Source organism: Abrus precatorius, unplaced genomic scaffold, assembly GCF_003935025.1.
Source record: "Abrus precatorius isolate BTA unplaced genomic scaffold, Abrus_2018 Scaffold7, whole genome shotgun sequence".
Lineage (NCBI taxonomy): Eukaryota > Viridiplantae > Streptophyta > Magnoliopsida > Fabales > Fabaceae > Abrus > Abrus precatorius.
Window position 1 is genome coordinate 9,622,974 of NW_020874417.1, and position 144,179 is coordinate 9,767,152.

The 144,179-nt window shown below is 29.8% G+C and overlaps 6 protein-coding genes across 8 annotated transcripts; 2 read left to right on the forward strand and 4 right to left on the reverse strand.

Moving 5' to 3' along the window:
* Positions 1–38,365: 38,365 nt before the first annotated feature.
* LOC113871303 (L-galactono-1,4-lactone dehydrogenase, mitochondrial) lies at positions 38,366–45,163 on the reverse strand. 2 transcript variants are annotated; one of them, XM_027508331.1, is made up of 7 exons: positions 44,464–45,122; positions 43,320–43,570; positions 42,201–42,383; positions 40,100–40,520; positions 39,514–39,654; positions 38,884–39,087; positions 38,388–38,768 (listed from the first exon to the last, which is right to left on the reverse strand). In XM_027508331.1, the coding sequence occupies exons 1-6, from the start codon at positions 45,100–45,102 to the stop codon at positions 38,929–38,931; spliced, it is 1,794 nt and encodes a 597-aa protein (XP_027364132.1). In that variant the 5' UTR covers positions 45,103–45,122; the 3' UTR covers positions 38,388–38,768; positions 38,884–38,928. The 2 variants fall into 2 exon arrangements, with proteins under 2 accessions (XP_027364130.1, XP_027364132.1); XM_027508329.1 differs by having other exon boundaries at positions 38,366–39,087; positions 44,464–45,163.
* A 4,991-nt stretch (positions 45,164–50,154) lies between these two features.
* LOC113873766 lies at positions 50,155–50,526 on the reverse strand. Its single transcript, XM_027512070.1, has one exon. The coding sequence runs from the start codon at positions 50,524–50,526 to the stop codon at positions 50,155–50,157; it is 372 nt and encodes a 123-aa protein (XP_027367871.1).
* Positions 50,527–59,836: 9,310 nt separating this feature from the next.
* On the reverse strand, positions 59,837–70,637 carry LOC113871442 (condensin complex subunit 1). Its single transcript, XM_027508539.1, has 18 exons — positions 70,505–70,637; positions 70,101–70,399; positions 69,588–69,751; positions 68,335–69,514; positions 67,857–68,048; positions 66,763–67,422; positions 66,456–66,632; positions 66,113–66,180; positions 65,808–66,030; positions 65,629–65,728; positions 65,410–65,525; positions 65,270–65,327; positions 64,367–64,518; positions 64,098–64,296; positions 62,636–62,806; positions 62,449–62,562; positions 60,214–60,456; positions 59,837–60,003 (listed from the first exon to the last, which is right to left on the reverse strand). The coding sequence occupies exons 1-18, from the start codon at positions 70,635–70,637 to the stop codon at positions 59,837–59,839; spliced, it is 4,416 nt and encodes a 1,471-aa protein (XP_027364340.1).
* Positions 70,638–82,794: 12,157 nt separating this feature from the next.
* Positions 82,795–99,682, forward strand: LOC113872879. Of its 2 annotated transcripts, none has more exons than XM_027510752.1 (7): positions 82,795–82,879; positions 86,593–86,660; positions 90,411–90,516; positions 97,402–97,581; positions 98,373–98,861; positions 99,070–99,144; positions 99,423–99,682. In XM_027510752.1, the coding sequence occupies exons 2-7, from the start codon at positions 86,613–86,615 to the stop codon at positions 99,425–99,427; spliced, it is 903 nt and encodes a 300-aa protein (XP_027366553.1). In that variant the 5' UTR covers positions 82,795–82,879; positions 86,593–86,612; the 3' UTR covers positions 99,428–99,682. The 2 variants fall into 2 exon arrangements, with proteins under 2 accessions (XP_027366553.1, XP_027366552.1); XM_027510751.1 differs by lacking the exon at positions 82,795–82,879 and adding an exon at positions 82,936–82,978.
* Positions 99,683–107,647: 7,965 nt separating this feature from the next.
* On the reverse strand, positions 107,648–110,118 carry LOC113871443 (putative expansin-B2). The gene is made up of 4 exons (XM_027508540.1): positions 109,923–110,118; positions 109,532–109,644; positions 109,193–109,383; positions 107,648–107,975 (listed from the first exon to the last, which is right to left on the reverse strand). Exons 1-4 carry the CDS (start codon positions 110,116–110,118, stop codon positions 107,648–107,650), a joined length of 828 nt encoding a protein of 275 aa, XP_027364341.1.
* A 20,000-nt stretch (positions 110,119–130,118) lies between these two features.
* LOC113871444 lies at positions 130,119–130,679 on the forward strand. The gene has a single exon (XM_027508541.1). It carries the CDS (start codon positions 130,119–130,121, stop codon positions 130,677–130,679), a length of 561 nt encoding a protein of 186 aa, XP_027364342.1.
* The last annotated feature ends 13,500 nt before the right edge of the window (positions 130,680–144,179 follow it).

Consider the following 144,179-nt stretch of genomic DNA (forward strand, 5'->3'; position numbering starts at 1 on the left):
TCAAGCATATTAAATCATTAATGTTTTTGGTTTAGATGCGTAGAGAAAAATGATAAAATAATAATAATAAAGTTAGGTTTTTATTTGATTATATATTTTAACAAATAGAAAATTTCTTTTAATTTATACAATATCAACTTTTTAAATAAAAAGTTTAGTTATATTTTTTCTTAATAATTTGTGCTAAGTGAAATTAAGCTTTTATTTTAATTTTTTATAATGTCAACCTTTTATTAATTAAGAAAAAATAAAATAAAAAATAGTTATATTGCCTGAAATTTATGTTTGTCTTAAATGCAATAGTAGATCAATAGATAAATAATAAATTTAATATTCTGACAATGTATTTTGTCGACTAAATTATAAAATATATAATACTTTTTATTTCTCCGTACTTAATTATTTTTTTTCCCCAATTTTGATCCATATCCAATCAATGCATAAACGAATGCACAGTGACTAGCTTCTTTGGGTTTTGCTGAGCATTTGAACCGGTTGCATTAAACGAGTAATGTGAATGTGTTGGCATGTGTCAGTGATGACCTAACCTAGCTTAATTGGGTGGCATGCAAAAAGCTTTGTCGTAGCTAGAGTCACACCAACTTTTATTAGTAATCAAACCCCAATCGGTTTGGGGGTCCACCTCCAATAATCCTGTTTGCATCGTTGACCATCTACGATTAGGTGCCTGTCAGCATGGTAAAATGTGCTAGAACCAGTCCTTTCAACATTATAGTCATTTTGCCCAAAATGAAAGAGTTTCTATTTCTAATGTTTAATTTATCATTTCACAGTTTAATGAAAATATTTGCTAGCTAAAAAGAAAATATGAAGATAAAAAATTTGAAATTTGAAAAATAAAAAAATGATTCTTATTTTTATAATTTTTAATTAAATGAAAGAAATATATCATTAAATCATTTTTCTCTAGATTTAAGAATAATGTTTGATAAATTTAATGAACGGTAGCACAAGTTTAAATATTAGATAAATTAAAAAAAAATTGGTTAAGTGTGTGAAAAGAAACATTAAAATTTTGCAGTGTATTTCTTTAATTCAAATCTTTAAGTGTGACAATATTTTAGAGAGCATGTAGTGTGAGTAATAAATAATAATTTATTTTAGTGAAAGTTTACTTAGCACATAAATAATATGTGAGTAACTTTCTTTTTCTATTATTTTCTGTTAATTCTTTTATTTTTTCAATCCTAAGTTGTGATACTTTGAGTTTCTTTTTCAACAAAACTAATATCAAGAGGTTGATCATGACGGGTTTCGATTGAAATCTACTTAGCAATTTATTGATCTTTAATGCAAAGAATTGAGACAAGTGGTATGTCCAAATAAGGGTATCAATTTTTAAGATGTTCTTGAGGTAATGTAGAGTAGTGTTCCAGAACTTGAAAGTATCCAACCAATGCACAAAGGACCACACATAAAGAAGTCAAGAAAAGAGATTGCAAGGCAATGTTCTTGATTCACCAATGTGTGGACTCACTTTAAGAAAGTGGAAAAGAGGCTTGTGATATTCTTGAAAAGTGTCATGTTGAGAATGAGAAGCTTAAGAAGATAAGGCTCCAAATATTACAAAAACTAATTGAGTTGATGCAAATGGAACAATCTAAGACAGTGGCAAATTACTTTATTTAGAACTTAAGCCTTATTAATTAGATGAAAGAGTGTGATCAGGATATCTTAGACAAAATGACTGTTCAAAAGGTGATGCATACTCTATCTCCAATATTTGATTTTATTGTAGTTGCAATAGAGAAATCAAAAGACTTAAAAACCATGAAAATTGAGAAATTTAAAGGTTCTTTGGAAGCACGTGAATTGAGGCTTAATGAAAGAGGTGTAGACAAGACTATTGAACAAGCTTTGCAGGCAAAGATAACCATGAAAAATGATGAATGATGAAGGAAAAAGGGAAGAAGACAGATTCTTAGGAACAACAAAGTTCTAAATTAGAACAAGCAACACCTATTCAAGAGGAGGTGGAGGGAATGAGAAGAAAAAATAGAGTAAAAAGAAGTTTGATAAGAGAAGAATTGTGTGTTATAATTGTCAAAAGAAATGTCATTTTGTTGATGAGTGTAAATTTGGCAAAGGAGAACAGAAAAAGGGATATGATGATAAAGCTCACATAGCTCAAGATTATTCTAATACAAAACCTATTATAATAATCACTACCAATAGTAAAGCTATTAACCTAAATTCATGATATCTTGATCTAGGATGTAGTAATCACATGACAAGCCATAGGGAATGCTTGTCTAAATTTGATGCAAGTAAAAAAAGCAAGGTACATTTTGGCGATAATAGAACAGTGAATGTTGAAAATGCAGGGAATATGACCTTTAAAAAAAAAGGGATGAGACGACAGTTGTGATTAAAATTGTTTTGTATGTACTAGAAATGAAGTGCAATCTACTGAGCTTAGGCTGACTTGTGGAAAAAAGGCTTTGTTGTGACTATAAAAAATGGGTTTCTTAAAATGTTTGATAACAAACAAACCTTGGTGCTAAGAACACCTCTAGCTAAGAACAAGACATTCCAGGTGAAAGTTCAAGTTGTTGAAGTGCAGTGCTTAGCTACAGTGAAGACAGATCAAGAGTGTTGGCTATGGCACTCAAGATTTGGGCACTTGAATTTCAAAAGTTTGAAGCAACTTGGAGCAAAAGGAATGGTAATCGGTTTACTTATCATCCATGTCTCTAAGAAAGTGTGCGAATGTTGTCTCATTAGCAAGCATCCTAGGAATTCCTTTATGACTGACTTGCCCATGAGAGCTATAGGTTTGCTTTATATAGTGTATTTGAATCTATGTGGTCTTTTTTAGGTGTTTTCATTAAGAGGCAATTGATAGTTTGTATCCTTTGTTGATGAGTTTAGTAGAAAAACTTTGCTTTACTTAATTAAGACAAAGAAATATGTGTTTACCGTGTTCCACAAATACAAAGCCTTTATTGTAAAACATAGTGGGAAGTATCTTTGAATTCTCAGAACTAATGGAGGTGGGGAATTCACATTAAAAGAATTTGAAGATTATTGCTTAGAACATGACATCCAACATGAAATCACTAACACCTTACACACCTTGGCACAATGGCATGACTGAAAGGAGAAACACAACACTACTTAACATGGCAAAGAGAATGCTAAAAGATAAGAATTTGCCATAGCAAGCTATGTGTTAAACATATGCCTAACAAAGAAATTGGGATTAAAGGTGTTTGAAGAGGCTTGGTTAGGAAAGAAACCAATAGTAAAACTTTTTTAGAATCTTTGGATCTTTGTGCTTGAGGCACATTCTTGAGCAAAAAAGGAGGAAACTAGATAATATAAGTGAACTTATGATCCTAGTGGGCTATCATCTTACTAGTGCCTATAGACTCTTTGATCCAATTATTGAAAAAGTGATCCATAATAGAGATATGATAGTTGATGAAACTATCTCTTGAGATTGACAAAATCAATGTAATAAAGATAAACTAACTGCTTCAGTAATGCTAGATAACATTCATTATAACGGTGAAGAACTGACAAATCATGATGGTGATAGGGAGCAACCTTACCAAGGAAGACCATAAAGAGTGAGACAATTGCCAAGAAGAATGGATTATCATAAGCTCCCATGTGTGACACCCATGGGAGCAACTAAACTAATTTTGAGATATCTTAAGGAAACTCAAGATCTTGAGCTATTATTTTCAAAAGCTCAAGAACAAATTGAAGCAGAATTTGAGGTATACACTAATTCAAACTAAAGAGCTTACAAAGTAGAAAGGAAAAGTACATCTAGATACGTCTTCAAGTTCTTGAATGCACTTGTGTCTTGGTGTTCAAAGAAGCAAAATGTTATTGTTCTTTCATCATGTGAGGTAGAATATATTACTGCCTATTTTGTTACAAGCCAAGCTTTGTGGTTGGAGTCTTTGCTTGAAAAAATAAAAATTGAGTACAAAAGGTACAAGGAGCTATGGTTTAAAATAAGGAGACTTAATGAGTATTGTAATTCAAACATTTAAGTGCCTTTTAAATAGAAAGATGACTATATTTTAATTAATGTGTAGTGCAAATATTTAATAATGACTTTTTTCTAAGTCATTTGTCTTTTTGATACTAATCTTTGTGTGATATTTTGAGTTTATTCCTCAATATTTTTAAGAATGGTTTGAAAATTGCTTTAAGTTGTTTTTAACTTTTCACCTTGTTAAAAATATGTTAAAAATTTTATAAATATAAATTTAGTGGAAAATTTATAATTAGTAATATTAAAGAAAATGTTAATTCATAACAATTTAAATATGGAAATAAATGTGTTAAGATACATTATTTAAAATAAGAAAGGCTACGATTTCGTAGAGAATATTACAAAAATATAAGAAGACAAAAGAGTATATTTTAATATTGAAGTACTGATCATGCATGAAAAGAAAAGAAAATGTATGGACACAAAATACATGTTTTTCACTAATTAAGCAAATTGTTGTATGACTTAAGTCACTATACAACAAGACAAATTTGCACAACTTTATTCGATAAATGAAGATATGTAGAATGCACTTCTAACTACTCTTGATACTTTAATGATAACATTTATTTTATTTGAAGCTCTATTAAAGAGTCATTTATGAATAAGTACAGTTCGGGCGGTGCGTATAAAGACATTAAAAAATATTCCTTCTTTTTATTTGTTTCTTTCTTATTATATTCTGAATTTTTATTTTGTTTAGTATATATATATATATATATATAACAGATTTGTGGAAAAGAGTACAAAGTTGGTTGGTAAAATAAATACTTAAGAATTAAATTTAAAGAAATTTGTGTAAAGAATGCTTCAATAATAAAAAAAATTTAACAATACACTTTTTAACAGTCTTTCTGATATACATTTTCTATTATTGATTAATATTTATTAAAACTTATATAATTTCACTTATAAATTTATAAAATATTTCAATCAATAATAATGTTGTTAACACTCTTGTACTTGAATATTTGTTTTTCTGTTCGTATATAACTAAGGATTATAGTAATAAGATTTAAGTAGAGTATTATATCCCTTGTTTTGAAAATTTACTTGTCCTTGTGTTCATATTTTTATATTCATATTCGTTGATACTTAAATTCTCATACTGTTTCCATTATACACAGTTTGTTAACTAAAATACAATTCTCCCAACTCTTGTTTTACAAACTTAAAAATCACAAATATCATATTTGTATATATAGTGTGGGTTAATGTATTTTCCTATTGTTTGAGGCAAGGAAAATTTTCTAAATTATTTTCCCTACTAGGCTTTCGTTCTTTCGAGGAGATTTGGAGAACTGCAGAGCCTCTTCAAGAAAGCCATATTTTGAGCAATTCTGAAAGATCATAAAGAGGTCCAAAACTGGTCAAAAAATTAGGACAGACAAAAAATTAATTATAAGTCCATAAGACTGAAGGCTTTTTTGAGGAGTTTCTGAAGATTTTCTAAGTCCCTGGACTGAAAACATCCAAAGCTGCTCGAAAAATAGAACTGGTGAGAAAAATATTCTAAGTCCACAAGACTAAAGGTCTTTTGAGGAGTTTTTGAGGATTTTCAAGTCCCTAACACTAAAAATTGCTCAAAAAATAGGACTGACAAGAAAATACTTTAGGTCCACAGGACTAAAAGAGCTCTCAGATTTCTTTCAGAATTGGTCAAAAAGTAGAAACTGAGGGAGAAATTATCCCAAGTCCACAAGACTAAAGGAACTCACAGATTTTTCCTAAGAAATTTCTCGAAAAATGGAACTGACAAAAAAATATTCTAAATCCACAAAACTGGGGTGAGATCCCAGACTTCTCTTAGAATTACTCAAAAATCAAGAATTGAAGAGAAAATTATTCTAAGTCCACGAGACTAAATGAGTTTTCAGATTTCTCCTAAAATTAGTCAGAAAGTAGAAATTGAGGGAGAAATTATTCTAAGTCCACATGACTAAAAAAGCTCTCAAATTTCTTAGAATTGTTAAAAAGTACAAACTAATGGAGAAATTATCCCAAGTCCACAAGAATAAAGGAGCTCACAAATTTCTCCTAAGAAATTTCTTGAAAAATAAGAACTTAAGAAAAAATATTCTAAGTTCACAAGAGACATGATAGAACTAAAAAAGTGATATTGGGCTTAAAGCAGTTATCAACGGGTTACCATCAGTGGAAGATTTAAGACACGAAGAAAGATCGTGGGTAATAGCAATTATGGAAAAAAGTTTTAACTGACAGCACGATCATAAGCAATCGTGAATAATGGGCAGCGGCGGTTGAAGGCAAGCACGTATGGAAGACGATTGCTGAGAAGTGCCCGTGAAAAAAGAATACTGATAAATCCACATTTTACTATATTTTTAACCTAGTTTTTGTTAGTAAATAAGGAGTTAAATAGTAAATAAACTTGAAAATACCATAAAAATTGTATTAATATTCATAATTGTGTAAATAGTTTAGAATTTTAAATTTTATTCCAATTTTGGACAATTTTGCTTAAAAGACTTAACTTTGTGCATAAGCTTGAGCTGAAGATGTTTGAGTTGAAGATTAAACTAAAAGAAGTAGAGGAATTGAGCTTAAAAGATAAAAAAATCAAGTGTTATATGTTGGACATAGCCACTTTGGGTGCATAGAGTTAACACTTTGAAGAGGAAAATCTATGAAGATTAAAGAGAGTGTCCACTCTAACTGTTGAGAGTAACCATGCGCAGAAGAGAGTGTTCACTCTAATTGCTGAAAGTAGCCAATCAAAGCTGCACGTGGACACTCTGGTCACTTAAAGTAGCCACGTACAAGGCTTATTTGCACAGAACACATGCGCGTGGACACTCTAAGTGTTGAGAGTGTCCATGCAAAATAACAGAATTTGGAAAACTACTTTTAAGTGTCAACTTTGGACGTTTAGAGTTTCCACTTCAGCCTTAGAAGCTTCTAGAAGGCTTTTTACATTATTACTTTTAGTGATTAAAGTGTCAACGTGAAAGGTGGCGGGAAAAATTATAAATAGCTGTTAGGAGTTCAGATTTAGGAGTCTTTGGCCATTTTTTGTTTTTTTTTTCATTTCTTTACCTTAGGAGAGTTAGAGAGAAGGATTGGGGGCGATTTCCAAGCTCTGGACCTTGAGGAATCAGGCTGGGGATTGGATTTATAAAGAAATTTTGCAACTCCTCTTCTTCTACTTTTTCTCTCTCTTTTTCTTTTAGGAACATGTTCTGATTTCTTTTTGTTAGGGATTCATAGATCTAGATTTGATATTGTGATGTAATTTTGGATCTGGACCTTGAAGTTTTGATTGAATTGAGTATGTGATTCTGTTCTTAATTCAGCTGTGAACTAATCCTTTATTCAATTGAACCTAGAAGAGGCTTTATCAATGAAAATTGAGTTTATTTTTCAGATCTGAATTATATGCCTAGGTTATTGAGATCTTAGAAATAAGTATCATAATATAGTAATCCTATAATTTCCAGAACTTAATGCAATATTTGATTGAATTTCACCCAAGGAATTAGGGAGGTTTAATTAGGTATTAGGATCAATGAGGCAAGAAATTGTTCTTTGGTTAAAGAAGTGAAATTGATTATCAATCAATTAGAATTCTTAAGAGTCCAGAACATGATTACATTGCAATTGAAAGTATGGTGAAGTGATTCCTATTTACTTTCCATATAGTATTTTAATATAAAATTAGTATTTCTATTTTGCTATATTTTTCAGATTTCTGTACTTTATTGCTTTTGTTTGTTAAATGATTCAAAATACTTTAAATTCGTTTGGCTCAACTAGTTATTGATTTGTGAAGTGGTAATTGATAGACCTAATCCCTGAGGACGATATTTGAGACTCACATTGATTTCCAAATTTTATTACTTGTTATAACTACCTAGTACACTTGCTAATTAGTATTCTCAAATTTTTATGACAGAGATCATGGATGGTTTATTTGCCTATAAATTATACAAAGATTTACATCATAAAGGATGACTTCTTGCACCCAGATACTGCACCTAAAATTCTCTACACCGCGCCAGACACCAGCTCTTTAAAGATACACAGTTGTTATTGTTCATTGTTGTTTAGGAGTTGTACATTTATTTTTCTTGCATTTACTTTTAGTTTGCTTTACTTTGTCGTTTCTTGCAATTTAGTTCTTCTTTAAGCACGTTTCTGTAAAAACTTCTACATTTTGATCATGTTCTACATTATCATTTTTTATTATTCCTGTTTAATAATCTGCTTCACGATGTCTATTTTAATCACAACACACTTAAAAAAATTCAAAAAAACCTAAAATTTAGTCCCCAAATTGCTCTTAGATTTATTTGTTTATAATTGATAATTTTCACCATAAACATCTACTATATATACTTAAAAGGTATAAAGTTGATTGTCATCTTTCTATATAATCAATTATAGTAAAAAAAAAATATGTTTATGGCAAACCGCAATTATGTAGTTGTTGGTAATTTGAGAACGACTTTAAAATAAATGTGTATACTCTTCTTTCCTATATATTTATGCTTTTATTTATCTGAAAAAAGGCAATTTTTTAAATATTTTTTAGCTCATATTCAAAAAACCATTGTGTAATACCTTATAATCTTTTGAAATTTGTGAAGGTCATACTATCACTTTTTCAAAATGTTCTTGAATTTTTTTTATTAATTGTAAAAAATCATTTCAAACGCAATTCAACATCTATTCTAATGCTTGCCTGAATTTTTAACTCTCATTCAAGTAGGTTATGAGGTATCAATAAAATATTTCCTTTTCTTTAACATTTTCTTTCTAAGCAACTTTTCTTAGATGAATTGGTGATAATAAAGTCTAGATTTATAACTTCTATGTAAATTATTAAATGTTCCTTGGCTAACCCAATCTGAACAGGTTTTACCTTCTTGCATTAGTTATATGGAAATTTTAACATTCCCAAAGAAAAGCAACAAAAATCATATAAATTTTATCTTGATTCAAGTCTTTAATTTATAAAATAAATTAGTTCATACTTTGTTTTTCAAAGTATTTATTTTTAATCAAAATTAATGATAATTATAATTATTAATTTATATCAATAATGTTGAAGGAAAATAGTTTTTAATAAAATGTTCATTTAGTTTTGTACCAACAAATAATACTTAAAAATGAAAACAAAAAAGTGGATTCAGAAGTCAGAGATGATGGATTTAATTACGTAAGCATATTTTAGTGGGGGCAAATATCTTGATTGTATTCCCAACATTATTTAATGTAACTTTAGCATTTAGAAGATGTGGTGAAGAGCGCAAGAAGAAAGTAAATTAGTGGCACGAATGACCTTGTAGGACTTCAGGAGACCACAATCGACTTATATAGAAGAAAATGATTGGTTAAAATCTATATTTTGAGCAGAAAAAGATAAAAAATAATAAATAACGTGATAATATATTTTTTTATAAAAGAGATAGTAGTAAATAAATATAAAAAAAGGGGTGTAAAAATATAAATAATATATAAAAATATAAACAGAGTTGAAAGAAATCCTAGCAGAAACCCACTCTTCTACTTTGACCTCCACCAATTATCTAGGGCAACAATGCCATCATTACATGGCCACAACATTACATTTGCTTGGGTCTATGGGAATAGAGTGGGAATGCAGGTGTCCATGCTCTCACTCTCTCCTCCTTTCCTCTTTCTACATATCCACATCACATGCATGACCACAAAATTTGTCTGGGTCCCACTTCAATTTTAAGATTTGATGGATTGTCTTCCTAGATTCACCTTATTTTATGTTAATGTTAGAAAACCATATATGCATTATTTTCTAGGCGTTTGTTTTAGGACTTTTCTCAATTGGAATCAGCAAGTTAAAGAGGTTTAATCAGAGCCCTTGTCTAGCTGCAGGATAAGACTAAACATGGAAATGGGATGGTTTTCAGGTTCAATACCCAAAGAGCACCCAAAAAGGACCCTCAGAAACAAGGTTGGGTGCAAATGAGAGGGTAATTGCATGGCTCTCACTTTCCCCATTTCTGACCCATCACAACTTTCCTAAACTAATCAAATGCCTATTTAGTATAAAATGATAATTTTAATATATAAAAATTATAATTTATCATTTTAACTCATACTTAAATTTAAAAGTAAAATTAATTTTAATATAAAGTTATTAACAATTTTTTAATCTTGAGCTGAATTTAAACATATAAAAATAATGAATTTTATTACAATAAAATATTAATTATATTTTGAATATAATAAATATTTTTTTATAAAAATTCACAAGTTTTTATGGTTAAACTTAATTCTAACCACTAAAGTTAATCAAACCAAAGTATTGAAGCACGTTTAGCATTCGTTGTATAGATTCTAGTACACTAAAATATAAATATTTACCAACGATTATTTTACTGGTAATAAAAATCAGTACATTTCGAGTTTTAAATTTTATAAAATCATGAAAATAATTAAAATATTAAATTTTATTTTAATATTGATTTATAAATATTTCATTATATTTAATGTTGTTAAAATAAATTTAAGTATTAATTAAAATAAATAAGGAAACCAAAAAATTTATTTGACTGGATAAAAATATATTGATTTAATATGATACAAACTCTATTAAACAAGTATTACAACACAATCAACAGTTGACTGCATGAGAAGGAAAATAGATATAATAGAATATCTAATTTTCAAGAATTAAAACTCACTCATAATGTAAGACTATATATTAATAAAATACATTTACCAAGTATAGTGTCCCTGCACTTGGATCACTGGCTACTAGCTTCATAAAAACTGTCATTGGCTGAATGAAAATCACTTAGTTTAGGTTTAAATACTTTAGTGTCTCAAAATTTACTAAATTTTGAGTTTAGTCACCACATTAATTTTTTATTTTATTCTCAATATTCCTTTAAAAAAAACAAATAATTAATTTATTAAGATCAATTAAAAATAATTATATACTATAAATTTATAATATACTTTAAAAATACTTATAACAATATAGGGTAATATTGGTGACTTACGTGTATATATATATATTTAGTTTCACATTTGATTGGTTATAAATTTACATTCGTTTTAATGCTACTAGTTATTTAAGTAATGGGTGCTTTATCTTTTTAACAAAAATATCAGTAATAAAAGAATATAAAAAGAATTTAACAATCAATATATTTAAAAATAAATTTTTGTATCTTATATTGTGTAAAAGAAATAATTGTGATAGTCACATCATACAAACATTTAAATTAGTCACATCATCATTTAATCATATTAAAGACTAAAATTAATGATTTCTAAAAAAATAAAAGGATTAAAAATAATTTTATAAAATTTAAATTTAAATTTTAATATATTTTGAAAGATAAGAATATGCTTAAGTATTTTTAAAAAGCAAGTAGCATTAAAATTCATTTTGACTGGGACAAGTGTATACTAACATAGGTGGGGGTGTTAGGCATCTTTGTGAAAGAATTTTTGGTCCAGAAGAAGAGTTGTTTGCAATTTCGTATTATATTGATTTGGATTTAACAAAAGAAACTGGGTATGCACGACTGTCTTGGGCCGATCGGAAGGAAAAACACATCTTTTTATAAAACCAACACAATCGTATCATTTCTTTTTTCATTATATTAAATTTCCTACGTATGATGTATGGATTTTTATGAAATCTGTAACATCTTTTTTATATGATTAATTATTTTGAATGTATTAATCATAATATTTAATTATTTAAATAAATTTCTTTTGTATATTTTACAGATACTTTCAATAAATAATTTTTCATCAATTACTTAAAAATTAAGATATTTATTTTGTATTTTTAAAAATATTTATTATAAAATTGAGTATTTCAAAATTGTGATATTAAATAATTTTTAAATGACGTTAAATGATAATTTACTAATTTATAAATTATATACTTTAATATTTGAAGGAATTAATATCTTATATGTTTAGAACACTAAATCAATGCATAGAATAAATATTTGAAGGATTAACAAAGTTGAAATATTTAAATATAATTTAGAAACATTCTGTGAATATTTTATTCTCTTTACTTTCATATCATGCTAATCACTACGTACAGTATATATCATAATAGATTAATAAAATAAATTAATTTTATTTATCTCACAAATAATTTGATTCATAACATATGTACTCTATGTTCATACTAATGTTTAATTAAAAATTATAAAATGTAATATTTTTTTTATTCTCGTATGAAAATAAGAGTTTAAAGGTAAATATTATTTATTTTATTCCATTTAACTAATCAATTTTTAATAAAATATTTATTTATAATAATAATAATAATAAATTAAATTTTTTATTATGTTCAAGTTTCTAACATTTTTATAACTCAAATAATTGTCATTTTATTATCAGAATTGAACTTTAAATAAATTAAATTTATTTAATTGTTTTTATTAGGACTTATAATAAAAAATTTATATCAAAATAGAAAATATTAAATAAGTGTGATATTAATGTATAAGAAAAATATTTACATTTTTAATAAGTTTTAAAAAATCTAAAGTGACTAAAAAAACAAAATTAAAAAGGCCAGGTGGTTTCAAGTTTAGTTATTGATTTTTAAATGTATTTTTTAAAACAAAATGTGTTTGACTTAGTTAGAGTAGAGTTGATTTTTTATAGCTCTAAAACTTATTTAACAAAATTTTTTATGAGTAAACAAAATGGATTACCTCACTTTGCTTTGGTTTTGTTAGGTTGAGGAAAAAGAAACCCATTTCTTATTTACGTCTTAAGATTGAAGCTTAAGATTAATCTAATCTTACATTTCACATCTAAATAAACTAGTTTGGACTAAATTCAACAATGAAAAAAATTAATGAGTTAGTGTAAAAAACAAAAAGTTAATTATAACTTAAAATTTGAAATAAATTAATATAATTTAACAAGTTTAAATGGTAAATGCTCATTGGATTGGTATATTTTATTAACTCTGACTTATATATTATCTTCGTTATCATTATTATATCTTGTTATTATTTTGTCATCATTATCATTATCGTTATCTTGTAACTCTTGTTGATATATCTGTCACTAAAACTATTTATTAATTATCTTCTTTGACGTTATCATAACTACTATTGCAATTGTCACTACAATGCCTATTTATTGTTATTGCATTACATTATTATTATTATTATTATTATTATTATTATTATTATTACAATTAACATATTATTACTATTGTAGATTGTCGTCATCATTATTATTAATACCATAGTTATCATCATTTATTACCACATTCAATATTAACTACAATTATATGACTAACACTATTGTTACCATGCTCATTATTGTTATAATTACAATCATCACTACTAATAATTATTATTGTTGTAACATCCTAATTCTCAGTACCCGTGATCTGCTGAATTTTGACAGAATCTTTGTCAAGAAAAAAAAAATTAAATTATTAAAAATTAGTTAATGTGACTTTAGAGTTTTATATTCATTAGATAATTTGTAATTTTCTAAAATTTTTCTGAAATTTTTAGGAAATACTTAAAATTGGCCTATTTTGTGAGAATCTTAGCAAAAATAAATAAATTTTCAAATTGAATCTAATTCTATAGCAAATAAAGCCGTAAAATTTTTAAAATTTTACACGAGACTAATAATATTAGAAAGATCTTGGAAAGTAAATTTTTACAATGAAATTTGATAAATTTCAAAATTTTATTTTTCAGTACATCTAATACGCAGACAAGAAACGAACTGATCCGAGAACAATTTGAGTGAATTAAAATTTTAGTGACTATCCCAGTATTATTCTAAATATTCTACTATTTTTTTTAAAAATTTTCTCTACCTGTTAAACTGAAAAAGAAATATACATTTACAAAAGTGAAATTTTTAAGTTTAAAAAAAAAAAAGATAAAGTAATTAATTTTTTTTCTTTTAAAAAGTGATTGAGAGAAAGAGTCATCTTCTACAAGTTTTTTTTTTCATTTCTCTCTCAAATACACTACTCACCTTCAAGCTTGATTTTGAGGGCCAAAACTTGATCTTTTTGAAAAGCTTCAAGAGGTAAACTTGTTACCCTTATCCTCCTCTACACTTGTATGGTTTTATTTTTTTTAAAATGGTGTTATTTAATTTTATCCTCTTATTTGGATGAGCTTGAATAGGAATGGGAAGGGTGTTATATTACTTTTATTGTTGTGATTTTACATCTAGGATACAAGAATCATGCTTGAAATGGAGGATTAGAAGTGGTTGAGCTAAAAACCTAAAAACCTAAATTCGCAGGTCACTGTTTACTAAATTTTGGGATTTTTATGGACTGAATTAGGAGTTTATGTCTTCATGAAAGTTTTAGCCCTTTTAATACTTGAAATTTAGAAACTAGTTTCACCTCAAACGGATATTTGTAACTCAAGTTATGTCCATTTTACTGACAAGTGTTCTAGCTGTCACCTTAGGAGGTTGCCCTGTTCTAACAGCCACGGAGTTTGATTTACTGAGACTTATGAGTGTAAAATTAGGACTCGACTCCTTCATAAAAGTTGTAGGAAATTGTATTCTTGAAATTTATAAATTGGTTTCATGTCAATATCTTATGTGTAGCGTGAGATATGGCTAGATTACTAAGGTATGTTCAGAGTGTTAGTGTAGTTGATCCCTGTCATAAGCAGCCACCGTAACCTGAAACCTGGCACTATTCTATAGGGTATTTGAACTTATGTCCTTCATAAAAGTTGTATATAAATAAACCCTTGAAATTTATAAACTGGTTTCATGTTAAAATATTAAGTATATCTTGAGTTATGGCAAAAACACTGAACCTTGTGCAATCTGCTCGAAAATTTCCCTGTCATGACTTTAATCAACTTTGTTGCACAATCTATTTCGAATTAGCCTTTGACCTCTACATCAATATTGTAAATAATTACGTTATTGAAATTTTGGCTTTGACCTCATGTCAAAACAGTTTATATAACTCTAGAAAATTCCAAAGTACTGAACCTTGTTCATGCTCGCCATTAGGATTCTTCCTACTCTAAGTGTGTACCAACTAGGATGATTTTTTTTAAGTTAAGTGTGGGGTAAATGTGAGCTTAACATATTAAAAAAAAAATTGGATTAATAAAACAAAGTGAGTTTAAATTTCCACGAGATAAAATCGGAGAACTATAAAGTTCTAACTAACGTTTCATTACGTGTATAGATTTCGTCAGAAATCAACTTCAAGCGTTAGAGAGAACAAACGTGGATGTAACAGGTAAGGGGTGGGCTATGTAGTAAGGATTACATCATAAACTTATTTAATCTTATTTGTTGAAATTGTCTAAATTTTGTTATGATTGATGATTGTGATTTTCTTATATGCTTAATTTTGATAATGGTTTGACTATGTGTTTGGTGATGGAAATATATGTTTGATACTTCATTAAGACATAAATTGTGTTATATGATATGAGTCGTCTTTGAGTGAGCATTTATGTGCATGGTGGTTTTTCATGGAAAAGTTTAATGAAAACAAATTGAAATGATTGAATGATGGATTCAGAACTCTTATAAACCGTATTGGGAAGTTTTCTGAGTGCAACAGATATTTGAAAAATTTTGAAAAATCCGTATTAGAGAGGAAACTCTGTCAAAACTTTGAAAAATATTCAGACTTAGAAATTTTTTTTTTATCATTCTCAAACAAATTTAAGAATTTAAAAATATAGAGCTTTTCTGAGAGAAAAACCACTTAGAAACTCATACATTACTCATCCGAAAATGGTATTTTGTGCAAAATGGAGAATCAGAGACTATGGACTCTGGGAATACGATGGAGAGGCCCTGAGGGAGGACTTGGGGATAGGAAGGGTAGTGGTTGGAAGCCCTAAAAGGCTCAGGCTCGCTACCTGTTGTCGGGGATCCCACTGTACAAACTCTCCTGTACCTGACTGTACTCTTGCGGTATATCATGGTCAGTGAGCTACTAGGTTCATATTTGAGCGTGGATCTCAACAATTCCGTGGGTGGATTTCCATACCTAATAATGTCAACTCCTGGCTACCCCAGCACTGATTTAAGAAACAATTCGGGCCCGCATGTATGGACATTTTAGAAAAACAAACTAAGATCATGCACCATCATCATCATTCATTTGAAATGTGATTGATCTGTGAATATTTGTGATGTTGGTTTTTAATGTGATGTATGAACTATTGCTCACCTTATTGTTGTTTCTATTTTCTTTATTGTTTTTTTTGTACCTGCGGTATTCATTGGACTTGATCGGTTACCACCTGTAGCAGAGAGAGATAGCCCAGATTCCACACCAAATGAATATGACGATCAGGCTCATTAGCCCGGAGCCACATCAATGGTAGCACGATTGGGATAGACACACCCATACTTTTGTGGGCATACTTACTATATTTTTTAGGAGAGCGGCAGGACCCGGAGGTGGTGTCCCTATTACCATAAGGACTAGACTAACCCTTGACTTAGATAATAATAATCCTTTTCAGCCCATACCACCACCAATTCCCCCCCCAGCTGAGGAGGGGGAAATGGATATTGATATTCCAGAGGATTATGATCCTTTGATCACCGATGAGTCTGAAGATATGGATTCGGAGTAGGACTGATACTACTTTATTTTTTTTTTAGTGGCGAAGGTTAGTCGTAGGTAGTATTTTGTTGTACATAGATCTTTATGGTATTGGGTAGAAGCCACTCTTTTTGATTAGTTATGCTGCTCTGTAGGAAGTCATCTCCAGTGTTGCTTTTACTATTTTGAAGAACTATAACTAATGTTTTATATGAATGTAATTATGTTGATAGGTGAAATGGTAATTGAGTTCCTCAATTAACAGTGTTGTGTAATGCGGAGAATTTACTAACCAATTTACCCTTTGTATTACTTCTAAAGGATATTTAAATATTTATGAAAGTTTACCTTAAGTACTTTATGCAGTGACGAAATTCTGAAATGTGTTATTTAAAATTTACTTGTTAAAGTTTATTTTTGCAATTAATGGTTTAATACATTGTTATTATGTATGAGGGGAAGATTATTAGTTTATATTATATATTATATAATTTGAATAAAAAAATACATTTATAAAATTATTAGTTTATATTATATATTATTAAATTAAATTTCTGATGAATAGGAAAATTTACATATTTAAATTATTTTAGTAATTAGTTTAATATATATCTCAAAAATTAAAATATTTGTAAATTTATTAGTTTATACTATATATTGTTAAATTATATTTTTAATGAAAAGATAAGTTTAAGCATTCAAATGATTTTATTAATTAGTTTAATATAATATATAGTTTAATATATTTTTTAAAAATTAAAATATACGTTAAATGTGAATTATTGTTTTATATTATATATTATATTATTAAAGTAAATTTTGAATGAAAATATAACTTTTATTATATTAATTTTTTATTTTTTAACTTTTCATATATCTTTAGGAATAAGTTCTTCTCTACTTATATGAGTCATATTTACACAACTTTTGAAAACTTGATCACTTTTCTTTCTATTGTCATCTTTTTTTTTTAGTATTTTGTAACTATACCAGCAGTCAAGAATTAACTATCTACGTAAGTACATTGCTCACTGTTCTTTCTATTGTCATTTTTTTTTTGTATTTTACAATCATGTCAGCAGTTAAGAATTTTCTATCTACGTAATTACATGCGTTTTCAAGTTTAATTTTTTTATTTTATTTCACTAAATTGTGTTTATATTTCAATTTTTTTTAGTAAGTATAAAGTCGTATTATTTTTAAATGATATAATATATTGAATCTTATTTTTAATTGATTAATTTATATCAAATCTCTTATTATTTTCTTATAGTTATCACAATTAATTATTTACTTTTATGTTTTTCATGATGTTGTAGGAGAATAATAAGTTCCAATGAAAATAAATGGACTTTTTTTAATGAACTGAATTCAAGAACAGATGAATGAAAAATAAAAGTACGAATATCACGAATGTGATATTTAATTATAAAAAATATGAGTGTATGTATTATAGGTAATATTTATATTTTCACATCAAGATCAACAAAGATTTATGTAGAAGTTATTCATTTTATAGATTCATTCAGGTATTAAAATTATTTAAAATCTTTATGTTATGTTAATTATTGCTAATTCTTTACTTTTTATTATAACCACAATTTCAATTATTTATTATTACTTTGTTGAAGAGATTTTAATGATATGCATATTGCTCACAACGTTGATAATACAAGATTTTTTATTTTTTCTAAGTTAGAAAATTTTAAAAACATATCTAAAATCTTGATAATGGCAAAATCAAAGAGTGATATGGTAAATTTAATCTTTTTTATTCTTTATTCTTCTTATTTAATTTTTAAACTAGTTTTTTTAATTAATTTTTAGAATTCCATAATTGGTTGTATTACGATGTAATGCTTAAATATGATTGGTATTATATTTTTTGCCCCTATTGCAAGAAAAAAGTTTCTTTCACAATTACAAATTTTAAATGTGAATCATGTTATAAAGACGTTGAGTATCTAATGACAAGGTAATTAATTTATCACTATGTATTCTAATTTTTAAATTTTCATATTAAAATAAATTCAATTATATATTATTACCTTAATTTATATACATTACAAGTTTTATCTTGAGTTTGATGTTAAAGATTCCACATGTTCAACTATATTTGTCTTATTTGATGAAGTTGTTGAACAATTAACACAAGTAAAGTTAAAAGATCTTATTACAACATCTGAAATTGTAAGCAAATGTGTTAATTTCTAACTTCCTGAAAAATCTAATCAAATAATTGATTATATAAATAAAATATATTAAAATATTTAATTATTTTTATGTGATAATTTTTTTAAGGGTAATGATGAAGTATTAAAGTTGTCTCCGCAACTTTTAAAGATTATTGGCACTTCACATATTGTTCAAATAAAAATGAGTACTTACTTTGAAAGTCGCAGGAGACAAAGTTTCACTGCAAATTAAATTGTGAAGTCGATAGTAAAGATAATATAGAAGATTAAATTATAGTTTAATTACTTTTATTTATAATCTTTATAATACAATGATGAATGAGTTTATTTTCATTGTTTGATATTTACAGATTGAGAAGGAAGAAGGTTTAGACAATACAAATGCAAAAATAAAAGAAAATGACTTGACAATAAGTTGTTCACATATATCTCCAACCATGGAAATACTAAATTTACCAAAAGGAAGGAGGAAATTAATGTATGAATTATAAATTTATAATGTATTGTTCAAATTTCTTAGATCAATAAATTATATTTAATATTTTCTTTTAGGTTGTAACTTAAGGAAGACGAAATAAAGAATAGTAAATAAAAGGCAACAATAGAGAATTTAGAAGATTGAATCATTTTGACTGCATTATAAACACTTTTAATATTATGTAGAATCTGAAAAGTAAAATGTTATCAAATATTTAAGTCTTTTATAAAATAATTTTGTTATTTTATTATATATATCTCTCTTACTTTATTATTATATATATTATGTATTTATTTTGTTCTTAGACAAATCTTATATGTGATTCAAAATTTTATATTATATCAACATCTGTAAATTTAATTGATATAAAGATTAATTTTTATATTAAATATAACAATATTTCTCATTCAGTTTCTACCTAAATTTTAATTGAAAGTTTTTATCTACTCTTTTTTTTTCTTCTTCTATTATTTTATTTTTTTAGAAAATAATTTAACAAAAATTGATGTATCATAATAATGTATAACCTATTAACATAGATAATATTTTATTTATATTTTATATTATAATAATTATGATGATAAATTTAATTTTTTAAATTAAAAAATTAATCATATTTATACTTAATGATTTTGTTGCAATATTTTTTTTCTAAAATACTACAATGACAATAATAAATTTAATAATTTATAATTAAAACTAATTAATTATAATAATTAAAATAAATTAAAAATTATTAAATATCATAATAATGAAAATAAATATAATTTAACCGTTCTATTTTCATATTTAATAATTTTATATCGTAATGAATGAATAAGTAAAAAAAATATAACATTTTAACTCTGAATTAAGTTCAAATGTTATATTTAATTTCTATATATATATCATTTATTTCAAAATTTTATGAGTTTGAAATTTAAATCTTTATAATTATTGAAAGACTTTAAATTCGAGAAAGATAGAAGTTAATGTTTAAAATATTATAATTTTTTTTATATTAACATATCAAATTATATTTATTTGTTAAAATTTCATATTATAACTATATAAGTATTCAAAAATTTTAGATTAAAATATAAATTCTAATGTTTTTAAATTTTTTTATGATAGCATTCAATTACAAACGAAAAAAAGAGTGCTTTTTAATGGAAGAATTTAGTCATTTTATGAACCTACAATAAGTCTCAAGATATAAATCAAAATAAAGATATTATACATTAAAAGTATGAAATTAATATAAATATTTTTTTATTAATATAATTATTTATTATGTTATATTCTTAAAATTATAAATTTTCTAATTTTAAAAAAATTAAATTAGATTCACTTAATATTAACCTCTTTTTGTAAAATTAGGTAATATTTGAGAGAGACATATAAAAATATATCTGAAAACAAAGATCAAATATCTAATTCACCTATATTTGCGTCAAAATAATTAGAACGCATTTATTTTTTTTAATAACAATATAATATTTAATATTTATATTAAAGTTATATTTACATAACTTTAAAATAATTAGAGGCCTAATAATATATATATATATATATATATATATATATATTACTTATTTTTAGTTCAATTTATATGTTTCTTTTTATATAACATTTTAATTTTTTTTAAATTTTATTTAAATTAATATTTATTATTTTAATAAAATTTTTAAAATATTATTTCATCATTAAATTAGTTTATAAATACATTTATTTTTATTAATTTTTAATTAAAATGATAAATAATAAACAAACTGTATTAATTATTTTCAAAAATTAAAAAATAATTATATATAAAAAAATTAATAAATTTATTATTTTAATTTTATGACCCAAATAACATAATTTTATTATACTTAATTAGTTATTAAATAAAATTAATTAATTTATAATATCAATCAATATTAATTCTATTAAGTTATCAAAAAATATAAAATAATTTAATCATTTAAAAAAAACTCAATTCTATATTTTCTTATCAAAAAGTAAACTTTTAAATTCAATATATATATATATATATATATATATATTATTAATTTTTATTTACAATAATTTTGTATGGTAATTTTATTTATATATTAAAAATTTAGTATATTTTTGTTTTTAAATATTAATATTTAGTTTTGTATATATTGATATTCAAAGCAGATTTTTAAAATTTCATATATTAGTTGAATAAATATTTTTTTTTTGTATATATTAGTTTGATAAGCTATTTTTAAAAAATATGATATCATGTTTTAATAATTATATAGTAAAATTTTATTAATAATTTTAAATTATAATTATAAATAGATAGTTTATGATATAAATTTAATTCAACAAATATAAACAAATATATAAATAAAAAATTATAAGACATTTTATTTAAACTTTATAATTTATATTAAAAAATTTATTATATTTAATAATTTATTGTTATAATTATTTATTTAAAATTTTATAATAATAAATGATTTATAATATCATGAAACAATATAAATTTTACTTTTACATTTTAAAAACAAGATATTTGTATGCTATTTTGTTTTATGCTAAGAAATACTAAATTATACATATTTTAAATAATAATTTATTTTGATAAATAATTTTTTATATTTAAATTATATATTTTATATTTTAAAATAAATTAATTTAATAAAAGGAAAACAAACCCTGCAACGCATGGACATATTTTTTAATTTTATATTTAAAATTTGATATATTATAATTTACAAACTGAAAGCTATGAAAAATAAAACTAAAATTAATTATAAAACTGAAATATAGTTTTAATTTTAAAATTTTCAAAACATAAAACTAAAAATCACTTGAAACCAGCACTAAAGGAATAAATTAAAAAACAAAAACACTGTATCTAGGACCCTTCGCTTGTCAAGTTGCAGTTTACCATACAATCCATGGGTTATCAAAATAGTTTGCTTTTACAATGCTGTGAAATTGTATTACGTCGTAACATGTTATTTTGGCTATTTGAACTCTTCTTTAGGAGTATGACATGCTTATCATTGCGTCCAATATTTGTTGTTACTAAGAGCGAACAACTTTAGTCAATGCATTTCAATCGTTGATATATAAAGACGAATTAGTTTATGCAAAGAATTTCTCTCATAATTTAATCCTTTCGCCACATGGTGAGGTGTGTATTTATTTACCCTTCCTGAAATCCCTCTACTTCTGGTATGCTTCCATTCACATTCTCCGGTGGCAATTTCTTTGGAATCGTTTTGGTTTCTAGCTAACATGTGAGTCAGAGCTGACAAAGAACTACAATATTAATACTATTAATTAAACATATACTTGTTCTCTTTTCCAAAAGAAAAAGCTTGATAAAATAAAATAAAATCGGGAATTATAGTGATAAGATTAAGCATGATGAGGTTAAAGAAAGAAAAGCCGAAAGCAGAAAAGAGAATAGAATGCAACAAGAGGGGACGTAAATTTGTGATGGAGACGGTGGTGGAAGGTAATAAGTTAGAACAGTGAAAGGATTTGACAAGTCAAGAATGCATGTGAAGGATGTGATGCAGACCTTTGAACTGACCCTTCAAAGAAAGGCTAAGCTAAGAGAGCAATGAATAGTTGAATTAAGAATCTGAGTCTGGGCCACGCACGGGCATGCCATGCCATTGCAAATAGCCTTTTCATCTTCTCACCCTCAAAACGGTTACTTCAAATCCGTACCCTTTTTTTAAGGCCTCATCTTTCTCCTATCTGCTCCTACGGACACTAAAGTACCGTTTGGGAGGACACCCCAATTTTATATTCAAATAAAATATTTTTACCAAAATGTAATTTCAAATGAATCATGATCATGCATGGCACTGACTCCCACGTGCCATATATCGCTCTCACTGTTCTTCTCGCGGATTGATTAGAGATAAGAGGGAAAATTGGGACTCTTCATTAAATAAGCACAACAGAGAGGAGAGGAAAGTACCAAAACAATGTTTGAACATAAAGGCTCATAGCCTCACACTTAGTCACATGTCTCTTCTTAGCTGCTATCACATTTCAGCCTTTCTCATTCCTTTTGCCTTTTACTTAACTACTCCCACATTGTCATTGAATGGATCCATCTTCAACTCTCTCTCTCTCTCTCTCTCTCTCTCTCTCTCTCTCTCTCTCTCTCTCTCAGTTTTTGGTTTCTTCGATGGCTATCTATGGAGGCCACAGTGTCAACTGCAGTCATGAGTGTGTAGCCGTTTCCCACTACGTGCCGAATCAACTTATCAGATTTAATATCTTTCACCTTTTTTTTTCATTTTCAAAAAAGAAAGATTTAGTTTAAATAATAAAATTTTATCAAAAATAATTTTTATTATTTAAAATATAAAATAAATATTTTAATAACAGGAATAAACCAATTTTATCTTAACCTGATTTTAAAATAATAAAATAAAATTTCACAATTTATAAATAAAAATTAAAGATGATAAGTAAATTAGGTAAGAGGTTAAAATAGTAGATAAAATTTAATTTAAAAAATGAATAGCTTTTTTTAGAATTTCTTATGAATGATTAGAGGATAAAAATCGATTTAGAAAATTTTAAAAATAATAAAAAATTAAAGTCAATTTTTTAGGAGAGCAGATAGAATAATAAAAATTTTAAAAATAGATAATTTTTTTACGAATTACTAATCTAATCTTGTAATAAACTATAAAAAAATCAAAGAATAATAAATTATTTATTTATTTATTTAAAAAAAATTAAGTCTGAGATAAATCATACAATCAAAAAATAATGATTTTTTTAGTTACTTTTTTTATTCTTTATTCTTATTAACCAATGAAAATAAAATAAAATTTTATGACAAGTCATAAAATTATATGCCCTTATACTATTATTATTAAAATATCATTGTTATTATTATTCTAGTTATCATCTGTATTTATTGGTAAATAATATTTTTTATTATGCATAAAGAAAATAATAAATTAAAACTTCTCAAAAATTGATAAATATATGAAATAAAATATTTTGAACTAAAAAACAACCAAATAATATTGATAAAGTGATAGATTCACTTTAATATTATTTTGATTGTAAAAATTTATTGAATAATTATATGTTAGCTTGAACCATATACAAAAGTGAGTTTATACTTAATAGTAAAAAATAATAAAATATAAATTTTTATTTTTAAAATAGTTTTAAATATACACAATGATCGAGTAATATTGATAGAGTAGTAAATTTATTTTTAATGTCATTTGGTTAGTAAAGGTTTTTTAAGTGATCATGTGCAAGAATAAATTTATTTTTAAAAATAAAAAAATATTTTTTTAATTTATTATTAAAATAAGAGAAGTATATTTTTTTAATAATAATCTTCTTCTCATTTAAATTTAATCTTTTTAAAATTTAAAACATTTCTTCTCACTAGATTGCTTTTTTAATATTTTTTTCAAAATTTAAAATAAAACACTAAAAGAATATCTCTTTTCAAATAAAATTAATATATTTAAAATAAAAAAATATTTCATAAGTGAAAAATAACCTTTGTCACACAATATGTAACTTTTTAAGAATCAAGTATTTTAAAAAATTTAAATTTAATTTTTTGAGAGCAAGCAAAAAAGCAAATCTTTAAAACTTATGTAAATTTAATTTTTAAAAAAATTACGTGGCTTTGATTTCTTTAACACACTTGGGATATGTAAGAGCAAGAATAAAAATATATACTTTCTTTAAAAAAAATTAGAAAAAAAAATTAATTTCTCTTCTTTCTAAAAAAATTGTAATTGTTACTTTTTTTTCTAAATTTTATTAAACAATCAAAGTATGAAAATAAGTTTTAAAAACAAAAAAAGAATAGTATTTTTTTTATAAATAAATTATTCCTTTAATTTAAATTAAAAAATACTGTATTTCTAAAGTTGTGTTTTTTATTTCATAAATATTAAAAATAAAATTTCTTATAAATTATAAAAAATTAAAATAAAGCTAAAAAAATAATTATAAATTTACAAATAGCATAAAGTATGACTTGTTTTATTTTAGAGTAAAATACATGTTTCTAAGGTTAAAATAATTTTACACAATAAATAAAAAGATAACCATTTTATTTAACATAAGTTGTAGTATGTTAATACATTTTTTATGTGTAAAGGACTCTGAACTCATATTTGATTTTAAGTTTTTCTTTTAAAATCTTTTTTTCAATGTTTTATTCAATAAAATTTGGTAGCGATTCTCAATCATCAATTTTTCTAAAGCTAACTATAACTATTTTCTATTTGTTCCTTTTTTGTCTAGGCGGTCTACATCTTATGATGATATTAGTTGCGACAGATGACAACTCCACTAGAAATATTTTTAAGAGTCAAGTTTAATCTAATTAATTGTACAATATTTTTAACATTTTTAATATTTATTTCACTCTTATTGTTTGTGTATTTATTGTGTTTCACTTATTTTTTATTTTTGTATATATTTGATATTGCTTTTTCTCTTGCTATATTGTGAAACTTAGGATAAAGCACTCTTGTATATTTTTTATTATTTGTTTATCAATGTAAAATGGGTAGTTAACATGGTAAAGGTTTGTATGTTCCTTACATACATCACTAACACTTATCTCACACATATTTGGGCTCTATACTTGAGCTTGTGTGAGCCTAGGAGTAGAAGGTACATTGTTATTGAGGGGCTTAATGCTCACTTAAAATTCATTGAGTTATCACTCATTGTTACTAATATCATGGCTTAGTCATATTCAAAGGGAAAGTTTCTACTTCTGGCTAAGTCATAAGCTAGATCCTTATCATTTGATAAGGATAATTTAAAAATAATAAATTATTAGAAATCTAGATCTGTTGAGATATGTGAATAAAGTTCCACATTTTCTAGAATTGAAAAAAATCAATGGCATATAAATATGGTAGATATCTTCATAAGTATGAGACCTTTTGGTTGATGTCCAAAAAAAAATCACGAAGGCTTAGACCTAAAGTGTACAATATCATACTAGTATGGATATATAGTAAAAGTCTATACTATACTAATAAGTGGTATCAGAGCCTGGATCCCCAAGTAATGCCACGTGGAGTACACACCGTGAATCCTAAGTGATGAATCTCCCAACTAGGGCCATGGGAGGGAGCCTGGATCCCCAAGTACTGCCACGTGAAGTACACACCGTGAATCCTAAGTGATGAATCTCCTAACTAAGGCCAAGGGTAACTAGGGCCAAGGGAGGGCTACGCGCCTCCAGAGTGGGCTCTAGTGTTAAAAGACTTCATTCTTTGGTATTAGAGGACTTCGTTCAAGGAGGAGATTGTTAAAATGTGCGAACAAAGTCCTATATTTGCTAGAATTCAGGAGGATCAAAGACATATAAGTATGGTAGATATCTCCATTAGTATAAGGTCTTTTGGTTGTTGTCCAAAAATAAAACCACGAGAGCTTAGACATAAAGTGAACAATATTATACTAGGGTGGAGATATAGACTTTTGGTTGATGTCCAAAAATAAAACCATGAGATCTTAGACCCAAAATGGACAATATCATACTAATGTGAAGATACAGTAAAAGTCTCCATACTAGACTAGCAGGTGGAGGTGATACAAAGCAGAAAATAAACATAATCTTTTATCCCTTAAGAATTATCCTTCTAACAAAGAAATAAGATAAAAATAACCACACAAGAATATAATGTACTCCAAAACTGCAGGAAAAAAAACCACGGTTGTTGTCAGACAACTAGAGAATACCACTATATGAAAATCTTTACAACACATAAACTACTCTCCTTGCCCCCAATACACCCACACTCTCAAAAGCAAGTAATTAAATTAAATATCACAACACTATAATACAAAAGTATAAGAAAAGTCAAATACAAGCTTAAAATATTTTTGACTGGGTGCCTTAATACCATGGACTCAGGTCCATTATGTAGCCTTGTTAACTCACTTTCTTATTCATCCCAGGCAATGTAGGACTTCTTCCAACATACCTTGAGCAATGTGAAATTTCTAAGATATACTATTTTCATCAATCTCAACAATTTCTGACATGATTAAAATAGATACATCTTTCGTTTACATTTCCTACACTAGCAATCATTGTTTATACCAACAATCATACTTCACCATAAAAAATATACTCACTTAGAATTAAATTACTTCAAGAATTTTCTTTCAATGCACACTTTGTATCAATGTTAGTCAATGCCCGTGTGTAACTATAGATCCACTAGCAAAGACTCATCCTTTTTCTGTGGCAACACAGATATGCCATGATGATACTTAACTCATTTTTTACAAAACATCCTCTTCTCCCAAAACGAGAGAGACATCTAACTTAGAGTTTCTTTCTGATGCTTCTTCACTTGGACAATTTTTCGTTACATGTCCCAACTTTCCATATTTCCAACATATCATAGTCTTTCTATGGTTCTTCTTCCCATAAGACCCACTTCTAGCAACCATCACTGAGTTTGTTGAAATGATTTCGTCACTTCTTATTCTCCTTTCTTCAGAAAGAATCTTACTAACAACTTTATCAAAGCTCAGAGTTTCCTTGCCATACATCAAAATAGGCTTGATAAACTCATAGGAAGAAGGAAGAGACCAAATGAATTTCAATGCTATATCTTCATCTTCAATCTTGACTCTAATAACTTTTAATTCAAAGATAATCTCATTAAAATTACAAAGATGATTGGAGACTTTCATATCAACATCCATGCATAAGTTATGAAACTGCTCTTTCAACAATAGTCGATTTGAGATGCCCTTTGCTTGATATAAGCCTTTGAGTTTCTCCTAAAGTTCCTTAGTCGTTGACATCTTCTGCACATTTGCAAGAACATTTTTAGTTAAACACAAGCGAATTGTACTTGTAACTCTCAAATCTAGTTCTTCCCACTTCTCTTCCTCTGTGTCAGAAGTTTTCCCTTTCAACGCCTTGTATCAACACATCCTTGAGTGTTTGCCATAAGCCAAAATTGATCCTTCCACCAAATTTTGCTATGCCACATTTGACAACATTTGCAAATGACATTGTAACTTCAGCAACCAAGGATAATTTTCTAGCAATAAGGAATTAATCTTTTATGATGTGAAAGATCAGACTAATATAACCACAAAACACACTAAGAATATCTTACCGATCCATAAGCTCTGATACCATTGTTGGGAAAAGAAGAAAAGAAACATCATCTTTTACCCCTTGAGAATTATCCTTCTAACAAAGAATTAAGATAAAATTAATCACACAATAATATAACGTAAAAACTCTAAAATCGGAGAAAAAAAATCCATGGTCATTGTCTAATGACAACCAAAGAATAACACTATATAAAAATCTTTACAGCTCATAAACTACTCTCCTCACCCCTAATACACCAACACTCTCCAAAGCAAGTAATTAAACTAAACCTCACAACACTTTAATACATGAGTATAAGAAAAGTCAAATACAAGCTTAAAATATTTCTGACTGGGGTGCCTTGATACCATGAACTCAAGTCCATTATATAACATTGTTCACTCACTTCTTTGTTCATCCCAGACAATGTGAGACTTCTTCTAACATATCTTGAATAATATAGGATTTCTAAGATATATTATTTTCATCAACTCTAACAAGATCTACCTATAAAATTATGTACCAATAAATAGATATAGTGACCTCTAAAACTTAGAGTCTCAACCTTAACAAAATCTCACCATAAGAAGATGTTTTTCTTTCTTTTTTTCTTTTACTTTTGAGCTTTGTAACATTAAGCAATATGACATAGACCATTAAGCATAATATTTTTTTTTCAAAAAATAAGAATGAGAATGTCCTTATCATTTTAATAAATACCAAAATCAAAATTTATAGAAAACAAACAAAAATCAAATATATTTCTTTTACAAATTATCATATATTTCTTCATTAATTTAAAATCACATTCATAATCATGCATCCTATACATTTTGTACAAAAAAATTTCATATATTTTCTTATTAAAAAATGATCCATGCATCCACTTATTCAAAAAATAATTCATGCATTCATTCATATATTTATTTTCTTCAATATAATATGTATAGAGATGACATTTTAGAAGCACAAATCAATTGCGTTTTTCTTAATTATTTTTAAACTTACTTCTTAGAGTAGAAATATTTGAGGTTGTTCAAGATCATATTAGCAAATGAGAAAAATCAAGATTTTATTTGTTTATTATTGAGTTTGATTTAAATCATATCCATTTATGAGCATAGTTCTTTGTTCCAAAGTATATGTTGTTCTACACATTGCTAGTAGATGAGACATCATCTATTTAGGAGTGTATACTCCCTTAAAATAAAAGTCAACTACTTTTTGAGCTAATAGAAAACATATTTCTAATGTTAAAATTTGGAGACTCCTTAAATAATAAATAATTAAATAAGTATTTTCATTATAATTTTTAAAAAAAATAATATATATAAAATTAAAAAAAATAATGTCAAGTTTTACATCTTTACACTATTTGTGGGCAACTGTACCTATCGAAAAGTAATAAAAATGTTATCAAATTGAATTCCCTAAATATCATCTCATAGATACTATTTGCAATTACCAAGACTCGTGATTTAATTGTTTGAACTTATATAGTGCGTAAGAGAAATTTATAAAAGACTTAAATCAAAAAGAGTAATTAAATGAAAAAAGGATAACGTAACTATTAACAAAAAAACTATTGAGACAAATCTAAGATTTTTGGTTTCACCTTTCACCTGTTTATGTTTATTTTTAGTTTAATCTCAATCACGATTTTTCTATTATCGTTAATCACTCATATTAAAACTACTAACACTCAATAGTCATGCAATGTTAACATTATTTTTCCTAAATTATTACTCCCAATAAGCATGCAAGGCAAAAAGATAAGAGAAGTATAAATAGCCTATGTTTTGTTAATTTAATAACTAATTGAAAGAGAAAAATTAAGTTTAGTCTATTTAATTTTTTATCCTATTTTATCATATAGTTTCATAATTATGATATGTTGAGAGTGATCAATTTTAAATATATAAATATAAACACATTAGAGTAAAATTGATATAAAAAGAAAACTATAATTGTCATTAAATATAAAGATCAAATAAAGTGTGCAAAAAATCCACCTTAACTCTAGTTATGAATTTAACTACTCATAAGAAGAGAAAATGATTGTAAAGAAATTTATATTTATTCGAAAAGTAATGCAAATTAAGAGAAACCTTAAGAAAAATAGATGAGAAAAATTCTTATCTTTAAAAAGCATTTTTATCACTTGTTCAAATTCTGAAAATATATCTTAACTTTTTCTTTTTCTTTTTATTATATATATATATATATATATATATGTATGTTACATTTATTGCACTTTGTATAAATTTTGTTATGACACTTTATTTACTTATTGCATTAGTTTATTTATTTGATGATTTTTTCATTAGTTTATTAGTTGAAAATTAAATTATTATTTAAATAAATATAAAAGGTAGATAATACCAAATAATTCATACTTTAAATCAAATATTTAAAAATAAAGAAATTATTACTAAAAGGGACAACCCCTTGGTCATTTATTACATTTTGAAATGAAATAATTTAAAAAATAAAAAATATTAGTTGATAAAATTACAATAAATTTATTAATACTTTTATTGGTAATATTCCATCAATGACCAAAATACAGACAACTAAGACACATTGGTAAATATTTAGAATTCCACATGTTTCTTGTAATATTTTTTTAAAAGTACAGTTCTATATAATAATTAGTTTGGACAACAAAGAATAGATTTTGACAATGAAAAGATTCTAAACAACAATAAGAGTTTCAACAACATTACAATACTATCGCTTAAATAAATAAAATCACCTTATAGCAACCAAGCACAAAGGATAAAAGAATTCAATAGGTAAAAACTCCTTATCAATAATTATTTAAAAAAAACTAATTCAAAAAAGAAGTCATTCATAATTATTTATATAACTTTTTATACAATTAGTATTAATAATTTTAAAAATGAGTAGTCATATTTACTCTCACACATTAAAAATGACAACACTAATATTTTTATATGTACTACAATTTTTCTTTAGATATCTTCATTTTCTTCTTCTAATATCTCCTTTTCACTATATTTTTTTCTCCTCAAGATTCTTTTTTCAAAATTTTAGTTCCAACACAAATTATAATGAAGAAAAAATTATTATCTTAACTTAAACTTATTCATTTTCTAAAATCAACTGCAAGTGGACAATATGTAAAACTTTATTAAACATCTGTAATAAATAAAAATAGGAGGGCTGATATGTAAAAAAAGAAAAGTATTTTAAGGGTCAAAATTAGAAAATCGTTATAATAAAACGGTTTGTATATGTCATTGATTCTCATAAATAGAATTGTGATCTCCTTTATTCTTCTTCAACCTTCATTGTTGAGAGTGAGTGAGTGTTAGGGATTATTGATTTTGTCCTTAACAATATCACTTCATCTTTTACACTCAAGTAGCCTAAACCCCCTTCAAATTATTTCTATAGTAAATAAGTCATTATAAAGTTTCCATAAAACTTGCTAATTAAAAAGGATAAATTTATTAAGATAAGTAACAGTTCCTAAATTTAATGAGAGTTTACATTAGAAAAGATACTTGTATGGTATCCTAGTAGAAGTATGAATACGAGATACATCATTTTAAAACAAATTAGAGTTTAGATACATTAATATAATTTATGTGTATGAAAAAATAAAACTATAAATTTATCTATAATACATAACATAAAAATATTTTAAATAGTTATGAATAATAATAAAATATTTTATAGTAAACAACTAAATATTAATATCAAGTTTCACAATAAAAAATACAACTATGAAATAAGACTATGATAGTTGATCTCATTCTTTATTTATCTATCAGTTTTAACGAGAATTACAACCTCCAGTCTAAATTTGCTTAAACGAATTCAGCAAAAAATGATTTTTACTTAAGTCAAAAAGTTCATTTAAGTTAAAATTGTGAAAAATTTTAAAACTTTATTTTCTTTCTCTCTAAATTACAAAAAAATTTAAGAACCTTTATTTCTCATTAATGACTACTTAATTATTAAAAACTCTTATATATATCATCATACTAAATATTCTATAAATATATTGTTTAGTTTGCTGCTTGTATTAAGCATTAGTTAGGTAGAAGTATTTGAAATTGAGTTAAATTATTGAAAATGATGATATAAATTATAGGAACGATGACTTTGAAAAAATTGGTTGAAAAATAGTTGCAATATTACATGTTCTAAAACCCTTAAATTTTTGTGATATGACCATAAAGTATGATCACATAATCTTGCACAAAAATTTATCAATCTTTTTGTATTTAGAGAGGAAAAAGATGAAGATTTAAATTTTTTTGTAGTTTTGGCTTAAGTAAATTTGTTTTTTTGTCAAATTTACTTAAGTAAAATTTTTTTCACTTAAACAAATTTAAACCGCAAATTATAATTTTTGCTTAAACTGCTTATGATCCATATCCATATTGGCTAATGGAAGGACATGGTCATGTTGCCTCATGTTAGTACTGGGTTGGGAATGAAAAATCCAAATGCAAATGAAAAAAAGACAACTTACATTTGATTGGGTAAGTGATGAACGATTTGGGAATGCAATTAATTGGCGTGGTTGTAAAACGCTGTTAAAAATAGAGGGTGTCAACGTAATACTTTTTATGAATTTATTTTTAATTTAGAAAATTTGTTTAAGTCTGATAAATTATTCCAAACACAATTAATGGTTGACTCGTGCCTAAGAAAAATTTAATTTTTTCTACATAGATTTAAGCTTAAAATAATATTTTTCAGGTGTTTAAAAGTAATAAATTTAGTGAAAAATCGACACATTTAAAGAGTTTTTTAAGTAAAATTAGGATTTGAAGAAAAATGATTTTATTTTTTTATATTTGGATTGAAATTTGATATTTGGATTAGCCGATTTTGACAAAAAGAAGGTTTAAAATAATTTAATTGATTCAATTTATCTAAATTTCAAGAAAATATAAGAATTTAAGTTTTTTATACGGGAAAAATTAACAAAGATACAACATTAGTGTAATTTTAAATGTAAAATTCTTTAATTAAATCAGAAAATTTTTAAAAAAAGCACTCATATACACTAAACTAGAGAGAGTAAAAATACTATTGAATATAATATTATCAAACAATTCATTTATAGTACTTAAACTATCCCTTAATTCATTTAATACGCACCTATTCCAATTCTCTATTAAAGAACACTAAACCAGATAGATCACCATTTATGAAAATGAAAAATCACATATATTCCCCTTTTTAAATTTTATGTCCCATTTAGTCAATAATGCTAACGAGCAAAAGGTATTAAAAAAAATTCATGAGAACTTGGAGTAGTATTTTATACTATAATTCAAGAAATTTTGATTCAAGTTAAAATTATATTTTAGGATAAAAATATATAAAAACAATTGAACAATTTTAACATTAATTTTCAAACTCTTATTTTAAACTTCAATTTTAAAGTAGTTTTAGAAAGAAAAACAAGTCAGGCCTAACATTACATGAGATAAATGGAAGAGAACCTTATGTTTTTAGTTTTCTCATTTAACTAAATGGAATATCCTTATTTTTCAAGCTAATGATTCAAATGCTTATCATATTTCACTACCAAAAAAAATGCTTATCATATTTTTATTCTTTACGAAATCCAAGTAGGAACAAGAAAGATGCACAAAACCACAAAGTAGAAAAGGTCAAACAGGTGAATTTGATTCGAAAGTAGCCACTGAAAATCTGAAAAGAAAAGAATAATCTTCTGATTGCAAAGTTCTATGCACAAAAATCAGATTGGGTGCATTAGTAGACAACCTCCGAAAGATAAGGGTACCTCCAAAAATAAAAGGCTACTTCACGGGGCAATCAACCAATAAAACAGGCAAACATTGAAACAAGGGTCATGTGTTGTATTCACTACAAAACATATAATATCCCATCATGTACACTAATAACTAGGACTTTTTTATTTTTAAAATATTATTTTTAAACATGTTCTTTTAAACAAAATTAAAATATATCTTAATAATACTTAATACATAAATTGTCCTAGAAAGAAACAATTTGCAATCTAAATAATATTACTAACATTAGATAAATATCACCAATATTTTCTTCCGACTTATCGGTCATTTATGCTAACCTCATTTATTGCAGAATAAGATGCTCCAATAATTAATCCATAACTATTAAAATTTTTAGAATTGAATTGATTTTTTTGCAAAGTTATGAATATCTCTATTATGTGAATCTTTAAAAATTAGGCTAAAAAATTGAACATCATACTCTTTATTATTTATCACGCTTTAAGCTATTGTCATGGACAACTTGTATAACATCTCTTTAATTTCTCTGTTATTTGGCTGGCTTAACTATTGAAATATATTCTTCTGTAATTACAAAAATTGTATAGTTGAATAGATAACAATGCACATCGTTATTTACTATTGAAAGTAAACTCTCTTTATAGTATTTGTAACTTCACCAATATAATGAATAGGTATATAATAACTTTTAACCATTTATGTGATATTAATTTTATAATTGAGAAAAATATATTATAACCAAACAACTTCTCAATAAACATTTATACAAGAGTAGTCAATAAAACGCACAACATTTAGGTGATTTAATTTACATGATAAGTCGTGTTTTAGAAAAATGACTTATATTCTGTATAACTCGTGAACATATCATGTGCTCGTTAGTAATACAACTATACTTGTTTAAAGATTACACATTTGAAGTATGACTTATGTATTAGACTCAAGGCACACCAAATTTAAACAACTTACTGTTAAAATGAGTATACTCACCTTGCATGGAGTTTGCTTAACTGCAAGTTGATCCGACTTAATATAAATAATAAATCATTTCACCCTACTACAATTAATCACGTTTATTTGTTGAGATGAAAACATGATAAATGCCTCATGGTAGAAAACAAGTTAACCTACAACAGAAGGATGAAGAGAAGCTTCGGCTTACTAGAAGAGGACATTCATTAGACAATTGATTGGATCATCATTCTTTGATCTATGGCAGCAGCTGCTGCCTCAGTGAACTGAAACATGCTTCTCACTTCAAATTATTGGAGCAGTTCTATATTAGCAACCACTGTCATTGTTTTGCCCCAAGGCTAAGAATTTGTTTTAATGGCATTGACTAGTCAAACTTATTTTAGTATTATTAATACCTTACCTGGAATATCAGCGTTGTTTCCGAGATATTTACTGCTCATGGTATTTGCTAGTGTTTTAAAAACTAGATTAAAAATAAAGGTCTTTTCTTTAATTTACTGTTCATTAGTTTAATTATAATTAAGTTCATATTTTATATATATTAACTTTATGTAATATATTAATCAACAAACTAATGTAAAATAGAAGAACCAAGTTTCGCTAAATTTAAATTATCATAACATGACCATCGTAGGTCATGAAATTTTAATAATAAGAAGCCAAATGATAACAATCCATAAGAACTTCATGCATTGGTTTTTTGAGTGGATATTAATAAAGTTATAGAGAGAAATTATCTTTTAAGTGAATTTGAATCCGGATCTAAGTATTTATTGGCAAAAATTTATGGAAATAAATGTAGATGAGTACTTTATTATTTAATCTACTTCATACCAGCATGTTATTTAAAATATAAAACTAATTTTACACTCAGAGCCTTATAATTAATCACAAACTCAAATTATATTCGTATCCTCTCATCTTGAAACTGAAATTCTAGCTATCTTCAATTCTCTTTAGCTGTGTGCTTGGATTGCTGTAGCTTCATCATCTATGTTTGGTTGAGAAGTAGTTGCTGGTTAAGGTTTCCAGTGTGTTTGGATCAACATTCGTATCAGATGAACGCACATCAACTCCAACACAAGAAAGAGCAGCTTCTATATGATAGACGGAGCTTTGGATTTGGATTCTCTGTGAGCAGGTATTTCAGCAGTTATAGTAATATTTTAATACCGTTCATTTTTTCTCTCTCATTAATCTTAACCATTCAAAATATGTTGAAATTTGGCTGGAGAGGATCCAAATTCCGGAAGTGTGATGCCATTCACCGTAAATCCAAGCACGCACTTCTTTTGTTATATTAAACGTGAATTCAAGTAAATTATTTTATGTCTTATAAGCACGGGATACATTATGTTTTGTAACTTACTTTATTATTTTGAATTTGATTGAGTAAATTTTTTTCTTTTATAAGAATATGAAATAGTACTCTTGCTGAAAGTGTGAGTAATGGGTTCAATATAAATATTTAAACATCTAAAAGTACAAGAGTGGACACTATAATTGTTACTTATGCAAGTATGATTTAAGGACAAGTAGTTTTTTAAAAATGTGAACGTAGAGATAGATACCATAATATTCTGTCCAAACCTTACTCATAATCTTCCCTAGACATCATGCCTTTATTTGGCTAAAAAAGTGAATTTAGTTGAATTAAAAAAAATATATGAAAAAATAAATCTTCAAATTGAGGGGAAGAAACATCTAACTAGTTCATCAGTTTTGTGGTCAAATCGATTCATAAAACTATGCTTTTAGATCAATGCAATTCACTATAAAACTAGATTCCTTGGTCTTCCCTAAAAAGAAGAAGAGTGTTTTTCATTTTGGGGTCAACATAGAGAGAAGAGTTGAAATTCAAATATCCACAAGGTCATGTACATGAAGGGTCACCACAGGTGACCAAACTAGTTGAATTGGATTGGGTTTGTCTTTTTGGGCATCTTATTAGACAACCCGACTATTACTGGGTCCACTCTATGGTAAAAGCATTGAAAAAGTAGAGGACGTAAAGACGTATGACATTAAATGGATCATAACAGGTAATATATGGTTTCGAGCAAGTACCACCAAATCTTATGAAAAAATTACAATAGCTATTCGTATTCCAAATTCAGTATCCATTAATGTGGTTTCTAGCAAGTTCCACCTAATCTTAAAAAAAAATAAAACACTTTAGAGTATCAACGAAGCACCCTAAATATATTGCACTTAGAAAATTGAAACTAACCTCTTCGGAAAAAATTCTTGCTTTCAATTACTGGGAAATAAAAAGATGTTTATGAATTGCCAATAAATAAAATTGATTATGATTTAAATCCTATGTGAAAAGGTCGGGAAAAGAGCCACTGAATAAGGCAATGCCACAGGGCCATTGAACATGAGAGGGAACAACGCTGAAGAAGATGAGCAAAGGGCAACCGACCAACGAATAGCTTCTAAAGAGAGGAACCACCGAACCACTTTGTGCACTGTCTCAACGAGAAACATGAGTGAGCACACAATCAAGCCCTGGACTGCACAAATGATAGTTGAGTGGCTTATTGGCTAAGGACAATGACTGCAACAACCAAGGGAGGCAATGGAGGTGTTCTCCTCACTTTAGAGTTTCAAATAGAGAATAAAAAAGGGTAATAACTTAAAAGGACCATTAGGCCTTGGCTTAGAAAGAAGCTTGTAAAGATGAGTGTTATTCTACAATTTTTTTTAATATTAGGTATGGTTCTGTATTCTACAAATTTTTTTATATTAGGTTGGGTTCTGTCTGTAAAAATATAAACTGGGATTCAACCCGATTTGCTTGGGTTTTGTTCTTCTGAAGCCGATGACTCAATTGCTCAAATCAGCTAGAACACGAGAAATAGAAGGCAAATATTTTATTTTTAAATTTAAAGAGTTATATAATATTCATAAATAAAATATTAATACATAAAATTTATATTAAATGTTTTATCACTTTCATTTAAAAAATTATTAAATTAAAAAAATTTAATTAAGAAAAACATAAAACATGGCAATATATATCGACACACGTGAAGGAGTCTGGAAAAAATAAAAAACAAAAATATCTCTCTCTATGGATGTTACCATAACTATGTACCAATACCTAAACGAAAAAGATGCGTACCGGAGTAATCGCATTCTATAATTACTACATTTTACTAGCATCAATTGCTGCTTTTTTTTTTTTTTTCCAATTCTGTTAAATGAGAACTAGTCCTAGTATTGAGAGCTCGCCTTTGCTTTCTTTCGAAGGGTAGCAACCAGTTTTTCACAGAAAAAAAAAATACATTTTAAGGCTATGGTCCATTAATCAATACAAGCTAAAACCTCCAAATTTAAATTCTAGCACACCATGCCTTAGGAAAACAAGTTGGAAGGGCAGAATGCCTGCCAAATTGAATGCAAAATACCAAATACGATGGACACAATTCATATCTAAAGGGCAGCAATTCATACAACTATATCATCAACAGCAGATTTTCTCCTCTCCAATTTCACCCCTTCTTTATGTTTCCACTTTCTGATGGGATGAGTAATCGAGTGTAAAGCTCACCCCAGCTCCTCTATGTACATTATTACATCACAATTCTTAAAAGCTTCTTTGATTTCAAGGCATCTGCCATGCAACTGAAAGAATATATTTATGTATAATAATAATCCAGATTGTGTGCCAGATATTTTGCATCCCAAAGTTCCAAATGTGTTATTTCAGTCAAGAAATTAGGGTTGAATATATACTCACCATAAAGAATAGGGAAAAGTTCAGACCAATAACCAACCCACAATTTTATACGGTATCAGACTGTGGGAAGAGCTTTTCCAGCATGTTATTTGAAAGGATCCTATTGGGGTCCAATTCCCTTCTAGCCCTATTGTATGCATCGACAGGAAACCGATTTCTTAGCCTTGCTTGGAGAGCTATAAGCTCCTCCTTGTCTTTTGGAACCTAGATAACAGATAAAATACAAAAAAATTAAGCATACTTCAAACACTTTCCTTTCAATTTCCAATCAAGAAATTAGGTAATATCAGCAGGATGCACCTTTAAAACTGGAACTGGTACTTGGCATTCACAGATAACATTGTTCAATTTACAGTTCAGTTATAAAACAAACCCCATAAATAAACATGACCATGTGCACTTGTTTGTGTGTGTGTGTGGGTCAGGGGGAATGTATGGGTGAGAAAGAGAACTTCCTACTGCAGGAATATAGGTCGAAGATAGTATGCAGAACAAGTCAAATTGGTAGATCAATACGAAGATATTACGACAAAAATCAAAAGAATTTTGATTAAGAGTTAAAAATTGGTATATCATATCCAAAGACCATGTTGGATCATTTTGAATTATTTATGATGCTTAGATAATTACCTCAATCTTAGCCCAGTGTTCATAAGCTGAGTAATGATCCCATAATTTCACACAAGTCAGATGCCTATAATGAAAGAATTCTTCTGTTATGTCTTTCCTTTGGTGAGCATCCATGGTTGGGAGGTACATGATTATACCAACCTGAAACAAAATCAGAAGTATAACTCTCCAAAATTTTCCAAACATTATTTAATTGATTCTAAATAGGTGATGAAAGACAATCTTATGGGCAGTTGGCTAAAAATAAAGTCAAGTAGTGGATCTAACACCTATTAGACTTTTTTCAAAAAATAAAGCATCTTTCTCCACAAGAAAAATGCCTGTCTGGAAAAGCTGAAGTTTTAGCTTTTAATAAGGTGTCATTTCATCTTTTTCTAAAAGCTGTTGAAATTTTTTAATTCCTAGTGCAACCTCAAAAATTTATTTACAAAACATTTAAAAATAAAAAATAAAAAAAATCAAGACAAGCATGGGATCTAAGCTCACTTCATATGACCATGTAATACTTGTTTACCCATCCTGGCTTTAGATAAGAATTTAGCACTATATATATACTGCTCAATTATCCAGGAAAGTATTAAATTACCCAAGAAAATATATCATCCTCAGATGGGCTATAAGCAAGACTCAAGGAACTCCTACTGCTTGCTGTCCAGCGCTGCTCAATTGGAGCAGGTGCAGGTATCTCTTCTTTCTCTATGAGTTTCATAAGCTCTTCAATGTATTCAAGGTCTTTCATGCTTGGCTTAGCCAGTTTTCCAGCAGGGAAGCATGTCTCTGATACCCACTGTTGACCTCCGCAATCAAAGCCCAATATTTCATCACTCCATCCCACCCTATATCCTTCTGACTTCTGCCAGAACTCAGCCTCAGCTTGATTGACCTTGATGATATGATTTTTATTCAGAGGATCTAGGGCAATTAGCTTATCTCTTAATTCTGTGAAAGAAAGCTCATCTACATTTTGTTCACCATCATCTGATGATTTACCCCTAGATCCTTGTGGTCTGTATACAATAATAGAAACTCATGTAACTTAAACAGAAAAGTTCACAACATGGTAACAGTAAAATAATGACACAATTAACTAAAGATATAAAAAGAGAATGGAAGTTGTTGGCAGCAAGCTGCCAATAAAGATAGCAATTAAGGCCTTAGTAAAAGAAGAAGAATATCAGCACTTTCAACAACTATCGGATCAGTAAGAAAAATCATTAGTCCATGCCATGCAAATTTACAAGAAACTAGTAGGCTTTTCATTGTCCAACTGAAGGGAGAATACTGACAGTTATAAATGTATGAGAGATCAAGATGAAAAGATATGAAATGTATTATTAATGAAGAAAATACTGCAGAATTCATTCTGCAATACCCATACCGATGCTTCTACAAAGGTTCACACCGTTGCCTACTACTAACAGAAAGCAAAACTAAACCATGGGGCCTGACAAAATCTTTTGGTAATTCATTTAATTTATCTGTTTCTACCTTTGAATGTGAAAACTTACACGGGTGATTCTTAGGTCCTCCCATTTACTTCCATAAGGTTTTTAACATGGTATTGTTTTTCAATAAGCAAATGTAGTTGATTATCAACCATTGATCTTATTTCATGTTAAATGAATGGTTAGCATTTAATGATTTTCAAGTAAATATTTTAAGTAATAACAGGTTGATGAAGGCAAATCGGTAAATTGCTGCTCCTCCACCATCAACTCTTTCCTCCCAACTTCTCTGCAACTCCTTCTCTTTCATCTCTCCCTTCCCTTCCCAACTTCTACTTCCAACCAATTTGTTGTCAAAACAAGCAAAGTCAAAGAGAGAGAGATAGCGTTCATTTAAAGGTGAATAATTATTATTTATTACCCATATCCACCGCTGCCATGGCTGATGTTGTTGAGGGCTAGTTAGAGTTTTGTGGTGAACGAGTTGACTCGGATTGAGTCATGGGCGAGTCAGGCATGGAATGGGACTAATGTATAAAGTAGTACTTGCCACTTCACTTCTTTCTATATCGGTTGTTTTTAGAAAGTAATGAAAAATTCTACAATTTCTTGCCTTTAACATCGTAAACTTTGAAGGGCATAACTTTTAGCCCAGAACTCTAATTTATGCAAATTATATATCTATTTTATATAACTTTTTGATATCTATTCAATCTAAACACCCGATGGGGGTTTGGACAAACTTTTTTTCTATATTTTTTTTGTAGAAAAGATTCTGCCATTTCCGAAATTCCAACACTCTTGATGGTGTGAATCAAAATTTATATTCACAGACCAAAATGGAAAATGACGGTGCTTGGTTGCGCAGTCACTAGTGGAGGGTAGAGAGTGAGCAAATTCATGTTATGTGAAGGAGAATGAAAGAAAGAAATTCCACAAAAGGAAGACAGATAAGTGTAACCAATTGCAGAAAACTATGACAGAAAGCAGGGAGCAGCTTCTACTAGCCTTTATTTGGTGAAAAAGCATTAATGGCATTGCTTACTCTCATATTGGGCTTCTTCAGTATTTCCAAGTCAATGAAATTGATAAATCATACAATCAATAGACAAGGTGTACATGTACCCATATTTGGTGAAAAAGCATTCACAGCATCACACACTCTCCTATTGGGCTTCTTCAATATTTCCAAGTCAAATAAATTGATAAATCATATAATCAATAGACAAGGAGTAACTGTACCCATATTTCTGGAGGGATTCCCGGTAAAGGTCATGCACATGCTGTATGGCTTCATCTTTAGTATATTTCGGTTTGAACTTGGGACGAGTCCACTTTGAAACAGGATTGCATCGCACAACCACAACAGAGTCAGTATAAGGGATATGAAGGTACTTGACATGCTTATTCTCAGATAGCAATTTCCTGCGTAAGATAGAGAAGGGCTAACAGTCTAAATCTTTGGAGGTAGATCCTTAATCACTTATACCAGAGGCAACAAAAATAGAGGAAGCATGCACCTTCATGTAGCAAAAAAAGATAAGTATACACAAGCATGCAAGTAAAATATTATCAAGAATATTATATTAGAATAAGCATAATTTTGGCCATCCAAAGGTATATGTAAATCATATTGGTCCACCATTTATCATTGAAATCTAATTGGTCATTCAATGATAACTAATGCTATTAGTTTCACCATTCAAATATAAATTTGATGTCATTTAAAGGACCTAGTCGATGTTAAACATATCTTTGAGCCAGTTTGATATATTTATAAGTAGAGGAAACAAAGTGATATTGCAAATATCTATGGAAGATCAAAATAGATATTTACTATATTATACTACCAGATACTAGCCCATATCTGTGAATCTATTGGCTCATAGTATCCGCTGGGACTTTGAGCTTGTAGGTTCTGATTACAGAAATAGCTTCCCCATGTATGGGGTTAAGGATGCATACATAGGAACTACCAAGGAAGGGCATCACGTAACTCTTCAATTATTAGAATAATAAACACTCAAATTATATTTGTTGTCCAAAACTACTGTCACCTCATTAATCCTTCAAAGATTTTTGTCACCAAACTAGTCTTTCAAACATTGAAAATAGTTATCAAATTTGTTCTAGCATGATGATACCATAATCTTTGGAGGACCAATTAACGGTTTACTCTCATTTATCATTATTAATATAGCTGTTGGGACTTAGGAGTTGGAAGTAAACTTAGCAAGTTCTTGATCTTAGCTCCATGTTACAAACAAAATGGTGTAATTAATGTGAAAATGATAATGTTTAATATATTTGTTATTTGATTGATGTATCCAAAGGGAAAAGGAAAAAAAAAAAAAGAATTACTTGTGATTTTTCTTTATCTCATTCATGGTTGAGACAACTGTGTGCTCCACAAGCTCCTCTCGATCAACACATTGAAGGGTGACTTCAGCCACAACTCCAAGTCCCCCAAGACCACAACGAGCAAGATAAAACAGCTCAGGATCTTTCTCTTTTGAAATCTCTATTGTCCCTTTAGCAGGGGTGACCAGTTTCATGGCAATCACTTGTTCATCAATAGGAGGCAGTCTTGCACCAGTGCCATGTGCACCAACCTGAATGCAAAGAGTTATAGTTTATTTATATGAACAATGACACTAATACAATTTAGTTCACTAAAGCAAGGTTTTAAATTTTGGTCCCCATGGCAGAGGCCCCAAAATCCTTGATGTTGCAGCTAGAATTCCAGTTTTAAACCTTAATTTAAGACCTTGCACTAAAGTACTAAAACTCCATTGCAGGCAGAAAACTCTGACATCCTTTTTAATTAAGCATTACTCAGCTAAAAGTGTAAAACCCTTACTCAAACAAACCATTAACCAACCAAGAAGAAAAAAAACCTCATAACGTTCATGATATTTAAACACTGTTAAGTTCAACTACAAAATCACAACATACATCCTGCACCCAGCTAAATTCAAAGCAAGAATCAAATAAAATCAATACATCATCCCATAACCAAAATTTAATTAAAATAAAATCCAGCATTTTTTCTTCAAAAGTTTAGGAGTGGGATACATCAGTTTCTTTGATATTACAAAATTCCCACATTAGTCTCTTAAAGCTATAACCGATAGTCATATAAGGGCGTTTGGGAACACGACTTAATTAAATGTTTATTAAATAAGTTCTTATTGAATAAGTACTTTTTATATGAAGGTCGATGCAATAAATTTTATCATAAAATTATTAGATAAGAGCTTAGTCTGACAATACTGAAAAATTTATTGTAATAAACTGAAAATAACTTACTAAAGCTACTATTTCCATAAGCTCCTCCAAACGTATTCTTCGTGAATTTATAAGCTATTCTGATAGCCTTTAAGTAGGGATACATTATTTTTAAAAAAGATTAAGAATCGTCAATATAAATGACATTCATGAATTTTAAGAACCAGTATGAGATGTTCGTGATTTTATAGACCAATAAAAACAATAAAACAAAAACCTGAATAATGCCACCAATTTGCTGCTCCCTAATGGAAGCAAAATTCTGCAATGTAAGGCCATGTTCCTTAATCCCATCCACAAGCTGTTGCACTCTGATCCCAGCCTGAACCTTAACGATCTTCCTCTGCTTATCCACTTCCAATATCCCATCCATTAGCGCCAAGTTCACCATCCCAGCCCTCGACAACCCGATCCCATTCGGAGACAGACCCGACCCGACAGGGCGGATCCGGGTCCTCTTCTCGTGCGCGTCCCTCACCACGCGCTCTAGCTGCTCTATATTCTCCGGCTGATGGAAGTTGCGGGTCTGCACCTCGTGAGTCCCACTCCAATTGGAGACCGTGTGGAGATCCTCCGGTAAAGGCGCGTAGCGGAACAGCTGGGCCTTCTTATGCTTGGCGTTATCGGGAAGTGGGAAGCTGTAGTAGGTGGCGGCGCCGCAGAAAAGGAGGAGCGCCGCGTAGCCGACGTACTTGCGGGTTTCGGCATCGGCGGAGGAGGGAGGTTCCGGCGAGGTGGAGAATCGGCGGAGGATGGGGTTTGGAGTAGTGAGGGTTCGGTGGGAATGTGAAGGGGTTGGTGAAGAGTGGTATTGGGAGAGACGAAGGGTGCGCTTGAGAAGTAGAGTTCTCAGCATGTCTGGGCTTGAAGGCAGACGAGAATGCAGGTAGTGAGACTGAGAGTGAGTTAAAGTGGGGATAAAGGAACTTTGGCAAAGCTACGGAAAAAACGAAACTTCCTTTTCCTTAATTTTTCTTACTTTATAATATCAAATATATTTTATTAATTATTAAAAAATATTTATTAAATATTTTTTTATTAATTTATAATAATTATTTTATTTTAATTAAAAGATTTACCTTTAATTTTTTAATAGACCAAATTATAAAATTAATTTCTGAAATTTTAAGAGTTGAAAATTGATTTCTAAAATTTTAAAATAAACATATTAATCATCCATCAAATTTCAAATATTCTAATCTAATAAACATATTAATCATCAATCAAATTTCAAATATTCTAATTTAACTAACATTTACTGTAATAATAATGTTAATTTTTATCATGAAATAATACAAAACTCAAAAATAATACTATTTTACATAATTTTAATTATTATTATTGTTATTTCTTACATTCTAAGTCATAATTTTTTTGTTTTTTCATCCACATCACCGAACTCAATTTTTCTTACCCTTTCATTTATCATTCTCAACTTTGATAATATTTTTTCCTTCTCCTTTATGTAGAGCTTCAACTCATTGTAAAATACACCAAACATAAGTTTTATGATGGTGATGGTAATAACAATGAGATTGAAGAGGTTGTGAAAGAATTTAAAATGTGCAAATTCAAAAGAGAGAGAGAGGAAAAGAAGTGTGTAATTTATGATATTTTATCTGTACTTGGCTTCACTCACAGTAGAATAATGACATTTTAAGCTTGAATTGTCATTGAAATTCAATTAGAAATAATAGATTCTTCTTTAATAATAATGGTGATGGTCCTTTTAACAATGCTGAATTTAATGATTGTGATGAATTCAATGACAATAGTGGCTAAGAACATTGTGGGTAGGCATCATGGCTAGTTGAGAACGTTAAAGATGACAATAGTATCAATGACAAAAATCATTTAAATTAGTTTATGATATTGAGTAAAACAATGTTATTTTGGCATCCTAAGTGTTACCTGAAAGCAAAAGTTAATATTATTATGACAAAAATTATTTGTTAGATTAAAGTATCTCACATTTAACAATGTCAAAAGATTAACATGTTCATTTTAAAATATTAAGAATTAATTTAATCAATACTCATAATAAGAGCTAATATGAAAGTTTACTTGATACTTTAACATACATTAGTAAAAATAATTTCTCTTAAGCAATTTTGTTTGTTTGTTAAAAGAGAGACATTGAATAAAAAGAAAATGGTTTAACTAGTCATTTTATTGGTCTAAAAATATTGAATATATTCTATTAACTATTTAAAATAATTGAAAAGATATTCTTAGTAAGATGTTAATAATCACTAATAAAAATTGGTTCAGGTAGTTGATAAATTTATATTTTTTGGTGTTTTTAATGACATTTTTATATGTTTAATCCTTTTCAAATTAATGAAGATTTTATACTAATTTATTTATTAATTATTGTATATTATCACAAATCAATCATTAGTGAATTAAGGAAGCATTTTTATCACAATTAAAAAAATTTATAAAAAGTAGAGTCACACAAAAGGAAGCATAGTCTTGCTTTGTGACAATGTATGCCCATACTAAATGGTATGCATGGTCACACTTCTTCCCTCATGAAAGTTATTTAGAGATTTTTAATGGGTTTGTGAGAGGGAATTGAAGCTTTAAATTTGACAAAAAAAAATTAGATCTTTCTCTCTTGATAAGTCATATATTTGTTGAAGATAAAACATATTTTTTAGAGGTAAAATTATTATCTTTTTTCTTTTCTTTTCAGATTCTATGTCTATATAAAGAAGTCTCACACACATGAAAAAGACAAAAAAATTTCCTTGAACAATTTTTTTTTTGGAAACCTTTTGACTTAGACACTTTTTATCTAGTCAACTTGTAACGACTTTGGGAGCCGTTTAAGAATAGAGATCATTGGTGAAGATGTAGGATATCTTTCCAGGAGCAACTGATCAAGAGCATGTCGTGGGGACAGAAACTTTTTTCATCTCTTTCTACTTAGAATTCCTTTAGTTTATGTTTTCTTTTTGAATGATTCTGAGTTTTTTTATAATTATTTTTGTTATTTATTTCATTATGAGTAGTTAAATCCATAATTATGACTATGGTGGATCCTTTACACATTTTATGTGATACTTATGTTTAATGATATTTGTAAGCAAGTGTACGCGTCAAAAATTAATAAGGAAATTTTAAATTAAGTTCTCAAACTATTATCCTACAAGAATTATTTTCAATTATAAAAGATTCTTAATTTAATTGTTTAAACTTAAAAAATGTGTGATAATTAAACTAGGAGTAAAACAAGTAATTTAAAGCAATAAAACAACACATTTTCGATTAAACTGTTGGAAAAGAACCTAAGGCATATAGTTTCATATTTATACTTCTTTATATTTGTTTTAAACCTAATTTAATTCTAGTTTACTTATTATTGTCAATCACTCATACAACTTTTATTAATACTCTATGATCTTGCAATGTTAATAGTCTTTTCTCTAAACTATTACCTCCAATGGTCATATAAGGTAAAAGGAGGAGAAAACATAAAGCACCTATAAGTTTGTTAATTTAATAACAATTGGAAGAGACAAACTAAGATTGATCAACTTAATTCTTTATCTCGTTTTATCTTATAAGTTCATTAATTACATGTAATTCGGTCTCCTACTATATAATTAATTATGAGATGCTAAGAGTGGTCAATTCTTAATGTACATTTATATGCAATGGAATAAAAATCAATCATAGGTTTGAAATTATTATTAGATGTAAAGATAACATAAATTCATGTAGGATTCATCATAACTTTGGCTATGGATTTAGTTACTCATTATAAGGTAAATAATCAAAATAATTGCAAATAAATCCATAGGCATGAAAGAAGAATGTAAACTAAAAAATATTCCTCAAAGAAAAGGAATGAAAATAATTCGCATTTTTCAAACCCGCTCTTGATCATTTGCTTGGACTTTGAAGAAACTTTCTTTGCCTTTGCCAATGATCTCCTTTATGAATGACTCCAAGTGTCATCAGAACTCAACTCAATTTTTTGGCATATCAAGCTCTACTACTTTATGAGGAATATTTTGTTCGGGATTAGGTTCAAAAGTTGGAAGTTATACCTATACAATATGGTCCTCTTGTGACATCACCAATATGTCTTCTACTTCTTTCTAATTATATCAAATATATTAATATTTGGTCCTAATGCTGCCATTTTTGTTTTATTAATGTTGCACCATTTTTGTTAGTCTTTTTCTCTTGAATGTAATTCCATACAACTTGAACTCATCATCAATAATGGATTAGTAATTTCAAAATTGGAGTGAATCAAATATAAGAAACACAATATATGCAAACTTCATCTTTTTTCATTGTCCTAAATATGTGTCTATAAAATATTAGATGTTGCCTAATTGCTTTGAAAAAATACTTCCCAACCATCTATAAACGCATTTATAAACATAATTAATAAATATTAAAAATTAAATTAATATCAAAATTATTGTATTAAAATGTACCTTGCAACGTATGGTTGTCTTGCTTGTAAAATCCCTAGATCCTTGGGTGCAATGCATGTGAATCTATCACATGTCCATAATTACATCAATTGTGTCAACCTATAAATTTCTTTGTGATGGTAATTTCTAGCTATACACAATTATTAATAAAAGTTTACTAGTGTAATAGAAATCTAGTTGCATTCTCCACATTCATCCAGATCAACTAATAAAGACAAATATATCAATAATACTCTAACTAGAATGACCAATGAATATGACACATTCAATATTAATCTTAATGGGACATAATCTTCTTACACTGGTGTAAGTCTAAAAACTCTTACACTCAATCTGAGCCTTTCATTTAATTTAAATCTAACGGTTATAATTTATTACTTTACTGGCCATTATATAAGATCCTTCCTCAATCTTAATATATAAGTTCAAGTAAATATTTCTAATCGAATATAACTAAAAGTGATCATTCACATTACGAAAATGACATAGTAACTAAGTCATATTCACTTATCCACCATGCAATTTTTCTTTGGGAAATAAGATCTCCAACAACTGGTTAACAAGTTTAGACCAATTTTAACTTGACATTCTTCGAATAATTAGTTGACCATGAAGGTATAGACTAACTAAAATAACGATATATTATAAGTTCAAACTTAGTTTGAAAAGAAATTAGTTTTACAATACCTAAGCTCAGGATCCTATCATTAGCATCATGTCAAATGTGCTTAGAAAATGTACATTTTAATATTTCAATAACGATGAATTATTTGAACTTAACCTAATATATCATGAAAATAAGTTATTCCATTAACATGTTTAAAACAATTATTTAAAATAATATTACCTTTATATTATAACAAAAAAAATACAAATTATATAACTATACGTGCGCTTATTTAACGTAACATGATTCAAACATGAAACATGACAATGAAATTCTTTATTTTTCTATAATTCTTTTTTTTCTTTACAATATAAAATTGCTTTTTTGTCTCATTATATGTTTATTTCTTCTTCTTTTATTTTTTATAATTTTTTTATTTTGAAATGAAAAAATATATATTATTTTCTACATATTTTTTAAGAAAAAATTTAAAAAATTGCTATTATTAATTTTTTTTTTTACTTTTCTTTTGAAAGAAATGAGTTTTTTTTTGTGAGGAAAAAAGTATATTATAATTCTCATATTTATTATATTTTATATTTTATATTTTATATCAGTTTCAATAAAAAAAAATTGTATAAAATTTGTTTTAAAAAAAGTGCTAAATAACATTTTAGAGTAACGGTAGTGGACAGAAAGCTCAATGGTTACCTAGTAAGAAGAAAAATCATCATCATTTGAAGAGAACAAAGTGCATTGTATTCACAAAATTGAAACCATAGAATACAACAACAAATTAATTTATTAGTGGGAATGTGAGAGAGAAAGATACGAGTGTAACAAGTTATTTAGGAGGATGAATGGCGAACCAAGTTTGAACAAAAGTGAGGGCAAGTCCGAGAAATGCAGCGTGGAAGGCAATAATGGCCCAAGGGTTATTGAAATAGGTATGATACCCAAGCGCCAACCATGTCTTGCATTTATTGCTGTAATGCTTCTCAATTTGCGATCTAACACTCGAATATTTCCCCATGTCAGGCACCAACCCATCGCCTATGGTATTGAAGAGCTTGGCCACTTCCTCATCACTCCCAAGCGAGTTAAGCAAAATCCCTTTCGATCTCAGCGCCTTCACATCGTCAGGGTGGTCTATGAATGAATCCAACAAAGCCACAAATGAGCAAATTCCATAGTCGTTTTCAAAATCAGGACACATCTCATACGCTATCAAGTTTAGCACAGTAGCTGCAGTTGTATCGTCCACAACGATCTCTGGAAGCGTCAATTCCGATCGAAGCCATCCACTGGCGAAAGAAACGTCTTTTGGCCTGCGCGTGTGGCTTGTCTTCAGTCCAATTCCCGCAGATTTCAGTTCCTGTATGTTTCTATATGTTACCATGTGGCTGTTGTTTGTGTTATCTTCAGATGGATTGTTTCCAGGGTCGTGGAGGATGATCTTGCGCTGCAAATCCAGAAGATGAGAAGGTGACTGAAATGCTGTTGATATGTTGAGTTTGTCTTCTTCTTTAGTGGCCCAGTGATGACACTGAAGATAATTTTTCATTGTGTCAATCAAAGTAAACTCTTCTGTGCCTCTCCACAGCAGTTTCAACAATGGAAAAGGAAGCTGGTTCTCTAGCAAAAGCACATCCTGCATCACAAGAACTAATTGGTCAATCTTAATGTTCATGTCTTCTGCTTTATGGAGCTTAGCTTTGTCCAAGATTTGTAGCAGGGCACATCCATCCACAAACAGCATCCAACATATCTTCTCTTCTAAGTTATCGAATCCTTGATTGGAATAATTGGAAAACAGAACATTGTTGGAGAAAAGATGTGTGTCAAACAGGCTCTTCAGGTATTCCATATTTTCTGTGATCCTTTGGTGTAGAGTTTGTGGCGTTTGTCCAACATAGGTTTCAATGTATGTTGCTGCCCACTTGAGCTTGTACTTCTCTCCTAGCTGCAGTTTGGGCTCACCGTGGTGGATGGGACCGAAGGACACCAACTTGGGAGAGTAGTGCTTGGTGAAATGCTTTCGGTCTCTGAGATGATGCCCTACCCTTTGTATCTTTGGGCCTGGAGTTCGTGGATTTTGCTTTGATTTTTCTAGCTGGATGAACCTTTCTTCAATGGTCAGGTTTGATTTTTCAGCCATTGTTTCAATTATGTTTGATGGGTTTTGGTGTTTGGGAGTAGTTGTTGGTAGAGGCCAACACTAGGAGTAATTAACATTTAATAATTTGCTGAAGTATTTATAGGCTTAAATAGTATTTTTAGTTACTATGTTTATGTGAGAATTTAATTTTAATCTTTCAGGTTTTTTCTATTTTAATTGTTAATTTTTTAAAATTTAATATTTTCTAGTCTTTAGTAACGATGTTATAATTAGTTAAGAGATTCTCACGTATCAATTTTTTATGTTATATATGTTTTATAAATATATGATTAAAAATATATTTAAGCTAAATAGATATATAACATATGTACAGTGTGGGTTGTGGTCGAATCTGAATTGCCTCTTCTTACACGGTGAGTAAAATGCAGGCGAAGAATAAAGATCATCACTTTCACTCTTCTAGAGTTTTTTAATGTATTTAATTATTAAATTAAGGAGATCCATCATGGATCTACACAATGTGGCTCTTCTTTTCTCTTGGTTAAATAGGTAAAGTTTATAGCTGTGTCTTACAATGCAATTGAGAAATATTCTTGTCTTCTTTTCAAAGAAACATTTTGTTTTATCTATTGTAATTCTGAAAGCGCAAAACTTATATCTTAAGTGAAATATTATAAATATTATTACTAATATTTTTTAATAAAAATTGAAATTTTATTTTAGTAATCTGCATAAAATATTCAATATTAAAACTTAGCGCACTAGCATTAAAGATATACACTAATTTTGAAATAATCAACTCAGATTAAACAATTGTATTAGCACTTAATTTTTGTCCATTCAAAAATGAATTACTAAATAAGATCGAGTACACATGTGAAGCACCTTCTATTTTTTCATTTTTTTAAGTTCTGTTGTCACTCAAAAGCTAGTAAGCTACGCTTCTTAATTTTTGTACTTGATTGTTTAATTTATAAAGGTTCTGAAAGAAGCTCATCCCTCACTCTCCAAAACTGAACTGCATTTTTTTTCCCTGAGAACTGCATTCCATAGAAGTTGCAAATTTGATCTGCACCGCTTGCAGTTGAAATCGATGGCTGAAATGAGTAAAATTGCAGAAAAAAATTTTCTTGCTTTATTTAGTATAAATGGAGCATGCATTTTAAACAAAAATGTTTTTTTTTTATCTCCAGTGTATTTAAGATCTATTTTTAGGATGAGTATATATAAAAATAAATAAATAAGATAACAACAATGATATATAATATTTATATGAAATTTATTTTTGAGATAATACTTAAGTGTTGTTACTTATGTTTATTAATCAAAATAAAAATTTGAAATCGGTAATCTATAATAACATCAAATATGAATTTTTTTATTAGAATAAAACTTTAATTTTAATTGATTAAAAGTACAAAAGAACATGTATGTTTTATCCTAATTTCTGTACTTCAAACAGAGCTAGTACGTTTTAAGGTCCAGAGCTTAGATTAAAAAATAAAAGCTATCAATTAGGTGCCAAACTTTGAGAGAGAAAAAAAACTTTGATTTGAAAATAAATAACAATAATATTTGTAGTTAAAAAATTTAATCAACTATCATAAATTTAGAAATTGAAGAAACACTCTCCTGCCCAACAAAAAAGTATGTTTATATTAAGATTGTTGTTGAAGAGTATTAATATTACTAGGTCTTCCCTCCCCCGTCCCCTGGTTCCTCATTCCTATTGATTTTGAAATTTGATGCCTCTCAAAATCATCTGATAAAACCTTTGATGGTGCTAATGTTTTCTTTCTTTTCTTTTTCTTATCTTGTAGTAATATATTGTAAGAAGAACAATATATATACATAGATCCATCTTATGATATTGAGCCTTGCACTATTTGTGGTGAAAGATGACAACCACAAATCCATAACAGAAAATTCATCCCAGTGACTTTTCTGCATATTGCAGCATCTATTTCTGTTCTTTAATAGACATGATATGAAAGGGATGTTGTCATATTGTTCATCCTCTTGCAGCATGTCTCGTAATCATTGTTACCATAAGTGGGCTTTAGACTCCTTGATAATTAATACTATTGCGGTATAAAAAGACAATAGAGATATGATAGATTGAAACACATGAAATTGGATCCATGCACACACATTTAAACTAGTCAATTTTATATTGTGCAATTTAGAGTCAATGAACCCAAATGTAAGATCAAGTCCAACATACACAAACATAAACAAAAAAAAGCCTAAAACAATAACTAAAATGAAATTGACAGATTGGTAAAAGATGTGAATCACTAAATTTACGAGCACTTACTAAATTCATAAGATATGAAATGAAATTGACATTGGCTTTCATAGTACTTATTATTTTTATTTAAAGATAAAATGTTTTAATAAAAAGAATATATATCGTAATAATTAAAATAAACTGTGTAATATTAAAAGTGGACTTCTTTAAAAATGAATGGCGCAATACAGGAGTGAAAAAGAGTGAAAAAGAGGGAATTTTTATCAAAATATTAGGGACAAAATGTATTGTAAACTTGAACAACATTTGAAAAATATAATAAGATAGTACATTAAAAGCTTTTATCAAAACTTTTATTTTAATAAAATAAGATTATAAATTAGTCAAATAAACTATAATCAAAATAAAATGAATAGAGAATTGAATTTTCATTTTTTCATTCTTCAAACAAAAAATCGACTTTCCAATATGTGTGCATTGGAATGTATGAAAATATTTAAAATTATTTAACCATATTATTATATCTTTTATTATCGTCCAGTATTAGCATTATGAATAGTATAATTAAAGTCTAATGCTTTAACTATTATAAACATATTATATATTTAACTTGTTTCAAGATATAAAAAAATATCCAAAGTTTTAAAGTTCAACGATGGATGACATTGTAGAGAAAATTGGTGAAGATAATATAATCTAAAATGCGACAAATTATGCAACAAACTATAAGACTGCAAGTGAATTGTTGATGGAGAAAAGAAAGAGAATGTAATAAACAGCGTGTGTTGCTCACTGCATAGATTTGATATTAGAGGATTTGGATAAGAAGTTACCCATCCATCAAGAGATAATTTCAAAGGAAAAAAATTATTATTTACATTTACTAAAGGACTTCTCTAGTTTTTTTATTGCAATACTTCACAAAAGAAAGAGATTTGGTGAGGCTAGCTATCATTCGCTTTGTCACATCTTACTTTGATCAAAGAATGCTATCACTCACTTTGTCATGTCTTACCTTGCTCAAAGGATGACTTCAAAAGCAAAAGGGAGCTTTGATTAGAATGTGATTATGGATAAAATTTTTTGGAAAAGCATTATTGTTTGCTTATCATCTAATCAAAGTTTTACATTTGGTTATAAGATATCAGCTATGGAGTTTTTTTTATGAGAGAATGAACAAAGCTAAAGAAAAGATCACAAGACCTTCCATGATAGTAAAAGAATGTAAATAAATTATTAAGTTGAATTTAAAATTTTATTTATTTTTGTTTAAAAATTAATTTAGTCTTTTCATCTATTAGTTATTTCCCTTTGTAGAATGTTATTGGTGAAAGATGGAATAACCAACTCCATAAGTCATTACATGTTGCAGCCTATTACCGCTACCCTATTTTACACTATAGTTATGATTGTAAAGTTGATTTTTAAGTTAAAAGTGAATTATACGATTGAATAGAAAGGATGGTGGAAAATGATGAAGAAATGACTAAAATTTATCAACTTGAAAATTTTAAGGCAAAAAAGATATTTTTTTCGGCAACTAAATAACTATAAATGCACTTAAAACTAATATCAAAACTCCAATACAATTGCAAAAATTTTATGGAGATGAACATTAGGAGCTTCAAAGATTTGTTATTCGTATATTGATATCGCTCATCTAGTTATGAGCGTAACAGATTGCTTTTGAGTTGGTAAAATTTTAAAATTGTGAGAAATTGTTATTCATCTCTCCCTATTACTTGTTGTTTTTTGGTGGGCAAAAAAAAAAAAAATAGCAGCTTTGAGAGAATAGGTTTTTTATTTGAAAAAATGTAATGACGCCACCAAAATTTTATTTATTTTTATAAGGGCAAAATATTGAAAAAAAACCCTTAATAATTCTAAGTTTAGGAGTTGATTACAAATAAAGAAGGTATTAATACCTCTATTCGTGCGTCCAAATAAACGGTACCTCAAGATTAGATAGTGCAACTAATTTTAAATATTGATCCTAAAAATTTATTTTTTGTTTTGCTTTTTTTATTTTTTTATTTTTTGAAAATGTACCTCAGGCATAAGTTGCAACTTCGATACATGCCTAGTAACTTCTACTAAGGCAAGAGCTAAGATATCTATCTTAGATGAGAGTCAGCTAGTACGAGGATTAGCAATGCAATGAAGAGACTAGATAAATAAGTCAGCAAAACCATTAGCAATGCAATGAAGAGATTAGATAAGTAAGTCAGCAAGACCATTCCCTCCATCTACGAACTCCACTGGGAAGCTATTACTTTCTCTTACTAGAAGTTGCAGGGAATTGTTAAATCTTTCTTTGATTATGTCATGTCTTTTTCATTCTCCATTCGAAAGTCGAAAGAAAGGAATATCTTTTAAGAAGAAAGCACTTTGTCATAGGCAAAAATTAAATTTGAGATCTCAAAAAAATAGTTGGTCTTAAATCATATTTTATTTAGAAAATAAAACAATTTTGTAAAAAAAATTATTTTATTTTTTATTTGAAAAGTGACAAAGTCCTAATAACTTGAAAATAATTTTTTAAAATTTTTTTAGAAATGAAAATTTTATATTTTATTTTGAAAAAAAAGTTAAACAGGAAAAAACTTTATTTTGACAGTGATTTAACATTTTAAAATTTTTTCTATTTTATTTTAAAATATTTAGCAACCTAAAAATTTAAAAATGAGTTTATTTCTTTTTTTATTTTTACTAAAAATATTTTTTATTTTTGATTGATTTAACAAAAAACTAATCTTTATATTTCATTTAAAAAATGATAATTAGGATGCTTAATTGAAAAAGATTTTTTTTATATTTTTTATTTTTTTTGGCACAATGAGGTGATGCTCGAGGAAGAAGAAACGTATTGAAAAAAAAAAAGAAATAAAAAAAAAGAAAAAGAAAAGAGGAACCACATAAATAGAAAAAGCATTAAAACAAAGAGAAAAAAAAGGAATAAAATAATAAGACACAATAGCACATGTTTCATGAAAAACGAACAAGGTAAGAAAGGAGTCAAAATTCGTACCTTTTTCTTATAGTATCTTTGTCTCTTCTTCATATTTTTTTTATATGAAAAAATCTATGTGAAAAATTATCTGTAAAATATTTTCTTCTGAAAAATCATCTCTCCAAAATTCTTACATGTGAAAGAAAGCTTTGTCCTTATGTATGCAGGTTAGTCACTCTTTATAATAGGATTAATATCTAAGAAAAGAAAATGAAGTATATTTTTTACACTTTGATTATTTTGATTTTATTCTATATATTCCTAAATTAACTAAAATTTAAAATGAAAATAATGATTATTATTTACAAAATATCTTTATGATTTTTATTGATTATATATCTTTTTAACTACTCCTTTTTTTATTATTTGAAATTCATTATTTAAAATTCGTGATCCAAACAAAAATAGGTGTTTACACTTGCACTTGCAACTAATTAATTGCATTTATATATTTTTTAGGTCCACACAAAGAAATAGAACCATTTGAAATAACAAATTATAAGTTATGTTGTTTATGTGAGAGAAAACTTAAAATTGGCTAAAAAAAAAAGAAATTTAGAAAAACTATAGAATTATGGATAATGAAAGTTCATCTAATCCAAATAGTTTAGCAATGTATAATTTATTGGACTTGGAATTGAATCCAAATAAAGACTTGGACAAAGTTAAAGATGAATCCAATGATACTAATAATGATGGTAATTCTATCAATTTAGATAATCTAGAAATTTCTACTTGTCTGTGTAAATACAATTACGTAGAATAGCTATCAGTTCGCTAAAAAAAAAAAACTCAATTTAGTTAAATAATAAACTTTTAAAAAATTCAACTTACTTGACAAAATTAAAATAATTTTTCATTTTGTTAAGTTTGTTACGATATATATATATATATATTATAAATTCGTTGACACAAGATATTAATCTTAAATACTTATGTTATTAAATAAGTTTTTATAAGATATGAAACTAACATATTCAACCATTAATTTAACAATTTTTAAGTTTGATTATATTTTTAGTCTTTATTAAAATAGTATATTTTAAGACAAATTCTTAAAACATTTGTTAGAATTTAATTGAGGTCATTTATACTTTGTTAAGTAATGAACTGAATAACAAAAATTCAACTCATCATCATCACATTTACGTAATTATTATTTTTAATATTTTATTATTTAAAATTAATAATAAATTAATTTATTATAATTTTATTTAAAATTTATTTTTTTAAATTTTTTGTGATGCAAAATTATATATAAAATCGTTGTAATTAATTTTATTTAAAATTTTCTTTTTAATAAATAATAAAGCCAATCAGTTTAATCTTTGTTGAAATATTATTGATTTTAAATAAATTTTTATTAATTTTAACTTTAAAAAACTTCATTAAACTAAAGCAACTGATACTAAAATTGTTTACATTATTCTGTAAGTTATATACACATTTGAAAAAGAATTTATTCTTTTTATATAATTGAGAATTTCAGTTAATTTACCATTTTTCAAGAAATTATTATGTTTCAAAGATTTTTTAAGATTTAAGTATTTTTTAAAAAAAATTTGTACTACCTAGTGATTTTTTAAAATTTTTTAACACTACATGAAAAAAAAAATATCATAGATAAATTATGTGGTATCCTTAAAAACTTTTAGGGCACTGTACAGAAAATATTTTAATCAATAATATTTAGACATATTTTTAAATAATAAATTTATTTAATAATAAATTATTTTATTTTTTATTAATTAATCCTTCAATAATTATTGTTAATTAAAAAATAAAATTTGAGTTTACTTTTTATGGGTTTGAAAGAGCGCAAAGCTGAGTTAAGTGGGCCAAAAACATAGCGAGATCAAGCTTTAAAAGGAATGGAAGCTTAAAAGTGAGATGAATGACTTAGAAAACAGATGTCATGAGAGAGTGTTAGACTTTTTTATTGCATTATGAAGAGAGATCGAAAATAGAGATTTTCTAACTTAGTGCAACACTAATGGAATAGACATAGACAGAGAATAAATATAATACCTCAGGAGCACCAATCTCCCCCAGCAAACATCTATCTGCACGAAGCCAACCTATGCTATGGGTAGAAAGAAAAATGAAAATAGTAATGGAGAGTGTGAGATACACGAACATTTTACTGTGAAAGCTGGGCTTTCTCTCGAGCATTTTCACTGTGTGAGCTACACTTTCTCTTTCCTGCGGGCTACGGTGGAGTACTGTTTAGCAAATAATATAATAATATCATTTTAAATAAATTATATATAATAATAATTTTTTATAATATGTTACGTATTTCTTTTTATTAGTATAATTTTTTTAAATACAGTACTCATGAAAAATTTTAGGATAGTACATCACACACTTATTTTTAAATTGTTCAAATATAATGTTAAGTGCAATATTGCTCTATATACAATGTATAAAAAGTAATCAATTCTATTTTTGATGAGATTTTATAATTTTATTCTCAACACTTTTCATTAAATTATTTCTTTCCACTGCTAATATATTTTTTTATGAAACTTAGGTTCTATATCTATTTTAAAAGTAATTTTTTAACAAAAGTCAATACATTTTTAAATTGGATATTGACTAATGACACTCAAATTAATAAGAGATGAGAAAAAATAGTTAAATATTAGCTAATGATATTCAAATTAAATGTCAAATTAAAATAAAATTCAATAAAAACATAAGGAGTATAAAGTAATCAAAGAAATAGAGTAAATAAATATAAGAACTAAATAAAAAAAATTGTTCAACTTTTTTTTCTATTCAACTATTTACTTTTCAAAAAAATAAAATAAAAAATTATTATTTATGAATTAAAAGTTATTACTCATTAAATGTTTTAGTGCCAATAAAAAAACTAACATTCGCACTTATTATGTTAATTAGAACATATTTTTAAATATAATTTTAAATTTTTAAATGTATATTAATACTAAAAATAATAATTTTTGGTGAGTTTAAAGCCCTTGCCTTAACTTGCTTGGACTTCAAGCCTTCGCTGCATATTCTTCAACCTTCCTTCCTGTTTCATTTGGATTGAGATGATGTCCAATTTTATTTTCGGTTAAGGGAATTTAAATTAGATTAAGCAAATTTTTTGCTTAAAACATTCGCTCAAGTGAATAACACTATGCATGCAGCTTCCTCGGTTTTTGCAGTTGCAGTGCATGTAAAGGAAGAAAGCCCAGACTAGGAAGAAGATAGTGCAACTCACGATCCCAACCACTAGAAATGCCACCATTTTGTCGCTCCAACCGCTTTCTTATGCTGCTTTTAGGGGCGGTGGTGGTGATGACTGTGATGGGGGACAAAGTTTTGCAGAGTTTGACAAGGGTCCACAGGGACACTCATTGATACAAGGTCCGGGGAGGACATTATCAAATACGTTGCTATTTAACTCAAATGTTTCAGTACCCCAACAAAGCAAGGAATAGTTTTAAGATACAATTCCGTAAAAAAACACTCTGCTTTGCTACAATTGATTCAAAAAAGTAGTCTTGCAAACTCTGTGACATGCTGAAGTTATTGGAGCCCCAACGAGCAACTCTTCTATCAGAGCCCATGATGGACCCCGAAGAAGATGGTGGCCTTAGTACACATAGAAACCCGTTGCCACCCACAATCTCTGAGGAAATATTGGGGTTCACTTGGAGTCCAATAACCGGAGGAAAACTAGTACAGTTGAGAATTGATTGTCCTTGTTGGTTTGAACGTTGCAAGACAAAAATAAATATTCGCGTGGATTTTTCTAAAATGAAAACAGTTCAGTGTGCGTTTATGATTGAAAGAGAAGAAAGGAAATACAAGGAAATAAACAAGTGGCTAAGGCTAAGGAGAAAAGCCATAGGAAAGAACAACAGAATCCAATAATTTCATGGTGAGAGAAGTGGAGCAATGAAGGCATGGGACACGGGAAGTGAAGGGTAGAGAGAAAGCTTAGAAAGCACTTGGGCGGAGAGTTAGAGGTGTTATTCGCTAAAGCGAATGTTTTAAGAAAAAAATTCATTTTGGTGAAAATAAAATTGGATGTCTAGTTCTTACTTAACTGAAAAAAGGATTCCAATTCCTCTCATTCTTTCTTCCTATTTTACTTGCAACACTTGTGTTACCCTCTCTTCAATAATCTAAAGGTTGAAAAACCTATTCATAAGACCTGTTATTGATTCTAATACCTAATAGTCAAATGAGATCAATTGTTTTTGTTTTGTTATAAACCTTAATTTCCAATTTTTATAAGTAAAACCAATCAACCATATTCATCATTTTCGTATAAATAAAATGAAACTCAATTTTAAGACAATACAATTTCAATCAAAAAAGACTTTTGAAATTTGCATAGTACTATTTTTTAAACAAGGCCATATTTTTCTATGTATAGAAAGACCAAGTGAAAGAATGAGAAATGACCTACAGGAACATGAGAGAAGTGAAAAAATATGATTTAGATTAATTATTAATTTTTTGAATAATATAACTATTTTTAGGGACTTTTTGTAAAAAATAATTTTTAAATAATAAAATATAAAAATAGCTATAACATAACAACAATGAACTAAATTTTCATTATCCAACATGACAAACATAAAAACTAAATCTTTATATTTTTAAAATGTTAAAAATTAAATCTTAATAAAAATAATTTAAAAACTTATATTTTTATAGTAATTAAAAACACAATTAAGTCTAATATTTATTAAGTAAATCAATTTTATAAAATTTTATATCAAAACAAAATTAATAGATAATTCGTCACAATATTTTATTTTAACAAATGTTATGTTTTTAAAATAATATATAATAACTATTTAATTTTATTTTTATATAAAATTAATATATTTAATAAAAACCTTCATTATCATGTGCAAAGTTTTTGTGATATAAATCTTTTAGTGTACCTAATGTCAAATTTTAAAAACAATCATCCGCTCATTTCAAATTAAAATTACCATTTTGCAAAAAGGGATTAATAGTGAGAGTAAGGGCTTGTTTGATTAATATGTTCTGACTTCTAAAAAAAAAAAACATAGTTCGCAATGAAAATTATCATTCCACTTAGGATATTTTAGGAGTAAATTATCCAAATAGATCATTTGGGATATTTTACAAATTAGCTTTCATCAAGTGGCATATTTTAGGAGTAAATTCCCATGAAGCATCTCAAATTAGCACTGAACTGACGATACACACTTTGAATTGATTTTGTGAACAGTATGCATACAATCTGCCACCCAATGCAACGATAGTTGCCACTACTAGAATATCTATTTTAAGGGTCAGCAAAACGAAAAGGAATACGAAGTGTATGTTCACTCCGCTTTCAATCGTTCAGCCTCAAACTTCCCGTTAAACATGATATATCCAAACCTTGAAATGCAGCATCTAAACTCAGTAGGTCTTCGAGACTCCGTTTGCTATATAATGTGGGCCAATAACAGAATATACCATATCAAACTAAATAGTATCCCTTTTCATCGAAAGGTGTCAAAGTATCTACCTGCATCGAGCATTAAAAGTAAAATGAATAACAAAAGATTTAATCTTATATTATTCTATGATTTCTATCTGAATACGGCAGAACCAGGAAGAAATGAGAATAATATTAAACTAGCATTCCAAAATTTTAAAGTCATGCTTTATCAACAACCTATTCAATCCGTTAACAGAACAGGGACAACGTGCAAGATCAGAATGTTGCGTGTTATCATGCAAATGCAAACCAACCATGCAAATGTTCACAAACTTTTATGCAGGGAGGCATACCTCCTTGATCCAATAATTTTCCTTTTGGTGACAGAGATATTATCACCCTTTCCATCTTTAACATTGCTTTTATTAGTTCTGGACCGTGGAACTCCTATAATCATCAGCTTCTTGTTAATTATAACAATGGAATCAAGCAGATTAGCAAAAGTTGTGCTTACACCAACCTCTCGTCACCCGGGGTGATTGGACTTCCATATCTTCTTGATCTGACTCTGTCAACTCACTTGAGGCACCAGAAAATGTTTCTGACACATCAAGGTTAGATTTTGATTTACCATTTGAAGGAAAAGCTGTCTCTTCAGTGCTTCCATCAACTACTTCACTGTCTGTTTCATCTGCAGAAAATTCTTGATTATCAGAAAAAACGTGACAAAAACATTAACGATAAGCACATCCAAACCAAGCTGTATGACATGAAATAAAATCCAGAACTTCAGACTTTTTCTTAACAGGCAAATGTTTATCCAGTAAAATCATATCCCGTATTTATGCTTAAATATTTATCCTCTTGGTCAGTGGATTGATATTTGCAATATATTATTAATGGCTGACTTTTTTCCATCATTTTGCAAAGACTGGTAGTGTAATTCCTCACATGAGAAAAGTTCTTTATTGTTTCATGTAAAATCCTAGCAATTTGTACTTGCATACATTTCTATGAAAGAACGCATTTATACATTGTTGAATTCGGAATGCCACAGAAGTCAAGAAAACAAAAGGCAAGGGTTTATAAAAGATCAATTTCGTGCAAGAGTGGCCTGGATTCGTTGTATTTAAACGTTGGATAAGATAGCAAGTAATCAGATCAAACACTATTTTCCTTGTAGTGTATTCTTAGTTCGTGAATTTAGCATCATTGCCAATAAGTAATACTAAATAATAATAGTAGTGTACCAAAAAACGCAAATTTTCCCTTGTCTACTAAAATTGCTTCCAGCTAGTCGAATTCATAATATTCTAATGAGAAATTTGGGAGAACCACACCACAAAAACTAGCTATTGTGGTTGGAGAGCCCAAGACCTTATAAATCCCACATTTGAATCTCATGCTTCCAATGTGGGTCCAATACCTAGCAATTGAATCCTAACATTAGTCTTAGAACTGGTACAGCAAGGAGAAAGAAAAAAAGATTGAATTGTATTACTAAGAATGAGCACAGTTCTGTACCGGATGTAAGTGCAGACTCTTATCATACAATGCCAAAAATATTGGAGAGATCCTGGTAACTCTCCTACATACACTAACTCAATTACAAACTTCAATTCTCCTAACTATGACCCCCCTGGTAACTGCTTCCTAATTACGAGCTAACTGTTGGGCCTTAACATTAACTGGCGCACTCTTCCTTTTCCTATAATATACTCTTTTTATTACAGGCTTACTGCTATCATATTCATGCTAAACAACTCAAATAAAAAGTGGTAGAGGATTCAAATAGAACAGGAGGAAAGATATTATTACAGGTGGCAATTGTTATGCTAGAAATCGAGTTTTTACCGAAGTAAAGTCCTCCACGGGCAATGATTAGTTGATTACTATCATCAATGATAAGGTACTAATAAAGTCACAAGAAAAAAAAAAACAAAAGCAGAACACCTGGACAGTTTAAAGTTCAAAAAGTTAACCTGAAGCAGTATTAGATTCGGTATGATCTTCAGAATTTATAGCCACAGTAAAACCTTCCCTGCTGCCAATCTTCTGTTGATGAATTTGAGCATTTCGAGCAGTAACTTCCTGTTCCTTTTTTTCTGCGTGAAATTTATTCAATTTGTCCTCAAACTCCTCAATGCAAGATTTAAGCTCAACTTTTGCGAACTTCTTGCCCTGATTATAATAAGAAAAAGCCTCAGCCATTTTTACAGAAAGTACACGTGAGCAACAAAAACGTAATTACCTTGTTCAAGATGTTCCTAAAATTATCCATAACAGAATCCTCCGACAAGACATGTTCATATGTCGTAAATAACTCTATGAGTTTTTTCATCCCTTTTTCAGTAAATGATAGCTGAGAGAGACAATAAGATATATATTCCCATTGTCTGACATCTGCAGGGAAATAAGGTCACAGTTAATCACTATGAGCATTACACTACAAAAATTAACTTCACTCCCCTTGGTTTTGTGTAACTGATTTCAAAGCCCTTGGCAATAAAGAAATAAAATTGAAGGCCAGACTAACTCTGAAAAAACTCATGATTTAACTCATTGACTGATCAAACGCGAAATCAGGTACGGTTTAGCGCATCCCACTTACTCTGTTAAAAATTGTAAAGCATTTTACCAGTATAGTCTGAGTCTATATTCTTTACAAGATGTGCACAATATTGTGTACTAGCAGAGACACACTATGAAAGTAAAATATGCTTAGACTCAGATTCTTATGATTGGGCATACTTTGAAAGCAATCAACCAGATTAAAGGGCTTGCTGAGCGGGAAAAGAATAGGCACGAAAACATGATAAATACCGGCGGCATTCTGAAACGAACAAAAGCAATGAGCTTTTGTGACGTGACAAAATATAAACCAAGAAAAAAGAGAAACACCAAATATTAGAAACCTCTGTGTATTCAACAGATAACAGATCGATCAGAATTTCACGCAGACTTAAGAATAGTGGTTCTTGATTCAAAAAATCTGCTATTTATTAAAATAATATCCCTTGAAGGATACTATTAGAACAGTAGTTAAGACTATTTTAGGCATAAACTCGTGAAACTGTTAAGTAATGGCTGGCAAGCTACAGCAGGGGCTGCTTATAATGAGTACTAAAAAATTTTCAAAGGAAAAAGAAGATACCTGTAACACCACTAAACCGATTACATAGCTTTTCCACCAGAGCTTCCATTTGTCTATCCTGGAGTACTTAATGAAACTAAAGTGAGGATGGAAATCAGAATCAATATATAACAATTTTAACATCGTGAGATAACATATACCTTCTTGATGGAAGCAATTAAAAATTGCATGATGTTGCAGAAAGAATCCTTGCCCAGATTCTGCTGGGATAATCGGCTTAGTATATCGGGAAGTAAGTTGTATATTGGATTGTTTCCTGTCATAATCCAGATGATTAAATTAAACTACTTTCTATCTTAACTATGCAATATCAAGATTAATAGAAGATACTTTTCTACGCAAGAGAAAATTGTAAAAACCTTTCTTGGAAAGTTCAAGGAAAAATAGCTTAGCTAGGTTTGAAATTCTCTCATCCTCATCTTCCAATCTTACAGCCATTTCATTAATGTACCCTTTCACCTGATCAAGAAATGATTGCATCAGTTTCAAAACCACTGTAAAAATTGAAAAAAGATACAACAATTTCAGTCACCTCTACCTTCATCATGTCATTCAGTATGAGATGTGAAAGCACCAGCACAGCATTCTTCCTAACAGATACACAGGGATCTTTTAGGCGGGCATACATGTTTTCTGTCCATGGTTCTAAAAGATTGGGAAACCGTACTGCTAAATCTCCCAGTGCAATCGTGCAATTAGAACGGACAATTTCAGATTGTGAGCTTTCTACCACCGTGAAGAGGAGCTGAAGATTTGCATCACTGAAAACAATTCAATTTATTTTCACTATTATTTAGGAACAAGAATGAGGGATAGGAGGTAAAAATTTAACTAGGAACTCACCAAAAATCTGCATCTATAATCATCAATCGACACAAAGCAAGCATTGCAGATGCCTGCAATTCTGGATACTGATAAGTGGAAAAAGTTATGCTATATTACCATATTACTAAATCATGTAAACATAACAAAACAAAGAATATTTCCACTTTATGTGTTAAAATATTATACAAGAGATTAATTAACTTTTGAAATCATCTTCTAGTTTCACAATACGACGATAATAACAGCTGGCTTCCATATATAGGCATTAACTTGTAGAATACACAATACAGAAAAGCTACCAAATTACGAAAAGAAAAATGCAGTACAACTTAAATTTCTTCAAGGATTTCAAGGTACTCACCTTCTGCATTAGTCCAAAATTTCTACAAAGCTTTGACAAGAAGGTTGCACAGATACCAATCAAATTCTTTTCATTTGAACCACCAGAGACTATTTCTTTTTCTGCTTTTTCAAACAAAGCGTCAAGTGCTGCATCCTCAGAGGCAGAAAATCCTAACTCTGCATTTATATCATTATCCTGCAACAAAGTAACAAGCCAAACTTAATAGATTTGACAGCAAAAGTGAAATCTGTGTTGCGACAACTGATAGTTAAGACTCGAAGCAATCAAGGATGACACAAGCGTAAGAATGAAACACTGATTGCACCTTAAGTGTACCAGTTTGCACCTTGCCATTACTGTCTATGCTCTGATTCTCACTATCCCTTTTTTCTTTCTGAAGTTTCTGCTTCTGAATTTTATGGCCACAAGATTCAATATATACCAGTTGATTCATGGCAATATGACTTATGACAAATAAACATCTGCTGAGTTTTGCTACTTGAACTGTGATAGACATACTGCCACTACTAGTGTCAGTGTCACTCAGCACATTAACACCACCATCATTACAGACAGAACTGAGAGATTTCTTTATCATATTGGCTGCTATGGTTTCGGGGGTAGGGTGAATGGCATATATGGCAGCTATTGCTTTGTCAGCAGCAGCATACCAAATATTCATCGGAAGCCAAATACCAGTGATTAAGCTTTCTAGAATACCAAATATTCGAACACTATTACTAGCCAGAAGCTTTTTCTTGTCATCTTCAGACAGTCTCTGGATAGCAAGACAAGCTGTCCTAGCTAGCAAAGGATCAACTTTAGACCAACGACCAAACCCTATATCAATGATGTCCTGTAAATGTGAACCAAGCACACCAGTGGACGTCTTTGCAACCATGCAAAGAACTGATAAAGCACCACGGCTTTGCTCTGCAGTGGTTCCGCCAACATTGAAGCAAAAGAAATCCCACAACGCTGATATCTGCAACACCATAGATGTAATAAGGAAATTAAATCAAAGGTGAGAAGCAAATTTGATATACTGGCAGCATGAATTTGTTTTGATGGGAGAAATAAAAGGCATCTACAATACTAACTCAACTAAAAGATCATAGCCCATTGTCAGCCTCAACAATCTGAATCCTACTTTCCAATGTAAATATACTGTATTTAAAAGCAATGTTTCTCGTACCAAATCATATTTAAATTTGTATATACAAACTAAAAAAGAAAACATAAAGCCTCCATTCCACTAAACATTTAAAAAGAGAATCATCAAACTTGGTGCATTTCTTGCCTGAAAGAAGCCAAACTTATATTTCCAGGAAATAATATATCAATCTTAAGTCGTATCTAGAGGCATTCAAATAATTTACGCAGCATACGTGCTACTCTAGACGGAACATAAAAACATACTGTGCTGGAAGATATGTCACCCTTAGAGACCAGGGCGCCAACAATAAACTCAAGAGCTGCTAGATCTCCTATATTGGAATCAGTGGCAAGATTCAAGAGATTCTTGGCAGTTTCAATTGGGCTTTTCCTGATGTATATTGTGTGGAAAGCACTCTCCACTGCTTCATAGATGGATTTATCTTGGGAAAATACCTACAAATAAGAGCAGATGCCAGAAAAAAGAATTAATTTTAGAAAAAATCAAGGATTACATACATACAAGGGGTATATAGCTCATAACACGTTGAAGAAACAATCAAGTAAACCTTGAATATCCTTGTTTCACAAGGTTTTACGTCCGATCTACAACCACATCACTACCGCAATTGCAATCACATAAGTCACATTAGCCTGTGAGTTTCCCCGTTTTCAATAACCACAATGAAACTGTAACTGCAATATAAAACCTTGTGTCACAATAAAAATAACAAGGGCTTACCAATGGTAACATCTTTCGGAGACATTCCTCTGAACCGTCAATTTGAAACTGTTTGCACCTCATCAATAAGAGAATTGTGTTCTCAACATCAGTGGCAGAAGATGAAGCCATCAATTGAACAAGTGTTGGCATTGTGGCTCCTATGCATTTAGAGAACCTCAATCCGGCCTCAAGCGATGCAACCAATGCCCTAGTCTGCTCCAAGTTCCCAACATCTGGCACACTACTGTTCTGCAAAGGGATTGCATCTTCTGTTTGGGACAAGCAACTATCAATTAAACTGTCTTGTTGCGGCTCCTTTGCAACAGTTTCAGAATTCAAATCGTCCACTTCTCCATCACCATTAAAATTATCAGAATTAGAGGAGGGTTCTTCCCCTCCTGGAGGCTCAAGCTCTTTTAACTTCTTTCTGTACTGATCTAAGGTGGCTTCAAATGAAGCTATTCGAAGTTGCGGACCAAAAGGGTTGTGCTGCAGCATCATGATCAATAGACTCAAAGCAGATTTTCTCACCATTGCACCCTTGTCCTCCAACCTTCCAGCAGCAACTTCTGCAACCTTATTCCACAAGCCAATTGAAATAGAGTGTTCCTCACACAACTCAGCCCACACTTGAAGAACTCGGCTTCTCGTGTAAGCCGAAACATCTCTACAACGCTCAAGCAAGATTTCCAACATAGCTTGCTTAGTGCGCAAGCGAATGGACTTAGAAGTCACTTCACCAGCATCAACATCTTTAAATGCCTTGGCCATTAGCTTCCCCAGCACGCCAACAAGCGCATTTCGAATCTTATAGGAATCTCCTCCAAAGTGAGGAACAAGAATGCCAATGTTAGTTGAAATCAATTTCGGTATGCGGTCAGCAAGCTCCACAAGAAAACGACCCACATTTTCAGCCCCAACAGTGTCTTTAACATAATCTTTTGGATTAGTCCTTCCAATCTCCCTAACAAGCGAGGTGGCAAGGCTTCCATCTGCATACTTCTTCTCCGCAGCAGCAACTGCATCAGCCATGTGCGTGACCACAAAATCATACTTGTGAATCAAATGCATAACGGATGCGCACGATTGTTCAGTGTAACGGTACTTGGTAGCGCAGGCTCCAATTATACGACAGAGGGCATCCTTCGCATCAGAATCTTTTAAGAGCGTCACATTCTCAAACATATAGAATGCATTTCTACAAAAAAGTGAAGATCAAATCAGAAATTCCCAACCCTAGTCAAAATGAGAAAGCTACACAAAAAACTCACTTTGTAATAAAAGACAAGTAACCCTCATCCAGTTCTGGCGAACCAAAAAGCAATTCAAGGTTTATCTCCAACGAATTGGCGATGAGATTGAGTATCCGAGCTCTCTGTGGCTCCCAATTCCATGAATTCGCAGGTTGCTTCTTCCTGGAACTTGCACCCACCGCCTGAAACAAACCACGGTTCCCAGATATAGCAATACAGAACGCTTCTAACTATGAGCAAATAATCTCAAAAAATATACAAGGTTAATAATTAGTGCCTGATTGATTAAATTGAAAACCATACTCAACACTCCAGAATGTAAATTGCTTCAGTTGGAAACAAGTTGAAAAATCTATAATGCGTGAACCAAACACGCATTAGACTCATGAAACACACGTTTCAAGGACTAAATTAGCGATTAAATGTACATTGAAAGATAATAAATGTAATTCTCATCATTCAGGGAATAACATGACTGAGGACACATCTTTGAAGGACTAATTTTAATGGTGGATATTCCAGGCAACAAACCTTGGCATTGTGGTTGTTATTGTCGGAGTCTTGAGCGAGAAGAATGTGAACGAGGAAGAAGGTGTAGATTTTAAAAGCGTTGCGATGAGAAGCGAGAGGAATGTGGTCATCGGAAACTCTGGAAAGAGAATCGACGTTGGGGAGAAGGACGGTGAGGTTGGAACGGAGAGTTTCGACGAGGTTGAGTTTGGAGGAAGGAGAGAGAGTGGAGTAGCCGCGAAGCAAGGAATAGACGCGGTCGAAAACATCCTGCTCCTCAACGCAGAGGATTTCCTTGTCGGAGAGATCAAACGACACACCTGTTTGTTTGTTACATAATCATAAATAAATAAACGAATTCGAGAGTGGTGGCTTTTACTTAGGAAATGGGAAGGAGGAGATTGAGAGTGAGAATTTTGGTTTACCTTTGACGAACTCTTCGAGTTGGGAGGAGTGAAAGGAAGCGATGTTGATGGGGTTGTGGACGTAGAGGCGGTTATCTTCGTCTTCGTGTTCAAGCTCTTCGAGTGTGCGAGGGAAGACGAAGATGGGAGCCATGAAGAGAGAGAATTCTGATCTCTGCTTCTCACCAATTTCAAATCAAACTGAAAGTAGATAAAGGCGGGAGCTTCTTGTCCAAACTTCGTTTTATTTTATAAAAATAAAAATAAAGAAAGTGACTCTTTTTTACGCCTCATTTTGGAGTAAATTCTCAGGCTAATTCTCACAATTACATGGGTTGTGTATTTTAATTTATTTTTTTTAAATTACAATCTTGATTTTATAAAAAATAATTTTCATCATCATTTTATACTAAAAATCAAAATAAATGTTATTTTATAATGTTAAATGTTAACAAAAAAAAATAATATCTTTAAAATTAAAATTATCATATAATAATAAACACTAATTTCAAGATTTACCCATCATAAAATAAAAATAAATCAAAAAGTATAAAAATAAAAATAATAATATTTATATTTCTATTTATTTATTGGTATAAGAAACTAAAAATAATGTGTGTATTTTTCAATATTTATTACATTAAAAATATGCATGTATAATGAAAAAAATTAAAATATTTATTTTTAATTATTTAAATTTTAGCTTAAAGTCAATTTAAAATTTGATACTTATATTTTGTATGAAAAAAAAAAGTCTATGTTGTTCATAAAAAGAAATTAAAAATTCAAATAAAAAATTTAATTCAAAATGGAAGAAAATTATAAAACAATAATTAATTAGTTAAAAGAGAAAATCATTTCATATAATTCTTAAATTTGAATTCAATTCAAAACATGGAAGAAAATTATAAAACAATTGTTAATTAGTTAAAAGAGAAAATTATTCCATGTAATTCTTCAATTTGAATGGTCAAATTAGTAATTGATGACTTATGTAATGAGTTTTGTCATTCTCACAATGATTTTTTTTTTTCCCCCATCTTTCTTGACTTTTATTGTTATTTGTTGGTTTTTATCATTATTTTGTATATTTGACTATAACTCTTTTGTAATCTTATTTGATTATGGTGGAGTTGTTTCTTTAGTATGGCCATTTTTACTTTTCATGTCAAAGAGTTTGTCCATATTAAAAAAAATTATACCTATTTTCTATTTGTGATATCATATTTTTTGCTAAGTATTTGTTATTATTCTTTGCAAATTGGTAAGTTTTATTTTTGTTGCATTTATTATGATTTTGGTATTATATTATTATCTCCGTCAAAGTCAAAGTAGCGTCAAGCTCCTTGATTTAGGAGTGTTTCGTTTGCATGAGTGATGGTAGTAAATATAAATAAGATGATTAGTTTGAACTTATCACATGTGAAAGAAAAAATGAAATATTTACTCTTAGTAAAAGAAAAAAAGCATCTTCATATCTTTCTGCTAAATTTCATATCAAATGAAGAATGAGGCTTTAAGCATCAACAAGTGTGTGATTTTATTTAAAAAATTTATAGATGACAATGTTTATAATCACATTGCTAGAAAGATATATGCTAGAATTTTGTAGGAGAAGATGAAATTTGTGAATATCTTTAAGTTAAGAAAATAATAATTATACTAATTGAATTGCTTTATAAATTTGAAGTACACAAAAGAAACTCCCTTAACAAATCACTTGAAGGATTTTTAAAGGCTCCTTAATTAGATGTCAAAAATGGACCTCAAGTTTGATGATGAAACTTTGAGACTATTATTATTGCTATCTCTACTTCAATATTATAAGATATTTAAGTTTTCCATTATAAGATGAGCCTCCAATGGTATTGTCTCTTTGAAAATGGCAAAAGGTAGTATTTGTAATGAGAAAAAAGGTACATTTTATTCTAAGGTGTTGGTCCCTAATTGACTAAGTTAGAAAACAAAATTAAAAAATATTAGAGAAAAAACAAGAGTAAGTCTAATTTAAGATATAAGAATGTGAAGTGATATTATCATCGCAAAATTGAGTACCTACTAAAGAATTACTTATTTGGAAAAATAATAACAAATGCAAGAAAGGAAGGTAAATGATCATGATAATAATAATTGTGTTACTACTAGTACCAATAATGATCTTATATTATTCACTATGACCATAAGTTTATTAATATTTTATTTTATCCAAAAAGGACATGTTTATAGGATTAAAAAATGTTGAATTAACAATGTTTTTATTGCATGGTTGGTAAGCACATTAAAATATTTTGTCAAAAGCATCATCGCTCAAGAAAATCAAAGTGGTTTGATTTGATGCATTTTGATATTTGTAGTCCATTAAGAGTAAAGTCATTTAATAGTGCACTTTATTTTGTTACTTTTATTTACTATTGTTCTATGATACTTTAAATCTATGCTTTAAAGCAAAAAATGAAGTGCTTAAAAAGTTTAAATGATTCCAAACTTTGGTTGAGAGATAATTAAGTAAGAAGTTCATGTATTTCTATTTACAATTTTATTTGTAAAAAGGAAAATATTTTTTTTAATAAAAATATTAATTTATATTTTAGAAAGAAGGAATTTTTTTTTAATTTTTTTACTGGATAGATCTAATCCCTGCTCCTACATACTTACAGGTGCAATATAGAATTTAAGGTCATATAATTCTATCTAAAATATTATGAAGTTGATTCGTTAATTTGAAATTTATAAAATTTAAAAAAAAATATTTTAAGACTATTTTTATTTAAAAATAAGATTATAATGTTTAAGATATAATTTAACTGTTGCAAATAACATGGTTTTACTTAATTAATAAACTAATAACTTAATTATTTGATAATCAAGAAAGAAATATTTAAAAGAAGATGTTTTGATTAATCAATGAAATAGTTATTCAATTAAAGATAATTTATAAATTCTTGTATTAGTAAGATAAAAAAATAATTTTAACTTAGTTAACAAATTAATGTTTGATAATTACATAAAAAATATTTAAAATAATATATTTTAACAAATGAAATAGTTAATTAATTCACAAATAAAAGTTATTTAACTTAAAAATATATTTTTATTACACAAGACCTAAGGTCACATTAACATACACAGGTCTTAATGATTTACAATGTGTAGTGTCAGGCTTGTGTTGGGTGTATACCTATTTTCTTTCAAAACTAATAAAGTATCCATTTAACTGCGGCATCTTTGTGCTTTGAATGTGAAGTTGTATGTTGGTTGCGGTGTGAAATAGCTTGAAATTATATATGTATAAGCTGTGTGGTTGATGTGTAAAAATTTGATGCATGTTGTGTGAATTAGAGGGTTTTAGTTGATGTCGAGTTGCAAGATATATCGCTAAAGTGAGATACTTCTCACTGTAATGAGAATGGGTCGTCCAAAACAAGACATTTTGGAGCTCTCTTGCTATAGCGAAGAGATTCTCGCTGCAACAAAAATTGACAAACAACATAAGGTTTCTACTGTCTAGTATATCTCGCTGTAGCGAGAATATCACAAGCAGAGGGGTATTTAAGGGAACTTTAGGCTAAAAACTTCATTTTCTCATCAAACCACCAACCCCTCTTACCTCCCCTATGTTCTCTCACCCTTTTCACTCGAAGAAAACCCTCTCAAGGCCAAACTTCTTCCAGATCTAAGTAAGAACTTCTACCTAGTGCAAATCTAGGTGAGTTTTACTACTTTCTTGATCTCTCTTCTCAGAACTCTCCATTTCGTGATAATAGGGAGATTTGAGGATTTAGAGCCTTATTTTTTCTTGGAAACTCACGAAAGCTTCGTTTTAAGAAATCTTATTCCAGGTAAGGGGAACTTCCCTGAGCTGGCTTTTTTATTCACTAGATGTTGAGATATCTATATGTATAATTTCATTTTAGCTGAGATTGAGTTGATATAGGGACAAATTCTAAGGTAGAATACCAAGTAGCTATGTGATTGATTGTGAAAGTTGAATTATTGTGTTGGGACATGTAGGCTGAGATATGTAGTAAAGATTGTGAAATATTTCACACCTGCTGTGAATCTTGTGTGATGGAATGAACGAATAAGTGCTGATATGATGTTATAATAAGAGTTATCAATGTTGAGTTGTTGTTCTGAATGTATGCACATTGCTAGACATTGCTAAGTTGTTAAATACATAATTGTGATTGAGCTGTATTATTATGTTGATGTTCATCATTCTAGAGCCTAGTTACATATTTAGGTAGGGTAGGCATGTATCGATTGGGTAACATGCTGAGTTGTATTATGTTGTATATTTGGATTCAAGTACTAGATAGGTCGCTCTAAGATTGGAGAATTGTAGGTTCCTTCTAGATTATTAGGACTGTGAATCCAGTTGAAACTGAGCTATTACATCTTGCATTAGATGGGTTGCATTGCTATGTTGTATGCTGAAAATGTTGAGATAATGAGCTATATGAATATTTATATTCACATTTTACTTCTATAACCATGATTGTCATTTCGTAAGCTTACCCTTGCAATTCTATCTATGTTGGTGTGTGTGTGTTTTGCAATTATCGTACTATAGTACGTGAGCAGATGTGACAGGTAATGCATCTACTTTTCAAGCTAGAAGGTCTAGCTGAGAGACGTCAGAGTTGACATATTTTTGAAAAATTGTAGCTTTAATTATTTTGTCAGTCTAGGTTTTAGTGATGAGTCTAAGACTATTTGGCTACAATTTTCAAGGAATGTAATTGTTATTCGAAAGCTTGTATTTTGAGCTCGTGTAGAGCAACTGTTGTATGTATGTATAACGAAACTAGATTGAGCACAACATTCTGATTTATAATAAATAATGATGATAAAAGATAATAAAGAGATATATATCTTAAAAGAGATATAAAAACTTACAATAATGTTGTTTAATACTGTTATTGAATTTGATACTGAGATACAAATATTGCTTTGATATAACAAAACAGAGAGGATATTGAATATATTTTAAAAGATACAAAGGAGGGTTTAGAGCTTTCAGAGTTCTTCAGAAGTGGTAGGTTTGCTGATGATTTCTTCTAAGGTAGCCTTCTTCTTTTATAGTGATATTTTTCACTATTGAAAGGTGCCATCATTTAATGTTTTACTATTCTTCCATGCTCTTATCTTGTCTTCCATTATTGTCCTTTTGGTTGATATTTTAGTCTTAGCGTGCGATATTATTGTCCTCTTGTTCGATACTTTAGTCTTGTCCTGTCTTATTTATCTGACTGGCATGTGATTCTTATTTGTCGACACTTTTTTACCGTTGTGAAAATGGAAGGTAAATCGCATAACAATCATCTTCATTCCCATTTCCCAAGTCCTCTATGTCTTCTAGGGGATTAGGGCTTTTTGCTTCATCTGGTTCGGAGGTCACTTCAGATGGCTTTGGAGATAATTGTAATAATATCTCATTAAAGTATTTTCTGTATTAGCTACAAATAACTTTGATATTAAAAAAGCCTTTTGTGCTAAAATCTCTTGTTTATCTTTTTCAGAGTTTAACAAGTTCATCGGATTTTTATATCCAGGAATCCATGGACAACTCTTTGCAGGAGTTTTTCCTTCTATTGTTAGCCATTGATCAATTCTTTGTCGACTTAATAATTCAAGATTGAACTTTGGCCACCATTTTATCTTGACAACTCTTGATATAATTGAATACTATGATATTCATGAAGTTTTGCTAAATCATATTGTCACATCATAATTCATGTCACTCCAAAGCTAGCAAAAAGGATAAAAGTTGATATTCTAGAAGAAAATTAGTAGTAGTAAAAGTATTGTAATGCTCTTTTGGCAGTTTCTAGGAATATACATACTTCTGCACCAAAATCTGTCCACCAATGATGAAACCATTTTGGGAATTTTAAAGAAATTTCTTTTTTAAACCAGATGAACCATGAATGATTCTCTGGTATAAGAAATAACATATTTCTCCAAGCTTGAATATAATCAAAATAGTTATATTGTTTGGGCTGGTAATCTAATGTAAATTTCTTGTATTGATAAAGAGATTGTCCCCATTCCTGTATTGTCAATACTTTTAATATTTTGAATTTTGAGAACACAATTTCTTGTGTTTTTGTATCTCTGTGATGTGTTAATTCTATAGACTGTAAGTCTACTAGAATTAGCTCATAATATTCTCGCCTTTGTTGTGAAGACGATGGGATATAATGACAATCTTTGGAAAATATTCTTTTAGCTATTTCATTTCTGGGTAATAAAAACCATTCCGGCTCTATTGGTAGTATGAAAAGACAGTCGTTTTTTTCATGATAGTGTTTTTCGGGTTCTAAAGGATCTCTTTTAACATAATTATGGAAAGGTAGTACCTGAAACTTGTTATTGGTGACCTCAGAAGGGGTAACTGATTTTTGTGGAGGAGTTGTTTGTAAAGCTTGTAAGGTAGTCATAACTTTCTTTTCTTTATCAGGTTTTGAGAGAGTTGGTGGGGGATCAAGTTCTTGCTTTTTCGGAAATTCATAACTGCACTAGTCATTTTTTACATTTTTCTGTAAAAATTCTCTAGTAAGATAATTAGGTAGACAATTTTTATTTTCCTTTATATGTTCAATTTCAAAATCAAAATTAGATAATAGTGCTTGCCATCTGGCAAAAATATGTTTTGAAACTAAATTTTTAACATCTTTTCGTAAAATTTGTGGAGTAGCTTTGCAATCAGTTTTTATCAAAAACTTTTTATTAAACAAATCATCTTGAAACTTTTGTAAGCATAACACTATAGATAAAATTCTTTTTTAACAATAGAATATTTTTGTTGTGCAGGATGCCAAATTCTTGAATGATATCTCACCACTTGTTCCTTCTTTTCTCCTGGCAATATTTGTTTTAATATTCCTCCATATCATAAATTTGAAGTATACGTTTCTACAATTAAGGCTGCATCAGGATGGGAAATACCTAAGCATGGAAGAGTTTTTACAATTTCTTTTACTTTTTTGATTGTATTAGTCATCTCTTCATCCTAGCTGGAGGATTTTTCCTTAGTCTTTTGTATAAATAAGCACATATTGTTCTAATATTTGGAATAAAATTTGCTGCGTAATTTAGACACCTTTAAAATACTTGTAGTGTTTTTTCTTTTATTTGGTCTGAAAATTTTTCAGCAAATTCTAAAGATCTTTACATTGGTGTTATCGATAGCTAATATATTTCAAACCCTAGAAATTTTACTTTTTTTTGAAATATTTTCATTTTCTTAGTTGAAACTACTAATCCATTTCCTTTTATTACTTCTATAAATTTATTCAAGTGTTGGATGTGTTTATGTATTCCTTTTGAAAATATTAGTACATCATCTAAGTATACTATTGAAAATTTCATATATAGATAAAATATATTATTCATAATTTCTTGAAACTCACTAGGAGCATTTTTTAATTATTGGGGCATCACATTTCATTCATAATGTCCAAAGAGTATTACAAAAGCAGTTTTATATCTATCTTCTTCTTTTACTGAAATATGATAATATCCAGATTTTATGTCAAATTTTGAAAATATTTTGACACTTATTAATCTTTTAATTAAATATTGTTTATTAGGAATTGGATATCTTATCCATTTTAAGACTTTATTTAAAGGTTTATAATTTATAACCAATCTTGGAGCACCTCGTTCTTGCTTTGAAGCCTTATTTACATAAAATCCAGTACAACTCCAAGGAGATTTTGATGATCTTATTAAACCTTTTTATAAATATTCTTCTAATTCTTTTTTACAATATTGTAATTGTTCTTTATTCATTTGTATAGGTCTAACCTTAGTAGGTATATCTTTTTCATTAAAATTATCCTTATATAGTAAATTGATTTCGTATTTTTTTTTTAATGAAAAGTATTGGATTCATATCACATATTTCTTTTTCTATTTTTTGGTTCAAAATCTTTTATAATATTTTGGACCTTAGGTGTTTTTAATTGTTGTTCTATATTTTTATATCCTATTTCTTCACTTATCATTTTAATTTGACTTTTCTTTCTTTCTATTAAATTTATTTTTGATATAGAGGCTTCTTGTAATAGATTTAGTTTTCTAATTCTAGGAGATTGTAGAAATTTAAATTCTATAGTTTTTCCTTCTATTACATTACTTATAATTCCTTCATTACTTATATTACAAGGATATAATAGTGTTAAAAAAGGTGTTCCTAGAATCATTTGATTAGTCATATTCTTAACTAATACAAATGAAGTTGTAAAGCATATTTTATTTTTACAAATTTTTGCTTTTGACAATTTATATTGTATGTGCATTTTTTATCCATTTGCTGAAGATAAATTTTCAGTTGTTTTTCATAATATTTAGTGGGTATTAATCCTTCTTGTATACAATTTATGTCTGCACCTGAATCTATTAAGGCTATCATATTAAATTTTTGGATTTTTACTATTAAAGTAATTTCACACCACCATTTATGTGTTGTCATTAAAGATAGTAATTCCATATTAAATATTTTTGGTTCCTTTTTCTTTGGATATTTGCTGGTTTGTTCTTTTAAAAATTTTTTCCTTCTAATTCTAGTAATTTAAATTCTAATATTGTTTGATTTTGTTTTAACTCATTTACTTCTTTTTTTTAAATTTTTATTTCTTCTTGTAAATCTTTTATGTTAATACTGGTCCTTAGTTGTTTAAATTTTTCGTATACATCTTCCATTTCTATTGGTTTTATTTCTATAGGTTTTTCTTCTTCTTTAGTAACCAAGTCATTAAGTTTTTTAATAAATTCATTTCTAAGAGGACCTTCTTCTGATTCCTCGATAAGAGTTATTAAAGTTTGTGTTTGATCTTTTGATATTACATTTAATTGTGGTTACATACAATCCTGACAATTACATATTCCCGGTCCTAAACAATAATTATTTTCTAATTCTGATTCATTAGAAGTGTTATCCAATTGATAAATTTTATTTTCTATGGTATTTTCTTCGTTAGAGTTTTCATGTAATACTGGTTCATATATTGGGATTGAAATTCCTGATCTAGTTATATTATCTATTTCTCTTAAATCTAAATTTATTATAGAATTGTCTATTGAATGTCTTGAGGGTTCTCTTATTATATGGTGATTTTGTATTCTAATAAAAGAAGATCTATTTATCCTTAATATTATTTTTCCATTTGTTTCTTCTATGATATCTCTTATTTTAGTATTATAAATTTTTTAAGATTCTCTATTTTCTTCTAAAATCTATTCTTCTGGAATAGTTAATTCGTCATGTCTTAGCTTTTTAGGAATTTGTATTGTACTTCTTTCTAGATTAGCTTGTATAATAGTTGTTTCATTTTTAGGAGTTTCTCTCCTAGCCTAAAATCCATAATTTACTTTTGTAATTTTGTAATATACTCTATATATTAGATGGAAAGAATCATATGAACTATCTACTATATTATCTAGTGATGTTATAAATATTTTAACAGCTTTTGGTGTATTTTCATTTGTTAAACTCAGTGAAATTAGGAAAATAATTAAAGAAAGCAGGTCCATCTTGTAGATTTGTTTCTAAAGTAGCTATTATTGAATCTTTAATTCTTAATAATTTCATACCTTTTAATAATATTAAAACAGGTAAATCTAAACCTATTTTATAATTTGGTTTGACTGCTAATTGTATTAATCCTAAATGAATAAAATTAAATCCATCTCTTTTATGTTTTTGAATTAATTGATCTTCTAGTAATTGAATTTCTTTTCTATTTTGAGTACCCGGATATGAATACTCAATCTTATGGATTTCCTCATGTTTATTAAAACACCATAAAGATTGTGTTTTGTAAACATCTTTTTCTTTAACAGAATTGACCAATTATGTAAAGATTTTTTTATTTCATCTATTGTAATTTGTTGTGGTATTGTATTTGATGTTGAAGCTCCATTCTCAGACATTTCTCTTTTTATTATTTGATTATTATATCCTAAGTTTAATCTACTCATGGTTCTTAATAAATTAGCCATTATGATAAATTAGATCTTTATGTGACAGGAACACTCTAGCTGACCAACGGATTCATGGTCATTCTTATGGACTTATTACCAAAACCACTATCTAAGCTTATCAACGCCTAAACAGTTCTCACTGCTACACTTAGATCTAATTTATTATATCTTCTTCCTATATATATATATATATAATATGCTTATGTAATTTTTGGTATTATATGAAAATATCTTTAGGGTTTTGTTATTTTGTTGATTGAGATATTGAGGTTCAATTTTTGAAAAATTATATTCTTTAAGCTATACATGTATTTTCTCATAAATAATTGAATTAGGAACGATAATGTAGGATGTTATTGATCCTTTACAAAAAGGAATCGTGACATTTAAAAGAAAAGACATTATTTAAGTTGAAACCTCTAAAGTACTAAAAATATGCCCTCTCTTCACCCTCTTTCTTCCTTATATGCCTCTCTTTCTCCCCGTGATGCGTCGATCATTCACGGTGACAAAAACTTTCATCCCTTTCTTTCTTACTCCTTAACTATTTAAGGTTGTTGCTTTTTCCTGTGACTTGACTTTCATTTTCCATTTCTAGATATTGTAGCTGCTAGGTAGGAGGTTGAAGCAACATGTCTCCAATTCCAAAGCCTGATGGTTTCACCTATGGATATGTTATCACCTGACTTTTAGTAGATAATAAAAAAGTCCGCACTCTAGTTATTGTTCAAGTATTAAAAATTTTCTTTGCCAAATATATCTTGTTTTGAGAACCTTCTTAGTCTCCACAAGTGCACTATTCATGCAACGCTAGCCTCTTAAGTGCTTGTTATCTAGATGAACACTTCATTATTTCTTCCTTAATCTCAAGTACTTTACTTGACCTTTATTATGTCATCTTTCACTTGCAAATATCTCCCTTTTTTTTTCATATTTTTTCTATTAATACTTTCTTACTAGTTTTTCTTGTCTTTTTTTTTTTTTTTTGCTTTTTTACTTAGCAATTTATTCTATTCCCAACAACTTTAAATTATTTTTCTAAGAACCAAATTAAGCTTTGCTAATTTTTTTTATCATAAAAAATTTTATATACTTTTTTTTGAAAGCATAATCCAGTGTTTTCTCCTTCATAAAAAAATTAATGAATTCTAAACTTGTTTTTTCCTATTATCATTCTACAAAATTCATGTAATAATTTTATCATTTAAATATATTGTTAGATCTTAAATATTATTTATTATGATTACGATTATCATTTTACCTTCTTTTATTTTTTCTTTGTTTTTTTAATTTAAATGATATTTTTTTTGAAAAACATTAATCTCAAATTTAAAAGTAAAAATAAACAATAAAAATTTAATATATTTTTATTAAAAATGATTTATTATTATAAAAATGTAAAAGGTATTATTTTCATGAACTTAAATTGAATCCTAAAATATTGAGGTTAATAAATTTATTTTTAGTTTAGTTTATTTTCAAGTAACTATCAATTTGGTTTTTATTATTTTCAAAATTCATCTAAATAATCTCTTAAATTAAGTAAAATATTTTAATCTCTAAAATATATAATTATTAATTATTTTAATATTTATAACTTTAAGAATTTATTAAAATAATATATAATGTAAACAATCTTCAACTCATATAATTATTATTTTAGTCCTCAACGTATTTCATTATCAATTATTTATTTTTATCGTTATTTAAACGTTAATTATTTTAACGAATAAAATGATTTAACACATTAAGTATCTTATAAATATTATACTTAATATTTAATTTATTAATTTAGTTTCTATAAAATTTTAAATATAAAAATTATTTATAAACTAAATTAGTAAAAGAAAAATAAACTTTAAAATATGATTAATTAACACTTACTGTATTAAGTCAATATATCTGTTAAAACAATTAATATCTAAATAATAATAAAAGAATAAAATACTTAATAATTATATAAGTTAAAAATTAAAATTAATGATAATTTCATGTATTAAAAATTAAAATGATATTATATTTAGATTATAAATTATTTTATTATATTTTCAAAATTATAAAAATTAAAATAAATGAAATTTTCATTTGTTAGAAATTAAAATTTATTAATTTCAAGCTATTTAATAAAATTTTAAAATAATAAATACCAAATTCACATTATATCTTTTGTTTTCTCAGGAATCCGATGGAAGCGTAAATCCACTCACTCGATTCGCACGTGGATCCCTCTCTTTACACGTGTCATCTTTTAGTGCACCAAGAATCACTTGTCTCGCATGCCTTACACGAAACAAAACAACAAGCAATGACAATAAATAATCAAATAATGATAATAATAATAATTGCTAAGAGCAGATCATCATCCAGAGAGCGCCTAGCAGATCAGTTGTCTGTCTCCGACAGAAGGTTCCGTTCGTGAAAATCCCTAACTTTTATTTTATTTTATTCTTATTTTTCGTCTATTTTTTGTATGACTTTGCAGGCCGTCCCAACTCTAAAGCCAAGGTGAAATTCTTCTTTATGCTCTTTGGTTATGGGTATTGGGAGCCTTTGAATTAATTTAATGAATAACAAAAAATATTTATCATGTTTTAGATTTTGTATTTACTTGGCTGAGAAAGAGTAATATCGTGGCTACCGCGTCATTTCATAGCTAGCAGTGTTGAGTAGTGTGAGTGAAAAAGTTTCACTCTAAGTAGAAACACGGAAGTTTAACAATATACAAGTGATAATGACTTAATGCCTTAAGTTTTGGGTTGAAAGCCGTATTGAAGTCTGCTTATATGGTTTGGTTTTTCCTAGTAATTAAGTCCCTTCATATATCTTAACACCCAGTCTCTAGAAACTCTATCAAAATCAGCAAAAGTACTGGCACACTAGGTGACGGTGACTTTTTCTCTTTTAAGAATTATGATGCAGCAAAATTTCAGTGTAGATTTTCAAATTTACTAAGACACTTGTGTTAGATAGCTTAAAGCGTGGTAGAAAAGCTTAAAGGCATTGCCAATCAAGCAGTTAAAGTTGCTGACATGATATATCCTTCTTGGCCAGAATAATGCTGTGAGAAGTTGTAAGCGAATGTGTCTCTCTGTGTGTGTATATATATATATATATATGTCAACTGGATTAGGAAGCATTTAGCTGACCGATCCCTTGATAGAAATTGAAATAATTTCATGGGATGTTTCATCTATCAGCATTAAAGCATTGGTGGAAAATGGGAGGAAGCGTTACAACACTAGTGATATGGTTTGGCAGCTCCTGTTGAGGCACTTTGACAACTTTGCGGATAATGGTTATTTTTGAGTGAGAGGATATTCATAAGAATTGAAGCAGGGATAAGATATTTAGTAGAAGGGTTCATAATTCATTAGGTAAAGGTTGGTATCTTGTTCTTAGTTTTTAATCCTTTATTCCGATGGGAAGCTGTTGACCCTAAACAGTGCATCGCAGAGCGGCACCTGTATTGAAGATACGGGATAAAATTCAAAATTTAATACCCGTATAAATTTCAAAATATCAGAAATGAGTCAGTGGGTTTTGCTAGTGAAATGGAAGATGCTGAAGCTAAGATGCTCCATGGAATTGACTGACTCTATCCAGATGACATGGCTGTAAGGTAGTGACAAAACAGCGATTTAAAACACTTGTAGAAGCTAGAACTACAGCTGGAAACATTGGTGAGGGTTGGAATAGGATGGACTTGGCCTAAAGTTCACCAAGCTGTTGAAAAATAGCTGGCCTGAGAGAACGTATGCATGAATGGGACATAGTGCGCAATACAAAACTGAGTGGGCAAACTAGTGGGTTTGGCTTGGAAAACCTTTTGGCTGCCAGGAAACTGCCAGGTTGGGCGTGAAAACAAGTGTGCTGCCAGAATTTTGAAGGGTTTCTGTGCTGCAAGTTGAGAATTGTTATATATAAAATCATTCATGTATGTTCATCTGATAACTTTAGTTTATACGATAATTATAGATAAAACATAGTCATGTGATTTCACTTTCACAACACAGCTTAAACTTTTGAGATAGTTGTTTTACAACCAAAACAATGATAGGGCTGTGTTTCTTTGAAGGGAGAAGGGTTTCTAATTCTGAAATGCTTCTAAATATTTGAAAGACAGAAATCACAAAATATCCCTTAAAACTGGGTGGGAGGAATCAAAAGGATGTGCAGAACTAAGTTTTTGCCCTGTACAGTATAGTTGCCACAATGTCCTGAAGAACTCCGCAAATGGCTGGGATGTGGGTGGCAAAAAGCGGTGATGCATGGAACACCAGTAGTGGTCAAAGGTCACTATATCTGTATGTCATGTAGTGATGCTATTGAAGTGTGTGATTAACTACTGTGATCTAGCTAATTACTGGGTTTATGTGTAATTGTATTGATTTTGTATAAGTGGGAGAGCAGTGACATTGTAATGGTACAGTTGAATTTGTGTTGAAAGTTGAAACTAATAATTGCTTGATCTTTGGAATTTTTCTACTCTTCTTTAGATAAGGTGTGGGATTTTCTTTTCTTCATTATTATTTTTTCTTTACAATAACAAACAACAATAATCAAATCTTATCTCACTAAGTGAGGTTAGTTACATGGATCACATGACGTCATTAAACTCAGTCAAAAACTAAAATTTCAGAAATTTAGTTAATTAAAAGGTCTTTTTTAATAACTTTGTTTAAGTTTCTTTTAAGTCTCCCTCGACCTTTTTTGACTAAACTAAGAGTTATGCAATTCACTGTTCTTATTAACATTGTTAAAGGTCTTCTTTGCACATGATTGAACTACTTTAGACAATTTTAAGTAATATTTTTCACTATAGGTGCTATTCCAATATTCTTTCATTATTATCATTTTGTATCCTGTCCTTACTTGTGTGTCACTGATCCACTTTAGCATTTTCATTTTTGCCACTCCTACTTTTTTCTCGTGTTGTTTCTTTAAGGTTCAACATTCACTACCATATAAGATAGCTGGTCGTATTACATTGCAGTAAAACTTACCTTTTAATTTGATAGGTACTTTATGTTCACAAATGACTCCTAGTGCTTTTCTCTATTTTAATCACCCAACTTATATTTTGTGACTAACATCTTCATTAATTTTTTCATCATTTTGTATAATTGATTCCAAGTACCTCAAATTGAACACTTGTGTTATAATATCATCTTCAATTTTAACTTTTAATGCATGATCTTCATTTTGTTTTTTGCTAAACTTGTAATGCATATACTTTATCTTTTTTAACTCAAGCGAAAACCTTTAGATTTTAAGGTCTTCCTTTATAACATAGTTTAACATTGACTTCTTCTTTCGAATCTTCAACCAATATTATAATCTTTTGTATGTCATTTATAAGCACATTTAAGACGAGATTAAACTAGTAAGGACTCAAAGCAAGACCTTGATGTAAACCTATTCCAATTGGAAAGTCCTTAGATATATGCCTTCAAAATTTTTCTATAATGAACAAAAAATTCATTTTTTTAAAATACAAGCTGCTTCAAAGAATTAGACTTTAAAGAAAGGGTGTGTGTGTTTGTTCTTTTAATTTTTTAATATAAAAATACAAAATGCTTTTCTATATTAAAATGGTTTAAAAATTTTATTATAATTAGATACATATTTGGAGAAAACCAAAATCCTACCACAGAGTAGTTTTAGATTTACAGTGCTTTTGGATAATTGCTTATTTAAGCACTTATTCAATAAGCTCTTTTCAAAATGACAACTTATGTCAAATTTAACGATAAAATATATTTGAGAAAAGCTGAAAACAACTTATTTTAATAAATTATATGAAGAAGCTTATTGAAATAAGCTGAAAACAACTTATGAGATAAATCATAAATTTAGACACTTAGTCTTGAGCTCCATACACAAAAAGATGGTCTTGATGTGACTTTCATGATAGAGAAAGTAGATTGATGCAAGATTCTTGGAGAATCTAAATGTTAATACTTGAATGTTTGGAGTTTCTTATTTTTTTGTTTTTTGCATGGGGGGCAGGGGCAGGCATTAAAATTAAGCTCCAATCTGTTTTGTTAATTTAAGATTTTATGCATTGCAACTAAACCTGTTGACTGTTTCTGTCTATTCTTTGTGTTTATTATGTTCAGTGCATTTGGGAGCTTTGGACATGTCAAGTGGATCCGTGAGGCGGGTTTCTCGTGAAGATATCCAGACGGTATACGATCTTCACCTTCACTTTCTTTCACACATTCCAATATTGTATTTCTGCTTTCATTTCTTAGTTTATTTGATTCTATAGATGCAATAAATGATTGGATGTATTATTTATTTGCAAAAAAGTAGTTTCTTTGTGAGGCTTGGTGTGACTCATGAATATCAAATGTGCTAATGCTAGTCTTTACTTGAACATAAGATGCTTAGCTTGACTAGCACAAACCTCTTTTGCGATTATGAAAGTTTGATACATTGCATATGATGGATTCTGTTTACATTTCTTCATTTTTTATTCAAAATAGTATTTCTTGTTGTCTACAAAAACAAATATTAATTAGCTTTAATGTGACATGCCATTTTGAGATTCATTCTCATTTCTTTAATTGCAACACGTAATGCAGCCTGGTTGTTTGTCTTTAGGGTTACCTCTTTGAGATAACTTGTTTGATTCTTAAGGTTCTTGGAAAGAACCATTATTTATTAAGGGTTCTCATACTTTTGTGGCAATTTTTCACCGAACTTATCATTCTCCGTTCTTTTTAGAATTGAGTTTGTGGTGCTTCCTTTTCTTTTTCTTTTGGTTTTCTTGTTTATTTGCATTTGAAATCTCATTTTTGTTTAGTTTTATCTCATGTTCATAACTCACATTTTATGAATCTTTTTTTTTTTGTATTTCTTGATCCAAATTTGTGTAGCAAATCGTCTTCTTTCATCTTGATTTTGCATCGACGAAATTCAAATTTTGTAGAGCGAAATACACTTCTGTTATGACACAGTTTTGTTTCATGACCTAAAATGAACTAACTAAAGAAAAGATCCCATTAATTCTATGGAAAGATAAAACTGAACAAATATAGATTTCAAATGCAAATAAACAAGAAAACCAGAAAAATGAAAAAGAAAAAAAGTGTTGCAAACTCAATTCTGTGAAGAATAGAGAATGATAAGCTTGGTATAAAATAGCCACAAAAGTGTAAGGAACCTTTGATAAGATTCAAGTAATGGTTTTTTCCAAAAACCCTGAGAGGCACACAAGTTTTCAAGTTCTCTCAAAGTGGTAACCCTCAATTCTCATTCAAAAGTAATTGTTATTGTTGTAATGCAGCCTGATAAAACCCAATTCTATAATATAGTAAATCTTATTTTTACATCATTTTCTTCACTCAGGATTGTGCTTCCTTGCTTCACTTGGGAGTTCTTTTTATCATAAATTTTTAATCTAACAAGGAAAAGAAGAATAGGAAATCATTGCCTGAATTCTTACTCCAGCAAGGAGTAGGGACCTTAACAATGTAGAACAGATATATAATGATTCATAATGCTAGGGATGAAGACAAGTAAAATGGACAAATTAGGTTCATAAACCCTTGAATGGGAAGTCTCTTTTTCTGTTTGCTAGTGAAAGGCAACAATTACTTTTTGAAATTTTATCATTACCTTGATTTATCCATGTCAGAAAGACCCTGCTTTCTGGCTGTTTGCTACTATTTTCCTTCTTTTGTTAGATCATTGTTAAGTAGCTGTGCTATTCATCAACAAGTGAATTCCTTCCTTTTTCCTGCTAATTTTTTTTAATATTGAAGTAGCACTTAGAGTTGAAAAGATGACTGAAAATTGTCGAAGGTAATTTAGTCACGTAAAGATAAGACCTTTGGAGGCACCAGTAAAGAGAGTGAATTGCAAAATTTTTGTTGGATAAAAAGGGTTGAGGGAGACCAAATGAACCTTAGATGAAGTTATTAAAAGAGACTTTTTGATTAACTAATTTTTTGAAAATTTGGTTTCTGATCAAGTTTAATGGTGTCGTGCGTTCCATGAAGCCAACTTCATGTAGTGGAATAAGGCTTGGATGTTGTTTTAGGTTGAATAGTACATTGGAGGGGAGGGTGTACCCCTGATTTAACATTTGAATTTGGGCTTTAAGCCTAACTCAACCCCAAAAACTAACTTGTAAGGTGAGGATTGCTTTAGTCTTAATAAACTTTAATTTAGTTATATGATATCTATAGCGGATGTAGGACTTCAAGAGTAATGGATGTTGAAAATGAGAGGTTTAGTTAGTAATGGTCAAAGTTAGTTAGTAACAACAGAAAATTAGTTGTTGTTGTGGTGAATATGTAGGGAAGGATTAGCTAAGAGAAAGGAGTCTTTTGGGAGAAATCAAACTTGTATCCTTTCAGTCTGTCATTGGGAGTGAACTTGCTGAATAATACCATTTCTTTGTCTTGCTATTCAGCATATCTTTTTATTCCTTTTCTCTCTGTTTTACCAGTTCTATCATAGATGAATGTCATCATGTGTGATGTGGATAAAGTAGGCTGCAGAAAGGGGAACAAGGACACATGTTATTGCATACAGATGGACTGGATTTGTTTGTAGATCATTTCTAGAGGTTGTAGTGATATTATTGAAGTGTAAATGTTGGGAGTTCATTAAAGTTACTTTCTAAATCAAGTAGGACCTTTTCCTTCTTTTTAATTGATGTTCTTTAATAAGGTTACAGCACCTCTGCTTGTTGGGGGTAAGACCACATACAACTACTCTCCTCAAAGTCCAATTGACGGGAGCCTTATGCACTGAACCACCCTGTCTCTTTGAAAATATGTAACATTTTAAGGAAATATTTCTACTCCTTTCTATTTCATTAAGCTCAAAGATATGTTATATCCATTCCTTTTTCTCTCCCCTCTCTAAAAGTTAGATATGTAGTTTTTGAATGATATGTTAAATCCATTCCTTTTTGTACTTATGACATAAGTGGATGAAAAATACTCATTTACACCAAGCTAAAAAAAAAAAGAAAAAGATAAAGAATGCTAGGACAATTCAGGAAGCTAGTCATGTAGTCATTTCTACAAAATGATAAGGCACCTTTAATTTTGATCTCTAGCCACTGATTGCTGAAATTTTTGTTATTTATGTATCAGCTGTTTAATCTGTAAATTAAATTATTTGTTGGAGTAAGGAATAGGGAAAATGGGATATCATAAAAGAGTAGTCTTTCGTGGAGTACATAAATAAAGTTTCATTTCCATCAGCATTTAGTGACAGGATTTAACATGGGGATCATTTTGACGACAAACTAGTTTTGCAGGGCGTATTTGACAGTATTCATGTTTTAGGACTAACTTGACTGACAGTCTATCTTTCAAGGACCAAAATAATGTTTCATTTGAATAATGTCGTATATTTCTTGATTGATATTTCGTAATTTATTTTAGTTAGGTACTAATTAGTATCTTGTTATTTGGGGTTTTATGCAATTTAAGATTTCTATTGACTGATAATTTCTTTTTCAATTAGGATTATTTGACTTTCAGGTTAGGTGATTATTAAGATTGGCTTGGTTTTTGTGTTTAAGGACTGCTGCTATGTACTTTGATTGTAGTCTATAACTTTGTCGTAGATATTACTACTGAGTTTTCTATCAAACTCGTTTTAATTTGACTTAAATAAACAAGTCCCTAAAATTATGATTTTTTAGTCCTTATAAAAATTTTATTCACTTTTAGTCCCTAAAAGTTACAAAAATCATATGCTTTTTAATCCTTGGTGAGGGACTATAACAAAGATGTAGGGACTAAAAATGAATAAAAATTTACAAGGACTAAAACCAAAAGATGTTTTCAAAGATCAAAACTATATTTAAACCTTATAATTTTCACTCTGTCTCTTCGTGAAATTTCTTCACTATTGCCTCCACTGTTGCATTCATCATACACTAACCATGATTTTGTTTATATCATTGCAGGTGCAAAATCTCATAGAACGATGTCTACAACTATACATGAGCCCAAAAGAAGTTGTTGAAACACTACTAGCTCAAGCAAAAATTGAGCCTGGTTTTACCGAACTTGGTAGTAACTTTTTCATTAGCATGCATACATACATACATACATACATATCTTGGATATTGCCAGGATCAGAAGCCACCCCTTCTCTTGAAATGATGTGACCCAACCTAAGTACTCCACCTGCTTCTGCCCAAAATAAAATTTCTTCCTGTTAGCAAAGAACCATGCTCTGACAACACCTGCAACACTGCTTCTAATTGTTTCTCATTTCATTTCATCTTTAAATAGGGATGTCATCGAAGGATACCAATGCAAATTTCCTCAAGAAAGGTCTAAACACCTTATTCATGAGGGCTTGGAACATTGAAGGTGCATTTGTGACGCCAAATGGCATCACTAAAAATTCATAATAGCCCTCATGTATTCTAAAAGTAGTCTTGGATATGTTCTCCTTCGTCCGGAATTGATGATAACCTGACTTTTAGTCAAGTTATTGAAAACAACTACAGCTGCTAGTTCATCCACTAGTTCAGCAATCACTAGTACTGAAAATTTGCCTGGATTAGTAAGTTTGTTGAGTGCCGGATAGTCCTCACAAAACCTCGAATCCCCATTTATCTTTTTAAAAAGGATCATAGGGCTGCTAAATGGGTTAGTGATCGGCTTTATAATTCCTACTTGTAACATTTCATTCAATTTTCTCAATTTCATTCTTTTGGTACTAAGGGTACTTGTAGGGTTGGATATTGGGTATTTGGTTCTCCTCCTCCAATAAAATAGCATGATCTTGCTCCTTCTTGGTGGTAATTCCCTTTGTCTCTTGGAATCCATCCTCAAACTTGGCTAGCACCCCTTCAATTGCTTGTGTGACACATTTGGATTCGTATTAATCCACTACAGATCTGTCACCTCTCCCAAATACTGATAGGTGATGTAATAACCTTCTCCTTCATCATGCAAGGCCTTGATCATGGCTCTCCAAGAAGTCTGTTCTTTACACAAGAAAGAATTGCCCTTCAACCCTTGCTTATGTTCTCCTTTTCTCCACTTGAGGGTTAGGTTCTTGAAGTTTGCCTCAGTTTCATCCAAGCTTGCCAACCACTCCATTCCCACCAAATTAAAGAGGAAAAAAAATAAAATCCTGCTCTACCTGAATTCCCTATGCATCAAGCTTCCCTCCTTTACATATTCTACTATCCATTCTCCATTTCCACTACATATTGAAGGGTTTCATACTTTCATACACCTGTAGTTGCAAATCAATCGGCAAATACTTGAAAATAAAGTTGCTAGTGGCTTGCAAGGTTTTGTTATCCATTTCAAACTAAATTTCTGTGTTTTTGGTAGCACTTCATCTTCCTCCTCTCCTTGTTGACCTTCCATCAGTAACTGTTGGTAATTATACATATGGTCCTGTCCTCACTTCTGCCCACATGTTAAGCGGAGGCTGTTGTGTACTTCTTTCCTGTAATTCAGCTTGGGACAACAAACACCCTTCCGGCAGTTTATTCTCTACTTGAATTTCTGCAAGTGGTTACCCTTAGCTTATTACGTACCCTAATTCGGTTTTAGGTGCAATCCATTTACTGTAGTTTATTCTCCCCTTGCTCTCGGATCCATCTCCCTTGTCCTTCAATCTCATCGTATCATCCTCCAGTAGTCCCCCTTTTCATAATGCTACATTCTTTTCTTCTAGTAGCACAGCATGATCTATCAGCTCAAAAAGATATTTCTTGTAAAATTTGAGCTCTGGCTTCAGTTCCTCCTCCTGCCCATTAAAGAAGCTCTCGTTAAGTAACACATGGTCAGCTCTCTTCAACGGCGCTAACACAATTTCAAACTGCTCTTGGTGCTCTATTATTGTTCCAGTCTGCTTAATGCTTAGTAAGAGCCCGGATGGATTTTGAAGCCACCTGAGATGAAAGTGTCTGGTCACCACTGCTTTGAAACTCCCAACTTCAAATTAGGGTCTTCTCTTCCCATCAATTGTACTAGTTTAAAGTTCAATCCACCAATGCAACCAACACTAAAGTTTCTCCTCTTTTGATATATAGTTCAGCTTGAAGTAGAGTTCAACCCTGAACATTTCACCATAGGCGTTGTCCCCATTGAATATAAGAATCTCTAGCTTCCTTCCCCCTAAGTCAAACAACAGAGCGGAAACAACAGAGGGGAATCCTCCCTCTGATGTTAGGATCAAGATCTGGCCTCATTGGATTGATTTCCACAGCTCCCATTATCAGAGACCTTCGTCCTACTTCTTTGGTGAGAATGGCCTTGTGTACATTGTTGGTGCTCTAGCAACCATTGCTTGATTTCCTCAACTCGACTACTGGGGTTTGTAAGCTTCGTTCAACATTTTCGATTCTTGATTCCATTGCAACTTGCATGATTGACCATACAAGCTCCTGGATCAAGGTCTCTAATGCAAATTGATAAATTCAACACATGAACAAAACCCAAAGAATCTATGATGTATTATTTTGTATATTTCCTGTCTAAAATCATAGAAAACTAAAGCAGTGTTTACAGGACAAAAATATGGAAATACAAAAGAAAGGAAATGAGCAATTTGAGAGTGGTGTGCTTTCCCAAGGCCCATTCCTGTCCCAATTCCAGTCCCAATTCCAGCTTATCTCCCCCCTTCCCCCCATTCACGCATCCCTCACAATAATCAACCTCTCTAATGGTCTCACGTGTGACATGCCACACAGCATTGCCAGCTAGGCAGCTGTTCTCCTATACTTCCTTTTCTTATACTTGTGCTTCATTGTGGGTCTCTTAGTTTGGGTTGTATTAGTAGCATTGTTGTTACGTTGGCAACACTGTGATGCTGCGATGGTTGCTTTTTTGAAACTTGAATTTCTAACATGCTGCAAGATTTTGCAGCTTTGTACTGCTTTGGCCCTCTGTTTTTTTCTGTTTGAGAAATTATCAATAATATGAATTGATTGAACACAATCATCAACGAGAAACTGTATTAATGCACTCTGCTTGATTTCTACCAAATCTTCAGCTTGTTAAGTTTTATAAGTATCCAATAAAATCTTGACTTGGGTATTTCATAAGGGATTTGTACTCCTTGTCTTCATACTATGAAACATTTCTCTTTCTGTTTTGGAGGATAACTTGTCTTCCCTCTGGTTGTTTTTTCTTTCCTCTCTTGTAATATTTTTTTTTTCTTTTTGCCTCGAAAAAATTAAAATTCAGTCATTTTGGGCCCATTAGGTTTGAGAAAAGTTTTTCTGTTTTCATTTTTTGTTTTTAAACCGACGACCCATATGGAATAGGCTATTAAATCCAATCTCACTTAACATCTGTCTTACCCACTAGTTCACAAGTAGTCTGAGGAGCCTTAGCATGATATTATGCCTTTGTAGAAGACCATGCTATCATATTTTGACTTTTTACTCTTGCATGATATCAAACTACTCACAAGTGGCCATGGTCCAACCATTGGTTAAACTGGAGTTTTTATTTTAATTTTTGTTTTTTCCCTTATCATTATCATTAATTTTATAGACATGAATTTAATATTTTAAAACTAGGACTTCATTCTATGCATATTAATAATTTGGTTAATAAGCTTATTGTCCCAACTCGGAATTGGGTCCATGATCAGCGCATAAATTTAGTTACCTAGAAACATGTCTTAATCTGACAAGCCTATTTAGAAGTAAACATATGAAATAATAAACTTTTTCTAACAATATAACAAATTTGCTAAAATTTTGGTAGGATTTTCTTTGTGTTTTCATCATCCTTAAATATGCTAACCTATCAAAATCAATCTATAATACAATCACAACCAATGAAATTTAAGATTCTTATAATATTAATATTAATCTATTACATAACCAATATAATACTCAACTCTTTAAGGAAAGTCCAAAATATAATAAAAGCAAATAAAATAAAATAAAGGCCACCAAAAAATAAGGGCTTACCAATGAATATTCTACAAGGATGTTATGATGTTTACAAGGATGATATGATGTTTCCATAGCTTGTAACTCTGCAATTTTACGATTTGAAAGTAACAGATTAATAGAAGGTGAGTCAAATTTACTCAATAAGAGCATAATAATCATAATTCATAATGAATAAAAAAGCAAAACAATTATAAAGTTTACTTATAACACACATCTAAAAAAATTCATTCTAACTGTCTTTTAACAAAAGGGTTTGATCACAAATTAAAAGTTTACAAACTTACATTGTTAAATATAAATATTCTTTCAATCATAATTACTATATGAAGTACACGAAAAATATTAAAGAATTATATATATATAATATTATATGGGTCACTCATGAAAAAATTGAAGTCTAAGACAATTTTACGTTGTTGATAACCCTCTCCTCTTAAGCATGATCTCTCCCTTAGAGGTAACTTCATTTAATAGATAGCTTTCTTGTGTACATCATGTCAAAATTCATCTCAATGGGAGTAACTTCACTACTTCACTTGGTTAATAATCTTTTCTTTGCATTGACAGCTTCATCTAACGGATAACTTCCTTCTCTTAGAGTATAATTAGGTGCACCTGGTGCATTTGGACCATTATTTTCTCTAATAGTTACAAGTTTCTATAACATAGTTTCTCCTAAAAAAAATTATGTAGTTATCGTACATAATTTAAATTTATTATCAATAATAAAAGTCTCAATACATATATCTTATAATTAAATATTGTCCAATAAAACAAATAATTACTTTTCTCACATTTTACAAATAAATTCAAATAATTGACCAAAATATATATCATAATAAACTCATATGATTAAAAAGTAAATTTAAGACTTGTTTGCTCAAGCAAATAATTTTTAGGCAAGAGCACGTGATAAATAATTAGAGTAATACTTATAAAAATATGCCATTATAATTATTATCCCCTCACAAACAGTGAAGAACCAATTAAGTCACTCCTTAGGACTACTCTCAAACTGTGAGAAAAGTTCAAGCCAACAAATTTGAATACCAAAAATATTTTAATAAAGATTCAAAATTAAATTTAATAATAAAATCTTTAAATTTATACTAAGAATTATAAAATACAAATTCTCTAAAAATGAGAATTTGTCAAGAATTAATATTTTCATCTATTGGAGTCCTAATCATATTTTAGGAACTCAAATAAAATTTTATTTTGTAACGAGTGACACTCCTGTCTCTTTAGAGCACTGTCCCCCATTCCAAAAATTCACCTAAAGCTATTTATGTCAAAAAAAAAAAATGGATTACAAATGTTTTTTCAGAATCACAAAATGATGAGTTAGAGTAAGAAAATAAATGCTCACGTAAAAGAATGAGAGAAAATGACAAGAACAGCATTGAGAGACCAAATGATGCAAAAGCAAGTGCATCGAAGAGTAATGTTAGCAAAACACTCTCTACCACACTCTTTGTAACACATTTTACAAAAATCATGTGTGTCTAAACTCTTTCTCGTTTCTAAATTGAAATAGTCTCATGCTCTTTTAGTTTTTAATAAATTTTAACAAATTGTATAGTGTTTTAGAGTGTTGTTAGCATTACTTTTGCGTGGAAAGGAAAAGGAATTTGATGGGGCAGGGGCGCTGAAAGAAAGAAAAAAAGTATACATTTTTTGTCAAACATCCTTTCTTCTTTTTTTAAACAGTGCGTTTCACTTATGATCATGGAGTGTTGATAAATTAATAGAGGGTAAGTATACTCTTTAAATTGTTATAACTTCTTAATTAGTAGAAAGCCTAATTTAAATATACTTAATATTATTTTACAATAAATACATATTTAATATGTATTATTATAGGATATATTTGAAATTAGAAGGTTATTTAATATATACACTAATCAGTGAAGACAGGGGAACTGGTGGTCTAGCGCCATCTTCCAAAACAGAGGATCTAAGTTCAAATCAGGCTGGGACAAGTTGACATTTTTTATGATTAGTGGTTCAGGAGGCTTACAGCCAACTGACTTAAACTGCCATTTCTTTTTCTGGGTAAGTGAGAGGACCAATGCTGTGAACAGAAAAAAAAAGAAGAGGTTTTGTACTAAAAAAGGGACCAACTGTGGCATTTAAACAGTCTATTTCATTTTCACTTTACGTATCTGTACATGGATTTTTTTGTTGTGCATACAAGAATTAAGTATTTGTTTGCATGGTGCCTTGTCCATAGATTGCTGTGGGAAGCCTCTATAAATTGCTGGTGGATTTGAAGATGGAAACATGTAATCTTATCATGTCATAGGAACAGAATTGGTTATTTAACAGATTGAAACAAGTAGTTTAACAGATTGAAACAAGTAGTTTAACTCATTAAACTCCTTATGTACGGTTATTTATTGAAATGGAAAATATATTGAAATTTAATGACTATAAATGCAAATATTAGTCATGTCTTGTTTGCTTTATGTAATTAGATCAATAGTTTCAAAATTGCATGCCTGGAATAAAAACTTAGAATCCTTTTAACTTTCACCCTATAAAATTTCTGTCATATTTACATGTTCTCACTCTCCTGTCCTTGTCTTTTAAATTTTCAGCTTTTTTTCTCTTTCTACTTTTTTAGTTTGTTATTAATTATGTAAACTTCCCTTACAAGAAAGATAAGTAACTTATTTTTTAAGAAGATGAAGCTTGGTTGCTTTGCAATATGTAACTCTGTCATGCTTGGTAGCTGCTGCTGGAATTAGAAATCTCATGCCTGGGTACTGTACTTTTACCACTGACATTATTGTAAAAGGCAAAGTGTTTTTTGGTGCTTTCTAATTCATGTCAAACTAAAAAGCTGTGTTATTTGAACTTCCGTTAGGGATATATTGTTATCAGGAGTAAGATCTGGTTTTTATCTTTAACTGCTGTTGAAATTTCTCTATAGTGCTGGGAATTGGGTATTGGAGTCTGTGTCAATAGTCACTGTGTTAGCCATGATTTATTTTCCATTTCTGTGATGTTTCAGTTTGGCAAAAGCTCGAAGAAGAAAATCAAGAATTCTTCAAGGCTTATTATTTAAGGTTGTTATTAAAGGAGCAAATAACAGAGTTCAACAGGTTGCTGAAGGAACATGCTGAACTAAGTCAGCTACACTCAACTTCAGTTGCATCACTGCCTAACTCTAATGGTTCACATATTCCCGCGTGTAAGTTCATATTATTTGCACGGATTTCATTCCATCCCTTTTGGTAAACCTTTTTAATTTCTATTTTCCATTCTTTTTGAAGTTCTTTTTCATTTCATGAATAATTTATCGTCCCCCTACTCATTGCAAAGTATCCTGGTTGGATTGAATACAGTTATTCAGGTTTTACCATTTATGAATTGTACCAAAAGTGGAGAAATAGGAGGAAGCTCAAATTACACTTTTTATGCACTTGAGCTTATTTGTCTCAAACTGAGTAATTTCATTCAGTTTTGTTGTCAAAAATTGGTTTCTTGGTATCTCATCTCGCAAAATTTTAGCTGTCTAGGTCTAGGTGCAACCGCCAAAATTGAATTACTATGGGATTAATTGAAATTGCACTTAAATGCTTTTGTGTTAACTCTGAAATTTGTGAAGTTTCCTTTTACCTACCCTTTGCTGCTGCTGTAAGTAAATCTATGGATTTTCTTTTTGCATGTTCTCTTTGAGCTGCAAAAATGGGTTGATTTTGATAGGAGTACAAAATTTCCAAGAGAAGAATATGAATTTTTTGGGAACCTGGAGACTCATAATTTTTGTTTTATATATGTGGGTAAAAGTTGTCATTCTCAAAATACAGCTTGTAATATACCTGATAGAGATAACGTATAATGATAAGGTAGAGATTAATTGAATAGACAAACAGACGAGTAGAATGCAGTTGCGTATTTTGTTATAATATGCCTGTTTTCATATCTGACTTGAATTATTATTTTTAGTAATTTTACAACACTTGTCACTTTACATAACAGTAGCCCAGAACCTGTCTTGCTACGCTGCTGAGCAAGGCAGAGCAGCTATGAAGCCAGAAAATATTCAATGTACTGTTGATTCCAGTCTACATAATGTGTTTAATAATGGTGCATCATCACTCCACACTAATATGCATGCTGTGGTTGAGATGTCAACTCATAGAAATAGGATTGACAGCCCTCAAAGCATGCTTTCAACTCAAAGCTCTAGCATGGGTTTGGTGCCAGGAATTAATGGGGGAATGATCAAATCAGAACCTGGATATTCAGGTAGTTCTCCTTACATTTTTGCTCCCGATGGCACAGTCCTGGAGGCATGCCCAACTATTGGTGATGCATCAGTTACGTCATTCACTAGTGTAGACTCGAACTCTCATTCTATGAATGGGGCACTCCTGGACCCAGACATTCCTTCATTTGGAGTTTTGGGTCAGATTTCTAGAAATCTCAGCCTCTCAGATCTGACTGCTGATTTTTCTCAGAGTTCTGGTATGCTCCTCTCTCTTTTGTCACGTGGGTGACTCTTCTGTATGCTTTCTTATTTCTGGTCTCGTGAGTGTGTTTGTGTTTCCTGATGGTAATGAGTAAAATGTTGGTCAAGCCATGCTTCATGTTGATTGTTTCCAGTTTCAATATTGTACACAATGAAACTAGGGAAGTATATTAGCATTAATACATTGGTTTCCATTTTTGTCAGACATAATTGAGAGCTATCCAAGGTGTCCCTACCTGGCTACCCCTAATGAGAACTTCCTTGAAAGAGGAGAACAAGGTAAGAAACCACTACCCCCTCACCTCTTAAGAAAGTCCATCCATTATTCCTCAGCGGTGCTATGCTGATACTAATATTATCTTGGACAAAGAAAGGCTGTATTGTGTCATAAGGCGGGATTTATGACAATTTTAGGAGAGTATAACGGATAATCAATTTTTATTTTTGAAACTGGAATAAATAATATAGCTAGCTGCTATAAGGAAAAATTTCAACCTCTGCTACGTAGGTAAGGTTTGTGTGTTACACCTAATAATAAGTGTTTTTCTTGCCTGCAGGTTGAAGAGCATACTTAAAAAGAAGTGCGCTTGTAAATACAAGTTTGACAGATTTTGAAATTCCAATGTGTATGGGTGTATAGGAGTCACTAACTTCATTTTGATGGGAAAAGATTTGGAAGCGTTTGCATGGTCTTTACAAATAATGGATCCTTTATTATTTTGGTTTATTCTTCATTTGTTCGTTTTAGTACTTTGCTTTTCATTGAGTGAATTTAATGGATATTACTGGTATTAGTATAGGAGAAATAGGAAAATTCAGAGAGCAAAATCTCTTATAGACCAAAGTATTAATTTTGTCAAATTGAAAGAAAAAAATTTAGATATTTACTTTTTTTTACACTACATCGGGCTGAGAAATGACAATATTTGTTAACATAACTGTAAGTGCCTTTGCGGGAAAACTGTAATTTTTCTATGCTCTTCAAAACACTTTTGTTATGGGATAAATTTTGAGCTTCACAAATAAAGAATGGATTGAAATTTTGTAGCATTAACGTAAAATATATTTATAATTTTTTTTTATTTGTGGATATTTAAACTCAATTTTAAGAATTGAAGTTAACAGAATTTTTTATTTAAAGTTTCAGCAAAAATGATCTTTTATTATTTATAAAATGCGTGTAAAGTGGGGTAGAGAGGAGAGAGAAAAAATAAAATATGCGATGAGTGATGTGATATAAAAAAAGAAAAAAAGAGATAGAAAGATAAAATAAGTGCAAAATAAATGTAAGATAATAAAATATGTAAAAAAGAAAATACTTTTATGTATTAAATTTAACTCCTCAATTTTAAATGAAAGCATTTTTATGGACGGATTTTTTTTTTTTTTACTATGCTATGCGATTTTTTCTTCTTTGAACATTTACTTTTAATTTAACTTTTAAATTTTGAAATGGAAATTTGAGTCGGATTCGTTGATATTATGCATAAAATTTAAACATTTATACTTTAAAAAAAAATATAATAATAACTAACTTAATTATTAAATTATTTTATATTATATTTGTAATTATATATACTAAATTTCATATAATTTGGTAGGAATGAGAAAGAATTGAAGGTTGGACTGAAAATAGGTTAATCATAGGTCTAACATTAATTGGGTGAGTTGAATGGATATGGATTATTTTGGGTATAATAATTAAATCTAAATGGGTTGGTTTGATTGGATACGAATTGATATTTTCAATTTTTTTGTTGGGAAATGAAATGATAAATGAGAGATGAGAGAGATATCAAATCAAATAAAACATGGTGCTCAATGCTTCACATTTATTATATTTTTCAATTTCACGTTTCACCCTCTCTTTTCTCCTTTTGCCAGTCTTTATTAATAGTTATAAAGGGCATTAGCACAAGTAGGGATGAGGAAGAAACATTGGTCCAACAGAAATCGGCTTATCTAAAACAGTAAATAATGTTGCACTTCTTTCACTTCCACATCTAATCTTTTAGAAAGACCGAAACATTTATTTCCATAAATTATTTTTTTCATTTTATTTTTTATTTTTCTAAGTTTTAACTCTAATGGCATTATGACAATGTCGCACTCACGTCTACCAATGGTAGCTTCAGGACGTGATGTTTTTGTGTTTCTCAGTAAGGTGAAGGGATGAAATAATTTTATGGTGATTTTAGAGACATAAATGATGGTTTGATTAATTGAGTTATGACTACAATGAGGGGACTATTAAGTAGTGCCATTGTGAGGAAAGACACACAGTGGTGGAAAAATGAAATGATAAGGCTCAAACTTATACCAACTCACTTAATAGAACCACAAATCTATCTTATTCACAACCGACTAAATCGTTAAGTAACTTGATCAAGAATGAGTCACGTTGTATCAAGTTCAATTTTCTATAATTTAGAATTTTTGAACCTGCAATTAACCGGTGCCTAACCCTAATTGCACAAGTAGATATGGTAACACTTAAAGCATGACATGACAAGTAATTAATTTCTGCAGCCGATGACATTTTTACCTTACAAAAGCAAGCAACTAGAGTGCAAGAGGTAACAAAGTCACAAATATGTTATCAAGTATTATAAAATAACTTATAACTTTTTATTATAACATTTTTTTTTTCATATTATTATATCCTTTATCGACTATCAAATATTATAAAATAACTTATAATTTTTTATTTCAATATAGAGGTAACAGTCAAAATATAAACAGAAATTTGTATTTTTTAATATTTTTTTTGATAGGCAAAACAAATCTTATTAAAAAGAGTTCAAGGGGAACTCAAAACTCATATACACAAAAAATTACTTACTCAGAAAAATAAAAAGCAAAAATATACTTATGCAAAAGTAAGACAGATACAATTTCGTGGGTTCAAATACCAATCAGCTAACATAATAGCTTCTCTCTTACTAACAAGTGATAACCATTTCCAGGATCTCAGAATAATAGAATCTAGGACTTCCCTCTCATCCAAAACACCATTGGAAAATATAATTCTATTTCTATGCAACTACAAAGACCACATTGTACTTACCCAAATAATTAATAAGCATATTCCTTCTCTTTTACTACAGCCAACACCAACCCAAGAAAGCAAGTGAGTCGATAAATCTGAAGGCAAAACCAGTGAGAATCCAATCCAACGCGCAGTAAAGTATCAGATTTGAGATGAAACTGAGCACGTTAAAAATAAATGAGTTGGAAGTTTCTCCAAACCATGACAGAAACAACAAGTTATATCATCAATTTGAACACCACGATCAATCAGTAAACCTTTACAAGGAAGTGCATTTAACAACAATTGCCAAGAAAAAACCAGACACTTAAGAGGGACCTTCCCTCTCCATAGCCTTTGCAAGGCATCTGCCGTACACTAATCTACACTATTAGGACCACCAAAAAGTTCAAATAGCCATGAATACGCAGATTGCACTGAATAACAACCTGAAGAATCTGCTCTCCATATCCATTTATCTTCTTGTAGTAACTTAATAGAAACTCCATTCACAAGCTCCAACAAAAGATTAAAACTCGAGATCTCATGTTGAAAGAGTCCTCTTCGCCAACTAACATTCCAAACTCATCTAGTGCCATCATGAAAACCATTCTCCAATACATGTGATTCAGCATTTCTCGCCACTGCAAATAATCGCGGAAATGCTTCACACAATCGCACCCCTCCTACCCACTTATCTCTCAAAAAAAGAGTGTGTAAACCTGCACCCACACTTCTATCAAACTTCTCATCCAGCCATAAATTCCCTTGATGAATAACCTCCAGCAAATCACGCCACCACAAAGAACATCTGTTGTGAACTGATGAACGCTGAAGAGAAGAAGCTAATTTTCCATATCTAGATTCCAACACCCGCACCCACAATGAACTAGAACAGTTAACACCTCGCCACAACCATTTACCAAGAAGCGCCCAATTAAACCACTGCACATTCCTAATGCCCAAGCCACCATTCTTCCGCGGTCTACATACAGTTTTCCATTTCACCCAGGGGATTTTAGATCCATCCTTAACACCCTTCCATAAAAAATTCTGTTGGATAGTGACAATTTCCTTTATTACCGACTTCGGCACCTTAAAAAAGGATAACGAGTGCAATGACATAGAATTAAGAACGACATTAATCAAAGTCACCCTACCTCCAATCGATAAATACCTATGCTTCCATGACGCTAACCGCTTTTTAAGAGCCTCTAACACACCCTTCCATGCACTAGGCTTTCTCGGGTTAACACCTAACTGTAACCCGAGATACTTTAATGGGAAACTACCAATCTTACAATGTAGGAACTCCGCAGCCAAGTTTTCAAAGTCATCACCAGTGTTAATCCCCAATACAAAAGATTTATGGAAGTTAATTTTCATACCTGACATTAATTCAAAGCTATGCAATACTGCTTTCAAAGTCCACAAATTCTGCACCGAAGCCTCTCCCATAATCAATGTGTCATCCGCAAACTGCAGCAAAGAAATATCTGGTCCCCCTTCCCCAATCGTCACACCAGAGAATAACCCACAAGTCACTGCCTTCCGCATAAGAACTCCTAACCCTTCCGCTGCCACAAGAAAAAGAAAAGGGGCAAGAGGATCCCCCTGTTTTAGGCCCCGCTCAATATGAACCTCCAATGTAGGACAACCATTAATCAAAGCTGATAGGCTTCTCCCATACACACAAGCTTTTATCCAACTGACCCGTTTGTCTGAAAATCCAAAGCTACGTAACATAAACAAAAGATATCCCCACTCTATCGAATCATACACCTTCTCATAATCAAGCTTTAACACAAAACACCTCTTATTATACCTCTGCACATAATCAACTGCTTCATTAGCCACAAGTACACTATCTAACATGTTCCTTCCCGGGATAAAGGCTGATTGTTCTTCTGAAATTATTAAATCCAAAACTCCTTTCAACCTATTTGCCAAAAGCTTGGAAACAATCTTATAAAGACAACCTAATAATGAGATAGGCCGAAAATCAGATATCTGTTATGGGCAAGACACTTTTGGCACAAGTGCTACAAAATAAGATAATAAAGACCTAGGTATTTTTTAATATAGTAATTAATATATTTTATAAATTATTAATTGATGAAAAAGGAAAATTAAAAAAAGGTAAATAGGATGTGGTGACCATTATTATAAGCGATCTGCTTGGTGCATTGACTCACTTACTCTGACATTCCTGTTTTTCACAAAATTTAAAATTTATTTATTTATTTTGAATTTTAAGAAAAAGAAAAAGAATGGTTAAATTGTTATTGAGCAAGAATAAGATATATCTCATCATTTCTAGTTAAAAAAAAGAAGAAGAAGAAAGAAAAGAGCATCGAAGTTCTTATGATAACAAGTCATGTTAAGCACATCTTGCTAAATAACTTTTCTATACCTTATGCTTTTGTTTTTGTTTGTGCCGCTTTGTTCCTTCCTCTAGAATGCATGTTTTAACATATTTTAAGCAAGAGATCTATGTTTAGGGTGTTCCTAGAATGCATGTTGGTAAAAACTCTCACCAGCAAACTACTACTAGACACATTCCCCTACTCCATTAAGAAGGTTAGTCGAAGAGACTTTGTACAAGACGAACGCAAGGAGACAAAGAAAGATTATGAATTAGATAATTCAAAACCGTTCAAATTCATCCCATTACTCGCATAAGTTCTCAAACCAAACTAGAGTTAACCGATGACTTAATAATCATAATCATTCTAAAAATTAAGATTGTCAGATTATTTCGATTCTAGATTTCACCAATCGAATCCCATTACCCACCTATATAATTTGAACATGTCTGAGTAGGTTATCTAAAAGTTGATATTTACCTTTGTTATAAAAGATAATAAATATTAAAATAAAGTAATGTAATAAAATATTTTTAATTTTATTTTTATATAAAATTCTATAAAGTTGATATACTTAATAAAAATTTTTAGATCAACTGTTAGATTGATTAATCTTATAATTTATACAAAGTTATTAAAGTGTGTGAGTGTTTAAGTTTGGTCGTTTTTTATAATTTATACTTTTGTAATTTAAAAAAAAAAATTTTTTAATTTAGTTCTATTTAATATGATGAAATATTTGTAATTAATTTTAAAAATATTTTTAATTTTAAAAATTTATGAAAATTATTTTAATTTAATAATTTAATTTAATCCATGAGAATTTCACTATTTATAATTAAATTTTATATTTATTGCATTTTCTAAAAATTTGGCTTTATTTGGTTTTATTTTATTTATTTTAACTTTTAACCTTAAATTTTCTTTTACTTTGTTGTCGTGTATTTAATTATATTATGTTAACAACTATTATGAGGTGTCTTGTGATATAATTTGATCCGATATATATTATGTCATTGAGTGACAGACAAATTATTTTTAAAATTTGTGAAGTTGAAAATTGAATAATCAAAACTAAATGAAGCTATATTTATAGAAAATAAAATATTTTTTTGCCTAATACTTATTATTAAAAATGTATTCAGGTATATTCTATAAAAACATTATGAGACAACAAATTCATAATATGCTTCGGTCAACAAGTAATAAGGCAAATACTTACAGATTCTATAAATGTCATTTTATAGAGATTGTTTAGAAGTATTAAGGCACTTAAATTCTAGATTATTTAAACGACAAAAGTAGCTCATGATTGAATTAAGATTAAGAAGTTAAGAAAGAATAAAGAATATTAAAGGAGACCCATAGGAATAATGTTATCTCATATAACAATTCAATATGAAAATAGTTAGAACGTTTGACCTCACATAAACCATTATTAATGTCAAATATTTCTTTTACAATTTATGTTTTATTGTAATTCTCAATCTTTTATTCTAATTCGACTATTACCTTGTGCTTATTCAATGTTAATATTTTTTTTTTATATTATTACTGCCAAATATCATATTTTTTTTATATATTAATATTTTATATATATATTATTATTGCCAAATTTCATATAAGATAACAACTAAAAAAAGCATCAATAACAAAACCTTTTTTTCAAACTGAATAGAGTTTAGAAAGTTAGAACTTTAAAACTTGTTTGGGATTTATGTTTAAGAGAGAAGGGGAGGAGAAGGGAAGAGTTAAAAGAGATTAATCATTATTTGTAAGTTGCTTAATTAAGAGGCGAAGATATTAAACTCTTCAAAACCCTCTTAACTCTTGTTTTTTGAGTTCCTTCATTTTAGAGTTTTCTCTTTCCCACTCTCTAATACTCTCTCATAAATAAGATTTTAACTTTTTTTTAAAAAAATGTTAATTTTTTAAGTGATGATTTTTTAAAAACATTTATAAAAAATAAAAAATTATAAATAACAGATATAAAATATAATATCATTTATAAACTTTCTATCACCCTCTTCTCTCAATATTAAATATCCAAATAAGAGAGGTTTAACCTTCTTTTCTTTCCATTTTTTCTCCCTTCAAACTCTTTTCTTTTCTCCCTTCCAAAGAAAGTCTAAAAGAAATAACATGAAGAAAAAAGAATTGAGCACATAGATCACGCTTGTGACATATTCCAAGGGCAAGCCAAGGTCACCTCTATATTTCTTTTAGTTCTAAATTGTTGTTAGACAGTTTTCTCTAACTATAGAGATTTTACAATAATTCTTATCTTGTGATTGTAATTTTGATATATTTTATTTCTCTATTTCAACAATGTTCTCAATACAAATATTTGCACTTTTTTGAACAATATTAATTGATGCATCATGTTGAATTTGGTGTTTATCCATGGGATCTTGCAAGTGAATAAGCGAAAGAAGAGGATAAGGGTGCAAGCTAAGGCTAAGGTGCAACACCTATGGATTGGATTAGTAAAAAGCTTTGGTACATTTCTTAGTTAATGTTAGTGTTGTTTTTTTATTTATTATTAAAATTCGAGTTTCACTTAAATAATTTATGACAATAATAAATGTGAACCTTTTATTAATTTTGCATTCATTAATCACAACATGTACCTTCAACAGTGCAGGGATGCCGAAATATAACATTGATGTTAGCTAGGTTAGTCTCAATACCAATAGTGATATCAGTAATTTCTAGATATCAGCGTCAAGCAAGTATAGAGAAGGCAAACCATAATAAAATCTAGAGAAAAATAGAATTTGTTCCAATTTGATGAAACTCAACAATTTTATTAAATAACTTAATCAATTGCATTTAATTTAACTAACAAAATAACTAATATAATTCAATTTTCTTAAATATATTAATAAATTAGATATTTAGCAAACAAAACTAAGTAATATATTATCAATTCAAACTAATTTAACCAACCAAACTAACTAATATAATACAAATTTATTAAATATATCAATCAATTGCAATTAATTTAACTAAATAAACTAATTAACATTCTACAAATTCACTAAATAAGTTAATCAACTAAAATTAATTTAACTATTCCTTTCCCTCGGATAGAAGAGCGTAGGTCAACCCATAACAGTGAACACAGTAACTGACATTATTTATTTCATAAATAAATAAAGAAGACAATACAAGGTTCAATTCACTGGTAGGGAGACTTATGGTTATCTTCTTCGACATGCATACTTACACACTTACACAAGAACATATCTTTTATTTTACATTCTTCCTAATATATTCTTCATTATCAGTTAAATTTTATTAAAAATTACAAAAATTTAGAAATGATACTCATATAATTTTGTAATTTCTAATAAATTTTAACTAATAATCAAGAGTATATTTATATTTAAAAATTCACAAATGATCTGTAAGTCTGATCTGGCATCCAGCCCAAAGGAATAACATTGGTGGCCACAATAGTCTTGCGAGACTGAAGGGTTGTTAACCTAATAGAGAAGGGTGCATGAAGTGGTGATCCATTGTCAAGTTTCCAAACAGCACCCCATGATTGCTGCATGGAGTGCCATGAGGTTGTGTCAAGTGCTTCCTTCAGTTCGACCTTTGCAAGGTCACCATCTCCGTTCTCATATTCAATTGAGGTAGCAAAGTAATATTGGTTGGATCCAGAGTCCACGTGAAAGGCTATTGACATGCCAGGATAGTTGCATTTAACTCTACAAATAAATTCAAGATCGTCTCTAATTCTGTTAGTTTCAATATTGTAAACACAATTATTATAGGTTGAAAAGAAATGACAGAGACAGAGAAATTCGATGAGTCATAAAACTGATTGAATTTCATAATTTTAATATCTTTATTTTTATTTTCTTTCATATAAAAGTTTAAGATATTACTTTAATTAATATGTTTCTTTAATTAATATTATTGTGCTTATGTAAAAATTCAAAGCACAATAAGTGAACCATTTACATTATTTTAATGGTGTAATATATAGGAACAATCTAATACTGCAATAAATATGGAAATTATCAAGTTATTGTAACAAAATGATTGAATCTAATTGTCTGTACTATCATCTTTTCTTTATTTTTCTAGATATATAATAGTAACAGAGTTACTATAATATTCAAATAAAACAAATAAATTAAAAGAGATCATGTTTCAAAAATGGGTTATTGTAATAAATATAGCAAAATATCACATTTTATGATCGATTATTGTGATATTTCCACTTATATTAGCAAAAAAGTTTTAAAAATACAAAAAAAATTTATAAATTGAAATAGGGAATATTTAAAGTGTTTTTTGAGAACACCAAGTACGTGATCAGTTGGTCTCAAATTTTTAAGGATAGTCTGATAAGAGTAGTTTACTAATTTATTATAATTTTATCTTAAATTTAGTTTTTAAGATGCAAAATTTATAAAGGGAAAAGAAAGGAATAGGTAGCGTTTAGATTAATTTTTTTAATAGATAACGTTTGATATTTTTTAATTTTTAACTTAAATTTATTTTTAATTTAAAGCAATTGGGTTATGTATTTAGATCTTGAAATTTATAGCAAGAAGGAAGACAAGCACAAACTTAAAAAATTAACTTTAACTTTTTTTTATGTGTTTACTTTATAAGAAAGGAAGCACATTTATTTTGTAAAGTCTTTATAAATTGTATTTGAAAAAACTTTTTCCTTTTAAGTAAAAGAAAATTCTAAAATAAGTTAGTTAATTAAATACTATCATAGTGGGATAAATTTTTTAAAGAAATATCTAATTATTCTTAATATGTTAATATAATTTATTAATTAATGACCATTTTTATTTTTAAAATTTTTTAATGATAAATAAAATATAGTTTTTGGGGCAATTAAAAGCGGGCTAGCTCTTATGTTGTAACTCATTGATTAGAAGCTTAATTAATTAAGATCCTATACCTTCTATGTTGAATGTCAATTTTTCCAGCATTGCGTAGTTTTCCATCTTGACCGGAAATCGCCATGGCCCCAAAAGCAGTACCACTCAAATCAAAATGATATTTACCATCAGAGCCACATTCAGGACACTGGTCAGTAATGACTACCCTCACAGGTTTTCCCGAACATGCAGTATTCCCAGTACACTTCACCTGAAATTACAGCAATTTGAAATGCAAATATATATTAATAATTAATATCTTGGCACTTGCATGCACAATAGATACATAATATAGATTTTATTAATTAGAATCCAGAAACACATTTTGTTATATATGTTGATTAATTAATTGTTAGCACCTCATAACAAGAACCACAGCCTTTGCCAGAGTTAAATACATTAGGGTCTCCTGCAGATATCATTGATGAGAATGGTGGTATCCCAACAGCACTGCCATATCCACAAGCACCACCTGCATAATCAACAAATATAATCACGTAAACCCTTTCAACCATATTTTGAGCATAAAAGATGTTTGACGTACACTCCTTGACCTAGAGAGAGATAATAGATTTAATAAGTTATATGATGTAACATAAAAGAAAGAAATAAAATGAAAATGATAAAGGGTCAAATAGGTGATGACACTGTTGAAGTATCTATAATCAAAATTATTTAAGTATTACTTTGGTACGCTCTTAATTAATTTGTATGAAGGAAAAACTGCAAGTGACTAAATTTTTGTCATACCTTCACTTCCATCCCCTTGGGGAGATCCATACCAAGTGGCCACTGCAGGTGACCAATCTGACTGAGCTGAGGAGTATGAAGCATTAACAATCTTTCTAGGGTTGAAACAAGAGGAAGGGACAATTAGAAATACTGAGAGTAAAGCTACAAGAGCGAGTAAATGAGAGAAAGCGTGTTCAAGTGTAATAAGAGACATATTATAAGAACAACTTGGGATTTGGCAGTTCCCTAAGTAGTTGTTAGTTAATTTGTGATGTATGGTGTGAGAAATATGCCATGGCTTGTTCGGTATTTATAGAGAAGTAACGAGAGAAGCACATAATTTCTTAACTGCCAAACAGTACATATATTCCGAATGGCAATTTAGAAGAATATATGGTTAATCAATGATAGAGAATTTTTTTGAGTTCCATTTTCCAAGAACAAGACAAATGAAACGTTCAAAAATTTCAGATACGAGACATTTCTTTCACGTATTCATCACCTTGTAAAATGATTAAAATAAACAGCGATATGAAAGAACAATGAATAATTTGAAGGTGGAGAGGCACTGTTTTGCCTGATTTAAAAGAGCATAAAAAATGAATTTAATTAAAATACTCGACTGGGAGCATTTGATAGAATTTTCTTTTATGCTTCTTAAAATTTTTTTAGTTGAGAATGTTAAATTTTTACACTTAGTGTGAATACTTTAATTTTTAAAAGAAATAGTATTATTCCTAAAAATAATAGTTAAACCAAATCCAATATCAAAATAATTTAGAAATTGTTGTATAGCACTCTTAAGAATATTTAAAACACATCAAATAATTTTCTACCATTCCCAGGAAACATGATAATGAGGAAAATAAAATTTTGTACACTAAATACCACGTTAGAGTAATATTAAAAAACAATAAATTATAAGCTACAATTTTTTACTTTATTTTAGAAGAAATAGATATTGTCACTTCAAAATGCTTATTATTATACCTAATTTAAAATTTTTATTTAATTATTATTAATTTAATTAACCAATAAAAGAGTATTTTATATAAAAAATACTTTTTAAAAAAGTATCTATTTTAAGTAATACAAAAATATTAGGCTTAATTGTACTTTTGGTCAAAATACTTCAGTTTGTATATAATTTTGGTCTTAATTTAATTGCTCATATCTAACTATCTTAACTTCTCAATTATTAATATTAAATCTTACACTACAAAATCTCATTCAATAATTAATAAAAATATGACATTTTATTGATCTATATTAATTAATAAAGAAACAACAACTGAATATTTAAATAAAAGATTAAATTTGTAAATTAATAACTTAATTTTTAATTTTGTTTCAATTTGATCTTTTAATATTTTTATTTTATTTAAATTTTTAGTTTTTAAAAGGATTTTAAATAATTTATTTCTTTTATCAAAAGATATTAATTCTGTTAAAAAATATTATTTATCTTCTTCCTCGTTCTATATCCTTTACTTTACTTCTTCTTTTATTGATACTGTTCACCTGTATGCATCGCCTTTCATTTCTTTTCCATCTTTTTACTTTTTTTCTGTCAGATATACACTTATTTCTACCTTATTTGGATGCATTTGTTGTGATTGCATTAGTTTATGTTATACAATACTCACTCAACTAATGAAAAATTTGTTAAAATGTGTTGTATTTTATTAAAGTTTAAATTAGGTTAAATAAGTGATGAGAGGTAAGAGGTGGAAGAAAAAGAATAAGGAAGAAGGACAAGAGAAGGAGCAAAACGGTAATTTTTATGAATTTAATGTTTTTTACAAAAATAAATTGTTTTGAAATACTTTTTAAAGTTAAATAATTAAAATGAAACAAAACCAATTGTTAGTGTACCAATATATTAATTTATTCTAAATAAAATTTATAAATTTAATAAAAGCCTTTTTATTTATTTATTTTTTGTATTTTTTTTATAAACTTGTATTAATCAATGATATATTATAATTTTTAATATATTTTTGTTAATTAATTAATAAATAATATTTTAAGACAAATAATAAATTATAAAAAATGTGAATAATTAAAATTTTAAAAAATCACGTATAAATTAAAATATAAAAACTAAAAATATAATCAAGCCAAAAATATTATAAATTAATAAAATAACCTTATTTATCAAATTATTTTATTTCCTTTTACTACCTAGAAATTACCAAAATAGATTTAACACCATTTTCCTGGAATCCTCGAGTTTCCTGAATTGCTCCTTTCCTTGGGAAAGTCATCATCTTGGAGATCCCAACCATGATCGTATCAAATATGAGGTAAAACTTAGATATATATCACTTTCCTTATTTGAGAAAAAGGTAATAGTTACCTAATTTAATTGAGATATAACTTTTATTATTTTCATAACCTCTAACCATTGTATAAAGGAAGTAACACTCAGTTGATCTAATCTTAGTTTCTCATTCTCTGAACTCGTGATGTTTCTTTCACTTAAATTGATATAAAGTATCTTTATTTATCCACATGTATGTATATACACATATCTATTTCATTTATCTATTTTGTTTATTTAAGTCTCTTAAATATAAAATTTATACTAAAATAAATATTATAAACCTTGTAAACAATACTTATTATATATTGTTGATTAAATATATAAAAATATAAAATAAATGTAAACTACGTAAATGTAGCGAAATATTAAGAGCAAACACTTTGTTGAAAGAATCATACTACGTGTGCTTTAAATGGAAAAAGGGTCAAGGAATTACAATTAGTGAGTATATACATAAGAAAAGTTTCTTAATCCAGTCAAAGTAATTAAGAAATCGTTTTATTCTAAACGAAGTTGAAGACTTAACTTTCACAATAATATGTTTTTAGTTATTGATTAAAATTTATTAAAAATAAAAAAAAATTATGTAATTTTTTATTTTTAATTTAATAAGTCTTTCTCATACTTTTGTAGTATTTAATAATTTTTAGTTAATAAAAAACATATTAAAAAAATATATGTTAAAGAATACTTTCTTGACATTCTTCATAGAACAATACACAACAAATAAATTTTCAAAAAGAAAAATTTATAAAATAAGACTATTTGAATTTGTATTTATTATATTTTTGAATAGTATATGCAAGAATGTAAATTAGTTTTTTTAATTCCGTTGTTTTATTTATAGGATATAAAATGATGCACTTTCATTTACATGTTATAATATAAATAATATGTTTTATTTTTTATTTAATTATATATGATCAAAAAAATTTACAATTAAAGGCACATAATCACAGAAATAAAAATGAAAATATAATGTTCATATAAATAATATTTTTAATGTATAATCAAATTTAAGTAGCTTATAATAATTTATTTAAAATGATAATTAAACTTAAAAATTACAAAATAAATTATTAAATATAATTTTCATATTTATAAATATAATATTAGTTTTTATTATAATTTCATCATTTTAAAATATATTTATCAACTAAGTTTGTTCCAAATAATAACCCACACACACACACACATATATATATATATATATATATATATATTACTATATGCTTTGTGTAATAAATTTACTGACAGTAACAATTTGGTTTTGTAATAGGTAATGCTAATAAATTTTTGTAATATGTAAGTCACATCAAATAGGTATGCTAAATTAGCAAATGTATTGTTTAATAGTAGTATTAAAATTAATATATATTTATGCTATATCGATTTCGATTTATAATAATTATAAATAATTTTTTTTCTAAAAACTTGTAAGCGTTTGTAGTGTATATTTTTTATATTACTTAATATAATAGCTATTTTTTGTTTATTAATAGTTGTTTTAATAAATTTTAGTAATATTAAAATACATATACCCATTAATCAATAAATATAATATTTAATAATAACATTAAGTTAATCATAAAGTATAGTAAAGTTTACTTACTTTCATAAAATATAAAATTAATCAATTCAATAGTTATTTGAAAGTCCATACAAAGTATATTAATTTTATAAAATTTTATCAAAAATAAAATTAGTAAATATTAAATTTTGAATAACATACTTAAAAATGTTAAAATTATGTAAAATTTGATATAAATAACTATAAAAATAATATAAAATAATTCAACAGTTATATAAATCAATATTATTTTTTATAAAAGTTATTAAAGTGTTTAAGTGTATAAATTTAATATTTAGTAGTTACGGTTCTTAACTTTCTTTCTCTTTATACATATATAATATATTAAAATTAATTAATATTATTTTTTGTATAAAATATGTTTTAAGCAAAATTGGTCTATCAATTTTTTTTTATATTTTATTTTCATCTACCAACTTTTAAATGTATTTTAATAACTCTACTAACTTTTCACATAGTATTATTGTTGATTCATTTTTTTTCTTTGTCAGCTGCTGCTCATTTGCGTCAAACCTCTCCTTTCCCTCTTCTTTTATCATTAAGTTGTGTTATTGTTTATTCCCTTGTTTGTACTTCCTTCTCATCTTTTTTTCTTTTACTTTTACTCCCTCTTCTTTCTCTTTTCTATTGATATGGTGGATGTATGTATTGGATAATGGTTAAGTGATGTTGTGTGAGTGCTAGAAACATGAGTACATGTGAGTATGAGATGATGAAAAATAAAAATGTGAGGGTGTGCGCTGTTTTACAAAGAGAAAAAGAGAAAAAGAGAAAAAGAGAAAAAGAAAGAATTCAGACAATCAATAACAAAATTGATATAATTAATGAAAAAAATGAATAAAATACTAAAACAAAAATTAAACTAGAAGACAAATCTACTCACTTTTCTATTTAATTGATGCAATAAATTTTAATCAAGTAATTAAGTGACTTCAATTGTTTATTTAATTGATTAATCTAAAAGAGTTCATTGATTTATCATCAAATATTTTAAAATTAATATAATTTATATATAAATTACAATAAAAAAATAAAATACTTAAATTAAAAAATTATTTTTTTTACAATAACAAAAATATTGCATATATCAAAATTCTTGTTAAATAACAATGTTAATTGCTTGAATATTAGTAAATAGTTTTGCGAATACAAGTACCTCTACCTGTCCCATATTAAGCAGGTAGAAGAAATTATTTACATTATTTTTAGATGTGACAGATTTTTATGGATGTAGCTAATTTTGCTATCCCTATTCTAAGAGTCAAAAAGAGACCTACTAACAAAGGATGAGTTTGAAAGTTTAACAATTAATTTTAATAAAATAATTAAAATTTTTAATTTTTATTTTTTCTATTCTTATGTTAATAAATAAAGGAACATGCATCCGATTTTGAACACAAAAGCGGCAAAAATTTAAAGGACTCTTATTCTTTTTCAGAACAAAAATCATTTTTGAAAATACAAAACTTGATGGCATCCCTATCAAGCACGGTTGAAAAGGCAAGAATAACCACCCAAAACCATTAACAACATCCATAAAGTATATCCTTAATTTTTTTTTAATCTTTCTTCAGTTTTATTTTTTTTTCTCTTTCTTTTTACCTTTAAAATTATTAATCGTAAGTATTATTTTTTCGTTCTTTCTTTATATTTCTTTTATCTTTTTCTTTCCTGCAAGTATCACCTAATTATTTAAAATATTTTACAATTTTTTTAATAATGGCTTGTCTCTCAATAGCAAGCGATAAAGATCCCTTACGTAACAATGACCCAAAAGTCAATTTTATTAATGAAATAACATAATCTAAATGTTTCATTGGAGAGGTAACATATGGGTATTTGGGACCCACTTTGATGTTTTGTGTGATATGTTGGGTCAAAGAAATACGAATCGTGCTAAGCTAACTCATTAACCGCATAACCTGAAACTGAAAACAAAGATATAGTTCGTTAATGTAGCCGTGAATGGAGGTTATAGCCGTTGAACTCTATGCCTTTTCTGTCTTTCATGAGAACAAGATTAGGAGTCAACTGAAAAACTCCTAAAAAATACTTATATTTACTGTGTTCTAAAGAGATTAATGTGTTACTTCACTTAATCTATTCCTTGAAGTAAACTCCATGTTAATTCAGTGGTTCACAATTAAAAATTAACACTTACGTAGGTGCTTATATCATACTAGAGGGGTTCACTTACGATCAAGGAGAATATTTCTTGTACCATTAAAACAACACCTTTAAGTGGCTTTTTTTTTAATATTTAAAATATATTTTTTATATACATCTGTATGTTAAAAAGATAACATGTGAGAAATAAAATAATAGCATATTATATCACTAGTTAGTAATACTGTAATTTTATTTTAATGTATTTTAACACATTTTTAATAAATGCTTTTTATTTATTAACTTTATAATCATTACTTTAAAGATATTAATTAGCTTAATTCTAATTTTAATTTTATAAAGTATTGCTTTTGTGGTTTTTAGATTTGTTTGATTGAGACTTTTGATCTTCTTATGGGAATCAAAATGATTTTCGGTCGTGAACTTGTAATTTCATTTTTCAATATTCATTTTCATCCATGCGGGCCACTTTTAATCGTGGATATTCAAATGGGACGATCAGCTGGTTTTATCATTTATATCATTATCAGATATTGGGCTCCCAATTTGAATAGTTTAAAAAATTGATAAAGAATAAATTTTGTTAAAAATCAGAAAAAAAAAACTAATAAAAAATGTCAACACAATAACATAAACATAGCTAGAGAATAATAAGTAATAGAAAAATATTCTTTAAAACTTACAAGAATCAACAAAAAAACACTAATAAAAATGGAGAAAAAATAGAACTACAAAATTGTAAGAAACAAATGATTGTTAATATAGAAAATTTCTCAAAATAAAGGAAAAAATTATATGTCATTTAGATTAAAGAAATAATTCACTCTGATTAATAAATGGTCCAAAAAAGTCTACAATAAATGCACAAAATGTACTAGCAAATAGTAAAAGCAAATAAAGTATAAATGTTCACAGACAAAAAACAAAAAGATGAAAAAACTTTAATTGCAAAGCATGAAATCACAATATCTATTTCTTCCACTCTAAACTTTTTCTCCACAATCTAACCAAACAAAATGAAGATTCATGTATGATGAACGTTATGTAAAAAGAAATTAGCTTGATACAACAATAAACAAATCTGCATATGCAATCTAAAAAGTGACAGGTGGTAATGTAAAAAAATAATAATGTTTTCTTTCTTTATTCTTTGTCAATATTTTTGCTATAATGAATCTTTTTTTGCCTATCCTATCTAGCCCTTTAGCACTCGTTTTAGTAAGATATAATGGATCAATATATTTGGACTGTTCTCCACGTAAGAAGGGAGAAAATAAATAAATAAATCAATTCTCCCCTCTCACAACGTGAACTCACAAGCTTCAAACTTTCTTCTTGGTAATGTCTTAGTCATCATATCAACATTATTGTCATATGTATAAGCTTTGGCCAACTCAAATAACTTAGCATTCAAAGTATTTTGTATCCAATGATATTTCACATCAATATGTTTGGACCTAAAATGAAAAGTTAGATTCTTACTAAAATGAATAGCACAAATAGTAAATATATTTCTTGAACAAAATCAAAATCCTACAAGAAATTTTTCACTAAAATGAATAGCACAAATAGTAAATATATTTCTTGAACAAAATCAAAATCCTATAAGAATTTTTTCACTCATAGCAACTTCTTACATGCTTTAGTTATGACAATGAATTATGCCTTTATAGTTGATAAACACTTCTACAACTTAGATTGCCAAGTCACAACTCCACTTGCAAATTTAATCATGTAACCTATAGTGGACTTCTTGGAATTAATATCTTTAGTCATATCTAAGTCTGAGTACCCCATCAAAGTAGGTTTTTCACTACCAAAACAAAACCTTATGTCAATAATACTACAAAGATACCTCAAAATACATTTCATAATATTTCAATGCTCTCTACCTGGGTTTGACATAAATCTACTGACTGTACCAACAATATGTGCTTTATCAGGTCTTATACACACGATTGCATACATCAAACTACTCACTGCAAATGCATAAGGAACTCGTTACACATCTAATTTCTCATCTTCATGTGATGGACTTTGTTTAGAACTCAACTTAAAGTAAGCTACCAGAGGAGTGCTCACCTTTTTTTCCTTATTCATCTGGAATCTCTACAACACCTTTTCAATGTAACATTCTTGTGACAACCACAACTTCTTCTTATTGTCATGTAAGATTATTATACCAAGAATCTATTTAGCATCTATAAGTCTTTCATTGCAAATGACTCGCCTAACTATTTCTTTAACTAGTCAATTTTGGAAGCATTTTTTCTAACAATAAATATGTCATCAACATACAATGATAAGATAATGAAGTCATCATCAGAAAACTTCCTAATAAAGACACACTGTTTAGAAGTAGTCTTCTTATAACCTTGCTCAGACATAACAAACTCAAATTTCTTATACCATTTTCTTGGAGTCTGCTTTAAAACATATAGACTCTTTCTCAATCTACACACAGTCTTCTTTGCCTTCAACAATAAAGTCATCATGTAAATCTCTTTCTCCAAATTACCATGGAGGAAAGCAGTCTTCACATCCATTTGCTTTACCATAGATAGTTGTATTCCCTTTTTAGATCTCTTGAGTTGAACATAAGGTGATTCAAGAATATTGTAACATCCTTATTTTATTTAACAGAGTAAGAAGGTAATTTTGGAGTTAAGAAGGGAAAATTTTATTAAATTTGTTTGCAAGCCGAGTATAACGTATGAAAATATAAAACATTTCATTTACTTTACTCGAACTTATAAAAACTTAAATAACAAAGTAATAGGAATAAAACCAATTAAAAGGAAACGTAAAATAATATTAATATACACTGTTCTGATGAGTTTACAAGAGTTTGTCATTAGTAAAATATACATCAAAATACATTAGGACTCATCTATATCATTCATAGAATACAAAATATGAAAAGTCATAATGAGCAATCTATCCACCAAAGGATCAGAGACAATGCTAGTCGTCATCCCCAAACCATGCCTCAATCTCTGCTATCTCCTTTAGGGATATGTCTTCGTCTTCATCGAGGTCGCCCCTATCAGCTACCAGCTCATGACCAATGATCCTCTCGGCAGTGTAATGACTGCGTCTCCTATGCTGGTCATGGTCCAAAAAGGTGTACACGTAGTTCCATGCATTTGGTGGCCTGGTCAAACCTCTATATATAACTACACAAATAGTGTGGTGAATTCCACCACTGTCCAGATAATCTAAAGGTACATCATATCCTATAGTCGTTTCTAGAGTAAATATAATATTGACCCATCATTACTATGTACAATAAAACTACAATGGCATAATTGTTACTATTCCCTAGCTAATGTATCTATTCTACTAGTAATAAGTAACTTGGATAGGCTAACAAGTCCCTGTGGGTCCGTCATCTATATTTCTTAAAAGGTTATATAAGGATGAGTCTCTGTTCTCATTGCCAAGCTGATGATCACTAGATTTGCATAAAGATTTTGTCGCTAATCCTTATCAAAATATGCAGAAAAATTAATATAGTCTATGATGCAAGTCTAGGTTGTCTCCGATGACATTAGTTGAGAATACGCATCAAACATGTTAAAAACATTAACTAAGAAAACAAGTAATTGGGGAGGGGAGTTTGTGTGATTCCAAATTCAATACAAAGAGTAAGAAGCAAAATTATAAAGTTCAATTAATAGAATATCGTAATTCCTAGTTCATTCATGTAGATTCTATCCCTATTCCTCTTAAGATTTAATACTCTTCCTCTTTTTCCAGAATTAGGTTAATTTTACAAGCAAAAACCAACCTCAATTTTCCATACAAAATTATGCAATTTGGTGGACTCTAATCCCTTATCCCAAGATTAAGCAACCTTAGAAATAAACCCAGAATTAAGCAACCCAAGTTTATAATCTCATTAAAATGAATTAGGGTTAATTAAGCAATGTCCCCCTCATTCAATCATTAATTCAATTCAAGAGATTAGGAAGAAGAAATTCATGAAAGAAAGGATTTATATTAACATTCAAAACCCAGGAATTCAAGAATCTAAGCGAAACCTCACTAGGGATTACAAAAGGTGTAACCCTCCATAAGGATGAGTTTCACAATTACCAAATGAAAATGAAGAGAAATCAACAACATCAATGTAAATGAAAGAGAAGTAAGAAGAAAATGAAAATCAAACCCTAGGTTGGACCCTTGGTTGTCACCCAATACTGACCTAAGCTCTGCAAAGTGTCCTAATTTGGTAAAAATCTAAAAGTGTCAAAAAGATCTTAACCCTAATTACTAAAAATCTATTTATACTAAGTCTAACGCCACTTCATAGTAATTACTCTATCTCACAAGAGTAAACACGCGCAACATCCACAAGTTTTCTCCCTTCTATAGTGATCACTCCCTTGTATGACAGTACTTACTTTGGGCGGGCGTAGTTACTCTTACTTACAAGAATAAACACGCGTAGGGTGCTTTAGTCTGGGGCTTCACTGGAGTGATTACTCTTGCTTACGAGAGTGAACACGCACAAGCTTGGGGTACTTCTTTTGCCTTTGGAGTGATTACTCTTGCTTCTGAAAGTGGTTACTCTGAACTGTCCTTTGAAATTGGCTCACTGTAGTGATTACTATGGTGTCTAAAAGTAGTTACTTCCACGTCATATTTTCCCAAGATCCAAAAATCTATAGAATTTGTTTAGAATTTTCTGTACAATTATTTAAATGATCAAAATTGCAAAATATATTTATAGAAATTAGTGTAAATAAGACAAAAATTAAGAAAGCTATGATAATTGACCTAAATGAGATTTTTATATTATTTATAATTTCTAAGTTTATTTTTCTATTAAAAATCTATAAAAAGATAAACAAAATATATATAAATCGTGGATTCATCACAAGCATACATCCACAATTAAGTCACACAATACAACAATCAATCATGTTCATATACATTCAACAATCATTAATTATTCAATTTATTACTCTTCTTCTCTCTTAATACTTGGAATTATCATTTCATACTTTCACTGCCCCTGGGATCCCTTGAGGTCTTCCTTAGCATAGATAGTTGCTGGATATCTGTGTAACGTCCCAAACTTTGTAATTTTAATTACTGTTGATTTTATAAAAAATAACGGTATTCTCATGTGTGTGTATTTTTAGAAATGTGCTATGAATATGTGTATTTATACATATTTATATATGGGTGGATGTATGTTTGAATTGGACTGGTTAGGCTGAGTGCAGGACGATACACTGGGCAGTTCTCGCTGCAGCGAGAGGAGTCTCGCTATAGTGAGAGGGCCTGGGAGGAAGGACCAGAACTGTCGCCTTCTAGCTGTAGCGAGAGACGTCTCGCTGTAGTGAGAGAGCGATAGTCTGGGGTGCATTTCTAGGTGCAGTCTTGCTGTAGCGAGATTCTGCAGAAATCAGAGTGCAGTTCTCTCTGGTTTTTTCGCTGTAGTGAGGGGGCATGTTGCTGCAGCGAGGAGACCTCGCTACAGCGAGAATATTTCGCTGTAGTGAGAGTATCGCGACTAGAAAAAGATTTAAAGGGGGTTAGGGTTCAAGCTCTCCCTTCGATCCTCTCATCCCCAAAACTCTTTTTCACCGATTAATTGCCTCCAAAGCCGTTCGGGAGCAAGATTGAAGCTCGAATTTGTGTGGAGAATGCTTGGAGGTAATGGTTAGGGTTTCGATTTTCCTTTCTTTTCTCTGATTTTGGGTGATTTCTGGGGTTCTCATGGAATTCTCCCATGTATTTAGGCTGAGATCTGTGTAGGGAACACTTCCATGGTTGACTTTGAGCGTGGGTCTTCACTTCGAGGTAAGGGGGGACTTTACCCTACTTTTTTATGTGTATTGATGAATTGTACGAATTGGGTTGAGTTTAGAGGTTTCTGACCTCCGGCATATTGTGTGAAATTGAGTGATATGCTTGTGTTGGTTGCCATTGGATACAAGGAAATGATGTGAATTATGTACTAGATGTGATTCTGGGAATCGGTATGAGCACTCGTGCCGTATAATTGAATGAATATTGTGTGAAAATGTGGGCCTGAGGGCCGTGTAATATGAATGAAAATAGGTTAGGGGCCGTGTGTCTTGAATGAATTGTGGGCTATATGCTGTGTGTGCTGTGAAAATGAAATGTTGGCTTAGTGCCGTAACTGTTAAATGTGGGCTATGTGCCGTATACTGAAATGTGTGTGATTGGGGTGTGTCGCTGTAGCGAGAGTGTCGCGACTAGAGGGGTATTTGAAGGGTTAGGGTTTGAGAAGAGGGTTATTTTTCACGATTTCCCTCTCTCTCCTTCACGATTCTCTCTACCCAAACCCATTCCTACCAATTAAAAGCCCTCCAAGACCGATTGGAAGCTAAATTGAGGATTGGGGAAGTGTTTGGAGCTCTTGGAGGTAAGTTCTATGGCTAGGGTTTTAGTTTTTGTCCCTTACTTTCATTTTCTGAGGTTTTCCTTAAGTTCCCTTGGAATTTCTATGTGCTTTAGGGACAAAATCCGTGTGGGGAAGCAATTCCATCAACGTTTTATGTCAGGTCTTTGTTTTTGAGGTAAGGGGAGTACTTTACCTTAGTTATCTTTGTTAAGAATGAGTTTATTTGAATAAACATAGTAATGTGATAGAAATAGAAGATGAGGTTATGTGTATTGATGAATTGTACAAATTGGGTTGAGTCTGGAGGTGTCCGACCTCTAACATATTCTGTGAAATTGAGTGATGTGCTTGTGTTGGTTGCCATTGGATGCAAGGAAATGATGTGAATTATGTACTGGATGTGATTCTGGGAATCGGTATAGGCACTCATGCCGTATAGTTGAATGAATATTGTGTGAAAATGTGGGCCCGAGGGTCGTGTAATATGAATGGAAATAGGCTAGGAGCCGTGTGTCTTGAATGAATTGTGGGCTATATGCTGTGTGTATTGTGAAAATGAAATGTGGGCCTAGTGCCGTAACTGTTAAATATGAGCTATGTGTCGTATACTGAAATGTGTGTGATTAGGGCATGTAACGCCGTTGTAATGTGCTATGAATGGTTCAGCGATACATTGGGGGTGTGGGAGATGAGGACGGTAGAAATACCTTGGAGAAAAGGGAGTGATGGTGACACCGACTGTGGAACGGGTGCACCACAGGCCACACACTCTCTTCCTGACTAGACCTCTGACCATTACCTTTGCTAAGCGACCCGTGACTGCCCATGTGATATCCATGAGGCGGAGATAACCGGCGACCATTCATGGTGACAATATGTGATCACAGTGTAAATGTGAGTGTGGCTGGCGTGCGTATGCATAGGTTCATGATTTGTGCTTGTTGATGTGATAATGTTGTCTGTGCTTGTATTTGTTTAATGTATTGAAAATGTGCTAGAGGTGAGACTCTATGCTTAGTTGTATGTTTTGGTAGTGTAGAGTACTCACCCTTACATTCATTTTCAGGTAGTCAAGACGATCAACACCGGGCTCAGTGAAGGGGTGGATGGAACTGCTATAGGACTTAGAATATTATTTTGAAAACTGTTGCATTTGAAATAAGTCTTGTAGCAACTATTTAATATAATTTGTAAACCCTTTCTTTATTTGAAATGTTTAATGAACTTGGATTGAAAATGGAAATTTTATTATTTTAAAAATTTGTGAAATTCTTTATCTATTAAAATTAAATTAAGGTGTTACAATTTAAATTAAATTAAGGTGTTATAGTGAGAAGTTGTGCAGTGAAAGCAAGTTACCGTCAATGGGTTAAAGAAAGAGTCCAAGAGATTAAGTCACCATTCAAAGATCCAGGTACCTCCCAAGAAAGTGAGCCATCTAATCTAGAACCTTTTGAGAATGAAGAAGTAAAAGAATTAAAGATAAGACTGGCTAAGATGATTGAGAAGAATGTAAGGGTAGAAAGGGAGCTTCGAGAGAGCCACCAAACTTGCGCCATTTTGAAAAGAGAAAATAGTGAAAAACAACAAGCCTATGAAGAGGTTTGTAAGAAGTATAAGTCTGTGCAAAGCCATGCAGCCAAAGTTCAACGTTGCCTTGAGGCTGCAAGCAAGGAATTGTGATTGAGGGTGAATAAGCGAAATGCGGCTTTATATGAGAAACAACAACTAAAGGGTGCATTATACAAGGCAAAAAGAGATAAAGAAGAAGCTTTGAATTAAGTCAATGAATTCCAAACACGAGTGCAAAACATGTAAGAGCAGATAAAGAAAATTGTCATGACATGCGAGGCCGAAATTAATGCTGAAAAATAGAAAGTGATTAGAATCATGAAAGAGTACGAAGCTATTGTGAAAGTGAAAGATTGTCAGATAGAAGAAGGAGATAATCTCATTGAGTATTGGATCAAGCACTTTATACAACTTGCATCATTAGCTAATGTCGCGATTGACAACCTCCCGTATATGTTGTCAAAGGCCAAGACAACTACTTTTTTCTACACGACACCTCAAGAAATTAAATATTTCCTTAGCCATTACAACTGGTTGGTCTCATAGATGAAAGGAATGATAGCTAGGGCTAGGAAGGGGTGATGTAATGATTTGGAGAATGGGTAGACTATGTATGGGTAGGAAAAAGAAGGTGTATTTTGAATCAAACTCTGATGTTCTTTGATGTTTTGATTTGATTATGGAGTATATTTTGGTTTGTTTCATTTGACAAGAATCGTACATTAATTTCTGTTAAAGGCTTGAAGACACTCAACAACTGTGATGATTCTTTAATCTTTGGTCGTTATTTTTAAGTGCACTTTTCATTTTAATTAATTCTTTCCTGGCTATAAACTCTTTCAGAAAATTAAACAAATATAACGGGGAAACGTTTTCTAAAGCATCCTTATAGAACTCGCGCTCAAGCAAGGATCATGGATGAGTTAGAGGAGCACAATGAAGAATTGAGAAATGATGTTAACCAGCTGAAGGAACAAATGACACAAATCCTAGAGGCACTGAAGTCTTTAGAGAGAAGAACCACAGAGGGGACCCCTACTCAAGCACCTCTAGCACAATCCACTCCTACCTATCCACCAGGTTTTACCCCTACACAAGGACCGTCCCAAAATTTTCCTCCTCATGAAACAATGGTGCCTTTGACCTTGCATGTAGAAAGGCCTCCACAACAAGCTTTCAATCAACAAGATGTCCAATTTCCCCCATATGACCTTCCCCAAGTTTATACACCACCGATAATTGAGAACCCACCAAACACTGGCCAACCATCAATTCAACCCAATCCTGCACAACCTTCAGGTCCACAAATCCAACCTACCCAAACATCCATCCTATCATATGCTTACCCTCAAAATGCCCATCCCCAAGAAACTCATATACCTCACACTATACCTACCCTAAACCAACCGATCCACCACCAACCACAAATCACTAATCCTAGCCTGCTGGAAACCCAGCCATATCATCATTCCATTCCCATAAGACATTAGAAGAACCTCAGCCCAATTAATTAGAGGAGCACTTCCAATCCAGAGAAAAATTGCAAATATTGGAAGAAAGATTAAGAGCTATTGAGGGGAGCAGTTATGGCATTAGAGAAGCTGCAGATCTTTGCTTGGTCCCAGATGGGATAGTTCCTCCAAAATTCAAAGTGCCTGATTTTGATAAGTACAAAGGAACGACTTGCCCAAAGAGTCATCTGACCATGTATTGTAGGAATATGGCATCACATGCCCATGATGATAAGTTGCTAATTCACTTTTTCAAGATAGTTTGATTGGAGGAGTTTTAAGTTGCTATGTGCATCTTGAGTGTACTCGTATTCGTAGTTGGAAAGATTTGGCTGATGCTTTCCTAAGGCAATATAAATACAACGTTGATATAGCTCCTGATAGATTACAACTACAGAATATGTTAAAGAGGGAGGATGAGATTTTAAAGAATACGCTCAGAGATGGAGAGAAGTTGCAGCTCAAATGGAGCCCCTTGCAGCTCAAATGGAGCCCCTTTTCTCTGAAAAAGAAATGGTGGCAATGTTTATTGATACTCTTCAATCACCTTTCTATGATAGGATGATTGGAAGTGTTCGTCAAACTTCTCGGATATTGTAATTATCGGAGAAAGGGTAGAAGGAGGAATGAGGAGTGGTAAGATATTTCACAATTCTGGCGGACCCTCCAATTTGAAGAAATTTACAAATGGTCCTGGAAGAAAGAAGGAAGGAGAGACCAATGCTATAGCTTTCCAGCCAAGAGAAATTCCTTTCATCAGACCTAACCCTGCACCTTTTCAGTTCCAACCTACATTTCCTGCCCCTCAAATGTCTTACCCATATGTCAATGCTATCTCACAAAATCCAAGTCCCCAATCTTATCAGCCGCGACCCTACCAACCTACTTCGCCCACTTTTCCCATAGCACCACCTATGAGACCACCCCAACATTGGAATCAAAACCTGAATCCCAACCAAATAAGACCCTAAAACAATCAAGAAAGGAGGCAAGTTCAATTTGACCCAGTCCCTATGTCATACGCTGAGTTACTACCTTGCCTATTCCAAAGTGCATTAGTTGTACCCTGTCCAATGAAACCTGTAGAACCGCCTTATACAAGAGGGTATGACTCAAATGCTAAGTGCAAATATCATGCTGGTGGCATTGGTCATTCGACAGAGAACTGTAGGGCTTTGAAGTTCAAAGTGCAAGACTTAATGAATGCCAAATGGTTGAATTTCAAGGAGGATAATCCTAACATTAGGAGTAATCCCCTACCCGGGCATGGAGGACCGTCGGTAAATGCCATCGAGGAACAGTCTGCATGTGTTTTAAAGAGGAAAGTTAAAGAGGTTACCACTCCTCTTAAGGTCATTTTTGCTGAGTTGTGCAAAACTGACTTGATTAAGGGTTTTGTACATGAAGGAAATATGTGTGATTTGCACCTTGATGCAGACCACTCTATTGAAGATTGTGAAGAATTCAAGCATGTACTACAAACCCTGGTGGACAAGCATGTGGTCCAAATTGGGCACCTAAAAGAAAAAAATGAAGTTTTGACTGTTGGTGGGCAATCCTCAGCTGTTCCAAAACCTTTGGTCATCCATTATACCAAGTGTGTGGATACCCCAAGTAGCAATGGACCTAGACCCATCACTATACAAGTACCGGCTCCATTTCCTTACAAGGACAACAAAGCAGTACCATGGAAGTATGATCCAGAGGTTTATGTCAGCAATTGTAAGGAAAACCAAACCCAATGTGTCAATTTTGATACTCTTTTTGTCTCAAGCATTGCTGGTGTTGGTGGGATGACCCACAATGGTCGTATTTATACACCTGAAGAGCTGAGAAAAGAGCGAGTAAAAGAGATAGAGAGATCCTCAAAGGGAAAAGCCAAATTAGGCGAGTTTGATGAGGAAGCTTGTGAGTTTTTGAAATTTATTCGGCAAAGTGAATATCAAGTTGTGGAACAGTTAAACAGAACTCCAGCAAGGATATCTCTTTTATCCCCGTTACTAAATTCTGAGCCATATAGGAGGACTTTTTTGAAGGTGTTAAATAAGGCTCATGTCAGCCATGATATCACTACTGACAAATTTGGAGGCATTGTTGGTAATATTGTTTCAAACAATTAACTCACCTTCACCGATGATGAAGTACCTGCTGAAGGAATGGGGCACAATAAAGCACTGCATATTTTTGTGAAATGCCAAGATCACATTATTGCAAGAGTGCTTATTGATAATGGGTCTTCTTTGAATGTGATGCCAAAAGTAACATTGTCAAAATTACCTTATGATGGGTCGCATATGAAACCCAGTGCCATGATAGTAAGAGCTTTTGATGGAACAAGGAGAGAGGTCATTGGAGAAATTGAAATCCCAATCCAAATTGGTCCTTGCACTTTTCAAATTTTGTTTCAAGTAATAGATATCGCGTCGGCTTACAGTTGTCTTTTGGGGAGGCCTTGGATTCATTCTGTTGGAGTTGTACCATCCACATTGCATCAGAAATTGAAGTTTATCATCGATAATAAGTTGGTGATTGTGTCTGGTGAAGAAGATGTATTGGTGAGTAAGCCTTCGTCCACTCCTTATATTGAAGCTGCTGAAGAAGCTTTAGAGACCTCTTTTCAGGCTTTAGAGGTTGCAAATGCTACTTATGTTGGAGAAGGAGCCTCAATTGTAAAGCTTTAATTGTCTAATACATCCATAATGACTGCTAAAGTCATGCTTGACGGAGGTTTTCAGTATGGATACGTGTTAGGACAAACCATCATGAAAGCAGCAAACTGGTTATAACTCCATAAGAATAAGGATAGATTTGGGTTGGGATACACGCACACTAAAGCTGATAAGAGGAGAGTCATAGAGGAAAAGAAAGAATGAAGATTAGCCAGGTTGGAAGGTAAGGAGCCTAAGACTGAAGGGGTCCCCATTTGTGATTTTCTGAAAAGCTTCTACAGTGTTGGATTTGAGTTTCAAGACTCAGTGGCTGCTGCTGATGAAGATGTACTTGGAGAAGAGGTTGTGAACCTAGGTCGCACTTGTCCACTGAACATAGAAGTTGGCAATTGGGAGATCATCGAGTTACTTGTGATTTTTAATAGCTATTCAAAGTAATCCTTGAAGTTAATCCTATCGTTTTGTCCCAAAGCTTTAAGGATATCATTACTTTTTGAAAGAATGATATATGATTTCTTTTTGCAATTTAAAATATTAGTTTATTTTGTAAGTTGGGACACATGTTTCCTTTTAAGTATGTTTTTAAATGAAATGCAATTCAAATTCTCAGCAACCTTTTGTGTCTTCTTTCTTCATTGCTTGAATCTTGTTGTTTATTTTCTTTTTGTGTCTCAACTCTCACACAATGCAGATCCGAAAGTGACATGTTTGAAAGTAACAGTGCTAATATCTTATCCACTAATTTTGATTGTCCCATTAATCCAGCTGTCGAAGATGATAGTGATGTTGATTTACCCTCAGAATTTTTAAGATTGGTCGATCAAGAAGTGAAGATGAAAAGAGAGAAATCAAAATAGGCACCCTCATGAAAAAACAAGAGCGCGACAAGTTAATTAAACTCTTGCATGATTATAGTGATGTCTTTGGATGGTCTTATCAAGATATGCCAGGTCTAGATGTTGACATAGTCGAGTAGGGAGGAGGTCAAGTATCAATTCGATGCAGGTTTTCTCGCTATTGCCAAATACCCTTAATGGGTTGCTAACATTGTACCAGTTCCCAAGAAAGATGGAAAGGTTCAGATGTGTGTTGACTATCGGGATCTAAATAGAGCCAGCCCTAAGGATGATTTTCCATTGCCTCACATTGATATGCTAGTAGATAATACAGCTCAACATTCATTTTTCTCTTTTATGGATGGTTACTCGGGTTATAATCAGATCAAAATGGCTGAAGAGGATATGGAGAAGACCACATTCATTACACCTTGGGGCACCTTTTGCTACAAGGTCATGCCTTTCGGTTTGAAAAATGTCGGGGCAATATATCAAAAGGCGATGGTGACCTTATTTCATGATATGATACATAAGGAGGTTGAAGTCTATATGGATGATATGATTGCTAAATCAATGACTGAAGAAGACCATGTTGTAAATTTACACAAATTGTTTGAGCGGTTGAGGAAATTCAAATTGCGGTTGAATCCTGCCAAATGTACCTTTGGGGTGAAATCAGGCAAGTTGTTGGGGTTCATAGTTAGTCAAAAGGGAATAGAGGTTGATCCTAACAAGGGAAAAGCAATCATGGAAATGGAGCCTCCTCGCACTGAAAAGGAGGTTCACGGATTTTTGGGGAGATTGAATTATACTGCCCGATTCATATGCCAACTAACTGCCACTTGTGAACCAATTTTTAAGTTGTTACGGAAAAATCAGCCGATGGAGTGGAATGATGATTGTCAAGAAGCTTTTGAGAAGATAAATCAATATTTGCAAAATCCCCCGATACTAGTGCTACTAGTATCAGGGAGGCCGCTCATTATGTATTTGACAGTGTTAGAAGGATCCATGGGATGTGTTTTAGGTCAACATGATGAATCAGGTCAGAAAGAGCACGCCATTTATTACTTAAGCAAAAAATTCACTGATTATGAAGCTAGATACTCTTTGTTGGAGCGAACCTGTTGTGCCTTGGCTTGGGCAGCTCGCAAGTTAAGGCAATACATGTTGTGTCACACGACTTGGTTGGTGTAAAAAATGGACCCAATCAAATACATTTTTGAAAAATCAGCCCTTACTGGAAGGATTGCTCGTTGGCAGGTCCTATTGTTAGAATATGATATTGTGTATATTACTCAAAAAGCAATCAAAGGCAGTGCTCTTGCAGATTTTCTAGCTCATCAACCGGTGAATGATTATCAGTCAATACAATATGAATTTCCTGATGAAAATATAATGGCCTTGTTTAATGAGAAAGAATCTTCAGCAAAAGATGAATGGGTCAGGATGTTTGATGGTGCTTCTAATGCACTCGGACACAGGATTGGTGCTATACTGAATTCTCCAAAGAAGCAATATATCCCGATCGCAACTATATTATCATTCGATTGTACGAATAATATAGCTGAATATGAAGCATGTGCTATGGGAATTCAAGCAGCTATAGAGTCTAAGATCAAAATTCTCGAAGTGTATGGTGACTCAGCTTTGGTCATGCACCAGCTGAAAGGTGAATGGGAGACTCGCGATGTCAAATTGATCCCTTATCAAGCCTATATCAGAGAGTTGGTGGAGTATTTCGATGAAATTACTTTCTAGCATATTCCTCGTGAGGAGAATCAATTGGCTGATGCTTTAGCCACTTTATCATCAATGTCTGTAGTGAGTCAAAAAGAAGACATGTCGTTCATAAAGATGCAACAGCTTAATCATCCTGCCTATTGTCAAATGGTTGAAGAAGAATCTGATGGTAAACCTTGGTATTATGACATTAAAAATTTCCTAAAACACCAAGAATACATATTAAATGCTGTTGAAAATGACAAAAGGACATTGAGGAGGTTAACAATGAGTTTCTTTCTGAATGGAGATGTGCTCTACAAAAAGAATCATGATATGGTTCTGCTTAGATGTGTGGATGCTTCAGAAGCACAAAAGATCATGGAAGAGATTCATAAAGGTTCATTTGGGACTCATGCCAATGGACATGAAATGGCAAAGAAGATTCTAAGGGCTGGATATTATTGGTTGACAATGGAGGCTGATTGCTTTCGTTATGTGAAGACATATCATAAATGCCAGACATATGTTGACAATATTAATGTTCCCCCAAAAAATTTGAATGTCTTTTCATCGCCCTGACATTTTTCAATGTGGGGAATTGATGTTATTGGACCCATTGAACCTAAAGCCTCTAATGGTCACCACTTCATTCTAGTTGCTATTGACTATTTCACAAAATGGGTTGAGGCTGCTTCATATGCTAGCGTGACCCGAAATGTGGTGGTGAGATTCATTAAAAAGGATTTGATCTGTCGGTATGGCCTCCTAAGCAAGTTGATAACAAACAATGACACTAATTTGAACAACAAAATGATGAAAGAATTGTGTGACAATTTCAAGATTCGACATCATAATTCCTCTCCTTATTGCCTAAAGATGAATGGAGCAGTTGAAGCGGCCAATAAAAATATTAAGAAGATCATCCAAAAGATGGTAGTGACATACAGAGATTGGCATGAAATGTTGCCATTTGCCTTGCATGGATACCGAACTTCAGTTCGTACTTCAACTGGGGCAACTCCATATTCTTTAGTATATGGAATGGAAGCAGTACTTCCTATTGAAGTCGAAATTCCCTCTTTAAGAGTAATAATAGAGACCAAATTGGAGGAAGCAGAATGGGTACAATCTCATTTTGATCAATTGAATCTCATTGAAGGAAAAAGGTTGAATGCGTTATGTCACAGTCAACTATACCAGAGAAGGATGAAGAAGGCTTTTGATAAAAAGGTTCGTCCAAAAGAATTCAGTGAGGGAGATATGGTGCTCAAAAAGATTTTACCAACGCATAAAGATTATTGTGGCAAGTGGTCCCCGAATTATGAAGGACCATATGTGGTGAAAAAGGCTTTCTCAGGAGGAGCTCTAATCCTCACAAACATGGATGGACAAGATCTTCCAAACCCCGTCAATTCTGATGCTGTAAAAACAAAATACTATGCTTAAAAAATAATAATTAAAAAAAAGAAATAAAAAAAAGAGAAAAAGAAGAAAAGAAAACAGCTCGCTAGGTTGAAAACCTGAAAGGGTGACCTAGGCAAAAGTTAGAGCGACCTGGTGAGTTGAAAACTTGAAAGAGCGGCTCAGGCAAAAATTAAGGACAAATAAATACTACACTGAATTGAAAACCTGAAAGGGCAGTTCAGAAGGGTACTGACTTCAGTTGCAAGAAAGCGGTTCAAGTTGGTAAATATGATGGACTGGAATACTAAACTGGGACAATTTTGAGAGGTAGAAGTTAAATCAAATGGAAGATGAATTCAAAATACCATATTGGGTCAATTTTATTTGGCAATTTTGTTAATAGATGATTAACTTACATGGGAGATTAGTACTGTTCAGTTGGAAGACGTCACTTAATCGGCATAATATTTCGTTATTCTTGTAGTCATTCTGATCTTTTGTTTGATGTATTTGTTTTTCTATTATGTTGTAAGTCTTCTTTGTAAATTCACCATTTCTCTATTACAGTCATCTTATGTTTCAAAAATATTTGTCTTTGACTTTTGTCACCTTCCATTCAGCTTATATACGCCACTTTGTTTACTCAACTTCTTCAACAACATTAACCAACATTTTATTGTCATTTCAATAATTATATACTAAAAGGAAACATGCAAATTGTTAAAAGGGTAATAAGAAAATACGATTACAATAATAAGCTTAAAAAATTCACACAATAAGTTTGATGAATCTCCTGATTAGTTTAGCGTGACAGAAGAAGTTGTCTCCTTATGACAATTCAAAAATAAATGGCAATCCAATTCGGTTCATGGCTCACCCAGTTCAGATCTCATGAAAGAATTGATCCTGATCGAAGAGCTTACTCATTCATGAACCTTGAGGTGCATGTTCTGATAAGGTTGGAAAATTAGAATCCCAAAAAAAAAGAAAAAAAGAAAAAGAGAGAGTTTGTTTTGATTTAATGTCTCATCATATCATTTGACTTCATCATGCAATAACTTCATTTCAAATGTTAACATTCATCCAGTTTGTGCAATCACATCATTACATTAGCATGTATTTATTTTTATCCATTGTCACCTTTTGAAGTTTAATTTAAATCCATTATCTGCCTCACAACCTTTATGTTCAGTCCAAGTCCAAGTCCAAGTCCAGGATTTGACTTGGTACTTTACCTTTCAACAAAATTCAGAAGATGATTGATCTCTTTATTTTTCTGTCTTACTTTTGCTGTTAAAGTTCAGAGTCTGATTGTCCTTTTATTTTCTTTTGCAATCCAGAACATGATCAACCTTTTATTTTTCTATCTTTCTTTTTACCTTTCTTGTCCAAGTCCCTTTATGTCTTTGTCAAAGCCTAAAACTTAACCGTATCTTTCGCATTTTCTCAAAGCCCAGCACTTAACTGGCACATTTTATTTTTCTGTCAAAGCCCAGAATCTGACTGGCACTTTTCCCTTCTCTGTTGAAGCCCAGAACCTAGCTGGTACCATTTTACTGTTATGTCAAAGTCCAGAACCTGACTGACACATTTTATTTTTTCAGTCAAAGCCAAGCACCAAACTGGCACATTTCTCTTCTATGTCAAAGTTCAAAATCGAACTGACACATTTTATTTTTCTGTCAAAGCCTAAAACCTACCTGACACATTTTACTTTTCTGTCAAAGCTCCGAACCTACCTGGCACAATTCACTTTTCTGTTAAAACCCAGAATCAAATTGACACATTTTATTTTTCATCAAAACCCAGTACTTGACTGACACATTTTCCTTTTCTTTTAAAGCCCGGGATCTCACTAGCACTTTTTACCTTTCAATTAAAACCCAGAACTTGACTGACACTCTTCACCTTTTTATCCTATTGTTTAAGCCCAGTATCTGTCTGGTATCCTTTGTTTTTAGTCGAGACTCCATGTCGCTTCACAATTTTGTTCAACACAAATCATCATAAATTACGACTTTCTCTAACAGCTGAGTATTCACTATATTTGTCTTTGTATTCCTTATACACCTGGTTCGTTTCAGACAAAAATTGATTCACTTCTTTACTCATTTCTCATCAACTCTAACTTCAAAATATCTCTGATTGATAGGAACTGAATAAAGAGGGGCAACTGTGAATACCAATTTTTTCCTCTCCTGGATTACCTCCAAATTTTTAAAAAAATAAAAATGAAATAATAAAATTGTTTTACAAAAAATGGAAAATTTTTGAAAAAAGGGATTTTGCTTCCCAGAAACAGCAGCCTGCACTTCACAGGCCTATACTCCAATATCAAAAATCAGTCTTGAGCATGAAAAAGGAAAACTCAGAACTTTGATATTTTGTAAAAGAAAAACCCTAAAATGTGAGATTGAAGGGGGTATAAAAACTCAAGTAAGGGATCTAAAAGGGGGTTGTTTTTTTCGGAGAAAAAAAAATCAGTAGAAAGAAAAGATCGAGTTTTCAAATATTTGAAGAGAGAGATAACAAGTCTCTCTAAGAGATCTGAGAGGGAGGTTCGGTGAAAGAAAGCAAATTTTTTTTTAAAGATAGAACAAGTTTCCAGGGAATAAAAAAATAAAGAGCATCTTTTTAGAAAAAATTCTGAGAGAGTTTTTAGAAAGGAAAATTTTTTAGGAACAACAGATTTATCTAAAAGTTTTTCATTGAGAGATCAAAAATGGAAAAGAAAAAAGATCTTAAGAAAAAAATATAGAAAGGAAGGAGAACACTGAAGGAGAAGAAGAGCTCAAAAGGAAGATATTACCGAAGGAAGAAGAAGAAAAAAGCTCAATCACTCTATCTTTTTGTTTGAATCTTGAACGTTGCATTCTCGGTATGTTTTTCTTCACATGCTCTACTCACGTAACATAGATAGCATGGTGTGTGGCTAAATAATGAAAGATTAGGTTACAGGCTTCCTGATATAAAGTTCTGTCCTTTTTTTATATATTTTAATATCTTGTTAATATATGGCATTTGATAAACATAATTGAAACCATTCTTACAGACTCCTCGAAATTAAGCTCTATTCTTTTTTTAACATTTTAATATTTTAACAATATATTCCATTTGATTTGAAAGGAGCCATAATGTCCCTCAACGTTTTGTAGCACGGTTACTATGGCAACACTTTTCCAAATCTTAGTTTCCACACTTCTTTAAATTATTATTATTCTGATTATTTTTTTTCTTTTTTTTTTACTTTTCAGGCTTAGGTAGCCCATTGTTTAAACGAAAAGATAGTTTAAGTTTTGAATTTTTAGTTTAAAAAAAATATAAAATAATGAATATTTACTTATTTATTTCTTTTTTCCAATTTTTACCCATTTATTTATTTATCTACTTTTAAATTATAAAATCACCTCATTTTTTATTTTTCTCTTTATCTTTAAATATTTTGTTGTATTCTATTTTAAATTATGATGTTAACATCTATTTTTATTATTATGTTATATTTGCTTCCAATTTTTAATTACATATTTACCCTTTCTCACTAAAAGTAATAGGAGACAAATAAAATAAGAAATTTTTTTGTAATAATTATTGATTTTTTTTGCTTATGTCTAATGAATAATTTATTCTTCGGTTGTTTATTCTTAGTATTTTTTTTATTTTTATTTTGTATAAATTCAAAATATTGGAATAATTTGATTTTATACTCGTAGTATGTTTTTATTTATTTAATGAATATAAAATGTATGTATTTTGTAAATTTATTTTATTTTATGATCAAGTAATAAAAAATATAATTGTATCAATTTATAACATTGTAGCTTCTCTACTGCCATGTGTTATAAATTGATAAAGTCTACGTGTACCTACGTTACCGAGACTTTAGGCAATATTAATTTATCATATGTTATCTTTAATTAATTAGAAAATTATCTTAATAATTAATCAAAATGTATTCCCTATAATTATTATTTTACTAAATCAATCAATTTAAATAGAAATTATTTTATTAACACAATAAATTATAAGGCTAATATATAGCTACTCTACCTTTATGCGTTATAAATTGTTAGAACCTATATGTGCCAACGTTAACTCAGGTTCTATACAATATAAATCTATCAAATGAAATTTTTAATCTTTTTATTAAACGAATATCTTCTTTGATCAATTCAAATAAATTTATTATTTTTTTATAAATATGAAATTAATTTCATATTTTAAAATTTCTTGAATCGTATTTCTAATTTTGATAAATTAAATAACTAATTATTTCTCTATTGTTATTTTATTATACAAATTTTTGCAATATCGTTTTGTGATTTACATTGCCTTCGATTGTCCAAAAATTATAAGAGATTAATGTATAGCTTACGCTATCTTAAATTCTCTTTCAACATTAATCATAAATCATAATCAAAATTAAAATTTAAATACTTTATTTATGAATAAAATATTTTTTTAAAACCATTTACAATATAGGTCTGTGATCTTCCTTCACTTTCTGTATTGTTTCTGATATGGTACATGTATAACTGCGTTATTTTGTATTCTAAACATTATAATTTTATGAAAATAATTTTAATCTCAAAACAATTTTTCTTTACTAAACTTAATTTTAATTAACCAACCCCATAAAGTTTTAGATAGAACTTCGTAGCTTTGAGTTCCCCATTGTACTGGGGATACGTAGGAGCGGGAACCGAACTAGTCAAGTTAAAATAATTTTCAAAAATAATTTTTTTCTTCTTCTTCTAAAATGTAAGTAATTAATATTTAGGGGTTAAATAAATATTTTCAAGATTAAAATGAATTCTCACAATTAATTTAAGATAACCATTTTTAAACGGACGTTGTGGGGTGCTAATACCTTCTCCATACGTAAATGACTCTTGAACTCATTTTTTGTTTCAAAGATCATAATATTTTAAAAAAGGTTTTTTCAAAGTTTTCTTAAAATAAACTTTGGTGGCGACTCCTCTGATATTTTTTGAAAACATTTTTCGCCGTACCATTGCGACTGCCTAGTTGCGACAATGTGCTATGAGGGTTAAGTAATTATGATTTTGAACAGAAGTCCAGCAATCAGTAGTGAGAGAAACCCTATTACAATTTGATCTTAAAAGAGCTTTTAATCTTATCTTCTCATCTTCATACAATTTAAAATAATTTCTAGCCATTGTATATCTTGAAGGCACAACAAAATAGGGTTGCAATTGTTTACAAAGAATCTTGAATCCTTCACCCTCAACAACTTTGAAAGGTTGTTCATCTAATGTGACAAATAAAGCCAAAGCCTTTCTACATGCTTCTACATTGAATCTCTGACTTGCAACAATCAAATTATAATTCTCTCCACTCTTAATAGGACCAAAAATAACAATTCTTTGGCTGGGATCATTGCTAATAACAAATGTATATTTAGAGCAACATTTTAAGTGTCCTAATATGTTTGATGTTCCATGAACTTTAGTGTCACAATAATACCTTTTATTACAATAATTACACACAGCCATTGGTTCTTTACATTTAGATTTAGATAATTTAGTAAAGTGATCCCAAAACGCTAAAGTTTTTTGAGAACCACTAGCATTTGGTTTTCTCTTTCTTTTTTCTTTGGGAAGAGAATTGGGATTGACTGCTACAGATTCTATATTAGGCTCACTTCCACCACTTCCTACTGTTGGGGCAGAATTAGTGAAAACAATTCCTTCAATTTCATTTAGAGATGTAGGTGCTGGTTGGGTAAGTATTGGAAGCAGGTTTTGACTAGACTGCTCCATTATTGATTCAACGAAGGAGTTATAGTCACTAACAATTTACTATATTCAATTCTAAAGTTTTAAAAATTACATGAACAACATCTAATTAAATAGAATCAAACCATTAAAATAAGCATACTATATCTATTTTTAAAAACAAAAATTCAGTTAAACATGTGCAAGCAAAATGAATAATAGTTCAAACAATACAAATTTACATACACTAATTTTTTTTTTGAAAAATAGAAACTCAATTAGACATGTGCAAACAAATTATGTACAAACAACAAATACACACATTGGTAAAGTTAATAAATTGCTTCATTATCTCTATATTGAGTAAACAAACTTTTACTTAAAAAAGCTAACAACTTTCAACAAAAAAAAAAAAATATGAAACAAATATAGAAAACTAAATATCATGTATTTCAGTCCTTTTGAAAATGAAAAATAAAATAAAATACTATAGAATAGTAACTTAGTACATAAAATATAAAAAATTTTAAGTTCTTAGAGCTGTCAAAAAAAAAATGAAAGAAAAACATAAACTTACTTATCAGCATGTTATACTTTTAGAACATTCTGATTAAAAAATTTCGTTAATCTTTCTTTAGCTCTAAACTAATTAAGAAAAAGAACAAGAATAAAGTAAATTTAATTCATTATCTCTATAATTAGCAAACAAATTTTCAACTAAAAAAAGTTAAACTCTTTTAACAAAAAAAAAAAAAAGAGTAAATTTGAAACAAATATAGAAAACTAAATACCATATATTTAGTAAACAAGAACATAAATTTGCTTCGTTATCTCTATATTTAGCAAACAAACTTCTATTTAAAAAAGTTAACAACTTAAAAAAAATTCTAAAACAAATATTAGAAACTAAATATCATATATTTTCATCTTTTTAAGAAATAAAAAAAATAGAATGTCATTAAAAAATAGTAAACCAGCAAATAAAATCTCAAACATTTTAAGCTCCTAGATGTCAAAGCAAAAAAATAAAATAAAAGACAAATATAGATGTACCCTTGAGGGTGTTATACTTTAAGAACCTTCAAATTAAAAGACTTGTTGATTTTCAAATCTACTTCCCTAATAGGCAAATTTTCAAAAATTTTAAGCTCTTAAAAAAATGCAAAAGATAAGAAAAGAAAGATATAGACTTGCTACTGTATTTATTGTACCTTTAAAACCTTGAAGTTGTGAGTATCGTTAATCCTAGAAACAATAAAAAAAAGGAGAAATTATTGAAAAAAAAAAGAAAAAAAATTTCTGCTTTATTACAGTATGGTTATACTGCTTCTGAAGAAAGAGAAGAGAACTGGGTAAAGTAATCGTACCCTATTTTACACTGAAACAATGAAACTCTAAAATTTGTTAGCAAACTGTGTGAGATGTATAAGTTGGGTTGGGCCTAGCCTGACCTGGCTGCCTGGGTATAATAATTAACAACATATAATATAAGTTGGTGTCAGTCGAGGTCAGATACAAAATTTTAAACCTGCACCCGACCAATTATACCTGCAGGCATCCTAACTTTTAACCCATTGATCTTTAATTTTGACCCGACCGACCCAAGATATTAAAATTCTACTTCAAAGTTACCGGATTCGGTCGGTTGTCAATTTGTTGCCCACCTCTATATATATATATATATATATAAACCTTGTAAAGGACATACAGACCCGTATAAGTAATTCAAAACATATATCTACACTGGGACCATCCTTTTGTCTCTCATAATCCTTTGGTTTTGAAATGTTAGATTTAACATAAGTCCTGTTAACTTCTTTTTCTTTTATATGCACCGGGTCACTTTACACAGTAGGCAAGTATAGAATTGATTCACCTACCCTATACATGTATTTGTTTTAATCTTTACGATATGCTAAATTTTATTTTTAAATCATAAAGTAGTCTTGTCATTCATATTACTGGACTTAGTCAGGCTAAAATTTAATACATATACTTAAGACATATAGAGGTAAACACATACTCCAGATTCTATATTTGTAGCATGTAGAAGTAAGAGTTGGTACGTACTATCACAAATACACATCAGATTAAGCAAATAGCTCATAAAAGACATGATATAATCATAATATGGATGATGTAACAAGATTCTATAAGATATTTCATAATTCAGAACACCAAAACCAGAAGTTCAATAAACAAGTTAGTTAGTTACTGGGAATGGTATCGTAGTAGATGGGTTATGCGTGTGTGCCTTGTTCAAAAGGTGACTAATGCCAATAAAGGATAAAGAGGTTTTTATTTAAAATTTTGAATGGCAGGGAAATCAAATTATTAAATTAATAATATTGTTAGAATCTCTTACTGCACCATTCTTAGTTCCTAGCCTAGTATTGCACATTTGTTCAAGGAAAATATAATAAGGAGCACTCAAACACAATACAGAATATGATCTCTTTCTAGAGTTTATTTAATATACGAATTAAGTTTTGAGTTAATTATCAATTTGAAGTGCATATTAATAAATTAAAAATTTAGTTTGATAAAAAGGGAAAATCAGGGAGAATTTATCAACTGTTCCTCGTAGTTATGAGGGAGAGGATGCCGGATCATAGTTATGTACTTTTAGAATATTAGTAGCTAATCTTACTCAGATCATGAGTGTATTCCTATGCGCGCGCACATACATATATATATATATAAAGATAGGTCTTTTCTTCTGATTACAATAACGATACATTCAGTTTCACATAATTAAAGAATGCATTCATGATAGAGTAGTGTACAATCAATTTCATCAAGAGTCACAGTGAATTCATAATACACGAGTTCATTAAATTTATTGTATGCAAGTGCTCACAATTCTTATTCAAGCAAGTAGTAAAAACATAAATAGTTACCACGTTACCCTTTCACCATCCGTCAAAATAAATGTGAATAAAGACATTTGAGAAGTAGGCTACATGCAACATAAGCAATTTTGTATTAGACCAGAATAACTCATGAAACTCAAAAGTAAAACTCATATTTTCAGAGTCCTTTTTATTTTTACTCGCTGAAATTAGTCATGGAGTCATTTGAAAGCAAGTAGAGGGATAACGGATATGGTAATAACAACATGCAACAGTGGCATTTGTATAATCATACTCCATGCAAGCGTTCAAAATTTATTTATTCATTAAGTCACTCAAAAATACATTAAAACAAAGAGAAATATCACACATGCAATCTATTTAAAAGGATTCAAGTAAAAGGGAATTCAGAGAATACACACACACAATCACAATCATAGACACTTGGACTCCCCCTTACATTAGTGTTAAGAGAATCTGACAATGGTTTGGCCCTATCACTGTAGGGACAGAGACGCAAGGATGATAACACCTTAATACGGTTCGAGAAAAATAGTGAAGAGAGTAGAGTGAAAAGTGTTCGAGTAAGGGTGATAACTAGAGAGTTGATCTGTTTTTTTTTTTTTTTTTTTGTGGGATCAAGTTCTTTGCAATGGGTACCTTGGTTATTGAGTATCAGTGGCTGACACAATAGATGAAGAGGAAGCTTTTATGGTGAGGAAACATTCGTAAACTTAGTGCTCAATATGATGGAAGAGTTGTGCATTCATCCCGGCTGTTGGCCCCACTAATTTATACACAAGATTATACGAGTTTAGCTACCAATTTCATGAAGTTATAAGTGGGAACTTGAACGCACAGGTGTAGCCCAAGCATGAAACCACCTGCATTTCCTGCATGCGTTAGCTGAGGTGGAAGTTGATAATGGGGTGTCTAAGGACTGCACAGTAACACCTCCATATTACGTAATCAATTGTGATGTCACCCAGTAATGTAATCTCCACTATCTTGAGTTTTTCTAAGGCTTGTGATTGAGGAAGTTGAGGGATAACATGTGGGGTTAAGGCGTAAGGCTAGCGCACCCCTTTTTCATGCAACAAGAATTCTGGTAAGGGATTAGGGGAGGGATCGGAGGATGGCTGCATCATTTTAGTTTCGATATTGTAACAATATTGATGAGGTACTGTCTTTCCTTTAAGAGTATGTTCATATATCTGTTTCAGTTATCATTCTGCACTTGTATTTAATAGAGAATTCTGTTTGTGTAGGCCTTTCATAAATGATTGAGCAAATAGGTGGGAGGTTCCAAAAGAGGATTTAATCCTGTATGAAAGTTCTAAGATACCGTACTGCATGACCATTCTTTAGGCGCTGAATACTTTCATTTCACGTGACTGTATCCTAAATGAAACTCAATTCATTAGTTGAGAGGTATTAACACCTTATATTTTTTTCCTCAATATATGATAAATTTTCATAAAAATTTAAATGGTAAAGTAAATTTTTTTTCAAAAACTCTCTAACAAAAAAGAGACATTGAAATAATAGAAAGTTTATAGAGCAAAATTTTATTATTTCATAAGTACTTTAGAAAAACAAAGATTCTAGAATTTTTATCAGCAACAAAAATAAATAGTAGTTTTACAACTGAATGCTATAGAACTGAAAATATTCATTATATAACTCAAAATAACTAAGTCCTATAGCAGTTTTCATCCATCCATGCACTGTGAGTCTGGTACTATTCGTCTTAGTTTCCTGAAAATGTTGTGTGAGGGTGAGTCTCTACCCTACCACTCATACATAATACATATTCATCACAAAACACATCTTATCACGATTAAAGAAAATATCATGGCATTACATCTCACCGTGTCATATAAAGTATGTTCTCATCGCAATACGTAAACACATTATATTCCACATATTCACAATTTCTTTTTCTTTTACCCGCGCTTACCGCACTTTGTGGTCACAGTTATCTGATGCCTCTATCCCGAGGTCTTACACATCCATGTAAATAGTTGACGGATGGCCTAATTCAATACGGATACAACACATGCAATAGACAGCCCCTTAGCAAAGGTAATGGTCAGGAGTCAAGTCGGGAAATGAGTGTGCGGCCATGTGGTGCATTCGTACACAATATTCCGTGCACAATCACGAATGTCACTCACCACCTTGCATTTTCCCAAGATATCTCATATCGTCTCCATCTTCCACCCCCAGTGTATCTTTGTAACTATTTACATCATATCCTTTTCCATTTCATACTCTTTCAAGTATATTCATATGTTCACATATGCCATTTCTCATGTTCACACATATTTTTCATTATATTTCCATATATTTTTCTTCGTATACATCAAACTATGACATATTCACAATACACATAATTTTACATGAAACACAATATAATCAAACATGAAACATCCATCTCTTTGTATATTTCATATCACAAAATCATAAAATCATATCAACCATCCTTAAAATACCTTATCATGCCCTATTTGAACATAATATCACATTTTCACCATGTATTCATCATAAAATCACATAAATAGCCAATTATTCTCACTTTTCACCGATTATTTCTTATAAAACAAGGATTATTCCACATATAATCATATACATGATAAGATCTATGAGAATACAAGTAATAAACATAACAAAATGATAAAGTAGAGCCCTCTTACCTCAAAACAGAGATTTTTCACAGGCACTGTTCACTCTAGAAATACTGTGCACGCGTACTGTACGCGTATGTGACGTAAGCCATGACGTCATGATGATGTCACTAATGACATCATCAATCACTATATATAGGTGGCTTCACTTTTCATAGGAGGTTTTACTGTTCACTTTTTTAAAAAAAAAATTATATATATAAATTCTATCCAAATCTTCCAATTATACTTTAACAAACCTCATTTTATTTAAATCAAAGTGCAGGATGTTACATTATAAAGCAAGAAAAGAAAATAATAACATGTAAATGGTATATTCTCTTGGTTCTGATGTATACTGCATCCAAATTAGAATTAACAGATTAGACTAATGCATTTTTCCTTCTAGGAACCTAGTCATAGGCATGCTTTCAGTTTTTTTTCAAAATTCTAATGTGAGTTCCCTTTTATGCAACTTAGATCAATTGATGTCTTGCATGAAACATGTACAAACATACTTTGAGTCAATAACTTTTTAAATGAGATAATGGTATAATAGTTGACAAAATTATTGTTTTATACCAATGGTGGTCTAAGTGCACACATACAAAGTAATTATTAAATTGAATGTTACTAGCTAGACATGACAAGGGAAGACAATTGCTAAATTTTTTGAAGAGAAAAATTTTCCTAGTAATTTGATCAAAATAAATAAAATAAAGTAAGAATTTTACATTTTTCCTAGCAGGGTAGAAAATTTGGGGTGTTACACTAACATGCAACATAACACCTCTGTTAATTATCTACATGCTCTTATCAGATATATGATTCACTGAATCAATGTCACAAAGAACAACAAGATCATCACTAATAGCATCA

Bases quoted from the DNA above. Each gene is read 5' to 3' on its own strand.
- LOC113871442 (XM_027508539.1), bottom strand. From the start codon at position 70,637: ATGGCTCCCATCTTCGTCTTCCCTCGCACACTCGAAGAGCTTGAACAC. The intron at 69,752-70,100 runs GTTTGTTGCCTG...GGTTTGTTTCAG, and splicing joins ATAACAACCACAATGCCAAG to GCGGTGGGTGCAAGTTCCAG. The intron at 66,633-66,762 runs GTGCAATCAGTG...ACTTTGTTGCAG, and splicing joins TGCAAACTGGTACACTTAAG to GATAATGATATAAATGCAGA.
- LOC113871443 (XM_027508540.1), bottom strand. From the start codon at position 110,118: ATGTCTCTTATTACACTTGAACACGCTTTCTCTCATTTACTCGCTCTT. The intron at 109,384-109,531 runs GTGCTAACAATT...CTGTAATTTCAG, and splicing joins GCTGTGGTTCTTGTTATGAG to GTGAAGTGTACTGGGAATAC. The intron at 107,976-109,192 runs GTATAGGATCTT...ATTTATTTGTAG, and splicing joins ATTGACATTCAACATAGAAG to AGTTAAATGCAACTATCCTG.
- LOC113871444 (XM_027508541.1), top strand. From the start codon at position 130,119: ATGGACCCAATCAAATACATTTTTGAAAAATCAGCCCTTACTGGAAGG.
- LOC113871303 (XM_027508329.1), bottom strand. From the start codon at position 45,102: ATGCTGAGAACTCTACTTCTCAAGCGCACCCTTCGTCTCTCCCAATAC. The intron at 40,521-42,200 runs GTACAGTTACTC...TATTGTATACAG, and splicing joins GAATCCCTCCAGAAATATGG to ACCACAAGGATCTAGGGGTA. The intron at 39,088-39,513 runs GTAATTATCTAA...TCTGTTATCTAG, and splicing joins AACACTGGGCTAAGATTGAG to GTTCCAAAAGACAAGGAGGA.
- LOC113873766 (XM_027512070.1), bottom strand. From the start codon at position 50,526: ATGTGTCCTGATTTTGAAAACGACTATGGAATTTGCTCATTTGTGGCT.
- LOC113872879 (XM_027510752.1), top strand. From the start codon at position 86,613: ATGTCAAGTGGATCCGTGAGGCGGGTTTCTCGTGAAGATATCCAGACG. The intron at 97,582-98,372 runs GTAAGTTCATAT...TTTACATAACAG, and splicing joins TGGTTCACATATTCCCGCGT to TAGCCCAGAACCTGTCTTGC. The intron at 98,862-99,069 runs GTATGCTCCTCT...CATTTTTGTCAG, and splicing joins TGATTTTTCTCAGAGTTCTG to ACATAATTGAGAGCTATCCA.